General features: G+C 40.1%; 1 protein-coding gene across 1 annotated transcript; it reads right to left on the minus strand.

The window, feature by feature from the left end:
• Window positions 1-5,368: 5,368 nt before the first annotated feature.
• On the minus strand, window positions 5,369-102,294 carry LOC137290649 (galanin receptor 2b-like). Its single transcript, XM_067821725.1, has 6 exons — window positions 101,851-102,294; window positions 54,176-54,297; window positions 31,287-31,410; window positions 18,162-18,364; window positions 16,843-16,984; window positions 5,369-6,218 (listed from the first exon to the last, which is right to left on the minus strand). The coding sequence occupies exons 1-6, from the start codon at window positions 102,118-102,120 to the stop codon at window positions 5,790-5,792; spliced, it is 1,290 nt and encodes a 429-aa protein (XP_067677826.1). The 5' UTR covers window positions 102,121-102,294; the 3' UTR covers window positions 5,369-5,789.
• Between the last annotated feature and the right edge of the window lie 41,885 nt (window positions 102,295-144,179).

Genomic DNA, 144,179 nt, shown 5'->3' on the forward strand with positions numbered 1-144,179 from the left:
GCTTCGGAGACTCGTTTACACGTCCAGGGGGGGCTGTGTTCAGTGGTTGGATTACGTGTAGGCGTGGACGGTATTAGGAATTACATGTGTCACGAGTGAGTGTGTAGGATGTTGTTGGAATTTTGCTTGCCATTCATGCATTTGTTTTGTCTGAAGTTTGTCATACATGCAAGGATGATTACTCAAAGCCTGTTGTGTTGTGTTTGAAACTGGTATGGCCTTGTCATATGTAATGAAAGATTGGCACACATTTCACAAAGAATTATTTCATTAGGTATTAGAGATGATGTGTATCACGAGCGGGTGTGTGGGGTTTAGGGGAATCCTGTTTGCCACGCAGTTCCTTCAGACTTAGCTGAATTCTGCAGCGTGGTATTTGGAGAGATGAACGGGTGGTTGGACCGGGCTGCGTGACGCTTGAAGCAATCGACAGTACTGAAACTGGTAGGGTCTTGTAATAAATGATGGAAGAATAGTTGGAGGGTTACCCAGGTGTTGCATCAGGAGGCGAGGTGCTGGGTCACGTGAAGAGGTGCTGGGTCACGTGAAGAGGTGATGGGTCACGTGGAGAGGTGCTGCTGAATCAAGTGGTCAAGTGGCGAGGTACTTGGTCAGATAAGTAGGTGTTGGGTCAGTCAGTTGTAAGATCGAGTGAAGAGGTGTTCAGTCAAGTGGACTTGGGTTGAGCAGGAGGTTCTTGGGTCAGCTACATAGTGCTGGGTAAAGCAGAAAGAGTTACATGTATCTCATTCTCTTCCCACAGTTGTTACGTGTCATCACTTCCTATGTAACCTCTGTTCTAATACGACCCTTTCTTGGTGCGAGTGTTCAAGACTCGTGATTGGAGGCAATCAAATTTAGTAGTGCAATCAGCGACCTTGTTTCAAAAGTGATTGTTCGCAAGATCTCGGTTATTTCCGGATGCATCGTGAAAAATAGAACCACTTCTCGAGCGCGATAGGCAAATGTTTCTTCTAGACAGAACTCAGTCATGTCATATTTGTTTCTCCACATTGCTTGCATTTGTCAAGTTGAATCTAGGTCGATGTAACATGTGTTCTGATTGGACAGAAAAAAGGGAGATAAATCTGCTGCCATTTTTGCCGCTAGGGGATTTTATGAGAACCGCGAAATGTGGCCGTATTAGAACAGAGGTTCGTAGGAAGATATGACAAGTAACCTCTGTGGGAAGAGAATCCATGTATCTTGGTGTTACACCGAATTTAGCAATATTCTGTAAATAATCGTGTGTGGACAAAATAATCGAGTGATCAACAGCACGAACGTCGATCTACACGAAACTTCTGTGGTGATATACTAAGATGACGTGTAAGTGTGATGGCATTTTGCGTTGATCACTATATCAGGCTTGTATATCAGGCTCACTATATCAGTCTGATGTCACCAGACGTGCCTCACGACTCGTTTACAGGAGGTGCGATGTTTTCGGGCTCGGATCTGTCTTCCAAGCCTCAAAGAATGCTTAAAACAGGAATCTATCAGGATTAGTATTATATAGTCTATCCATTTGAATTAATCTCTTTCCCGTTCTTTTTTCACGTATATTTAAAAAAAAAATGTTTGGCTGAATGATATTCACCAAAAGACATTTCACCAAAATGTCACATGTTTGGTAACTGGGAACCATAAAGGTTGGTATATGAATCACTACCACCAGGAATCACAGTATGAAATCATGGGTTTTGACTTGGATTAACCTTTTGTTTTGTAGATATATAATGTTAATACTTAATGTTAGTCTGTCCATTTTGAGTAACTTCTATTTTTATTTATATATATGGTAATGTCAAATGTTCGGTTACTTAGGAACTCCAAAGAATGTACCAGAATCCATACCATTAGAATCACAGCTGGAGGTCGGACACAATGAGAAAGTGTGTCGACCCTTGACTCCGAAGTTGATATTACAACTTTGTCACTGCAGCGGATCTGTCCTGCAGCGGAGGAAATGCTGCACCCTTTCTAGTCAGAGGTCTGTCGTACAACCTAACAGCAGACAAATGTATGGTGATATCATTTGTAAACCATGTTTTCGAAATGGATTTCGAGTAACGGCACCACAAATCGCGTCTCCTGAATGAAGAATTGTTACTCTTCCTGACAATGAATATTTACGAATATCAAAGATATGTTTTTTTACATGATGTTTTGTATTTGGATTTGTTGCCCAAAGTGCAAAGAGAGTATTAGAAAATGAAATATTTCGTTCTTTCTTTCTGTCTTATACTGTTTTTGAAAGTAACAAAGCCTTCGTTAACATGAAATCCCTGCTTTCAGTCCACTGTTCGAAAACGGTTAAATACTTGCGGTAGCTGGTCTATTGCTCCAGCTGGACACCGTAAGTTGGTACATCGTTTTCAAACCACTGGCACTGGGCAGACTGCACATTCTTGCTAGATAGATACCGGTAGATGGCGTTGGCTTGCCGCTGCCTTTAGACCGGTAGATGGCATATACTAGAAGCATTCACGCATCGCTTCAAACACCAAACGCTTCTTTCATCACTTCAAACACTAAGCGACACTTTCAATGCTTCAAACACCGGAATCTTACGTCCTATAATTTCAACACCATTGCTTTCATTACTTCCCTGAATTTTCTGGTCGAGACGCGATAAATTACAAACAAACAGATATAACTACTGAAAGTTAAGACTTCACAAAAGTGCCTTTTCAGACAGCCGAAGCTCAAACGAGTGGCTTAGATCTATATCATATCTGGTTACTGGTGACAGGACGAAGTTTGTTGGTGACAGAAAGTACAACAAACGTGTAAAGCAAAAAGGACTTCTTATATACAGCATGTGTTTTCTCAAGTAAAGTAAAGTAAAGTAAAGTAAAGTAAAGTAAAGTAAAGTAAAGTAATGTAAAGTAAAGTAAAGTAAAGTAAAGTAAAGTAAAGTAAAGTAATGTAAAGTAAAGTAAAGTAGTAAAGTTCCAGCGCAGAGAACATGTTTACGAGAAGTAGGCGGTGCACGGCAATGAGCAAACCCCATTGGTTTGTGAAAGGGAGAGAAAATGTAGGCTAGTGCACGTGCAGCGCATGACGATGAAATAGTGCGATTCCGTGCGCAACGACACATGACTTGCACACAAGACACACGGTCGGTGTAGAAAATACACTTGATCGTGGACAACCTGGAGCCCTTTCGCTCACAATGACAAGCGCCAGTGGGCGGGACTCCTACATGATAATACGGGTTAATTGTCAGGTCGGTGCCCAACTTATCCTTGTTTGCCAGTATGGGTGAGCGTAAATTGTAAATGTGAACATTCATATCCAAAAATAACGCATACACACGGTACATTGTATCACATGACTTTAATCACAACAGACAGACAAAATGCAGTCATAGGCTCGTGTCCCTTGCTAGCAGTCACATGTCCAAACGTTGCCACCTGAAGGCACTGCATTGTATAGTTCATCCTGATTCCGGTTCAACATATGTGGCACTGACGAAAGCATTTAGATTTCACCATGTATAAATCACACAAACACAATTGTTCCGAAACACTGACATTCGTTTTCCTTAACCATTGAGCGTTATTCCTGAAAATTGTTTTGTTCTGTTTGATTGTTTAAAGGTATTCAAAGAGCCTTCTCTTCGAGCGCTGTTTTCACACAAAGCGAAACATATCCTTGGGGCTATTGTTAATGTCCTTTTGTTTTTCTACACAAAAGTATAACTAGTAAGCATGACACTTTCCCGCTAGGAAAGGGTTTTTATTGCCTATTTTTTGGTCACGTGTATAGACTTGCCAGTCATTTTATTTCGCTCGATGTCCACCTTTAAACTGTCTATCCAGGCCAGCAAAGTCATAGTTTGCAGAATACCGTCGAATTTAGATTGATAGTACGTTTCATCTCATGCACGTGCAGAGTGTATTGATCGTGCATACAAACTCAGCTTGGTGGCGGAAGACTCAATTTAAGTGATTTGTACTTCAGTGAGCATACAAATCATGTGGGTAATCTGTCCGATCAATAGAAATCTTGGTCATCTGGTACCCTTGTTACCGATATGGTACCTATCTGGTACCACCCTGTTACCGATTTGTTTACCTATCTGGTACCATTCTGTTACTCATCTGATATCATCTAGTGACCAAATGTTACCGTCTTTTAGTGATCTGTTACCTACATGATACCCACCTGTAACCTATCTGGTACCATTCTGTTACTTATCTGGTACCAACTAGGACCATATGTTACCGTCTGTTACCGATCTGTTACCTTTCAGATATCCATCTGTATCCATATGTTGCCGTCTGTTACCTTTCAGATATCCACCTGTATCCATATGTTGCCGTCTGTTTGCGATCTGTTATCTTTCTGATCTTTCCACCCAATATCTATCTGGTACTCTTCTGATAACCCATCCATTTGAGCATATGGCAAAGTTATGCAAAATAATAATCAATTACCAAGTATATTTTGTCTCTTAATGATGCTCGTCTTTCATATGCAGCCAGGAATATCACTCTCCCATCCTCGACCGTCTTGGGAATTACATCCCCACTGCATCACGATTAACACCCTACAGTTTCATTTCGGTATCGACACGACCATATCCACCGCACTAAATGTAGGAATTACGTTTCTCGTTCATAAGCTTGAAATCAAGAATCAAATTACCATCCTCACAAGTTCTTCGTATATCGTCATTTAAACTCTCGACTTCGTATGAACGAACTATCGATATAGTGAGGTATTTTAAACACATGGACTGCCAAAGCAAAGACAGTTTACACCCTTTTTGATGGTAGCTGTAGCTAAAATTTTAACAAACAAGAAATTGCGATTCGTTGGCTGTGCATGTGATACGGGTGTCGTGGTTCTGTTTTAGACATTTTAAGCCTGATGTTGTTTTGTTAACGTTTGTAATGTTTTTTGTCAAGATCACTTTTCAAGCTTTCATCTTTTCCCCTAAATTTTATATTCAGGGCAAGGGAAACCTCAGTTTCTGCTAAAGACGTCCTACTGTATTGAGAAGTCAGTCGAGTAAGGCTAGTGATGGCTAGTGATGGCGAGTAATAGCGATGTCGCCGCTGGCTTCTACCCAGGCTCAAAACGATGAAGTAATGATGAATCGGTTCAGGGTATAAAATGACTATATAACGGAGAGAGAGAGAGAGAGAGAGAGACAGAGACCAGGTTCGTAACAGAAGATGCTGCGGTCCTAGAACTTGGGTCTGTTTCACAACCGATTTATATGTCCAGCATGAATTCCTCCAAGTCTTGACGTCAGTGACCCAACGCCGCTGGTGTACATCATGTCATGGCGTCAGCAGAATGAAAACGGTTGGTGTGGCACTACTATGCCACAATAATGATGACAACAAAAAGAAACACCACAATCAAGGCATTTAACCCAATGAAAATATGACATACCCGTATCAAGCCCATCCTTTCGGATCCTTTTAACACAGCCAATGATATTCCATATTTCGTTCAAAATAGGTAAAGTAAATGATTAAACATATTTGAAAAAAAATAAAGGGTTTTAAATAAATAAATAAATAAATAAATAAATAAATAAATAAATAAATAAATAAATAAATAAATAAATAAATAAATAAATAAATTGTATGTAGAGTAATTAAGCATGAGAACACCTATCACGTCAATCTCGTTCGCAGATCAGTGGAAAAGGTGATATGATTTCTTCAATCCGTGAATCTATCAATATTCATTTCCTCCTCCTCATCATCATAATCAACATCATCACCTTCATTGTTCTTCTTTACCCTCAAAGACATGTATATAGTTTATTCTGTCAGTTTCTCCAGCTCAATATATTCTGATGACGTCACAGGTCGAGGAGCCATGGTAACGGAAACGCCACTGCTAACGTTGTCATTTGGATAGACAACGCGGCCATTCGTCTGCATCACCGACGTCCGAGTGCTGTTAAAGGACCTGCTGAAACGATAAGCACGAACGAAAGCTTTTCCCTTCACGCATGCGCACAGCGCATATTTGAAGGTTTGTCTGAAGTTCTTTGACATGAAGGCGTAAACAACGGGGTTGACGCAGCTGTTCATGTAGGCCATCAACCAGAACGCCATTCGCATGTACTTCAGCCAACCGATGTGGTGATGGTCAAGAATGCCGAACGCAGTCACCACGTTGTTCACCATAATGGGGCCCCAGCAGATGGCGAACAACAACACAACCACCATCAGCATCACAACCACCTGAAACAGCAATGGTGGACAATTACATAATCATACACATATAAAAACATTTACCTGTGGTTCGTCATGGTTGTCCAAATTTTGAAAAAAGGGACAGAAGTTGGATCAAGTATACGGTTAAAACATAAACTTAATGCTATTTGCACTTATGACTCAGCGTCGACCGCCGTGTTTGCCGCCATGTTTGTCTGCGGGGTAGAAGGGCGGGTAACTCTAAATCAAACATTTCGTAACTACTCGTCTCTTTCAGTGACCTAAAGGAAGACTCGTACCCCTTTCGTACGCCATTATTGCCAAGAATCGTGACAAACCAATGAAATCGTAGTAAAATGCATTTCAAAACATGAAAATGGCGGAACCGTTGAACTTTGAAACTTCGCTACACTGCACAAAGCACAATTGAAACATAAAATTTGAGCTAAAAGATGAACACCTTTCAACACTGAAACATATTTGCAAAGGGAATGACCGTATTGCTGTTTTGCCCACGGAGTGTAGATATTTTAAAAGCCATGTTTGGAAATTCAAAGTTAGCTTTCGTTGATAATAGTACTAGACTATTTTCATCTTCATGCCCGTTTGCGCTTAGACAGGATCCAGTCGTAAACATGGCCACGACAGGGGTACGAGACGCCATCCGGCTTGGCGGAATGACACGAGGAGTTACGAATGTAAATCAAAGTGAACGAAACTGGTACTTCCTGTATTTTGCGCTGTGTAGTTATGAAGTCAATTACCAAACTGTTGATAATCACACATGCTATCGATACATCGACAGTGTTTCGTTTCTACAATCGACCAATTGCCATAGAAAACTCAGCAATTACACAGCATCGTCACAGCACTGACCACAACATTCAGTTATACTATTCAAGAGACATCATGGCATGCACTTTTTTGAGTGACCAATCAGAAGCGATGCAGGTTTCAAAAGCTTACCATTTTCAAGGAATCAACAAGAATGGGTGTGCTCTGACAAACTGGGAACTCTTACTGGGATTCGAACCGATCATGGGATTCTAGCGTGCTCACGGGACTCAACTCTGCACAAATTCCGATTTGAGGAGATTTCGGCCACCAGGCGTTCTCAAAATATTAAGTAGCACTTTACAGTCATAAACATGCATGTCACATATTTTTTTCGTAATTTTATTTTATTTTATTCGAGATTTTCTTCCTGCAAAATCCCCGTTGCCTGTGTTAATCTGGAACCTATCGGTTGTAAAATAGCTGACACGCAATGGCATGACTTAAATTGTGTTTATCTAATGATTGACTTTAATATGTTTAGCGTTTATTGGTAAAAACGGTATGTATACAGCGCAAATCTGATTACCAGGTTCATCCCAACGATAATAAATTCACTGACTGTTTATTTAATCATTAACATGGAACTAATACGACTTCGGTATGATATCGAGAACATCATTCATCAAATTAATACAACAATATTATTCTATTACCAGCGTATCAAGAAACCTTAGTGGCGGATAGTGGCGGATATCAAATTTTCGGTTAATGGAGCCTCGATGTAATGATATGCTTAGTAAGCGAATCACATAGAATCACTAGCAATGTATTCGCTTGACATTGTTGTGGAGTGGTTGTTCCATATCATCTAAAGTACAGTTACATTAGCTTTGCTTTTCTCGAGTATGAGTGAGAATCGTTTTATGCCGCCAATAGTACAGACGCATGCAAAGGCAGGTAAATTGTTCAGAGAGAGAGGGAGAGAGAGAGAGAGAGAGAGAGAGAGAGAGAGAGAGAGAGAGAGAGAGTGAAATCGAGAGAGAGAGAGATCGGGAGAAAGAAAGAGATCGAGACAGTTGGGGGCGAGGTCGAAAGATCGAAAGGGGTCGAGAGAGAGAAAAAAAAAGAGAGATAGAGGAGAGAGAGACGGAGAGAGAGAAAAATTGAGTATATCCAACATGTACTTCATGTTTAGAAGAGAAAGAAAGATTTCGGGAGAGTGAGTGAGAGAGAGAGGAGAGAGAGATCGAGAGAAACATAGAGGGAGATCGAGAGAGAGAGAGGAGATCGAGAGAAAGAGAGAGAAAGAGAAAGAGAGAGAAACTGAGCATATCCAACATGTACTTCATGTTTAGAAGAGAGAGGAAGATGGTGGGAGAGTAAGTGAGTGAGAGAGGAGAGAGATCGAGAGAAATATAGAGAAGATCGAGAGAGAGAGTGAGAGAAACAAAGTGTGTGTGTTTGTGTGTGTGTGTGTGTGTGTGTGTGAGAGAGAGAGAGAGAGAGAGAATATGGTCTTACGCCGTCTTAAGACATATTGTAGCGAGAGAGAAGAGAAATGAGCATCGCACATTGTACTGCTCTGGGAATTCGACCATGGAACCCTCGGCAAGGCGAATCAACGCTTTAACCTTTAGGATGCCCCAGTGGAGTAGGATGGAATCCGTGTTGACACTCATTCCACTTCTTCTATATGATTCTATTCTTCTATTAGATTATACAATACAATCTGCTACCAGAGGTAACGCTTACTAATAAATGCTAGAGATCAAATTGTAGACAATGTACTCTGTAAATGGCTTATCGTGTAGGAACTACAAACGCAGAGATAATGCGTTATGCGGTTTATAGTCAAACAATATCACTACACCATCGCTGCCTGAATAGCAATACACGTTAGACCGCAATGGTACACTTGCTAATATAATGCGTCTGCTATAATGTCGTAGAAACACTGACACTGACAATAACTCGATGGATTCTCTATCGTTTTGCTACAGAACACGTTTGTAGAATGCAGATCAATTTCGGGTTTATTTCGAAACTTCATCACTGACATTGTTTTATTTGTATCACCTGACATCTATATAGTGTCAATTCATCATTTATTTTTGTCCATTTCACTTGACTGAAGTTGCAACATGAGCAACTCAACAACACTGTAGGTGACGTCAATGCCGTGAATGTAAATTATTCAAACATAAAATGGCTGATCTCTATTGCTTTCAGAATTTCTGGCTCAGTGTTGTGTCTCCTGAATTTGAATTCCGACATAAAATATTCTAAAAGCTTTCATGTACAACATGACAGATGAAAATGAAATGAGAGAGTCGTTTGTCACCTGTAATGAAGCTAGTTGTGTGTAGAACAACAAGAGTCACCTCAAACGTTTAGAATTTATGGCTGTGATCTTCCTCTACATTTGCGAACGACGACAAATGGATATCTGAATATCCCTACCTACCTACCTACCTACCTACCTACCTACCTACCTACCTACCTACCTACCTACCTACCTACCTACCCACCCACCTACCTACCTACCTACCTACCAACCTACCTACCTACGTCTACAAAGTATCCCAGTATTCACTACAAAAATAGTTCTGAAAAATCGCCACATAGGATACAAGAATTTCAAAACAATGCCACATATCAAAGAAACAGTTATTCAAAACAAAACCTCGTGTCATGTTTACACGCAACTTCTAAACACCTAAAAACTCTAATTTGAAACGATAATCCGAATACATAAAAGACCCCATGTTCCGTAATCAGTGAGAAACCGATATCCATGTTTACACTAAATGTATAGTCTTGTTATTCAACAACCTGGTCTCTACTGATATCTCGGCCACAACTATATAACAATCTATCAGCATTACGTAGCCGCCAGGATGTTGTTTCTTTGATAAAGAGAAACCAAGAGACGCACGCGGAGATGTGTGAAAAGAAAGCCAGCATCTGTATTCAACAAGTTCTCTGCCTGCTACATTGCAAGCAGTAACGACCTCAACGCCTGTTGCGATCTGTAGACAGAGTCAAGTCAACATTGCCATATGACGGCAATCAACGGTTCTTTTCGATGAGCTCAAGACGAAAAGAACCCTTTTTGTGGACCATTATCTTACAAGACTTGAAAAACATATTTTATTTGCTTTGTTGACAGCAAAATAAATAAATCTGACAGGTTCTTGATAGCTTGTGAGCAGTATGTCCGAAATCTGTCGACGTCACGCCATAACGTCTTACGTCGAAGCTGGAGTGTTTGGATGCCATCGGATTGTATTCTAACACGTGATAAACACATTTGTAGAAATCTCTTGAAAGATTACATATGAACTAAATGCCTAGTAACCAACTCCTGAAACTAAACGCAATCTCGGTCGGTGTCTGATGACTGTAACAGTTGCTTCCTTATTCATTACCAGGGGCGATGAGGGTCGCCTGACCTTTTAAGCGTTTGTCCGTCGCGCCGAAAATCCGGGCTCGATTCTCAAATGGGTACAATGTGCTAGGTCCGTTTCTGGTGTCCCTCGCCGTGATATTGTTAGAATATTGCTAAAAGCGGCGTAAAACTAAATTCACTCACTACTACCTTATGTTATAGTAGATGATGTTACTTGTTACACTAGACTGTATATGAAGCTTATATTACATATACTATTACCTATGAAATAACGTTAACTGCATACACAATAGATTACATATAACTATTACATATATCTTATATCTGCATGTTGCCCGTTAGCTTCTCTAATGATCTTGGGCGATGGGGTAGCCAAGTGGTCAAAGCGTTCGCTCGTCTCGCCGAATAACCGGGTTCGATTTCCGACATCGGTACAATGTGTGAAGCCCATTTCTGGTGTCCCTGATATTGCTGGAATATTGCTAAAAGCAGAGTAAAACCATACTGACTCACTCACGCTAATGAATGTGTATATATGCCGTCACCAGGGGTGTATACTGCTATTCCGGCAAGGGAGGGGGTGGGGTGCACAGTTATTTTCACCATTTTCTCTAGAGTTTCAACGGTCATTTAAGAAAAGTTTGGGGGCACAAATAGGTGGGGGATGCATTCCTCCTCTGGGCGGAGTGCACAGTTATTTTCACCCTTTTCTCGAAAGTTTCAATGTTCATTTAAGCAAAAGGTCTGGAGCACAAAAAGGTGGGGGATGCATCCCTCCTCTGTTGCGCCCGTCCTCAGTTGCCTAAACCCAACCTTCACCCCCAGCTAACCACACACCCGTCAACATTCCAACCTTATCGTATTGCCAAAGGCTTGAACAACTTCACCAGCTTCACCAGCTTCACCTGATAATCAGCTGTCGAATGTTCCTTAAGTACCTGTGAAGTTAAAATGCCACATGGGTTGAGCAGCTAATTCCTGTTCTTAGCATAAACATTGGCTGATGAGGATAAGGTGTTTCAAAGATGCTTATTATATTATTGAAAACCTATAAAACAGCTGAACTCCAGAGACGAAGAGTATGACGCGTGTTGTTTTGAACTTTCAGGAATCGGTAAAACTGCTTTAAGCTCTGAAATTTTGCCGCCGGTGTATATTGTGGCTGGAATTAGCGACAGGTGTGAAGCATTTGGGTATATTATCAGTGTTAATGGTCCTATTAGGATGGGAAAAGATACAGACAAGTGTCTACCGTCGTGAACTTCTCAGACAAGTATCCTCAGTGAGATTATTCGGGTCAAGCCGTGGTTTTCCCCAGGGGATGTGCAGGACAGGAAGGGTAACGATTGATAATCGATCATTAATACTGTTTGTAATTGCATGAGAAAATGCACAAACAACTCGGTAAGCCTTGAAAAAGCCCATTTGAGAATCGGTCAAGCTAAACTCGTCGTTTGTTGCGTAAGCCTCGGCCTTATAACAGCTGTATTGCATCGGTCTCTAAATACTCAAGTCTGAAACAGCCAATCCAGTGATCAACAACATGATCATCGATCTGCGCATTTGGGATGCGATGGCATGTGTCAACCAAGTCAGTTAGTCTGATCACTCGACCTGTTAGTCCTTTTTTACGAGAAGCATGAGTTATTGAAGACCAACCCAGGTCTTCATGAGTAGAATATCCTGTAGAATATCCTGTAGAATATCGCTACAAATTCCCCGAGGAATGTTACGCTTAATCTTACATCCCACTATACAACATTTCTTGAGTTCCCAGCGTCCGTAACATTGCTGGGATGTTGCTAAAAGCGGCGTAAAACACAACTCACTCATTCACTCACTCAGTCTTATATTCTCAGCATTACAACAATCTCAATACACTTTAACTATTTTTCAGGTTCGTCCATGATACTAACTGACTGAGAAAGTTGCATGCATTGTGGAAATCCGTTAATGAGAACCTCAGTTATCCAGAAACCTCGCATAGCGGACGATATTTATGTATTCTTACTGTGCACTTCCTGCACTAAATGTCGTTCAAGTTGGGCAGAAAAAGCAAAGACGGATTAAATTCTATCTTTTCCCTTAATTTACCATTGCTGGAACACGCGGGTAATAATATAGCAATAAACGGAATTAGTTGACATCGCTTGACGTGACATACTGTTATGTTATCCTATGTTATTGCCGTCTTGTTTACAAGTCAGTCATGGGCAGGAAGGACTAAAATGTTTCAAATATTTAAATGGTTGTTGATGGTTGCAGCAAACACGCTTGTCGAAATCTTCAATTCCTGTTCATATTTCCTAGAATAAAGTTAAACATCGGAAAACTGTTTCGTTTGTTGTTTAAGATCACAGTTTTCAAGGTGTATGACGGGGTCTGAAAATAACCGAGTCTGGACTAGACCATCCAGAGATTAATATCACGAGCACTGGGATACGATGATAAGCAAATTTGATTCCTTACACCAAACAAAGTTCCTATACGATATAGTCAACGTGGTTAAGTTGTAGTTACATATATTGATTGTAATTATCATTTAAAACCATACTCATGGAAATATTATGTTTTCCACAATAACACGAATGCCTGATATTTGAGAAGAATTTAATTTGAAATTTTCATTTCTCTAAATCATTGTAACACCCATTACCCTATATATGTACACCATCAACACGTTTGCTTTGCTTTTCGATGAATGAAGACCACTTTTATAACAAACCATTAAAAAAATTAAGAATTTCAAAAAATATATTCCATTTATGTTGACTGCGATGTTTCAGAACGATACATGCATAGTTTTCTTTTTATTATACTTTTTTTTATCATATTTCTAAAGACATCTATTCATACTACATCTTGCAAACACCTTATTCTTTGCACCTTGTTCTTTGTTACAATAGCATCTTAAATTCAAGTTAAAAATATTGTACGATTTCACGCTTATATAAGAAACTATATGCCACACCCCAGCTGTTATGATTAAACCCATTAATGATTAAAAATAGTATTTCCTGTCTTCATATTGAAATATACTAGGTTTTATCGTGTCAGGATTTTAATTTATGACTTAGAAAAAATGACCTTGACCTTCATGCAGAAAGGAAAACTAACATCGTTGTCTGCACTTAAGTTAAGATGTCACTGATAACGTCATCCCTCAACGCCGGGACTGCACGGTGTCATCTGTATACAAGCAAGCCTTGGGCGGAGCAGATTATATCATTACCCTGCGAATATTGCCCTTTATGCATCAATGTTCGCTGTGAATTTTTTTTATAAAAATTAAAGAATGTTTGATTCTATTCACAGATGCTTTCCTCGGAGTACAAGATAAATGATGTTCAGTGTAGAGTTGGAGGTAAATGAGTTTTATTTTAGGCCGCAGTGATATTCTAGCAAAGACTACTTTGCATTCACGCTGGGAATCGACCCAGGGTCCAGTTCCTCAAAAACAGCGAAGCACTAAGCTGATCTTAAGTCCACATACTTTCACATAGACTTATGACCGTCGCAGCGCTACGATCGGTGTGTGGTACAGGACCAATGGGGCTAGATTTTCGAAGCTCTCTTAGCACTAAGATAGTAGTATGTGCCATACGTTAACATTAGCTTAAGAACGTCTCAGCGATAAGAGAGATTCGAAAAACGTTTTGCAGTCCTAACAGCCTTGTTAGACAATAGGTGTCGTATTGGTAGCTGTTATCATTGAGAATAATCAATAAAGTAGTTTTGTACGGTGTTATCTGATGTGAAAACTTACTGTCAACACTAGTCATCCAGTTCCGTGATATAACTGAGATTTTATTGACACCGTTTAAAGGAAACTTAAGACTTAAGACTTAAGAAAACACGTGACCTACGTACGTCATAACATACATCTATATGCTCATCACAGATGCAGTTCCCTTGTTTCAAGCTGTGCCATGATTGGCGTGTTTGTTCAGGTGTACAATTGACTTGTCTTTGCATGTATTTATGACGGGAGCCATAGGTAGAGAAAAAGTGACATACATAGCGAAGTCTGGTATCATCACTTCTTATAAGCATAAACATACGCTCATAATGTGCTCGGACTGACCGGAAACTCCACTCACTCACTCACTCACTCACGCACTCACTCCCTGCGTTAGGTTTATGGAATTGCGAACGATATACCCGGCCTGTCAATGGAGAATGAAGGGGCACTTGTGGTTGAGGACCTCTGCGTGATCAACGGAGTATCGGCCACAACGATTTACTGACACCGCAATCACTTTATGTTCGCGGTAAGTGAGTCTAATGAAGAAGCTGCTACGCCAACTCAGGCTGGTGCCTAATAGCCATGAAGCCCACTGTCAAATACCGTCATTAACTTCCGGTTAATGTCACGTGGGCTTAGCATTTCGTCCCGAATGTCCGCATGGCTGGTGAATTCACGAGATCGTTACAAGGAATCGAAGTTGTTGTCTGATTATAGCCATAGGCGTGAAATGCGAGGTTCCCTCGACTCGATATAATCAATGTCTAACGAAACAAATGCCATGTCAGAAAAAGTAAGCATTTTTTAAAGAGTAGCTATAACAGCAAACTGCCAAAACCCGTGTAAAAAGCCAGATCATCGTGGTTTATATCGCATCACTTGTGCGATGAAATGAACAAGGCATTTAAATCTAATTATTATCGCAAAATCGGTTCTATTATCAATCATTAACCGAAGGATTGAAAGTGAATACAATCGATACCAGGATCAGATTACCGTGAGTGAATGCTGTATCTAGACGTAGCGATAGGAAAGTTTTCTCAGCAGCCAAAGACTTATTTATTTATATTTAGATATTGAAACACTTTTTTAGATACATCCGCATCTAATCCCATCCCATCCCATCTCATCTCAGTATAAACGTGTGGGTTCCTAGATGACATCCCGTTCTCTTGTAAGTTTGTTCAAACAAACTAGTGGTGAATATGGTGAGCACCAAGTCATGCTATCGGATGAAGATGCGACACAGTCAGTTTATTAACATTCAAATTTAACAACTTCTTAGTGTAGCTACCAGAACGATGCCCGGAGATCGTAAGGTCGGGGTTCGATCCCAAACAGCGTCATGGAAAAAATACATTAAATGATGGTACTTGTTATTTCCTTGTAACGTGCTCATGATGAAGTGGACAAAACAAGGATGAGGCGGTATCACAGGTTTCCTAGTTCAGGCGGGTAAATCACCGAAAGGGAATCTATTTCATGTGGTCCATCATGGCAAAATTACTTGTCATTACTTTTGCAATCAAAACGGAAATTTTATTTTAAATGCACACAGAGACAACATGGAAAGAAGGGGGGTACAGTATGCGTATAATCACGTTTGCCCTTTAACTTGTTACCCCCAAATTTAATCTTTTTATTGGTGATATCAATAAGGAGGCCTAGCTTTTAACACACTTTATTCTCAGTGACTTCAGATGGGATTTACTTTTATAATTCCACCATCCTCTCGGAGTAGTTACGTACTTTAAGGATAGTTGCCCTTTTCTGGGCCTTACGTTTCTCATGAGGAATCGAGATTGTTGTACAAGTAAAACAAGCAAACAAGCAAACAAACAAACAAACAAACAAACAAACAAACAAACAAAGTAAATCCGTTTTCAGCATTCACCAGGTATTGGTTCAGCTTGTTTTGACTACTTTTTGTGAAGATGAAAGACTGGTTTAGTATCTATAGCTTCAAAAAATCAGTGCAAAGCGGGATACATGCAGGCTGAAGAAAAAGTGAGTGAGTGAGTGAGTGAGTGAGTTTCGTTTTACGTTGCACTCAGCAATATTCCAGCCATATGGCGACTTGAAGAAAAGGGACAACTGACTTCCAAAGATTCACCCGAATACTTAATGCAATTATTGATTGGTTGGTTGGTTGGTTGTTGTATTCTATATGGTGGCGGTCAGAAACAATCAAGGCTGGACAAACCGATCGAAGCTTTAGAAAGCATTAAGAAAAGGAATGGGCACGTCTTCAGATTGAATAGTTAAGTCAAAAGTTGACAGTACTTACTCATTGTGTGGGCAGAAATCATCTTGGTCTCAATTGTATCATCGAGTCATTTATATGCAATTGTCTTCAACTATTAATCTAGTGATGCTCCCTGATTGGAGCAGAATGTTTCATGTTCTGAACAGAACCTAACGTTACAGAATGTTACAAATTGTAAACATAACAAAATGGTTTGTATTATTCCAAAATACCAGTGATCTCTGTTGCCATGCATACGTGTGAACGGTTGGTCGTTTTTCAGGGGCAGTGAGGTAGCACAGTGGTTACAACGTGGCTCTTCCGGGATTCGATACCCAAGCAGGATTGTGTGAAGCCCACATCTGGTGTCCCCCGCCGTGATATTCGGGGATATATTGCTAAACGCGGCGTTACCGACTAAGTTTCTGTATAGAAAACAAGTGGAGCAGACACGACGCTATGCCGGTAATCCTACCTGTTTTCGGACCACGTTGTCATCGGAGAATGTCTTCTTTGGTTTTCTTTGAATGCCGTGGCTGGTGAGAGGCGTGCTGGCTTCGTGGTTCTCCCATCGGACGTCATGGCTCCGGTAGTGACATGGCGCCGTCGAGATCACCCTAGAAGTGGAATGGTGTGTCAGGAAATGCAGAATGGTTGCTAATCCTATGTAAGGACTATTCTACACAGATCCCTCACTTTTCAGTCATACGCAAAGATTAGATCACCTTGTAAACACCCATCCAGACACACGCCCAGTTTCCAGACCAGCACACAGATGCCCATTTAGCTTGCAGACCTCAACACACAGGTCAGTTGACCTTCTTGATTTCAGACTCGCTCACATATCAGACACTTTCCAGACCTTGATCTTTCAGCCCTCCATACAGACGATAACTCTGATTCTGGACATCCACACAGACGCGAACTGAGCTCCCTGACCTCATACTACGTCGCACGCCGGCTACCTTCCAGACCTCTACAGAGACGCTGATTCACCTCCCTGATCTCATACAGGAACTCTCGTGCCGGCCAACCTCCAGACCTCGACGCAGGTGCGGATTCACCTCCCCGAGCTCAGACTGGCTCTCTCGTGTCGGCCACCTTCCAGACATCCACACCATCGCTGATTCACCTCCCGGATCTCATACTGGCTCTCATGCCGGCCACTTCCAGACCTCTACACAGACGTTGACTCACCTCCCTGATCTCATACTGGCTCTCATGCCGGCCACCTTCCAGACCTCTACACAGACGTTGACTCACCTCCCGGATCTCATACTGGCTCTCATGCCGGCCACCTTCCAGACCTCTACAGAGACGCTGATTCACCTCCCTGATCTCATACAGGAACTCTCGTGCCGGCCAACCTCCAGACCTCGACGCAGGTGCGGATTCACCTCCCCGAGCTCAGACTGGCTCTCTCGTGTCAACCACCTTCCAGACCTCAACACAGACGTTGACTCACCTCCCTGATCTCATACTGGCTCTCATGCCGGCCACTTCCAGACCTCTACACAGACGTTGACTCACCTCCCTGATCTCATACTGGCTCTCATGCCGGCCACCTTCCAGACCTCCACACAGACGTTGACTCACCTCCCGGATCTCATACTGGCTCTCATGCCGGCCACCTTCCAGACCTCAACACAGACGTTGACTCACCTCCCGGATCTCATACTGGCTCTCATGCCGGCCACCTTCCAGACCTCCACACAGACGTTGACTCACCTCCCTGATCTCATACTGGCTCTCATGCCGGCCACCTTCCAGACCTCCACACAGACGTTGACTCACCTCCCTGATCTCATACTGGCTCTCATGCCGGCCACCTTCCAGACCTCGACGCAGATGAAGGTGTAGGCGACCACCATGAAGCAGATGGGGATGAAAAACATCATGATGAACATGTACATCTCAAACAGGATGCTGAACCTGGGCGGGTGCCACTCCTTGATGCACCAGTAGGCTTTCCGGTGGACTCCAACTTCTTTGTGAATCTGGGGAACACAAGCATCTCCGTCTGAGACACATGCACTACAGCAGGGCCTACATCTGTGACTTTACATGTAAGACACTGCCTCTACAGCATAACATGTGAACAATTTTTTGCCACTGATTTTCACCCATTTGGTGGAGGTGGCTGTGATAGTTTTGTGGCAATGTGGTGGTGTCAGCGGCTGTGATGGTCATAGTAGTGTGGCATTGTGATGGTAGTGGTTGTGATGGCAATGTGAAGGTGGTGGTTGTTATGGCAATGTGATAGTGGTGGTGTGATAATGTGAAGGTGATGGTGTGGTAATGTGATGGTGATGGTGATAGTGATGGTGACTATGGTGTTGCAGTACAATGCTAGTTGTGGTGGTGATCCTAAAGGTGATGGCGTTGGTTTAAACTACGTGATAATGCCAATAAATCTAAATCTATCAATTTATTGTATGATGCCGTCATATTAGATTGACGTCATAAAAAGTAAACTAAAAAGCGAAATTTAAATTAACATATTGTATTTTCAACGACAACAAACTCTGTTTCTATCTGAGCATTACACTTGCACCAACAAATACCCTAAACACTAAAACACATATGGACATGCTGGACAGTTGAAACTACAAAAATGATTACAACACACATGGTCATTCCAGTAAATTTAGCAAGGGGATCTTACGAAATAGCCCACGTGAAATGTTTACAATACTTTCCTTGCAATTTTAAAATGGATACGAGCCACTGAAATGTATGTCTAGTTGTCAGGTTGGCTCAAAACCAACAGAGTATTCACACTGACGCTGTATAACAATATTTTTAAAGTCCAAAGATACTTCTAAACCATCAAAGGACAATTTCAATAAAAACATTTCTATAAAACGTGAATCGGTTAGAATGCGGAAACGGGATTTCCATCGTGCAAAGTGATCCAGGTTTCTTTCCCACTGAGAAGATCAGATCGGAAGATGGAGCAGGTTTGACCCCCCGCTGGCAACACTTCCTGGAACTGATGCATTTACTCGGCACCAATCTCAGTGAGCATCTGTTGGCAGTAGGTGCGGAGAGAGTGCTCTTAATGCTAGATATCTCATCAACGCACCATAGGCCTGCAGGGAAACAGGAAATGACGTCATCGTCTCACTTACCGAGATGTAAAAAGTGAAAAGAATGTTGTTTTCGAGGCTCTGTGTTCTACCTTTGTCTTTATTGAAAGATACGCGGCCCTACATGTGATTGCTCGCAGACAATAATGTCGAACGTTATCAAGCTAGACTCTAACGTTGAGATAGAATAACTGAATCGGCAGCTGTTGATTTTTGCGCGCGTTTCTTACGTTGTGCAAATAATGAAGAAATATAACATCACACTAAGCAGTATAGCAGCTTATATCGTAGGAGTTTGTTGTTGTAAGTATTGACCTCTGGGCGGGTAATCTTGTGATCCACAGCATAAGCATCGATCTTAGCAGTTGGGATAAGATGACATGTGAACCGAAAGTAATCACAAGATATGTGAAGAACAAGCAGGATTTCGACAGGGCTACACTACTACAGACAATATCTTCACACTAATTGCCTGCCCAGTAAAAGAAAAGGACGCTTTTAGGTTGCTCTAATCTTTAGGAAAGCATTTGACTCTATCAACAGAGCAAAACTGAGTGACACACTACGAAACATTAACCTGAGAGAGAAAATCTTTTACATCAATGAATTTATGTATTTTCGAGTGGTAACTTCTGTTACATGTAGTGGATTATCGTACACGCAAGTCTTTGATTGCCCAGCTGGTCTTAAACAAGGATGTGTCCTTAGTCCGGTCCTTTTCTCTCTGTTCATAAATGGACTTGCTGATACGATACTACAGGCGTGCAAAGGTGGAATATACCTGTAACCAGATCTTCACGAACTATTTCTACTGTTGTTTGCTGACGAAGTGATCCTAATGTCTGACAGGGTCAACGGTCTCTAGCAACAGTTCCATATTTTATTTACAGTCTGTGAAACATGGGGCCTGTCAGTTAACCTACAGAAGACAAATGTAGTCGTCGTCAGAAAAAGATGGAATCCGTAGACGTTATGAAAAATGGTTTTAAAATGGCAAAGAGATTGAGACTGTCAAGTTACAAGTACCTGGGGCTCATGATAACACCAACCTTGTCTTTCCGTCAGTCCGTCCTTCACCTTGCACCTACAGGCAAACGTTCCTCGGTGAACATCTTACGGATAATGTGGGCATGCGGAAACTTCCTATTCAAAACATATTTCAAAATATTCGACACCAGAAATACCTATTCTGTTATACGGAAGTGAAATACGGGGACACACACCAGTCGACGCATTTGAGAGAGTTCAACATCTAGCTTGTAAGCGCTACAATGGAACCGGTACAAACACACTAAATGCTATCTCTCTGGGAGAGTGTGGACGCCATCCTCTGTATGTTAATAGTGCCATGAGATGCATCGAATACTGGACCAGACTCCTTCCTCTCCCGTCTTATCGACTACCACGCAAGGCATATGAGATGTTGTATAATCTGGACAATGTGGGTCGACATACATGGTGTTCAGACGTTAGAACCCTACTACAAACATGTTAGAATGGGATATACTTGGTTGTGCGGAATATTTTGCTCAGGACTTTAAACAGCGTTTAAATGATATCAGTGGCATAACATTTTAACCAGCAGTTCAAGATATGATACATACTCAACATACAAAACATATCTGATGCTGCAAAATACCTGGTAGATTCGTTGCGTACGTTTTTACGCCAGTTTGCTCAAGTCTCCAGATTGACAGAGGCCGGATATCAAATATACCTCGTGAACAACGTATCTGTCCACACTGTGATCGATAGGAGATCGAAGACCTCTTTCATTTTACTTTGATATGCCCTTCCCTTGATACCATCAGAAAAGCTATTCTACCAAGTTATGTGATCAGAAACCCATCAGTACAGATGTTCTCAGAACTTATGTCAATAACGTCACACTTTCCGCTTACAAGATTGCTGGCATTTATTCATGTTGCAGTATTCTAGCTATATGGCGGCGGTCTGTAAATAATCGAGTCTGGACCAGACAATCCAGTGATCAACAGCATGAGCATCGATGTTCACAATTGGGAACCGATGACATGTGCCAATCAAGTCAGCGAGCCTGATCCCGTTCGTCGCTTCTTACGACAATCAGAGTCACTGTTGCCTTTAAAAAGCGAAAATGATTGTTCAGTATCACACGTGTGACTGAATTATGTATTATGGCCATGCATGCATTATGAAATAAACACATGGGCAATTCTAACCCGGATCTACACGGATCACATAACGATGTTTTCAAGACTGTATACTACATAATTAACGAATCAAAAACATATTGGTTTTAGAAAGTGACAAACAGGCACACAGGAATGTGATATACAAGGACTTCACACAAGGTTGATGTCTACAAACAGTGGCGTAGCGAGGGCAAGAAAATACGTTATTTCGTAACACAAAAAATTACAACGACCAAGGGCGTTCAAAAATAGCATTAAGCAAGGACGTGACACAAGAACGTGTCACAAAAAAGTCACACAACATGCTGGCGTCAGATGGGCGTTAAACACCAACGTGACGATAAAACGTGCCACTATCCTACACACGCGCCGTAACGAACTTGAGTGAATCATTAATGCTGGTATCAAACAAGCCCTTCCTTGTGTACCGATTTCTGTGATGGTATTAATTTCCTGTCGATGTAATTTTATGCTCACCCATTTGTTCTCAGAATGCCGTTATATAAAAACGGTTGTTATCAGAAGTTGAGATAAATATGATTATATCGAAAGAAATTGTCTTTGGCTATACCGAAAGAAATAATAACACACGTAACATCATCACTTTAAAAACAAAACATGATATATTCGCAAAAAACCCTGAAAAATACCAGAATTCCAAAAAATCCTAAGAGAGCTAAGTGACTATTACAGATATACTACATATGCAGCGTCCATAATTTTGAAATATCGACATGACATTTTTACAAGTATTGGTCAAATAGCCAACTACTTTTTTGTTAGGTGTCATAGGAGGAGTTACCCATCCAAAGACTCTCCGCGCTCAGTGCTGCTTAATTACAACTGACTTGTGACCTGAGCTATCTGCACAGGACCACACACCATAATGCAAGAACTGACATGTCATGGACGATGTAAACTGACACTGACGAAAAATGCTGTCATGGCAACAGTGCACTTGAAGTCTGGCTGCGTTGCTGTTGACCAATACTCACACTGTCAATCACATGTGTATTTTGTATGACCCCTTTTTTCTTTTGCATATCGTCCCGTTATTATTGGGGTGTTACAGATGGCGGCGTCAAATGACGTTCATTCAAACAAAAGGGTCTCCCACAACAGCCTCAACATCCACAACGTCATCAACATCCTTGACATTCATCAACCCTCTCAGGCATCCTCATTAATGAAACTTTAACGCTTAAGTAACATCTCCGTAGATGAACCCGTATCATCAAACGACCCTTCAAGAGAAGGATCTTTAAGTCTGCATCGTTAGAAGATAAGAAAGCAATGTTTTTTTGCGTGATTGTTGATTATCACATTATTCAAGAACGCAAGATAATCAATAAACAGTAAAGCAGCCTTGGCACCAAGGCGTGCGAGTTGTAATTAACTTTAAATTGTACAAAAATCTCAGGGTTGCTAAAATTGATTCCAGGATTAAAAAAAACTCGGCAAAAATGATTGTGTGAGCTAAATACCGAATAAGCGGTCAGAATATAATGAAACATGTCATGGCCATATCATATTTTTTGGTCATTTTTTGTTTTATCATTTTCTAGAGTTGATAACTCGTGTATTGATTTTGTATTCATGTTTAATGTTGGCATTGGAAAAGACTGTTTACTTTGTCAATATGGAATATCTGTTTAATCATTTTCAAAAACTGATTGAAGATAAACCCTACACCGTGTATGTTTTTTTTCAAAGATCCAAAGCGTCAATTTGTTTTTCAACATCATGATATGAATCAAACGTATTGATTAAATTCTGATAACTGAATGAGATGATGCCGATATGTAGTGAACAGTATAAGAGCGATGTTTATACTTCATCTTCAAGAGTGTCGCAATTACTGGGAAATTTCAGATTCCAAGATGCAGAGAACGTGTGAGAGGGAGGGTTAGCTGTATCGCCGCTTGAAGCAGTCAGATTGATGAGGGAAGAAATCCCGAAGTAAAGCAAGTCTGAGGCATACGGCTTCATTGAAATATTGTGGAAATATTGTGAAATTTTGTGAAATTAACAACTATTGAAATTTCATGGGCAACTGAATGAGCAGATAACTGTTTGTGCAGTGCATGCTATGGGGGAGCTGTATTGCACACTGCACGCACTGGTAAACAGCCCACCCAATACACGACATGTAATATTGATGATAACAAACAAACATGTACGTTCCTCTGTATGTTTATCAGAAAGTAATATCTCATTTAAAGGATTCGTGGAAAGAATCGATAATCGATATCCATTATAAAATAAAGTACAATGTTTTCTTAAAATGATGTAGATCAAGTTGCAGAAGAAACCGAACATTCGTGCAAGTTGTCAGTCTTTACAAAATCATATTTGTCTGGCTTACTTCGGTTTAACCTTCTCAACAAAAACTGTCCTTAAGAAGTAGGCCAGAAAACATAATCGCGTTAAATCGGTGAGTAGTCCATCAATTACATTCTTCTGGGAAATTTCTTTTTAACAACAAAGTACATTAGTACTACTTCCGTCTTTCCTGGCGAAAGTGAATTTAAGCCCAGTGATGCATACTCAGTTCCATAAAGATGGCCTTACTTGACAGTACAGAGATACTTATAGGGCAGCCTAAAAGATTCTAATGAATGAGTGATAATTGCTATTGTAAACCAAAGTAAACATATTTGGATCTGTCTGTTATCAAAGTAGTGCATAGCCTCTTTTGACTGTGGCAGAGACGTTTCTTTGCCTAACCGGAAGTGACGTGAGAGAGGACGAACACAAGCGACTCTTTAATGTCTTTATGTAAGATCGAAGCTGCAGCTACGTGTTTGTGGAGAGTTACCCTAATCTCTCTAACAGTCTGGCTTCAAAATACAAATACCTACCCTAAATGTTACAGAGACCCTGAGGACATGCGAATGTCGTGCCCTTTTAAAATGGGTTGTTTAGTCTGTTAACTTTGTAATAGTGATCCCAAGGGGCAGGTTGGTAGACACGAGCTATGAAATATTCATCATTGTGTCATGTCATTGTGAATTTAAAAAGAAACTAAGAGTGACGTGGGGAACTTGGTGCCGTTTCTCTTTGTATGTCTGTATACCTGTATGCCTATATCACTTTCCGGACGGCTGGGTAGCCTAGTGGGTAAAGCGTTCGCTCGTCATGCCGAAGAACCGGGTTCGATTCCCCACATGGGTACACTGTGTGAAGATCATTTCTGGTGTCCCCAACTACGACGTTTGCTGGAATATTCCACACAGCTGCATGAAACTAACCCCCTACACACTGCACAGCATTCCCCTTTTCAACCTCCCTGCTCAAACTTTAATTATAGACGCCCGCAACAAAAACTGATAAGTTATATGACAGTCCAGTCAACATGTGAATATCGCGGTAGATTTTACAGTCAACAACAGATCAAAGTAAGACGGCTGTCGAAAAGGTTTCAGATTCATACAGTGTGATTAGATAATTTGTTGTTTAACGCCGCAATCAGTAATATTCCAGTGGTCTTTACGTAATCGGTAGACTAGACCAGATAATCCAGTGATCAACATCATGAGCATCGATCTACGCATGGGAACCAATGATATGTGTCAACAATGTCAGAGAGCCTGACCATCCGATCCAATTAGTCGTCTCTTACGACAAAGAGGGTTAATGAAGATCTGAAGATCAATCTTCGGTCTTTGAAAAAAACAGTTACCATGTTAGGTGTGACTATCATGTGTTCTTGGGTTCTTTTTACGACAACTAACGGTAATGCCATTTGTGAATGGTAATGCCATTTGTGAATGGTAATGCCATTTGTGAATGGTAATGCCAAACGTGTCATCGTCAAAACGACGAATATTGATTTGAATGGTTTCAAATCCGTGTCAATGAAGTCATTTGTTAATATCATAACAATAGCAGTTCAAATACTGATCCCTGTATAACGCCTGTATTTACTTTGTGAAAGTTTGAGATCGGAAACCTTGGGTTACTACACCCGGTTTCCGGTTTTGTAGATAATTGACAACCATTTCAATAGATTTCCAGTTACATCGTACGTACTAGGTTCAACCAACGTTACTTTATGGAATCCTTATCAAAGGCATTACTTACATCACAGAACATAGCTCTCACTTCTTCACTGCATTGGCAAGAAAAACACTCAAGTATGTTAACTGCTAAAGAATAGACGCGCATCAAACCAAACTGTTTGAAATATTGAAAATATGTTGTTATCCTTCAGATGATTAAAATCGTACTTAAAACGTACTTTTAAAAACGTTTGAAAATTAATACTTATTGTGAGTGCGACAGGTCTATTAATGTTGCTTTTTTGTGACTAGCGTTGACGGAAGCCTCTTGTCAGAGAATGTTGGAAGCATCAGAGACATATTAAAATGTAAATATATTTATAGCACAAATCTGTTGACACAAAGTAATTGAAAACTGACTTCGATAGCTTTGCCATTCTCAAGATATAACACCAATGCCACTGGTGAGGAAGGAAACATTTACCTTTTCGTGAATACATGCTATCAGCACTATTTAATAGCGATTCACAAACATATGCTCTTTATATGGTCTGAATCTTACAATGGACAAACATTTGCTGCGGATGCGGAAAAGGTTTTGTTGCTCTTACATATTAACATGCAAAGGATTTTCTCGCTTTTGTTTAGTCGAAAAAAATACCCTTTCCTAAAATACTGGTAAAGTGGATTGTGGTGTTCGTCTGAAATCTTGAGTCTTGAAGAGCTAACTGAAAGCTATATTCTGTCTCAAAGAAAAATCCAAGACACGCTCTAAGGATGTGTAATAACCGGGTTTGAACGCTTGGCTGCATAAAAAATTAAATGTTTCTCGGGCATATTTTTTTCAAAAGTGACGAGGGCGGTACCACTTTGTAAAACCTTTTGATAGAAAAAAGTGACGAGAGAGGAACACGTTTTTATTTTCTCTCCCAGAAATACAGCGTGGAAAGTTTTACATGTTGAAACTATTTTTTTTTAAAATGGCAATAAAAATTGTTACGGGCAAAGATGAAAATGACGCGCCTATGCCCGAGAAACATTTCACTTTTTTATTGAACCTTACGTATAACGGGCATTGTATGCTCGTGAGCACATGAAAACACTACACTGTAAAATGCGAAAAACACTCTTCCTCACTTGTAAAGCACTTGAAATATAAATGACGTCATCACAAAACGGATGACGTTATGTGTTTCCTCGAAAATGTGTATTCGTCTAACGTAAACCGTGAATGGACCTCCTTTTATTCGGGAAACAAGATTCGTAAGGTACAGCTTGCCATTTGTAGTGAGGTAAATACCACTTTCTTCGCCTCCTAGACAACATTCTAAGGACTTGGACGCCTCTTTCCTTTCACTGCTTTCAACCATAGTCAGCTCTTGAACATCACTTTCTATTTGCTGACAGTCAACCCTTGTCTTCACTAACACCCCACCCTACTGTAAGACTGGGTTAGAATTGATCTTTCACTCTACGTGTGATACATATTGCAACGTTTGATTATTTGTTTTATTGTACAGTTTGATCGAAATGTCTAATAAATCAAGGTGGATTTTAAAACATCTGGTCGATAACCTGCCAAAAAATATTTATCAAACGGAATACCAGATTTAATTATTGATAAACCATCACGCATGTGTCTAAAAAAGGTCTTTTTGTACAAAACAGTTCGAACAGTCTCATAAATCAGTGTTTACCTGTTTGTTGTGCAGAATGGCGCGAGGCTTAATAAGCCATATACGGTGGAAGCTGTCTTAACCCGCACTCGAAGTTGCAGGAGAAATAATCTGTTTGAGACAGTGTGTCGGATTGTAGAACTGACAGGGCTACCTCTAATTAGAAGTGAACCGAGATTCAGAGCTGACAGTTTCCGGATTGCAGAGCTTTTAAATAATGATAAATGTACTAGATATGCACGGGACTACATGACGGTGATGACAACTTGACAACCAGTTATGATAGCTTCCATTGCATTCGTAGTCAATTTTGTGCCTATTTCGAAGGCCCCATGACACGTTTACCAATGTTTGGGTTGAGACAAAGAGGGAGATTAAATATTCATCCTTAGGAAAGACTTTGTGATGATAAATGTACTAGATATGCACGGGACTACATGACGGTGAAGACAACTTGACAACCAGTTATGATAGCTTCCATTGTATTCGCAGTCAAATTGGTGCCTATTTCGAAAGCCCCATGACACGTTTACCAATGTTTGGGTTGAGACAAAGAGGGAGATTAAATATTCATCCTTAGGAAAGACTTTGTGATTCCTAAAGATGTCTGGAGTCAAGAATACGTCACAACGGCTGTCGACCAATCAGAGGACAACACACTGTTCCCTAGAGTTTTTACTATTTAGGATATGGCGGGTTAACTTGCGCGAACAAATACGTATGGGTCTCTCGTGCAATGTCAATGGACCTCCTCATATTCAGGAAACAAAATTCTTAAAGTGCTAATTGCCCAGTGGTGCAAATATGCTTCATGGTTAAATGAACTCGAAGACACTTCAAGTCCACTTCATTTTTTGCCAACAATCAACCAGACTCGTTAATTACAACATGAACATCGGGTTAGCAGTTATCCTCAAAAATCCATGTTTGTGGCGACTAACAGGATCGGTTGGTCAGGCTGGCTGACTTGGCTGACACATGTCATCGTATCCCTTTTGCGTAGATCGATGCTCAAGCTCTTGATAACTTGATTGTCATAGGTTTTAAACGGCCAAGACCAGATTATGGCCAGATTAATTATAGACAGCCGTCATATAGCTTGACTTGGCTTGACTTGGCATCCCCCACCCCCCCCCCCACACACACCAAACAAACACAAAGAAAGAAAGAAAGAAACAACGAAAGAAACGTCATCATTCACTTTCTGGCTTAGCAAGAATACACATAACAAAGCATTAAACTTGTGTCCAAACTTTTTGCTCAAATATAATAATAAAAAAAACCCTACTAAGCTAAAAACATCGTTTCCTGCATTATTGATTACTCTGGGCGTGATACATATCGCACAGAATTCTTTTGCAAAGATTAATTGAGCGGGCTGACAAATCAATTCAGACTTTAACCCATTTGGTCAATAAACTGCCAAAGACTATTATCAAACGGTATATCAGATTAAATTATTAATAAACCATCACGCATGTTTTTAAAAAAAGTGTTTTTGTTACAGTCGATTGTTTTTGAATATTGATGTTATCGATGACATCGCCACACGCTTGATGCAAATTAAGAATTTTTGTGCGTATTGTTTGTCTGGTTGTTAAGGATAGAGAAGGAAGTTGTGCATGCTGAAGGGAGAACAGTAACAGGGAATGGTTTCGTCACGAGCAACCTTCCTCATGCTGAAGGTTCGATTCCCCATGTTTCTGATGTCGCCCGTGCTTGAGTACTACCACAATCGGTGTAAAACAATACTCATTCGATCATCACTGCTTGACACTGAATTCACTCACTAAGTTATGGAAACGTTAAAATGGGCTTCACACCTCTGGGGACACATTCACCCCCATGTCGATCCTTGAAGATCCAGAGTAGAATAGGTCTTCAGCAAGCCATGTTTGCTACAAAAAGCGACTGTGTTTGTCTAAGAGACGACTAACGGGTGGTCAGGCTGGTTGATTGGTTGACAAATGTCATCAGTTCCCAGTTGCGCAGATCGATGCTCAAGCTGTTCATCACTGGATCGTGTGGTCCAGACTCAGTTATTTACAGACCGTGACATATAGCTGGAATATTGGTGAATGCGGTGTAAAACTAAACTTACTCACTCACTCCAATCCGTACCCCAACCCCCTACACCGTAAGAGTGCCACCCCATCCCCTTCCACTTCCAAAGAAGTAATGCTTTGTTTTTGTTTCAGATTTTCACTTACGGATAATTTGCATAAAGAGGGACAGTACGTAAGGGTATTTTAGGGGGAGCTGTTGCAGCAGCCGAAAAATGTGTTCATAGCGTTTGTAATATTTTGGTTCTGTCCGGCAGCCGACATATTTTGTCCTAAAACATACACGCTCCTAATGGTCACTGTGTCCTCTTACATCGGTAGAAAGAGCAACATTAAGGCTGATAATCCCTTCTGAGTGAGTGAGTGAGTGAGTGCGCGAGCTAACGTGAGTGGGTGAGTGAGTGTAGGTTTCCGACGCTCCAAAAGTATGCAATAATGCTTAGCGATTTCATCGTTTTTTATGAGATAATGATAACAGTACATTTGTATGGTGTTTTTCAAAGAGGAATATCAAGTTCAAAGCCGACCTAAACTGTTCTTGAGGTGCTGAGGGTTAAGTCATATCACCATTTCATTCTTCCTGGTATCCACCCACTGCTGGCGGAACAAAGGTAGATCTGGGACAAATTCATCAATTCACTCAGAGTGAGTGAGTGAGTGAGTGAGTGAGTGAGGGAGTGAGATACATATTCAGGTCGAGTGTTTATGACCAGATTATCCATATCTATAATGGAAGTAAATTTAAAGTATGCTTCGTAATAGTTCAAAACCCTGACATCTATCGTTGTATGCTAACCTTTTCTATCTTAACGCTAATAAACACACAATCGATAGTATCCCAAGGCAAGATCGTGTCCGCTGAATACACACAACACAAAAGCTTCGTCTCGTGTTGCTCTGTCGATATTAAAAGTTGAAATCTAATCTGTCACCTAGTCATAAATCAGGAGAAAACATGCTGCTATCCCACGACACTAGTTTGTCACAGAACACCATACTGAGAGAAATATGGTTATATCTCGAAAACATGCTACTGTGGAGAAGTTGACTTAGAAATGAAACACGATCATCAGATTCTGACGGACGGAACGGACGCAACTCTGCAGGACGTTTTCTCAAACGACAGTCCCTTTTCCACATGAGTGAGTGAGTTAGTGAGTGAGTGAGTGAGTTTAGGTTTACGCCGTAATGTGCAGCAATACAAATGCAGGTTATACCAGAAACTGAGCTTCAAACAAGGGGAATCGAACTCGGGTCTTCGGCGTGACGAGCGAAAGCCTTAACCACTAGGCTACCCCACCGCCAGGTTCCCGCACGAAGGTAAGTTAAAGTAAATGGGAAAAGTGTAAGTATTTAAAAGTGCACAGATGTGTATATTGGACAATCGAGTGTGCCCAGAAATAAGAGTTTGGTTATATACGACACGCACGCACGTACGCACGCACATGCACACGAAGCATGATAAGGTTTTGAGTAATTGTGTGTCTTAAACAGGGTTATGTGCAAGTGGAAACTGTTTGTACCGGTTTTTATAGTCCAGACAGCCACATTTTTAGGAATGATGCAAGTCTATAGGGTCCTTTTTATTACATGTAATGAACATAATTTTCTTTCTGTTCTTTCTGACTAGATGTTAGTCAGCGATATTTAAAACAAATGTCATAGCGCTAAAATCATTAGTAGGATAACATGATATCCGGATTTTATTCCAAAGTGAGACAATCCTTTTGTCAATTCCGTTGTGTCTTTAACGTACTGGTCCGGAAAAAATCTGGACCAATCTTCCTCAATTTAGGTGTCGCTTTCGCAGGCTACAGTGAAACTAAAAATTTAGCGATGCCGAGACTCTCAATACACAAGATCAACACATTAACCACCGACATACACATTAACGGAAGAAAGTACATCTTACTCACCCTGCCAAATATGATAGGAATAGCGAAGATGAAGGAAAATCCCCATACTAGCACGGCTACCAGTCGCGCATGCGTAATGGTGCAGACATACTTTGCTCTCAGGGGATACCGAATGGCGATGAAACTGAAATTAAAAAAAGAGGAAGATATGTCAGTGAGTTGCAAAGCACTCAACTCGTAATGGAATATCAAGCGTTAAGAAATGCTACAGCATTGTGGCAGCGTCTGCACTACGTTTATAAAACAATTTGTAAAATAATGGCGTTTTCAGAAGACAAATGGTTCTGAAATTACCTGTGCCGAAGGATCCTGGAAACCACTTACTGAAGTTGTAATTACGATTTGTTTTCGTTGTCTGACCGCATGCACAAACCTGAGAAGCTACTTTGGAAGAGGTTACAAGAAAAAATACATATTGCACTTTTGTATCATTATACAAGGAACTGCTGTGGGCATGGTCGAGCGATATGTGTTATAGTACATTTTGTACCAAACACTTGTGAATCCTGGCATCAAGAACACCATCAGTGAGGTGTCATATTCTGACTAAGGTTTGGAACATCTCCAGTGTGCTGTTGCTGTTGGCCAAGTTTGGGAACACCATGTTGTGGCTGGTTGCACTTGGAAAAACTTTTTAACACCCCCAGTGAGGGATTGCACCTTGACCATGTTTTGCAACGCACTCAGTGAGTAATGTGTCGGTTGCTGTCAAGTGATGGACCAATGTTAAGGTGATTTTGAATGTGAAAGATTTTAATTGTCACAAATGGTTCGACTATTTAAGGTAACTGTTAGATGGAAAACTGAACTTTGTGAAGACGCTGATTGTCTGTGATCGCCATTACGATCCATTAACCTCGCGCCTGTAATAACGTCTTCTTTGCATGAGGTGTCCATCAGTAGTTGTTTCAGATAATGAAACAATAAGTCGACTCTCCTGTGTGTTACACATGACTGTTGCAAAAGACTGATGGCCTGATTCCCGATCCACAAAGGGTTTGCAGTGCTACGACATTTGTAAGCCAATTACAAACTTAAGAGTAACGTTACGAACGATTTGTGAATCGTTACGCTGGCTTGCATTTTCTGATAGCATTCGTACGTATGAACTGAAAAAAAGGCTAAATCCTTCAACCAGATTCTATTAGGATATCTCTGACACTGGATCTTTTGACAATGGGTACCGACAGTATTTCGGTATCAACAAGAATAACCATATTGGTGTCTTCATTACAGACCCTTTCTAGAGTCCCCCTGTCATGGTATTGCTTAAACATACATACTGAAAATACGACAAGGCTGGCAATATAACTCACACATTATTAATTTACGTCATCTGAATTACCAACACTTATTATTTCAGCTTGCGTGTGCGTGTGCGTGTGCGTGTGCGTGTTCGAGTGCGAATATTTCAGCAAGTAATAACACCATGATCCTTTACAGCAATATCTTCTTGAGTCAGATGAAGGCGAGAAAACCACCGCCATATTGCTGGAATATTGCTGAGTGCGGCGTAAATCTAACAAGGACAAATCGGGGAATAGAACCCACGCCCCTGTCTAACTGCTGCTTTTGTGATTTTGTTGATTTTGCTACTTAAGAAGCGCATTAAAATATTTTAACATATTAAAGCATCAGACATAATCTTTCAATCATATCATGTTTTCAAATAAAAAGAAAAGAAAAGAAATGCATCGGGGAATAGAACCCACGCCCATGTCTAACTGCTGCTTTTGTGATTTTGGTGATTTTGCTACTTAAGAAGCGCATTAAAATATTTTAACATATTAAAACATCAGCCATAATCTTTCAATCATTTCATGTTTTCAAATAAAAAAAAGAAAAGAAATGCAACCACCGATGATTTAAATCATTCAATGAACGATAAGGCAAAATAGAACCTGCCTCACATAATTCAGACTGGATTCAACAAACACATGTACGGGCTCATTCAAATTTGAACAAAAAACTAACAACTAACCCACAGACATCCATTTCAAGTGCAGATTATGCAAGGGGTGTTTACCGACAACTGTTTTCAGTCAAAGAATCAATGCAAATTGTATCCTTTTCTGATAAAAACTTCAGGGTTGTGGTATTGGTGAAGAGCGTGTTGCCATGTGATCAAAGTGGGCTATTTGCATAATCTATTGTTTCTTTAAGCCCAAATATAAACTGTGTCATCGAGGCGAATGCCCTTGGCTCCATTAATTGCTATTTTAGCTACAGCACGCAAGGAACATAATACCTCAGTGACATCCGCCGTAGTCATTAGCGAAACTAATTTGACAATATGATAACAAAGCGATGTTTAAATGAGACTTTTATTATAACATGTGTTTCCTTGGCTACCAATTATCCTCATAATAAAAAGAAATATTCAATAATACATGATCCTAAATCTTGTACATAAACTTTACCATTTGGTATTAAAACGGAAAAACGAAAAGATATAGATATATCATTTAAGGCAACTTTTGTTCGATAGATAAAGGATAATTGAGATAAGTCCCAGTTTCTACATCGTTAACACAGCATCTTGTGAAGATTAACAGTTAGTCTCAGAAATTTATCTTATTGAAACGTGAAAAATAGCAATGAGCAAACAAAACAAAACACACAAAAACCCAAACCCCAAAATATTCAGAATGAGTATACCGTTTTTAATAACAGTCCAATTATATTACGGTTTCATATACTCCCACCCCTAGTCACACATAGCCCAATTACAAAATTAAAAATGACTACACGCCCCTTTAATTATTAGCCGAAACTACAGTCCTTGTCTCTGTTTTAAAGGCAGTGACTTCACTGTCAGCTCGTCTCTGATGACATATGACTTTGATAGAAAATAACAAGGAAGATGGCCCCAATGGGATGGGAGATTCTGAAAAATCTACACTTTCTTTAGGGCTTTAATTAGGGCTTGCTTCATATCCACTTGCAGAAACGACTAGACGGACTAGACACATGCGTAACGAGGACATTCCACAATCGTACTGCAGGAACTCCAAAAACGTATTGCAGAAATTTCACAAATGTACCGGATAAATTCCTCGAATGTATTGCGGAATTTCCACAAACGTATTGTCAAAATTTTACAAACTCATTGAGAAATTTCAGTAATCGTATTGCGTAATTTCCAGAAATAATCCGTGGAATTTCCACACTCGTATAACGTTAATTTTGCGACTGAAACAATTTATCATAGCAGTCCTACCGCGGTAACTACGCTAGCGTTTAGTGAACTAGCAGCAATAAAAGATACATTAAAAAGGTAAGTGGTTGTGAGTTGTGGTATACATTTATTTCATAGCAGGTGAACGGGCTATATACATGATATATGTCAGTGGGGCGTAGGGTGCGTCAGTGTAAACTCTTTCAGTTTTACGCATGAAAACGTTCGCGTTTTTTTAAGTAGTAAGCTGAAAATACACTCAACACAAACCTGATAATCATGATAAGTGTGACAAATCGCGATGTGTGAGTGATTTCTTGAAGCTTGTACTCTTAACAACTATTTTCAGACACACACCAAAAGAAACGTTTCCTCCTTCCTTAATGACGGAGGTACCTATCTTCAGCTCGCCTGTCTGCCTACGGTCACTTCAGTCTGTAGGTAGAGCTGACTAAGTATTAAAACCGTGATGTGGTGGCATCCGAGGGCGTTGACACAGCATTGCATTTATCTACACCAACCTATTGCTCTTTCTCTCTCCTTTACATCATTCTATACGTGAAATGGATGCAAATACTCCTTGAATATTGATATGTTTTAGCGACTGATATTGAAATGTGTAAACTGAAAAAATGTTACTTTGCAAGCACAAATGTTCAAAAAAAGATAATTTTAGGTGTTCGTGAGTACAGTATCAAATGCACGCTTTCTTCTCCTCACTAAACGTATCAGAATCCTATGACTAATTATTTTACAATTTCTACACTCTACAACAGCTGTTTCTTGTTGGTGATTTTGAAATGGTTCACCTTCGTCGGGGAACAGAATCTTCTTTCAACCTTTATTCGGGTCCTAATCACCGTTATTGGTTGATTTCAACATGATCGAAAATTGGATAATGTAACTCTTCTGAAAACGCTGTATTTCACCTAAATATGAATGCACACGAGAATGGTGTTCGTGATTTACATATAGCTGTGTTGTTTGACTTTCTTGTAAACTAATACCTCCTAACACATCTTTGGTTGTCTTTAAGTGATACATAAAGAGTAACGTTTTATATGCGTTTAACGTAACGTTTAGTGTATGCTGTCAACAATTTTAGGATTACCTCCCATAGCCATCGACTTGACTTCAAAAAAAAAAAAAAAAAAAAAAAATTCAAATCGGTGTCAGACCATGCTCAAATACAAAATCCTTTCTTGTAATCAGCATACTTTGTGATCGGAAAGAATGAGCGAGTGATTTTAGTTTTACGCCGCAAGTCAGCGAGCCTGACCACCCGTTCGCTTTAGTCCCCACTTTCGACAGGCATAGTTGTCTGTTATGGCAAGCATGGGTTTGCTGAAGGCTTGTTCTACCCAGGACCTTCAGGGGTCTGATCGGCAAGAGTAATAGAGATGGTATACTTTCAGTGAAGGGTGAAGGATATTTACGACTGAAGGTGCGGATTAACGATATCTGAAGAACACATACCTGTATTTATTTTGGTCACAAGGCCATGTAAGTGACACCGTAGCGTTCACGTCAACCCAGACACCATTGCAAGAAAACACAGAACGACGACGCCAGAAGGGAAGGAAGCATGACCTTTTCAGCTCAAAGACGCGAAGCTGGTATAAACTGCATGTAGCGGATCTCGTCAATTATCAGCCAATCTCCGCTTTGAGTGGACATAACACAGGCTAAATCTCGTGTACATCAAAGCTGCAACCACACATCACATCGTATTGGTGGAAGTGAGAGCCGATATGAGATAAGCCTTAATTCGCTTATCTTTAGGGTTTTCTTTGATGGGATTTAGTAGCATCAGGGACCAAGATCTACGCCTTACAAGGCTCTTGTAATTGCCACATCGTGTATACATTCACAAATAAAACTCTTCAGAACATGGCGCATATATAAAACTGAAACATTTTCATGCATTGTTGACCTTTTTGGACTATCAACTCTATGATATGATATGTGCTTTTGTATAAGTGATAACAAAAGGTACCAGACTTTGAATCAGGTGACTTGATGACTAGATGTTTCATCTTGGCTACCGAGGATACTGAACGTCATTTTGAACACCTACTCATGCTGATGCCCTAAGTGAGGTTGAAGATGTCTCTAAAAGCTGCTAATGCTGGTTCCTGTACCATCAACACAGAAAACACTTTGAGTTCTACAGGTAATTGCAGGGGAAATACAGCGTCCAGTGATCCAAAGCTCCAACTGCGAATAGGCTGTTCAGTCGATACCATCAACGACCACACAATTACTTCTAAATTGAATAGAAAACTGTTCTGGTTTCAGAACAACCCAACAGCTACCCAGGTCAAGATATATCAAATTATTTTAAACAATGCAAAGTTAATTTAATCAAAATACAGCCAGTAAACTAAAAGAAGAGCCAGTGGTGTTAATTTTCTTTGATATATTTGCATGGCAGGATCTGTAAGGTTTGATGCAAACTTTCTAAGAACCATTAAGAATAAGAGATTATCTTTCAGATGAGCCATGCGATACTTAAGTGGTATTGGCAGATCTACTTTCGCAAATTTAATTAAAACATCCCGTTTAGATTGTGCAAAATATCTTCATAATGAAAAGACATCTCTTTCTGAATTCCAACAGCGACATCAGAAACCTTTAACAGTGATACGTCTCATTTGGACTTTTGTTACCAGCTAATGAGAAATCCCATCTGTGAAAGATCGTGATAGATGAAGTGTTTCACCGGAGAATTTACTCTTTTAAGTTAAGTCTTTAAGTAGGAAGATGTCACACACTTGCGGAGTTTGAGTAAGTGAGTAAGTTTAGTTTATATGCCGCTTTTAGAACTATCACGGGGTGGGGACACCGGAAATGGTCTTCACACATTGTACCCATGTATGGAATCGAACCCAGGCCTTCGCCGTGACGAGCGACCGGTTTAACCACTACGCTAAATCATCACCCCTCACATGTTTGATATTCAGTTTAAAAATAGCAGTTGACGATGTTAGATTATCCAGACTAAATATAAAAACAACTTTACTCAAAATAACTTTGGACAACGCTAAAATAAATCTGATTGCTTCCTTTTTAATAAGGACGGTATGGTGTTCTAGTGGTTAAGGCGGTCGTTCGTCAGGCGGAAGACCAGGGTGCGATTGTCTATATGGGTACAATGTGTGAAGCCCATTTCTGGTGTCTCCCCGCCGTGATATTGCTGAAAGTGGGGTAAAACTTAACTCACTCACTCCAATGTATTCCAAATTAAAACTGCTAAAACCGATAATATTTTTTACTATATTTGAAAATCAATAAATTTCCTTTACACATTTAATACACTGTAGGGGCTATGTAGATACGTCATCTTAACCCAGTCTACATTGAAACAACTGATGCGTATGCATAATCAGCCCGCTAGATATTATCCTTTCATAAAACATGGCATCAGTAATGGTTAAGAAGATCGTTTAGTAAGTAAGCAAATTTAACAACAGTTTATCAACTTTCAATTACCTTACAACAAAATGGTCTGCCTTCTGTTGCAAATCATTTGAGATTTCTAGAATTCTGTGGAAAAAATAGCACAAAAAGATGTTACAAAATTGAAAATGTTCAGGATGAAAACTACCAGAATGTAGAAGTCATAACGTAATGACTTAGTGAAGCACTGTTTTCAGGGATAACTTTCCAAAAGATTAAAAAAATCCGTAGCTCTTTCTACTGAAAACAGGGGCCTATTGGTTAAGCTTCCACTCGTCACGCTGAAAACCCGAGTTCGATTCCCCACATGGGTACAGGGCGTCGAGTCCATTTTCGGTGTCCCCCAGAGTGATACTGCCGAAATGCTGCTAAAAGCGGCGTAAAACAATGCCCACTCTATCACTCACTGTACTGAAAACATATGAAAGTCAATGTCTAAAGCCAGTATAAAGTCTGTCGTTTCGAAATGCCAAAAAGATGAAACCCCCAACCCAAAAAGAAGGCGATGTCATGACTCTATATTCTACTAATCGCCTTTTAACTTTGAAATCACCCTTTTCAGGAAAAGGTGAACATAAAACTGACAAAAATTCAAATACTCATTGAATGAATGATGCTGATATAATTGTCGATGGAGAGATGTGGAACCCCCCTCAACGTGTTTATCTCACAATGTGACAAGGCTATTCAAGAAGGAAATGCAGAATAAATGGATATTGCCATAAGAAAGACGCAACGTTGCCAAGAAACGTAATGCAAGGCGTAATATTAATGAACAGACATTTATCTGCAAAGGAAAAAATAATTTTGATATATTGTGCTATCACTTTGTTCTTAGAACACGATTTTCTACCATAAGTTAGTTTTCAGTGATGTGTACGTCCGCCGATTCATAGTGAAAGAGAGTCTAGCAGCTTTGGTTAATCGCCCTGAACGTTTCGCAAGAATGACACCGTCAAAATATCTTATTAATGACGTCATGCACGTGTCGGTAAATATAGCTGCATCAGTTAACAGTCCCAACACACATTAACGTTTTTGTAGCATTATTGTGAAGACCGAAGTAGCTATTTGTGTAGTGAAAATATAAGCTGGTGAACATTTCATAACACAAAGCGGTTAACAAATTCCATGCTTCATTGTGTAAATAAACTGCTATATTTTTTAAGCTTTTATATGATTAAACTTTGAACCGTTAAATACGACATTATCAGTTATCGCGTGGTTGATATTTCGCTTTATAAGAGGAGAGCTGAAATGAAACGAAAAAACTACATTTCTAGTTTTTGTAAAAGCGTACTGTATAACTCGGAATGTTTAAAGGGGCTGTTTACCGAGCATGTTGATTAGGAGTGGGCAGAAGAATCAACAGATATTCAGTTTCGTGGGTAGCCTTTTTCCCAATAGTGACTCAGCAGGATTTCGAGTCACCTTGGATAATGTTTCAATTGCATCACAACCGTCAAAACTGGTCTTAGTTTCCGTTCTTGACCACTATTTTAAAAACCATTCTATGTAACTCCGACTGGTTAAAGGGACTGTTTTGTGATTATGTCGATAAGGAGAGGAGGAGAGCAACCAACCGATAACCGATTTTGTTCTTTTGTATGTGGTTCCGGTCTCCGACATTGACCAAGAAAGCGAAATCCACGAGCATGGTGCGGACAAACCAATACTTCTTGGAGTCGAGTGAGTATGTTTTACTCCGCCTGCAGCAACGTTTAGCAATATCACGGAAACCATGGTATTAAACATTGTACTCTTGTTGCCAGTCTAACCCTGCATGACGAGCGGGTGCTTATACCACTAGGATACGTATACCCCTCAGTCCTCTGGGAATCGAACCTACGATTAACTGCTTTATGGGACGAAACCCTGCAGATGTGTGCTAAATCTGGGACTGTTTCTAGATGTCATTAGAAGTGTGTAAGCTGGATGTTAACCTCTTTTAACAATATCCCTACAATATCACGACGCGGGACACCACAGATGGGCTTCTCACATTCTACCCATGTGGGTATCGAACCCGGGCCTTCGGTGTGAGGAGCGAACGCTTTAACCAGTAGGCTACCCCACTGCCCCTTTTGAGTCATTTGAGTGGGTTGAATGTATTTCTCGGCATCGTTTGCATGGTTTTTAAACCATGTAGCTCTGAGCGTTTGGGTTTCTTCATAACCGATTGAAGCATGAAAGACAAATACAGCACCGTTTGATGGACGTATGGACACACTGCTAACATGAAGCTGATGACAGCAGGATAGCCTTGTAGTTCGAAGATTAAGTCCCGTTAATGGACTTTTTTTGTCTCTGTCCTTCCACTTCCCTCTCTCGTCTCTCTCCTTTGATTCCTCCTCTTTCTCTCTCCTTCTGTCTCTTCTCTCACTCCTCTATCTCTCCTCCCTCTCTCCCAATTTCTCTCTTGCTTTCCTGTCTCTCCTCTTCTTCTCTTTCCCTCTCCTCTCCCTCACTCTGTCTCTCGTCTCTCTCATCGCTTCCCTCTCCACCTGGCTTATTTCTCTCTCTCCCTCTGCCCTCTCTCCTCTCAGTATCGCCCTCTCCTCTCCCTGCACCTCTGTCTGTCCTCTCGCCCACTTCTCTCCTCTATCTACCTCTCATTTCTCGCTCACAGTTGAAAAAGTCAATTCTTTTATTTCGTTTCATCGTAAATATATGTTTATAGTTGTATTCCATTACGCATACATTGCACAACTATTTACATTATGCCCCTACTTCCAAGTAATGGAGAAACACCCACTATACAATCTATTTTTGACAGATATTCAAACAGGATAAACATATTGGTTCTTCCTGAACAAAACTGTCCTTCAACCACATCCGTCTCCAGAAATATCACACTTAAAAATATGTTAAGAAGCACACAGATATCTATTAAGTATCATGATGCCATTTTGACATTCCACTTTCTAGAAAATCGTTATTTCGTATCCTGTTTGAATGTTTTAGATCTTTTCTAAAATATATATAAAATATTACATCAGTTGTTGCTGTGTATCCGCTGAAAATCCACTTCAAAAGCCTTTGACTATTCCAACCAACCAAAGTTACAAATAAAATCATGTAATTTACAGAACAACATAAGCAAGGCTATGAATCCTTGACAAAACAATACAATGATTTCATCGCAGCGAGATGGATCCTTACTTATTTATAAATCCAATAATCAAACGCAAAAGATTGCGGATGTCAGGCAACCAACGTTGACAGTCTTTGGAATGGAATATGTCAATCTAAACTGTTTCTTAGAATCGAGATTACTTTGACAACAAGGCTTCGACTTTCATCCCATGGTGCCCTGTCAATCATATTACAGCCGCGCAACAAAGCTTGTTTTTTTACCCGATCAATACTTTGAGATATTTAGTGAAATCAACATCATATCACCGTCTTGATGTTGCGTGAATGGTCTGAATTTCTGTATTCTGCGTTAATGTTTGTGTAATTTGAAATCAGAATACATATTGAGCCTTTACTGAGTCCATTCTTTTAAAATTTGGTACTTACATTTCTAACCTTACCTTGCGTCAAACCTTATGAACTCTGTGGAGAATATGCAAATTATATTAAATGTCATTAAGACTGTTTAGAATACACAAGGGTAAGTGAGTAATTATTATAAAACGCCATATCAACATTTTTGCACATGTTGTTGTTTGAGTGTTGACAGGAAGGTACTAGAAGAAAGTACACACTTTAGAGTGCTGAGAACGAGAGGGTGGGTGAGTGAGTTTAGTTTTACGCCGCTTTCAGCAATATTTCAGAGCAATGTATCACGGCTTTAGACACCACACATGGACATTGTGGAGAATCGAAGCCGATTTGGCGTGACGAGCTAACGCTTTAACCACTAAGCTACACCACCGCCCAAATGATTAAGGGAACATGCAGTTTTATCAGTTGTCAAATGTGTGTCAACATGTTTTCACTGTGGAGAATATTCACCTAAAAACAGTTGGAATACACTCATGATATCAATTGTCAACAGATATTCAGTAATTTTAATATTTTAATTTACTGAGGAAAATATTCATTTCACCCTAGAAAAGTGTCCCCATACTGAGGAAGGAATGAGTGAGTATGTCTTTAAGCTGTTTTAGCAATATTAAAGTTATCTCAAGGAGGGGGACAGAAGAACTCGGTGCTACACATTGTCCCCAAATAGAGAATAGATCCCGGGTCTGCAGCGTGTTTAACGTATATGCTATAGTAAAGTGCATTTAATTTGGGAGGTGTACTGCTTATAGTCTGCAGTGAAAACGTACCGATGAATTGTACTTTAAACAGAAAAGTAAATCAATTAAAAAGAAATAAAATCTTGACAAGTTTTCCTTGATAACTGTGCATTAGATCTAAAAATTTATTCAACTTAGGATAAAAGTTTTTTAATAAACGATCATATGGAAACCACCCATAATTCACTCTATCCTTTCTGTGGAACCACCCATAATTCACTCTATCCTTTCTGTGGAACCACCCATAATTCACTCTATCCTTTCTATGGAACCACCCATAATTCACTCTATCCTTTCTGTGGAAGCACCCACAATACACTATACACTTTTTGTTGAAGCACCAACACATTACTCTACCCTTTCTGTGGAACCACCCACAATTCACTATACACTTTCTGTGGAACCACCCATAATTCACCCTACCCTTTCTGTGGAAGCACCAACACATCACACTGCCCTTTCTGTGGAACCACCAACAATTCACTATACACTCTCTGTGGAACCATCCACAATTCACTCTACCCTTTCTGTGGAAGCACCAACACATCACACTGCCCTTTCTGTGGAACCACCAACAATTCACTATACACTCTCTGTGGAACCACCCACAATTCACTCTACCCTTTCTGTGGAACCACCAACACATCACACTGCCCTTTCTGTGGAAGCACTAACATCTCACACAAACCTCTCTCTAGTTTCCAAGACTAATATTCTCTCTACATACAGCTGGGTTTTACTTGAAAGGACGCGGCAAGACGTTGTCAACAGGACCAGTGAATGAGTGTGTGAGTGAGTGAGTGAGAGAGTGAGTGTGTGAGTGAGTGAGTGTGTGGGTGAGTGAGTGAGAGAGTGAGTGAGGTGGATGTAGTGTGTAGTGGGAGGAAGGCCCAACCCGATGCCGGTCTCGTTTATCTAGGGAACGGCGCCGACAAATCCCATTACATTAACGCCCGCATCGTTGACGATTTAAAGACACAGACCTATTACAGTACTGTTAGTGGACATCGATATGTTCCTGGCCGAGTATTATTGACCACATAAGACTTCTTTGTCATTAGTGAGTCTGACCTATTGACATACGGTCACCATTCTCAAATATATGCCTTGAGGTTATTGTTGACACAATTGTGTTATTAATTGACGCTACGTCTATCAAACCAGTGTTTGATTAATGCATCAGAGCTGTACGTCAGTTCCTTTTATGTGACGATTCTCCATGAGGTTTAGCAACGGGGTCGTGACATGGCTGAAATTGAGTCGTCGTCCCGATATTGTCGTCATTGTTGCCAGATACGACGTCGCCATCTATTGAATCTCTTATTACGAAGCTCAAGAGTATCATGGATGCTGGAAGAACTGAGTAAAGCGATATTCCAAATGAATAAATGATAGAGACTTCCATATCATCTGTCAAGCAGAGGAGGTGATAAAACTTTCTTGTTGTGTTGGCGAGATCGAGAGTAAATAGAATGTGACATCCGGAAATTGCTTGGGAAATTAACCAGACGGGTCAGTATGATCTTTCACTGTCAGTTATTGCAATTGCATAAAAGATGCATCTGTTTGTTTGTTTTTTAACGTCGCACAATACCCTAGTTGATACGGTTGTCTGTAAATGAGAGAATCTGGACCAGAACCACATGGTTGATATCATGAGCATCTATCGACGCAATGGATACGATGTATAAGTCAGCGAGCCTGACCACCACTCCACCCACAAGGATCCAGATTAGAACCGATCTTCAGTGTAATCCATGTTTTTCGTAAGAGGCGACTAACGGTATCGGGTGGACACATCTCATATGCGTAGATCGGTGTTCATGATGTCAATCACCGGATTGTCTGGTCAAGACTCAATCTCAGTTATTTACAGAAAACCGTCATAAAGCAAACAAACTGACCACCAGCTCCCGTTAGTCACATCTTAGGACAGGCATGAAGTTCAGAAGTTCATGGATCAACATACATATATATAGGCAGCGTATGTTATACATCTGGTACCAGTAATAATTAAACCCACCGTGTCATAAAAAAACTCGTTAGTTGGTAAACATGTGAAACTACAAGGAATTATAAGTGCTGATTGAAGAGCAACTCTCCACAAACATGGTGGTCCAAGAACTGAGGCGAGCAAAAAAACAACAACAAAAAAACCCCAAAAACCCAAAACAGACGGCAAGATTGACGTGTGAAGACAGATGGCCGCAACGGGATTTTTGAATGCTTTCATTTTACATACATCAAGCAAGCCTTGGAAGCCTAATAAACGAAAAAAACGAAGACGATAAAGCCAAGGAACAAGAGTGAATGAGTGAGTTTGGTTTTACGCAACTTTTAGCAATATTCCAGCAATATCACGGCTGGGGACAGCAAAAATTGTCCCTGGATCCAGAGACCTAGGATGCTGGCTTCTCGTCCGCTTTGGTCATTCGAATCCAATGTCACTGATTCCTGACAGACAAAGGGCCGCAACTCTGCATAACGCATTACGACGCCACATAGATACTTCCATAAACAATCTCCAACATTTCCTGCCATTATTGCCAAGTTGTATACATTAGGACGGATCAGTCACCGTTTGATCGATTTATGAGTCATATTGGCCGATAATAGCTGTACAAAGAACACAAGAGATTGAGACATGCTTCACTTGACTCAACACATAATGGACATAAGGACAAAATTGACTGTCCATTAGTTATCGATTCACAATTATACCCTCAAACAGCCTCGTGGTTTCAGACTGCGAGACTGAGGGATATCATTACGGCTTTATAATAAGTATTTATACGAAGGGTAGAAATATATGACGCTCAGGCTGGAGAACAAGGAACGGCGATCTAGCAAAGAAAGGGGGACTTCCCTGTTCTCTACGCCTTAACCATAGGTTGGTTAGCCTGTGGTTAAGGCGTTTTCTTACCACGCTGAAAAACAGAGTTCAATTCCAAATATGGGCACGATCTGTCAAACCCATTCTGAAGTCCCTCACCGTGACACTGGTGTAATATTTCTACATGCGTTACTACCACTGTGAAAAAAGCCAGGGCTCACACATGAATGTTGCTAAAAAGGTTGGTTAAGTTCCCAGTACTATCTACATATGAAGCTTTGGAACCTACCGGTTACTCGAAACAAATGGCTTGCTACGCCCCTGGCGGCGTAAATCCAAATTCACTCACTCACTCTAACCTGAGAGGACTAACGGTATAATATGTCCCCAACACTGGCTGTAGGAATCGACTAACTTATGGATAAAGGTATTCGAGGTTATACCTTAAACAACTGTTATAACGAATCGAAGGGGCATTAGTTTAGTTCGTTATAGCCGTATTTCGACAAAATTCATAGCATGTGGTAATGACCTAAATAAACACTTTGATATTTCCGTAAGTCTGTTATAGGCGTGCTTGCTAATGTCGTGGTATCTGGACCAGTGCACAAACCTCAGGTCACTAATCAGGTGACGTTAAACAACGTTGAGCGCGGTGAGTCTTTGGATGGGTGACCGCAGAAAATGGGTACCCGGTGGGGTACGTCATGTGACTATAGCCTTCTAGCGCCTAACAAGAAGCATGAGGTATCTGGGGTAGTTTGTTGTAATTGTCTCTACCAACTGTAGTTGTAATATGCATCAGTGTGTGGTCAATCCCACAATAACGGAAGCAAATTTATAAGGACAAACCGCCAAAAACCATTTGTACAACGAAACATAACACGTCATCTCGAGATTATACCGATACTCGTTTGTCCATCGAACTATGTACCTCGGATGTAAAAGGCAAAACAGTGAATTTTATCAATTGGTCACTGACAATTGGTGAAGCCACGAAATGGGAAGGATGATCTGTTATACCAGTACCACCAACCATTCATAACCTTTATAGAAGTTAGCCATTGTTACATGATTTCACGCCATGAGTGATTGAGTGAGTGGGTTAGTGAGTGTGTGAGTGGGCTAGTGAGTGAGTGTGTTAGTGAGCGAACAAGCGAGTGGGCTAGAGAGTGAGTTGGTGGGCGAGCTAGCGAGTGGGTGTGAGCATGAGATTCTACGCCGCTTTTAGCAATATGCCAGGAATATTGCTGTTGCGACCAGAGCAGAAAACAGAGGAGTGAGTGAGTGAGTTTGGTTTTACGCCGCTTTTAGCAATATTCCAGCGATATCACGGCGGGGGGCACCAGAAAATGGACCTCACGCATTGTACCCACGTGGGGAATCGAACCCGAGTCTTCGGCGTGACGAGCGAACGCTTTAACCACTAGACTACCCCACCGCCCCAGAAAACAGAAGAAAACCCGGCGTCACAGCAGAACATTTAGTGACTGGTTAGAAAAAAATATCGATGTGCTAGTTTTCAATAATGTCGGCCGTGCACACGTGCAGAGAGTTTGCTGCTTTTAGTTTGGAAACACTTAATTACGTTTGTTTGTTTGCTCTTGAACGCTGTAATCAGCAAAATTACACCGGTGTATACACAAATGCATTGTGGACCAGATAAGGCAGAGATCAACAGTACAAACATCGATCTACGAAAATGGGATATGATGACATATGTCAGGCTAGCGAGCCTTACCACCCAATCCCTATGTCTTGCATATAAAAACTCTTTATGACTGACAAAATATGCCACTGAGCTGATGATGAGTACAATAAAAGTACAATCCACCAAAAGAGCCATAGGAAACGTAAATTCCACGTTATTCTGGTATATCAGATATACATATACGCAGGTGCTCGCGAAAAGATGAGCGTATCCTGCCAAAACGGTGGCAACTGTCATAAACATACGCACTGACAAAACAATCGCTCGCCTAAAATAACTCACGGAACACAAGGTGTGAGTCAAAATAGAAATAGCATCGAAAATTATGTTTTCTTCTGACACAAAAAATGGAAACTATTTCCACCTGTTGACTATAAAACTTTCAACACCTCTTGACATTGAACTTTGTGACCTCTATCAAACAGCACCTGAGTGTCAAGTGATGCTGTCTTCTGATATCAAATAAATCAACACGCGTTGATAAAACATTGTTTGAGATTCTCTATATTATCATCCCAATAAATGTGATCGCTCAAGATATATCAGGATGAGGGTGCTATCGAAATGCGATCAACAAACAAACCGACAGACGTATATTCCTTGAACACCCGGTGTCATAACTGATTTTGCATTGATATAGAATTCAGACGGAAACTTTGCCTTCACGCCAACTGAAACATTCTTTTGGGGATAATAAAGGGTTATTTCATGGCACTGGCCTTTTTATGATTTTATTACACAATATTCCGTCGCTTTCTGTTTATGAAGATGACGAGCAGTATAGTTTCCACTATACATACTTTGCACACAAAGCAGACTCCAAGATCTTTACTCACATGTGGGCTCGATCCCGACACCTCAGCCTCGCTGGATCACTAACCAGCTCGCCCACCGCACTCGTCCACGGTCTATCGTTACCGTTGTCTTATGTTGGTAAGCTGAGGAGATACTGGGAGGTATTCTTCCCCAAAAGACCATGGGAATGTGACCTTGCTATCAGTGACCTAGTCATGCAAGTTTAACTGTGATTTTGCTTGACGTCTACTGGAACCCGCTGCGTACAGTAAATACTTAAATAGAAATTCCTGAAGTTTATGGGAATTGTATTTTTGTTGCATAAAACATTTACTAGCGCTACCAGTGATGAATTGTGTATTGTGAATCAGCTGAAGAAATCTCTGGACTCTGTACTTATAAAATACTACAGTGCCATTAAACCTTACTTTCATTGCAGCCTCGACGCCGACAACGTTCCCAGTCACTTTATGCCCTTACTGCCGCAGATCATGAAGACTGGACTATAACACGAACACCCAGACAGCTATGGTTTAGGACGATAAAACATTAATCTAACATCACATCAATCCATAGTCGCAATATACTGATAATTCACGGTTGGAAATATAAGGCGTGGAAAACACGATTTGTCATGAAATGATTATAAATGAGTTTTTTCTACGCCGCAGAATCTGCCAAATCCACTGTAACTAGTGTCCAACATGTTCTGTTCACAATAAATCAAATTCTCAGGATCCAAACGCGTTGACTTCATCATGATGCGGAGATCATGTTGCTCTTAAACTTGTCGCCCACCGCTGTCGACATGATGGAACCGAAACCATTACAAGTGGGGTGGATAAAGGTCCCTAGGTTTCAATTTTCAGTGGTGGTAATTTGCCTGGTAGTTGATGCCACAAGGGATAATGACACAGAAAAATGTGCAACAATGTTCGCAGACTACTTAATGCCCTTCTCTTTAGCTTCATGGGGCAAATCTATTTAATTTCAGCATAGATCTTTCCAAGCACCACTAGCTACGTAAAGTATAATGGTTGGATTAAGATGCTGTACCAGTTTACAGTGTATATTTCCATCGCAGCGAAAACATTCTCTCATGGGCATTCTGGAGTTTGTCTCAAGCCTCCATCCTTAACTGCGGGTCTGACCATCGGCAAGATGTCAGTAATTGTTATACGACTGCTGTCTGTAAATAATCGAGTATGGGTCAGACAGTTGAGCGATTGACACCATGAGCATCGATGTCCACAGTTGGGATACGATTACAAGTGTCAACCAAGCCAGCGACCCTGACAACCCGATCCCTTTACTCGCCTCTTGGCACAGGCATGGGTTCTTGAAGATCAATTCTAATCTCCGATAAAATATGCATGTTGGAGTTGCCATTTCTTTTTGGGGACCGATAAACATCCCAGGTTAGCGTTACAGGTCTGTATCCTCTATATACTTGTGGAAGAAAACAATCGTTTAGTGAAATTTACATGCCCCGGTATCGTGGGGACAAAGAAGTTAGTGGTCTAACATGGTATCAAAGTCCAAAACACAATCACGCCAACCTTGAGTCAGTCCGTTACCAATAGTACCTTGCACACACACACACACACACACACACACACACACACACACACACACACACACACACACACACACACACACACACACACACACACACACACACACACACACACACACACACACACACAGAGACACACACACACACACACACACACACACACACACACACACTAAAGAACAACAAAAAACGCAACTGTGCCCGGTCTAACATGGTATCAAAGTCCGAAACACAATCACGCCAACCTTGAGTCAACCCGTTACCAATAGTTCCTGGTAAACACAAAAAAACGCAACTGTGCTTTGTGTATTGGCGCTGACAAACTCAAGTCAACTTGGGAGTGGAACCCCAAATGGTATATTCGAGCAAACTGACAAAACAAGCATAATACATAAAACATTCTTCGTCCATCATAAAAGAATATATCACTGCGATTCATGAACGGAGAGACAAGGAGTCTTTAATGCATACGTTTGGTTTAACTTTTCAGATGTTCCCTGTAGTCTTCATTTGATGGGAGCATATCTAACATTACGATGGAGCACAAGGAGTCTTTAATGCGTATGTTTGGTTTGACTTTTCAGATGTTCCCGAAGTCTTCACTTTGATGGGAGCATATCTAACATTACGATGGAGGATTGCACGTTACAGACTCGCACGCAATATCACAATGGTATGCCCGGTAGGCAAATTTTTATACCAATAAAACAAATCCGGCATCAGACCAATCATTTCCAATACAAAATATTTCCGAACATGTCCAGCCTCTCGACTTCACGAATAATGAAAGTCAGCAGAGAAATGGACTTAGCTGTGAAAAGAAGAGATCCGAGACCAAACGATCACTTGGCAAGTCTTCCTGCACCACAAAGCCTATGTTTGGGAAGAAGAGAGCCAAATAAAACACTAATTTCTTACAGCACTGAAGCCACGGTAACATAAGCCGGTTGAAGCTACCATAAGAAGCATGGAAACTAATTGACAAGGCTTAAACATTTCTTTTAATGCATTTACTTACCACAAAACGTTCTCATTGTCACTGTTTGCGGTGTGTGCAAAACCAACCAGTCTAGACTCTAATGGAAGACATATGCGTAGCATTCCAGCGGCGATCAAGGGATTTGTAAATACGTTCTGTGGCTTGTAATGTCATAAAACGTTAAGCCTTAATACGTCAAAACCTTAATACTTAGGACAAACCTCTAGAAGACAGAGAAAAAGGTACTTTAGATTGATTGATAACTTGTTAACAATCGATCTTCGAACACAATACAGGGAAGACAAAAGTGCATCCGGGCATTTGAGATTTAATAAACCCAACGTTTTTGTGAATTAAATATTGAAAGGTTTGTTTCTTTATCTCATTATTCGCGAGAACACTGATTTTGTTCACATTTCAGCTTAAGAAATGGTACAAAGTCTTACTTGAAATGAATTTGGGATTCAGACTTTTTAACATGAACTTGCGATTGGAACAGATAATCAAGAGATATAGATCCAGGTTTCTTATCAATTGAATAAATATGTGAACACATATTTCCGAGGGAACTATTGGACCTATATGTCGTTGCACATTGTGCGAGTCACTCTTCACTTGCTTTTGTCAAATGTGTATTGAACGTTGTATGTGTTGGCAGTGAGAGACTTACCTGCTACCTAGCGTGATTTCACCAATGAAAGTACCTATCGGTCTGTGCTACTGCTAGTGAGAGGAGTTTCACCCACTGTATGATCATGGCACGAATGGTAGGAATGAGTATCCACCATTCTATGCTCGTGGACCTGCAAGCACCTACCATCCTTTTATATGGTAGTGATAGCATCTACCGCTCTTGCTAGTAGAAGGATTACCCATTATCCTGTGCTCATGGTAGTGAAAGTAGATACCGTTCTATGCTCATGGTAGTCAAAGTACCCACCGTTCTGTGCTCACGGTAGTGAAAGTACCCACCGTTCTATGCACATGGTAGTGAAAGTACCTGTCATTCTGTGCTCACGGCAGTGAAAGTACCTACCGTTCTATGCTCATGGTAGTCAAAGTACCCACCGTTCTGTGATCACAGTAGTGAAAGTACCCACCGTTCTATGCACATGGTAGTGAAAGTACCTGTCATTCTGTGCTCATGGTAGTCAAAGTACCCACCGTTCTATGCTCATGGTAGTCAAAATACCCAACGTTCTATGCTTATGGTAGTCAAAGTACCCAACGTTCTATGCTCATGGTAGTCAAAATACCCAACGTTCTATGCTCATGGTAGTCAAAGTACCCAACGTTCTATGCTCATGGTAGTCAAAGTACCCAACGTTCTATGCTCATGGTAGTCAAAATACCCAACGTTCTATGCTCATGGTAGTCAAAGTACCCAACGTTCTATGCTCATGGTAGTCAAAGTACCCACCGTTCTATGCTTATGGTAGTCAAAATACCCAACGTTCTATGCTTATGGTAGTCAAAGTACCCAACGTTCTATGCTCATGGTAGTCAAAGTACCCACCGTTCTATGCTCATGGTAGTCAAAATACCCAACGTTCTATGCTTATGGTAGTCAAAGTACCCAACGTTCTATGCTCATGGTAGTCAAAATACCCAACGTTCTGTGCTCATGGCAGTGAAAGTACCCACCGTTCTATGCTCATGGCAGTGAAAGTACCCAACGTTCTATGCTCATGGCAGTGAAAGTACCCAACGTTCTATGCTCATGGTAGTCAAAGTACCCAACGTTCTATGCTCATGGTAGTCAAAATACCCAACGTTCTATGCTCATGGTAGTCAAAGTACCCAACGTTCTGTGCTCATGGCAGTGAAAGTACCCACCGTTCTATGCTCATGGTAGTCAAAATACCCAACGTTCTATGCTCATGGTAGTCAAAATACCCAACGTTCTATGCTCATGGTAGTCAAAGTACCCACCGTTCTATGCTCATGGTAGTCAAAATACCCAACGTTCTATGCTTATGGTAGTCAAAGTACCCAACGTTCTATGCTCATGGTAGTCAAAATACCCAACGTTCTGTGCTCATGGCAGTGAAAGTACCCACCGTTCTATGCTCATGGCAGTGAAAGTACCCAACGTTCTGTGCTCATGGCAGTGAAAGTACCCAACGTTCTATGCTCATGGTAGTCAAAGTACCCAACGTTCTATGCTCATGGTAGTCAAAATACCCAACGTTCTATGCTCATGGTAGTCAAAATACCCAACGTTCTGTGCTCATGGCAGTGAAAGTACCCACCGTTCTATGCTCATGGCAGTGAAAGTACCCAACGTTCTATGCTCATGGCAGTGAAAGTACCCAACGTTCTATGCTCATGGTAGTCAAAGTACCCAACGTTCTATGCTCATGGTAGTCAAAATACCCAACGTTCTATGCTCATGGTAGTCAAAGTACCCAACGTTCTATGCTCATGGTAGTCAAAATACCCAACGTTCTATGCTTATGGTAGTCAAAGTACCCAACGTTCTATGCTCATGGCAGTGAAAGTACCCAACGTTCTGTGCTCATGGCAGTGAAAGTACCCAACGTTCTATGCTCATGGTAGTCAAAATACCCAACGTTCTATGCTCATGGTAGTCAAAATACCCAACGTTCTATGCTCATGGTAGTCAAAATACCCAACGTTCTATGCTCATGGTAGTCAAAATACCCAACGTTCTATGCTTATGGTAGTCAAAGTACCCAACGTTCTATGCTCATGGTAGTCAAAATACCCAACGTTCTATGCTTATGGTAGTCAAAATACCCAACGTTCTATGCTTATGGTAGTCAAAATACCCAACGTTCTGTGCTTATGGTAGTGAAAGTACCCAACGTTCTATGCTTATGGTAGTGAAAGTACCTACCGTTCTATGCTTATGGTAGTCAAAGTACCCAACGTTCTATGCTTATGGTAGTGAAAGTACCCAACGTTCTATGCTTATGGTAGTCAAAATACCCACCGTTCTATGCTTATGGTAGTCAAAGTACCCACCGTTCTATGCTTATGGTAGTGAAAGTACCCAACGTTCTATGCTCATGGTAGTGAAAGTACCCAACGTTCTATGCTCATGGTTGTGAAAGTACCCAACGTTCTATGCTCATGGTAGTGAAAGTACCCACCGTTCTATGCTTATGGTAGTCAAAGTACCCAACGTTCTATGCTTATGGTAGTGAAAGTACCTACCGTTCTATGCTTATGGTAGTCAAAATACCCACCGTTCTATGCTTATGGTAGTCAAAGTACCCACCGTTCTATGCTTATGGTAGTGAAAGTACCCAACGTTCTATGCTCATGGTAGTGAAAGTACCCAACGTTCTATGCTCATGGTAGTGAAAGTACCCAACGTTCTATGCTCATGGTAGTGAAAGTACCCAACGTTCTATGCTTATGGTAGTCAAAGTACCCAACGTTCTATGCTTATGGTAGTGAAAGTACCTACCGTTCTATGCTTATGGTAGTCAAAATACCCACCGTTCTATGCTTATGGTAGTCAAAGTACCCACCGTTCTATGCTTATGGTAGTGAAAGTACCCAACGTTCTATGCTCATGGTAGTGAAAGTACCCAACGTTCTATGCTCATGGTAGTGAAAGTACCCAACGTTCTATGCTCATGGTAGTGAAAGTACCCACCGTTCTATGCTTATGGTAGTCAAAGTACCCAACGTTCTATGCTTATGGTAGTCAAAATACCCAACGTTCTATGCTCATGGTAGTCAAAATACCCAACGTTCTATGCTCATGGTAGTCAAAATACCCAACGTTCTATGCTCATGGTAGTCAAAATACCCAACGTTCTATGCTCATGGTAGTCAAAGTACCTACCGTTCTATGCTCATGGTAGTGAAAGTACCCACCGTTCTATGCTCATGGTAGTGAAAGTACCCACCGTTCTATGCTCATGGTAGTCAAAATACCCAACGTTCTATGCTCATGGTAGTCAAAGTACCCACCGTTCTATGCTCATGGTAGTCAAAATACCCAACGTTCTATGCTCATGGTAGTCAAAGTACCCACCGTTCTATGCTCATGGTAGTCAAAATACCCAACGTTCTATGCTCATGGTAGTGAAAGTACCCACCGTTCTATGCTCATGGTAGTGAAAGTACCTACCGTTCTATGCTCATGGTAGTGAGGGTCCACACGGAACAGATCATGGAGACATTCTGTATGTAGTGGACGGACTTGCACATAAACTCGCCATATTGCCACGTAAAACTGAAGAAGGCTGCAAACTGAAATAAACAAAAGGACGACGTGAGATGTACAGTGATGACGCCCCCCTGGTATCGAAGTACACGTCAGTAAAGAAAGCATGCACATGGCCGGACATATAACGAGGCGGTCAGATATGACATATACACCGTCGGACATAACTAAGTAAAAATGTAATTGTATACACATACACATAACGAAATTGTCAAGAAAAATTACATGGTCAGACACAACTAGTGTGTCAGACATGACTAGAGCCTGAGAAATACCTAAAGCGTCAGACATAACCAGAGAGGTAGACATAACTAGAGTGTCAGACATAACAAGAGTGTCAGACGTAACTAAAGGGTCAGACATAAGAGAGGGTCAGACATAAGAGTGTCAGACAACGAGAGTGTCAGGCAGAGCTAGAGGGTCAGATATAATCAAAGGGTCAGACATAACTAGACGTTCATCTATAACTCGCGAATCTGACATATAGGGACTATCATACACAAAGTAAGACATTATTACCAGACACGACTGTCAGCTATAAGTAGACAATCAAATACACTTAGGATATTGGATATAACTTGAATATAAAAAATAGCTGAAATATCAGTTACAACTAAACGTTCAAATATCGCTCTACGGTCTGATAAAAGAAGATATATATATATATATATATATATATATATAACTAGAACATCAGTTATAAGTATACTATCGAATATACCTATATTATTAGATATCACAAGGATATCGGATATACATAAAACATCAGATACAAGTTTACATCAGATATGACGTTAGTATCAGATATAACAAGACTATCACAGACTACAGAAAAAACATAAAAAGAGATGTTCTCTTTCACAGAAGCTACGTATGGTTGCCATCCATCAGAAAACCAATCAGAAAATATACACCGATGTTCATGCTATCACTTAGAGATAATGGCAAATGGAGATGTCGTGTTATACAAAAGGTAGTCAGGATGACTGGCTTGTACACTGTTCAAAGATAAAATGACTGCATTAGACACTATTTAGAGTTATGGGGTTTGTTTTGTCATGCGTATTATAAAAGGAAAATTCAGGCTTTCAGATGCATGTAAATTCATATTCGTTATCAGCATCGATAACATTTTAATGACAATGACTTGAGCTATATACTACAATCACAATGATCAAATATGCTACCATTAAGTGTAATCTTGTAGTAATTTGTAGAATGCATATGACGTATTTTCTTCCATGAAAGATTTTCATGAGTTTTCAGTGCAGTTTCTGTTCTTACAGAAAGAGTATATGGCTGTTTTCATACGTTTGAGAGTTTGCGAATATTTACGATTCCGTTGATACTGAGCTGACTCGCATTCTTACACTGATAATCAGCAGAAAAGCTGAAACTTTGTTTGGGAGATCCAATCTTTCCACTGTTATTGTACGACCCAAGTTAATTTGGTTTCCGTGGCAACGACTTTGCGGACAGATAAAATGATCATAACTTTACAGTTCATTTGATGAGATAAGGCTATTTGCATGTTACAACTATTTAACTATGGTAACGGCGATTTTTATGTTGATTTTAAATTTTCTATTTCTCTGAAATACTTGAACAAATAAAACAGATTGACATGCATCATCCACCTTTTAACTTTTAATTTTTTCTCTCTAATGGTCAGAATTTCAAATTGGTTTCTACAGAAACCCATTGCACACATAAACACGTCGTATTAAAACCATTCTTAACATTGATCAATATAATGTGAACGGCTTATTAAAGGTACATAGCCTTACCTTAGAATAGTCGCAGATGGATCAATATTTCGTCTGGAAATATGACCACTCCTTAATTAATAATTAATGTAAGTAATAATATATATTTTTCCTGCATTATATGACTGGTTCCATAATACCGTTGCGCTAATGAGCTGGGATTACTATCCGTATCTTCCATTACTTTAAAAATGTTTCCACAAGAGTACCCAAGCATCTATTATTTTGGAATTATACAATATTTCATGCTAATGCTTTTGTGTTCTACAAGACTACCAACGCTTCAAACATTTTGAAATTATAAGGATTTATTGCATCATTGTGAGTTTATGCTCCATATAATATCGACATTTGCCCTTCCCCTTGGGTTGTTCATTTAATCTGAAGCACTAGCAGATCTAAAGCAGGACGTATGCACCAAGCATACATAACTTCAAAATGAAGGCCACTGGCATAATATTTTCAAGATTTGCCTATTTTGAATATTGCAATGTACTTTTGCAAGACCTACAACTGTTAATGGAACATTTCCTCAGAACCATTTTCCGACACTAATGTATTAATGGACGATCACGTGACCCCATTTGGAAGCCATATCAGTTATGACCGACATACGGCGTGATGTAAGTGACCCAGTTGTAATTGCCTTTGCAAACCGCTGCTCCGCATGACACCGACGAGTGAACGAGGGTTCGAATCCCAGTTGCCATGACACTATAATCTCAACAGTAAAAGAAACGCAAGTTTCGGAAAAGTGAAATGTCATAAAAGTGTGACTTCGTTTTTATGGAACATTCATGGTAAAGTGACAAAAAGCCAGATTTGTTTCTTTTGCTGTTAAGTATATGAACATATTTCTTAAACGTATACAAACCAAATTGTCTGTATGAAAAGAAACGATTCAAAAGTAGAAATTAGAAAACTACGACCAAGGTTCAGTTTGTATGTTTCTGTGTTCTAGTTATGTGGACATACAACTGTTCGCTGCATACACAGGGGTATTGACACTAAATCACCTTGTCAATGTTGAAACTATTGTAATGATAACTTGCTATATCCGATACCCGCCAGACCGATAGGGTTGTGACGGTAAGCGATCTTTCTCAAAGAGTGCGAAAGTCTGCTTCTGTGAAATGCCCCCGAGATGAGACAAAATTTACGCATGCAGATCTTTACTTCAGATGGAGTAGGCTAAGCGTTAAACGTATAGGAATAAATCTCTATGGCTATTACACGTGATGATGTTAAACTCCATGACTTAGAACGTCTACGTCTTATTTTGCTTCTGGAATATCAAAGACCTGCACCGCCGGCCTCTGTTCATGGAGAGAGAGTAGCTAGACTATGATTTCTAGCTTGTGTTTTAGCTAGTCTGATTGACACCACCGTGTTAAATGCTCACACAAGGCTCTCGAATGAACTTCGAATTTTAAGTTTACCATTGTTCCAATTGGACATTGCTAACTGAGTATGAGTTCATGTCTTTGAACTCTGAAGACATGATACGTTTTCGTAATCTCAGACTTTGGAAAGAAGTGCAATAATGCCTTGAAAATAATGAAAGGTGCAATTTGTCTGGTTGTAATAGGCTATTTTCCAAATGACGTCTTATTGTATGGTCGCAGACATACCCCAAAAATAAGAATGTGACATCACAGAATGCAAGAATACGAACGAGTCCTTACAGTATTTGGCCATGCGAAATTAGGAGAGCTGCGTTCTCACTTTTCAGTTACTGTGGTTTCTTCGGATCGATTACTTGATTGATCGATTTGATTGTGAGTTATAATGCCCCAACTGCATGAGACGTCAGTGGGTCAATATCTTTTGGGCCTCAGGGCAAGTGACTTTGGGAAAGTTGCTTTTCCTGACTAATTTTCAACCTGCCCTGATTTTTATGACGTAATCATGATGTTGGAGTTATGAAGGAATAGATCAACAGAATATTTGATGTTAATGTTTAGTGGACTATTTATTGAGAAATCATTAATAGTAAAGAAACATCACTCTACTCTATTATCATTGTGAAATTTAGTAGCTAAGTTTTGAGCAGATATGAAATGAAATCCAAGTTTATTTGTATTTTGTAACTGTAAGCAGAAATTATCCAGTAGCCTGCGGACAAGTAAGATATTTTGCATTTGATTGCCCGAAATGAAAACTGACTTGTCCCGGGTGTCGGTCGATGGGATTTTTGAACCCCTGGACGTTACTTATGGTATCCATCACCTATTGTCTGGAACAATCATTAATAGGTTCGGCATGGGATTGTCTTAGCTACGTGCGACGTTAAGAACGCACAGGAGTCGATATTATTATTACAATTATTATTAGTATACCCTCCACATTACGGACAGTGGAGGTGTGGTCAGGTGTATACAGCTCAGATCAATTGAATTTGAACAACGGTGAGCAAGAAAAATCTTTCAATGGGTGACCGTGTTTGGCAGTTTGACTCCCGAGAGTTTCTAAGACTTCTTTCATGCTCCACAACGGAGCAAATTTGATACATGTGGCCCCAGCATGGACAAGTAAGTTTGTTCCAAACTGCGTCTGTTCACCCTGCTCAAAATGGGTACCCGTTGGGATAAACCCTGACACTGTTCGTGACACACTTCGAGCGCCTAACAGGGTTGGGTTTCCAGAGTAATATCCGTCCTGGACTTTCATATGCGCCGTTGAACAGCTAAGAGTTGGAAACCGGGCGTTATATAAATCAATTATATATTATACACTTTACATACAGTGGCGTCAAACAAGCAATACGCGACTTAGAAGACTTGGCAGAGTCTATTAAACACGCTTGATACACCAAAGCCTGAAAATGTCTTGATCTATTAACACTGCAAAGACAGAGGCGGGCATGCGTGTGTTAAGGTGTAAATCCTGTTAGACATCTAGATAAAGATATTGGCATCTGTGTACACAAACATGTTCATTTCCCACCGCGCTTAATGAAAAACCAAAGCAAACATTGGCAGCTAGCTCACAAGTTATTTATTTGTTTTGTATGGGGAATGTCGAAGATTACAATTTGTGAGTCAGTTTGCAATTAGTTTTGGAGATCCATTAAGAAAACCACGAGACAGGGGTTATAAATATCTAGGATCCTTATAGCAGCAGGAAAATGACTAGCTGTGTATTTTTTCACTTTATCTGAAGTAAACACATTCGGAGAGCTGCGAGACGTTTGCCGTCAACGTATTATCATGTTTTTCTTAACATCAGCCGATATGTTTTCGTTTCGAAAAAGTTTACGAAAACGGTGCGTACCTTTGAGACATTCGTGTTAGAAAGGTCATCAGCAGCCTATGAAGGTCGAAAGGGGCGACGACTCTTTGATGGGGTTGAGAATATGCCATTAGGGCATTCACACGATGAAACTAAACAGATTTGTGGCGTGAGACACCTGTCGTCAGATGAACGTCAATCCAACTTTCGATGTCTTCAACTTGTTGGTGAAGGCGGGTTCTCTAGATTAGCTAATCATACTGGTACATGAAACGACATCTATGCGTGGCTGCTATCGAGACAAGATATGAGCCCCTGGGCAATATAGGCGGGCGTCATGGAATACTGCTGATTTCGTCTGGAGCTAGTCAAAAGTGAATTATTTTCACTTCCTGCAATGTTAAAGACCCAAATGAAGCAAGTCTACATTTCCACAGGTTCTGAATAACCCATCTCACTGCATCCTCCATATCTCCAGGGTATACCTTCCGATAAGTCTCTACTATACCCTTGATGCAACTACGGATCGGCTCGGTAATTTTATTACCTCCCTTTGCTGGCTCCGCATTCTCACACAAGCCATTTAGCTTAATCGCCGTGACAACCGAACTTGCCAGTGTCAACAAAGGCAGCAGTGGCAACTGAGAAGGTTTGTTCGGAGTTCTACTCAGATTTTGAGGAAATCGTACAGACAAATTGATGGGTCCGAAACTTAAACAAATATACCTGCAAGAACTCCTGCATCTTTCAGGGAACCTCTGCATGGTTTGTGTTGCCAAAGTTCATCGGTTACATAATTTAAAAAGCGAAAGTGAGTTGTGATTGGTTCGCTCAACTTCCCAGACACCTGATATGATAAAAAGCCAGCCAAGGGGGGTAATAAATTTAACAGGCTGAGCCATAAATGTTTTTCTGCTTTAACCATGTCATATTTCGAATCTGTAAGTCTAATTCTTTCGAAAGCATCATCGGTGAGTGAGGTTGGTTAAACATCTGGTTCAATGGTGTTCCAGTTTTAGCATGCCATGTAGGCTTACTGCCGAAGAACACCTCGAAGTGTTCACAGGCCAGGTCTCAGATGTTTACCAATATAAACCACGAGATGTGATCACATCTGGAAACGTAATTAGGCCCAACCGGGATTCGAACCCTGAATTAGAGGTACCCACGGGGTCCATAGAACGTACTGCTAATTAAAGACAGTTAATACGTCTTTACGACACAGCTTCTGTATGAAGGTAGATTCACTCGTAATGATATCTCAAACGGTGCCTAATGATTAACAGGGGTGATCAAATCTTGCTGGACTGCATGTTGGTTCATTTGGACATTCCAAGTTAATTCTAAAAATAGGGGTTCGGTTATGTGAAATAATGTTTATCCGGTACGTCGCAGTGAATTATCAATAACACTGACACGGTAGTCTAATTCTAAGTCGACACTGTTTCGTTATCCTCCTAATGATGAGCCCCGGTAAGTGTAACAAGTTTGTGAGATGTTTGGTCAAGACAATCTAATGATTGGTATCATCAACATTGATCTCCACAGTTCGGAATCTGCATCACCAATTCCAACGCGTCTGTGAACCAAACCTCGTTAGTCGCCTATCATTAGGTTATTATAATGCGGATCGTTACCAGTAAATAAATCTAGTACCATCTCTAATGAGTGAGCTAGTGGGTGGGTGAGTATGGTTTTACGCCGCTTTACCACAAAGAGACCGTACGGGCATGACTGTCTCAAGTCTGTGATGAAACATAGTGTTTACCGTGGTTTTTATGCTGTGACCTTGCCGCCCTCTTCCCATCTCTAATGTGCGTTATGACGAGGTCAGAAATTAGAACCACCTTTCCATGAAATCTACAGTGAATATTCTCCATTTCTGTAGATTCTTGTCCAGTGACGTTAATACAATGTTAAAACTTCTCGAACATGATTGTCTGGTCGAGTGCGGCGTAAAGCTAAACTCACTTATTCCCTTATCCCTGCACGTTCTGCAATGCTACTGCCCTAAATGAAATCAGTCTTGATTTCCAGTAGGTTCTGAATCGCCATTCAGAGACTGAGAGTGAGTGAGTGAGTTTAGTTTTACGCCGCTTCTACCAATGTCCCAGCAATATCACGGAGTGGGACACCAGAAAATGAGCTTCACATTGTATCCATGTGGGGATATATTAAGAGAGTATACGTTATTCTGTGTTTGAAATTGTATATGAAAATATAGTCGATACCGGTAACGTTGAACATTTCGGCCATTTGTAGAATGCCTGGTGTCATCGTTGATTGACGGTGATTGATGCAGATAACTTTCATCACGAATTTGTGGAAGATATGTTTCGGCCCATACCCTAGCAACAATTTTTCGGTAACAAACGTTTCGTACACCTTGTGTGATTTGTCCTAATCAAAACACTTTTCAAAATATCTTCGTTGGTTTTAATAACCGCAAAACACATGAGTTTACTTCCTTTATTTTTAAATTAACATATATTAGTGAGGAAGTGGTGCAGGATACACTTATCCTAGTCACGCACACTTAATATTATCAGTAAGTTCCCGTGGTATATGAATTTAATTTTCATATCCGTTTCGGAAGATATTCGAGACTGATTATTTACTTGCGCTGACGTTTTAATGTTTACAAAGCGCAGTAAAAAATATTTTCTTTGCTGATCAAGCCCAGTGCAAGCCATAAATGTCTTCACGTACCGATTACCCCGTCTAAATAAACGAGCAATGTTCCATGGGGTGGGGTCATAGAGCTATGTATCTTATCTGCATGATTACATATGTAAGGAAAAATGAAAGATTCTGTAATCTACTTCTTCACTGATTGGGAATGGATGGACAACTTAAAACACCCCCTAACGCCGTTTTCATTGCGTTGAGGAGGTTCATTCTTGACCCCCACGAAATGCAGGGCAATTATTACGCACTAGCGAAGCACAGAGGCTATAATCTGCACATCGGCGGTATGGCGTACGCTCCCCACCGTCAATTAACGTTGCCGTCAGGGAGTCACGTGATCGGTTTGAGTGCCATCGAGTGTACCGTTAAACTAGAACCCTAGGCCCTGAATATGTGAAAATGTTTACGAGTCAATGGTTCAAACACATTGGTGTTCTCTTGGGAGTGTTGAATGTGAGTAAGTGAAATAGATGACGGGTGAAAAAGACCATAGACGTATTTTACTGGATTGTGATTGAACAAGATAGGGAAAAACAAGAATTTAGTGTTGAAATATGTCATGAGAATAAAGCTGGCATAAGCTTTTGATGGTTCCCTATTCCATGTAGAAGTTACGAAGTCGCATCAGAGTGAAACAAACAATATATAAATGTTTGTTTACTTACAATGAGTCTTACCAATCGCCCAGGGGCTCATAAAACACACCCGCACGCACGCACGCACGAACGCACACATGATCATCTCTTTCTATGTATGTATGTATGTATGTATGTATGTATGTATGTATGTATGTATGTATGTATGTCTGTATGTATGTATGTATGTATGTATGTATGTATGTATGTATGTATGTATGTATGTATGTATGTATGTATATTGAACTAATGTTCGATTAGAATGTACTTCGTTACAAAAGTATTTTGCCGTATATATATCTCAGCTATATATATCACTGACTCACATTCTCTATCCCTGCAGACCTGTGAAGATAGAGCTGGTCTTCAGCAGCCGAATTGTGGCAAAAAGGCGACTTTGCTTGTCGTAAGAGGCAACTAACGGGATCGAGTGGTCAGGCTCGCTGATTGGCTGACACATGTCATCGGTTCCCAACTGAGCAGCAAAATGCTCATGCTTTTGATCACTGAATTGCCTGGTCCAGGCTGGATTATTTACAGACTGCCGCCACATGACTGGGTGGAATATTGCTGAGTGCGGCGTAAAACGTAACTCACTCACTTCATCCCTTCACATCCTGACACAGTACATGACTAAGCGGGGCCATTGCTGCTTCATTTTAAACATCAAATTTAACGAACTTCTTGTTTTGAGGGGAGTCACCACATCTATCTATGATGCCACAAAGTTACACACACACCTGGTATTGATTAAAAGATACACGAGACATGTGTGCCATTAACCAACCCAGACATGATGATGCCGGTCTGTGAAAGCAATGCATCATTCTACTGTCTCACAAATGTCTTACATAATGTATGCAACTCCTATCACTAACAGCTTAGTGATAGGAGTGCCAGTGCCAGTTCCATCAGGTTAAATCCCTTACAGCCAGTACTCAAGAAAACCTTCGTAGAGAAGTACGACGCTTCAGCAAAAATATATGACTGTCACTGGCAAAATATTAAGTTATTATTTTTGGAACCCCTATGACTGATGTGCTTCCATGTTAAGTGACTTCAGAGGGTCGGTTTCGCATCCTGGAACCTATTACAGCGTGGAAGTTTAAGTTGAATAAGATACAGCTAGGGATCAGCTTACCGTTACCCGGGAATCCTACTGAAGCTAATTCTATGCATTTATGCCTTTAAAGTCCGTTTGGGTGGGTTCGTTGAGGTATAAACAATTTCAAAGAGCATTGGTACAACTATTTCAACCTAGGAGCTTCTAGTTCGTCACTTTCAAATTCCAATCTAAGCAATATGGCGGGAAGGGAAATTGGATCACACGTGTGTGGATTCGAACCCGGGAAATCAGTATGACGAGCAATCGGTTCATCACTTTACTATCCCACTTCAATTTTGTAACAATTGTGTCCCATATCTTTGAAGTCATGACTTATGTGTTCGAGTCACCAAGTTTTCCTACCAGAACGTCACAGAACCGCATCACCATCGCCAAATATTCCAAGGCGTTGAGCCCACCTGAGAAACTCTCAGAAACAGTTACTGTAGACCGATATGTCAAGAGGGAGTCACTATGTAACGAGCTGCCTACGGCGTCAGGCTAGTGATCCTGCGATCTTGAGGTGTCGGGATCGAGCCCACCTGTGACCGAGTCTAAAAACCTTGGAGTCAGTTTGGTGTGCGACTCTTTCAGTATTGTCATAACCCCTAGTCCCGCTGGTAGATGACTTGATGGTGGCCACACGAATACGTGCTAACACCATGTAGCGGGTACAACAATGTGCAGTAAAAGTGGACAAAGTACTGTGGCCATCTGTCCCAGTTCACTGAGCTGTGAATGGGTACCTCGTACGGATGAGAAAAGACACTTTTACTCGGTGCCAGAGTTTTATTTCTCACAAGTGAGTTGAGATTGACGAACGATATGATGTTGATGATCAAGAGACAAAATAACACCGCCTTAAGTTGAGTGGATGGGCGAGTGGATTATACTATAACAATAAGTAAAATGTCAAGATGCAGCTAAAATGTTAAGATGCAGCAAGTACAGAAAAATGAAAAAACCTGGCAAAATCTAGCGAAAAACAAGAAGCTGATCTAAGGTTTATGCAGTCATGGTTTCAACATGTCAAGATGCAGACAAGATTCAGCACCCGTATCAAGATGTAGACAAGGCCATGAAGCAGAGATTATTAAATATGTAGTCACGGTTTCAAGAGGCAGTCAATATGTCAAGATGTAAAAGAAGATTCAGCAACTATATCAAACTCTAGTCAAAGTCATGGCAAGAAGCAGTAAAAGAGGATTCAGCAAATATATCAAACTCTAGTCAAAGTCATGGCAAGAAGCAGTAAAAGAAGATTCAGCAACTATATCAAACTCTAGTCAAAGTCATGGCAAGAAGCAGTAAAAGAAGATTCAGCAACTATATCAAACTCTAGTCAAAGTCATGGCAAGAAGCAGTAAAAGAAGATTCAGCAACTATATCAAACTCTAGTCAAAGTCATGGCAAGAAGCAGTAAAAGAAGATTCAGCAACTATATCAAACTCTAGTCAAAGTCATGGCAAGAAGCAGTAAAAGAAGATTCAGCAACTATATCAAACTCTTGTCAAAGTCATGGCAAGAAGCAGTAAAAGAAGATTCAGCAACTATATCAAACTCTAGTCAAAGTCATGGCAAGAAGCAGTAAAAGAAGATTCAGCAACTATATCAAACTCTAGTCAAAGTCATGGCAAGAAGCAGTAAAAGAGGATTCAGCAAATATATCAAACTCTAGTCAAAGTCATGGCAAGAAGCAGTAAAAGCAGATTCAGCAACTATATCAAACTCTAGTCAAAGTCATGGCAAGAAGCAGTAAAAGAAGATTCAGCAACTATATCAAACTCTAGTCAAAGTCATGGCAAGAAGCAGTAAAAGAAGATTCAGCAACTATGTCAAACTCTAGTCAAAGTCATGGCAAGAAGCAGTAAAAGAAGATTCAGCAACTATATCAAACTCTTGTCAAAGTCATGGCAAGAAGCAGTAAAAGAGGATTCAGCAACTATATCAAACTCTAGTCAAAGTCATGGCAAGAAGCAGTAAAAGAAGATTCAGCAACTATATCAAACTCTAGTCAAAGTCATGGCAAGAAGCAGTAAATTTTTCCAATCACATTTATCTTGTGTCAAGTTGCCACCTTTAGCCAGTGTAATATACAGCGATAGTGTCAGGATGCTGTCAATATGTCAAGAAGCAGACAAGCAGCAACCATGTCTAGATCTTGGCAAGGCCATGAAGTCGCCATTATTCAATGTATAGTCGCGGTTTCAAAATGCTGGAACCTATTACAATATGTCAAGATGTAGACAAGGTGCAGTAACTATATCAAGATCTAGCCAAAGCCAAGAAGCAGCCATTCTTCAGATCACTTTTACAAGATGTCAGGATGCAACCACTCATACAACATCTACCCAATCTCAAGTAACAGCTACCAATGCAATATACAGCGATGGTGAAAAGATGCAGTCAGTATGCCGCAATGCGCTCGTGTCCTCAATAAAGACATTTACATGCATTTGCAAAGTGGACAATGAAAAAGACATATAACACACCAACAACGATGAAAAGGATTGATTGCTTATTTGAGATTATAGCTCACAAATGTATACAACCAGAGCATCTGGACAAAGGTCCCTACGTTAATGTAAGTGGCTGTAACGGATTGGGCGATAATACCGGACTGGTCTGGATCACTTAGGCCAGCTTCGATGTCGCCTTTAGCAAAGCATAGAATAGAAACGTCCATCTCTTGAGGTTTGACAGGATGAGGAGTGCCAAGGTCGTAATACCGACGCCATGTTAGGTAGTCATTGACCTTTGATTGGCACGCCTTGGGGATAATAATGGTCGATACAGTGTCCCCGACGCCAGTATACCTCAGTATCTGATACTGTTTCCCTGCCTCAGGGCACGGGCTAATGGTCTATAATTGACCTGATTGAAGACTACGGAAGCTAAGTAATACGGTGCAATGACGTTATCATTCGTGGAGACAAGTAAGATCATTATGAGGTTATTAAATATTATTTCGGCCGACATTCATATGTGCCTGTGCACATGGTTACCGGATTGGAGAGGGTTCTGATGCGGAAGGAGGATGAGGATGAGGAGAAATGGTAAATGAAAGCAACAAATTGGTTCCATTGTTCTACTGTCTTTCCACTTTCTGACAGAACATTGTTCACGTTGAAACATGATGAAAATACGTACAGAACACGACTTTTAAAATACTTTTTACGACGCTTATACCGAACTAACGTATATGACGAACTTTTGTTGGTCCTGGACACTTGATGTATATTTCCGTCGAAAAGCGAATCACAAATTACGGCTATAACGAACAAAAAACCCTTTGGTTTCGTAATAACCGAGGTTTACTGTATTTATGATTTTACGAAATTCCCTCTAACACACGCTTCTCCATCTTGTAACATGAGTGATTGTATATTGCTTAACGCCGCATCAACAATGTCGCAGCTATTCGCGGTGACAAAACGTCTTTTGTTGTACAACACACCGAAAATAATAAAAGTGATCACTAAGAAATCACTTAAGTATAACATTCGAGGGTAAAAAAATAATCTCTAAAATAAAAATCTCTATTTTTCATACAGTGTGATTTCTTTTGAATATGCTAAATTCAAAAGGTTTGTCAAAAAGTTCACATAAAGTAGAAACATCGTCATAAAACGCTTTCTAATATGGGAAAAGTCAACACATTTAAGCAAAACGTGCTTGATAGTAATCGGTCTATGGCATGGGATGCAAAATGGCGGATCTTCTTTCAGTAGAGGTGAATGTGTATAGTAACTATACTCGATACGACATCGCCAAAGCCTAACCTCACTTTACGAATTAGCCAGGTAAATGGATTCCGTCCTGTATTGGGTTTGGTGGAATGAAGCTTACTTGAGGCTTGATGAGGCTTGAGGTCAGTCCTTGTGACATGACTCCGTTTATCTAAGTCCGATTTTTAACAAGAGGATGCAAAGACGATTATCGACATATTTATAGTCACGTGAAAGAATGTATTTGTTGCATAATGCCGCACTCAGAAATATTGGAGGTATATGGCGTAAATATACTAGTTTGGTCCATACAATCCAGTGTTTCAGCAAGGTGAGCATCGATCTACACAAATGAAATCTTATGACATGGGCCAACAAAGCCAGCGAGGCTGACCACCCGATCCCATTAGTCGTTTTACGCTAAGCATGGGCTACTCAAGACAACTTTTAATCCGGCAGAGGACGTTGGAGTCAATCGAAGTAAGTAAGCTTCGAAGCACACGTTTCTACATGTATGGACTACCTATTAATAAAGAAAAGAACTGATGAAATAATAATTTCACTATAAAGGTCTAAAAATATATTTTGGGGCTTGCAGATCTGGAGTGTCCACAAGATCTGGTATGCCCCCGGCATTGTCCGACAGGGGGATTACAATGGGCTCGGCCTGTGCTCGGACTTTGGTGCATATCCTCACGTCGCGGATGCTTAGTTAAGGACATGTCAGCGGGCAGAGCAGCTCTGTCTAATGTTCGTACGATTTCTCATCGGAGTCAACTGGTGACGACTTAAGCACGATGTGGTTTGGCATTGTCATCCTGGAGTTCAAAATAGCGGACGGTATTCTAAAGAATGGAACAACGACAGGATGACAGTTTTTGTCAGCATACCGTTGCCAGTCTAACGTCAATACAAATAGCAAGCCAAATAAGTTGGTCTGTCATACGTGATATTGCTTTACATGGTGGTTTACACAACCGATGATTATAATAGGACTTTTGACCATCTGTCAGTCGGATGAAAAACCAAGATAGAAATCCAGTCGAATCTTTGCCATCTATATAAGCTTTTACGAGACTGCATAGCTGGGCCCGCTTGCACAAAACAACCTTAGCGCTACGACGAGCTTAAACCTATGTTGAAGAATGAGAGAACAGTAGCGTTAAGATCGCTTTGTGCAAGTCAGTCCTGGTGTAGAAGACACAATGTTTGGCCGGATAGCATATGGTTGGTGTTCGATCCCATAACCGTGTGAAACAAAAAGACTTTAAGATACGACAGTTATTATTCAGTTTCCATTAACGATGGATTACCAAGAAATAGGTTGAATCATCAGACATATTCTGAAGTACTGAGACACGAGTGAGTTTTCCGCAAAGCTCGACAATATTTTAAACTTCAGGAGCCTGGGGTCCTGAAAACTATAGCGAAACTAATTCAGAACGTTGACATGGCATCTAATGATGTGACCTCTGCTGTCTGGCACACGTTTATATCGAAGTGACGGATATGTTTGATTCCTGCCCATTGCTGTATACTTCAATCGAAGTGTGTTCAACGAACTACGATTAGTGGACCGCCCATTTGTATTCGTTATAACAGTGGTTTATTTGACTGTTGTTATATGTAACCGTTCGTCATTTCTCTATTTTTGACAATATCAACCTTTGTTTCTTATTCACGTTTGGGTACAGGCTGCCAGTTTGAATCAAAACTTTACAATCGTAACGGTTACTGTTGAAGAAGAAGTTTAATGTTTTTTGGGAGTCGATTAAATCTGGACTATAAACTGCAACTGAAAAAGTGGAACCAGAACTGGAATAAACCCAGCCAGATGGAATCTGACGTCTGGCAGCCCTCCAGGACGAGAGGGCCGTTGTGCCCACGGATAAAACCACAAATATAACGAGTGTATGTTTCTTTGTTGTTTAACGCCACACTCAGCAATTTTCCAGCCATTAGGCGGTTGTCTGTAAATTATCAAGTCTGGCCCAGACAATCTAGCGAACAACAGCATGAGCATCGATCTAGACAACTGGGATACAATGACACGTGTCAACCAAGTCAGCGAGCCGGACACAGTGATCTCTATGGTCGCCGTTTACAAGCATGGGGTGCTGAAGATCAATTCTAACCCGGGTCTTCACTGGCTCGATTATGTGTGAGCATCACCACATACTGGCATGACTGTAAAACCCTTGGACATGTAGGGAATAGAACTCGGATCTTTGGCGTGAAGAACGAACGCTTCAACCATTATGCTACCCAACCCCCAAAACGAACACAAAACGGAATATTTTACTGCCCATTTGTAATCAGGGTAAGAACTGAAGTTTCCTGACAAAAACCGCCCAGGATTCAAAGAAAGTTAATCTGCGACATTTCAGCAAGATGTCGGTCAGCACCAACTCAACTGTGAGCAGTATCTCGAAATGGATGTTTCTGATTAAGTACCATCAATCTGAAAGGATACAAAGCATATCCGTATTTCCTCAAAGACAATTGATACATTGGCATGACTAGTAAACCCTAAGACATGCTTTAGATGAACTTGATTCTGTAGTTTTATAATACCAGTGCAACACGAGATGCATGCAATAGAACATCCTGACTCCGAAATATTCACCCAAATTGATAATAGAAGTAAGGAGACACGTTTTTCATATTGAAAGAAAATATATGAGAGGAAAACATTTAGTACCGAAACTGTGATAACAAAACAATAAGTTATGTCAGTCATTTGCAGTCAGTCATCTCACGACACACCACAAACTTCATACCTTGGTCTGAACTTCCATCTGTCACTGAAAATTGTGACAAGAACAAGTCACAGCACAGCCTTCAAATGGACACATAGAGTGAGTGAGTGTGATTTTACGCCGTCTTTAGCAATATTCCAGTCATATCACATTCCAGCGGGGACACCACAAATGTGCTCACACATTTGTACTCATGTGGAGTTTCGAACACGGTCTGCGCGTGACGATCGGACGCTTTACCACCATGCTATCCTGCAGCCTCTCGGACTGTCGCAAGTCTATGGTGAAACGTAGTCCGTACTTACGATGGGCTTACGCTTTGATCGCTTAGACGAACCGTGTCATGGAAAATTAGTCCCAAATGCAAGTTCATCTTCATGTGCGGCAACGTGCTGGAATACTGCAGGACGCCGCCTAAGATCAAACTCACTCACTCATTCAATTTCATTCGATAATTTCCTGTCAATTGTCCTCTTCTAATTTGCCCTCAAGAATAGTGAAAATCGTCACACCTGTTCCACATCTCCTGTGCATAACGAGGTGGTGGGGTAGCCTAGCGGTTAAACGTTTTCTCGTCACGCCGAAGATCCGGGTTCGATTTCCTACATAGGTACAATGTGTTAAGCCAGTTTCTGGTGTTACCTCCGTGTTATTGCTGGAATATTGCTACAACCGAACTCACGCACTACCCATTCTAAGCATAAAGATACAGAGAGACAAAATAATCTATACAAGTATGTATGGCATAAGGACAATTTCAACTATCTTTTTCCCTTACGTTGAGCGACATTCTTGTAGAAAAACTGTCCGCAACGCTCCAAAAAATAATTTCCAACATTGTCCCATCAGTTGCAAACTTCATATTTTAACTTTAACCAAATGTCTCCATGGCTATTCGCGTGAACTTGCCATTACTAACGGTATTTCATATGAATATGGGAACTAGTTCTGTCTTGATTAAATAACAAAGCCATCTTAAAAATAAAGTTAAAGTGAAAAAAGTCTTCAAATTCAGAGCTTTCAGTAGGTACGAGATCGAGCTTGCATGGTCAACTTGTAAAACGTTTCCATTTTTTTCAGCAGGCGATTACGGATCAATAGCTCAAGTACCCATGCCCCTTTTTCTGCCAAAAGAGATTTTCACGGTTGTTGATGTTTTTATGTATGCAGCCTTTGCACAATTACAGTGGAATACATGAAGCAGTTTCTACTGTTATGTTATTTTGTACTTGAGTAGTAAGTGGGTGCGATTTTACGCCGCTTTTAGCATTATTCAAACAATATCACGCATGGGCCACCAGAAATGGGCTTCACACACTGTACCAATGTGGGGAATCGAACCCGGGTCTTCAGTGTACCGAGCGAACGCTTTACCCACAGAGCTCCCGATCGTCGAAAGAAATCGAACATTGGAATCAATAACGTGGACTGTCCATGTGATGATAACACCGGCTTTTAGTCCATCACAGACAATCTGTAAAATATATGTACGTATAACGTGCTACGGACCAGCGATTAACTTAAAGCGATTTAATTAATTAGACCTATTAACAAATGATTAACATATACATTTTATGAATATTTAATTTTGAAACATTTAATGACTTTCTAAATTTCGTGAAAGATACAGCGATATTGATTATCTAAGCTATTCCAGCCAAAATGGCTAAAGGCAAGAATGATAGTTTCTTTTAATTCACTGCGGCAAAATTATTCTGGATTATGTGGGATAGTCTAGTATCATTTGTGGAAGTTCAGTGGAAACGATCTTGAGACCCTTGAACTTCGAGGAATAGAGCTGGTCACCAGCAAACTTGTCTACCTAACGGGACTCGGTCACTGGGTCTTACAATGTTCATTGAAGAATTTGGTTAATGCGACGACTGCCATTTGAAATACAAATACAAAACTTCAGGGCTGGTGACTTAAAAATGTTACCAGCAACCCCCCAGATTTAATTGTATAATAAGACCAGATATGGTGATTTTATCCAGATGAATGGAACAGCTGAAAATATACTAGACCATCGGGCTGGCTTGCTTAACTTTAGATCGTCAGTGAGAAAGCTAGCTCGTCTCGGGCGGTAGGACAGGACCTATTTCATACACGTACACTACAAATACATACTGAAAACGGATATTTGTAGATGAAATTAATCTTGTTGCTCAAATATGGCGTGTAAATGTTCTTTTTATTTAATTTAACTTCTTGTGTACAAAAATACTACACCCTCCATGTGTGATGTTTCTGCAGCAAAATAGGACGATTCCATTGAATAAAAAATCCGTTGTAGTATTATACTTTTGAAGATCCGTCCCTTAGAGATCTATGGTCATGCTGCCAATCAGTGAAATGTCAAGATTCGATTATTTACAGATTGACGTTAAACAAAGCCCTAAAAACCAACCAAATCATATATGATCAAATCATAGAGCACAATGGTGCACTGGTGATGTCACTAAAGGTTTCAGTGAGTGAATGATTGAGTATGGTTTTACGCCGCTTTGAGGAATATTCCATCAATATCACAGCGGGGGACACCAGGAATGGGCTCCATGCAGGGAATCGAACTCGGATCTTCGGCGTGAAGAGCGAACGCTTCAACCATTATGCTACCCAACCCCCAAAACGAACACAAAACGGAATATTTTTACTGCCCATTTGTAATCAGGGTATGAACTGAAGTTTCCTAACAAAAACCGCCCAGGATTCAAAGAAAGTTAATCTGCAACATTTCTCTACGATTCCAGTGCCAGTGGAACCCATGCGGAGTTCAGCAAGATATCGGTCAGCACCAACTCAACTGTGAGCAGTATCTCGAAATGGATGTTTCTACTTAAGTACCATCAATCTGAAAGGATACACAGCATATCCGTATTTCCTCGAAGACGACTGATACATTTACCAATGGAATTGTTCGTAATATACCTCAACAACCATCTTGACAACCTTCCCCAAAACGTGACATCAACGTTCTCGCCATGATTGCCACGATCTGCACGGACTTTCCGTGTGTTTCAAACGCCCGAGCTGGCGGTTTTATCGCCAATGAGAGAGCTGCTCTCAAATCGTAATCTCAGCAATTATACGTTCTTCTTCGGGGCTTATCTTCTCTGAGAACTTCGAGCAAGGTCGATTTTAAGGGCATTGTACGTGATGGTGTACAGGCCTTAGCGGGATAATCAGCCGGCAAGAAATAATGTGATGAATTCGGTTTCAATAATACCTTGTCTTAAATGATAATCACGTCATGAAATAAAGAATGATGTCATTTGTGAGAGGACAAATGGAGACAGTTGTAAAAACAAATTGTTTGAAGAAAGTCTTCCCTTAGTGCTGGCTATCCGGCATTGAAACTTCACTAGCGTCATTCAGTCTCTCTTGAGAAGAGCGTGGAAACAGTCTTTTTACTCTCTTTTCAGACGTAGCTATTCTGAAAAGACATATTTGATCGAACTTAGACGACAACGTATAAAACCTTGCTTGTTTGAGAAATCTGGTGAACGGTGTATTTCATGTCAGTGCTCCATTACAATTTTCTGCGGGTATTTATAAATTCTTTCTTATTCAAGAAACGGAGGATGTGAAAGGACGTTAACGTCACGTTAAAATTATTTACACTTGTTAAGTGACGTGCACGTGACTGCTTGCACAAATGAAACTTTATGTTAGATTTATTGGGAAAGTCCACTGAGACACCAGTAGCCCAATGGTTAAAGCCTTCGCTCGTCACGCCGACATCCCGGGTTCTATTCCCCAGAAGGGTACAATGAGTGAAACCCATAAGTGGTGTCCCCCTCCGTGATATTGACGGTATAATGTTAAAGCGACCTAAATGTAAACTCATTCACTCATGATACAACTCATTTTCCCTTTTGGGGAATCGAACCAAGGTCTTCGGTGTGACGAACGAACGTTTCATCCACTTGGCTGCCCCATCGTCCAGGATGACAGTCGTATGACTTTTAACACGTCATCACATCGTAACACTTACAAGTTTAACGAGACGTGTTTGAGGATCGCATTTTACCGTAACAGCCATTCACGGTTACCATTTTCATCAACATCTGGTGTCGACATTGATTTTCAGGGATCCATGCAAAGCAAATTCAACATCTGTTTCTCGAGGTGACATTTCGAATTTATGTCATTGTGACGATTTCAACTCATGATTAACAGAAATAATATCAATAGTAATTATTTCACTACGCCTTTTGCACGGTTTATACATTGATCCGGTGGATCGGGAATATCACAAAGTTGTCTATATATTTGTTTTGCTCTTGAAGGTAAAATGGAGGATGTCGCGCGTCCAATTCAACCGGATGAGACGCTCTTGTAGCGTAATCCGCGAGCGAGAAGGGAGCGCTAGTAATGAGTCGTGTTGGCACTGGGAAGAGTGTGGGCTGCAAGCTGATGTTTGAGAATGGCTAGCGGTTATGGAGTGAAGATGTGGCGAGGGTAACTAACTTAAGTGAGCTCTCGTGGACAGCCATTATAATGGCAGTTAGACGTCATTCATGTAACAGCCTGTCAAAGCAGAGTGAGTGGTGAAGTTTAACGAAAAAAAACCCACCACTCCCAAATACACAGTTAACGTCAATACAATAAGAGATATTTAACTGGCATATTCAGTGACATATTGTCTACAAAATGTGTCTGTAATGGTGGCAGTACTTGATAAATATACACTATACATACACACCCATAATATATAAAATGTTATACATATATACACACACACAGACTGATTAACGTATACTTCAAACATATATTCAAACACTTATACACACAATGGTAGAACTGCTGGAAATCAATGTGACATCGATTTATTGCATTGGTAACAGAAATCGATACTAAACATGTTGACCTAATCCATTTCTCATTTAACTTCCTAAAATCTTGATTTTCAATATTATGAATGTGTGTTTACGTACTAGCAGATTTGAAATACCGTTTGAAGTACAGGAACTAAGTGAGGAACACGCAAAGATCAAGCTGTTGATTCGAGACAAAGGTAAGTTCGACATAACGTCATTGTAACCTCCTTAATACAACATAAGAATGATTATGTAACCACCCTGATTTTCTGTCGGGCTGAACATGAATTACTTTCATATCTCTTCGTCCCACTAGGACGGTGGGGTGGCCTAGAGGTTAAAGCGTTCGCTTGTGACAGCAAAAACCTGGGTTCGATTTCCAACACGTTTACAGTGTGAGAAGCCCATTCCTGGTGTCACCCGCGGTGATATTGCTGGAATATTGCTAAAAGCGGTGTAAAACAAAAATCATCCAGACCCTTCAGCGTTGAGACGACGCAATTTTGAGCAGAACTCGTCGTCTAAACTGGTCCCTGCCTACAATCTACATAATTCGTAACAATCTTGATGCAATCGGTATTACTGACACATGGGAATATGTTTTGGAGCGATTAGCTAGCATACGATGGGCATATTAACTCAGTTCCGTGAAACCTCTTGGCCATCGTTGCACGGCGGGAAAGGGAAGCAACCCACTGGCCGAGCAATTCCGGCCGACGCGTAAACGAGTCTACAAGGATTCCGTTATTTGTTTCTCAGATGTTTGGGGGAAAAGGAAGACGATTGGGAATGGACAAGGTGGTAGGGAATATTTGTGGGACTGTAATTATTTCCTCTGGTTGATATACGCGGATGTCAGTTGATGAGAGTGATGGTTCTAACAGTTCTTATGCTCCAATGTTGGTTCGGAGACTGGACGCAAGCATTCCTCAGGATCATCTTCCCGACAAGACAGATGTTTTTCGAAAAAGAAATAATTCACTGCATGCTGACCATTGTAAATCATAGTTTACACAAATCACACATGACATTGACGGAGGGCTATGTTTCGACGGATTTCTGTAACAGGTGTTTTTTCAGAGTTGGTTTTTTCAGAGTTGGTTGGATTCTTGTATGACGCACTCGGTAATATTCCAGTTATTTGGCAGCGGTTTGCTAATTTGCGAGCTTGGGCCAGATAATCCATTGATCAACAGAATGAACTACGATCTACGCAATGGGATTGTTTTTCTGAGGGCCATCAGAGAAAGGATTAGTTTTCAGGTTTAAAAGAATCTCCCTTCCCGTTCGGCCTTCTGTTGTACCCAATTCTGCATGCCCTTCAGCCTTATGTCGCCTATCCTCTGTATTCCTATCAGGTTCGTCATCCCACCATGGGTCCGCCATCATCTGCCTTTTTTATGCCCGCGGCCATGCCCACTCCCACCCCAAAATCCCAAGCAACATACGCCCGCAACCATATGTGTTTCAACGTGTTCGTGTCGACATGTGTCCTCATGATATACCTCTAATCATGTGTCTCTATCATGTATGCTCCAATCACTTGCCCGCGTCGTGTGCTCCTCAACATGTGTTTCCATGATGTGTCCCCAATCACCACCTCCATGTGCCTCAATCAGGTGTCATGTATATTCCTGATGTTCTTAACGTCCCCATCTCATCCCTTCGTCTTGTGTGTCCCCTCATCATGTCTCTCACCCCCTTGTCGGCACCACATCAAAATAATTAGCAAAATCCATTACTTATCGTCCTCCCTCCTAAGGAGGCAACACCTCGCAGTACTGAAGCGTCTGGCATTAACACCCTGAAAGTAAGAGGTGTGAGTATATTTAACACATCAAGTACCAACTCGTCTGTGTCATCTCCACTAATTACCAACTGTCTGAGCGGCGCAAAGAAGTCAATATATGCGTCTGACTCGTTTTACAGAAAATCAGTCGAAATCGTCGTCATGGATATTCTTATACTTCCTTCAAACGGACCGATGTCTTTACATACGTATAATACGCCGGATATGTCCTGTGATGTACGACCTTTGAAACCGTGATATTTCTATCCGGCCGATATACGTATAAGTGCCTTGGCCTACTGACTCCATCGCTATCCGGCTTCGGTAAATTGAATACCTAAGTCTGGGAGAATAATGTCGGTTCAATTGCACGCGTGCCTGGGGGTCAACTGGCTGTTACAGGGATAATGACCCTTTAGTCGTTAATCATGATTTCATTCTCCTGGTCAGAGATGGTGTAAGGAGTCTGGAGTTTAACAACACTTGTGGAGATGCTTATGTCACAAGATGGGGTCGGGTGACATTGAAGTGTGGTGAGATTAAGACAGTGAATTTTAAAGTTCGATTTACGCCGCTTTATGATTACAAAAATATCAGGGACACCGGAACTGGGCTATGTGGGGAATCGAACTCCGCCCATCGACCTGACGAGCGAACACTTTAGCCGCTAGGCTACCAAATCGTTCTTGATGGAATTAAAAAAAGTCCTCATATATATTTGCAGTGGGCAGACACTTGGTTATGGTGAATTCACAGACAGAGAGGGTGTTGCTCATGGAAGGTCGTTGATGTCGATTTTTTCAATACACATGGCAAGACATTTTTGCAACTATATTTCGACACTATTCAGCCCATGAATGCCCAAAAGGCGATATGAACATAACCACGCCATTCATTTTCATCAACAAAGGTATGTAGGAGTCACTAGCAGGTTTAAGCCCACGTTACCTCTTCCCCAGCCAGATAGAAGACCTATTAACTGGTTACCAGAGGCATATTTCAAACGAAGAGACAATGTATGCACCTCATAAGTCTACTTGAAGTCCTGAACCATATTATTTCTCCTTCTACCAACCCTGTCTGTGATGCCAAGGTCCCAAATGAACGAGCCTAGATTTTCCTTAAGTTTAATTCTGACCGGCCAATTTCACTTGGACTCCAATATGAACGCTGTTTCAGTTCTATCAAAATGATATATTTTCCCTGATTAAACATTAGTCTCGAGTTACATGTGCTTTATATGCTTCTGTTGAGTCCTAAACTTGTGAACCTGTTGTATGAATATTCAAACACACATTCAAACATTCTGTCTTAGTTAAAGATATGACACACTTATCGATGGTTGGTTGGATGGTTTTATAGTTTTATGGCGACATGGGCTAATAAGAGGCCGATTTGCGCTCAACACATCGACTTGACTTAATAATTAATCTGAAACATGAAATAGGCATTCATTTAAAAAGCAGTATGTTCAGATGACAGAGGGTTAAACTGATTTAAAATCACAGAATGAATCTGTCTAGGCCATTCGAGAGCCTGTCTAGATTACGTCATATTTTCCACATGACGAGACAAAATCTAAAACTGCTCTGAACCATATATGATACTAGAGCCCAAAACTGTTTCTAAAGAAAATATATCATCTACCTCAAGACCAGCACTTCTGAGATTATGTCTCATGTTGTTATACCCAGGGCATGCAATTATATAATGTTCAATATTTTCAGGCGTCTTCGGGTTGCAATGGCCACATTTAGAAGAGACCGTCTTATCTATAATACGCCTGTAGCCCACCGCGTCCAAGTCAGAGACGTGACAGAATAACCTCCTCACACCTATCTAAGAACCGTACAGAGTTAGTCTTTTGATGTGCCAGGACTCTAAGATCATGGGTTCAAACCCTGGTTATTTAGCACCATACCTGTGCAAGAGATCACACCAAAAGATGAAAGACCGAGACCAGCATCACATGATTCACGTCAAGCTTTTCACAAAGGGACGGTTGGGTAGCCTAATCGTTAAAGCGTCCACTCGTCACATGACGATCCGGGTTCGATTCCCCACATGAATACAGTGTGTGAAGCCCATTTCTGATGGCCAAGGGATGTATAGCAATTCTATTCCTCGAAGAGACAAGTCTAGATAAGCGGTCAGTCTGTTGTTTATTATTTTTCAGTATCATCTAAACTATTAATGTTTACCTGAGAGACTTTTGCATATGTGAGGGGAACATGATGCGAATTGGTCACCAGGTGTACTCAAACAGTGTGAGCATGTTCTACCTATCAGTAGTACCTGCCACTTGCGCCATGTTTAGGTAAAACCTGGTAAGTTAAATATCTGTCAGTGTTTATATCTGTGCGGTATATCAGGTTAGTACTGGTCTTCTGTAACCCACGCTTGTCGTACGAGGCAAAACGTAGCCATGCTCGCTGAATCGGCTGGGACATGTACCCACTGTAGTAAATTGATAATAATGATGTGAATCACAGCACTGTTTGGCCCAGACGGAATTTCAGCCGTCAGAGTGCAGCCTTAAACAGTAATCAATATGGAGTTTGTTAAATGTAGACCTTTAGCGCCACCTGTGCAATGCAAAGCGGCTTTTGCCAACTTGAAGCAATCACGGAGTGTAGGCATAATGAAGTATTTTCAAGTAGATCTTGAATAACAGGTTTCAAACTTGCCATAACTTTGGCCTGATTCAAGATGCAAGGTTAGTTTGGATAAAACGTAGTTTTTCTTAAATGTATTCAATTTATAATAAATGAATAAACTAGAAAGAAATTTGCCGATATCAATTTTATGAATTTCCAAGCTACGGATATTCATATGTATGTAATAAAGGCTAAATGTTGAAATGGAAAAGCTGAATCGATCAATCGCGTCAGCTGCAGACACTGAAAAATGTTACCGCATACAACTGAGCATTCACCCGATGTCGGCATGTCTACATCGTGTTACTTGGTGCTTTCACGCTATTACCTTGACAGAGCTTAGATTCCTCGTTACATAAACTAGTGTTTTAGTTGGCAAATCTTATAATTAAGTAGATTCTTCGTTACAGTGCTTATACCATATAGCCCCCTGTTCACCTTATATAGCGTAGTGCTTATTTCACAGAGCATACATTCCTCATTAGACTGGTGCCTTTTACATACAGCCTGGTGTCCACACTACATAGCCTAGCGCTTATTTCAGAAACCAAGATTCCGTATTGTACAGCCTTGAGTCCACATTGAATAGCCTGATGTTTATTATAGAAACCTATATTCCACAGAGCTTATAGCCCTGAGTCCCCATTGTATAGCCAAGTGCATATTTCACAAAACCAAGATTCCTCATTTCATATCATACTGCTTATAACACAGGTCCATGGATCCATATTGTATAGCATAGTTCTTCTAACTTTTATCATGGTGTCCACACCATACGTCATTTGTCTACAGCCCGTACGTAAGATTCCCAGTGTTGGATGCTAACAACTTTTGACTTAGTCCTTAAATCTGTGTACTGTGTCCACAATACGAATTAACACGTCTACAACATAGAGCCTTATCCCTGCTTACTTAGGTATTGTGCCTAGATCATACGAACTGGTACCAATATATAATTACGTCATTGAACCACCATGCCAACAGAATAGATCCAGACAAAAACTGGTCATCCAATGTTTTGCCGTTAGAGACGGTCGGGTGGTGAAGCTCGTTGACTTGGTTCACACCTACCCTTGTATCCCAGTTGCGTACATTGGAAGCTGTCTAAACCGGCACTCATTGGGACTGAAGAAATAATCCGGAATAGAGAAAGTGATGGACTGTAGAGCTGAGGGTAAATGTACAAACCATGGAGGGGTCTGAGATTTTATGCCGGTGTAGACAACTTGGACCGATGCCGGTTTTGATAGCTTCCACTGTATATCGATGGTGATGATGTGAATCACTTGCCTGGATTCAATTATTCAATTATTCAATTATTTACAGACTACAGTCACATAGCTGGAATATTGCTTAGTAAGGCCTTGATAAAACATTTAAAAAGAAACAAAGATTACATTATGTGACTTAGGATAATATCTTAATGATTAACGAACCTTAACAGACGAACATGTGTCCACAGCCTGTAAGCGTTTTGTTTAATATTTCATGATAAAGATGTAACTTTTACGCCAACGGTTCACAAGGAACGTCTTCATCATGAAGTATTTAAAAAGCAAATTAAAAAGCGAAACTACTTCATCATGACTTTGTCTTGTTGATGCAGATCCTGCCTAGTCTGATAAAAATAAAAACGCACGTCCATGTTTCAGTAGGCGGTAACTTAGATACAGTGTTGTCCTTGTCCGCTGCACGTGTTAAATGTTCCAGTGTCTGAGCTTTTTTTGCAAAGAGTTTCTGCACGTGCAGCTGAGGTCCGGCTTGGTGCCAAAATTACTTTTATAAAATTTGGGGTTATGTTTTTGTGTGATAACACTGTGCCTTAATGTAGACAAGATGAAAACTGCTTGAAGCATATTTGGGATCTCATTAATCTCCATCAAGGTGACTAATATACTGTTTGACAGATTAACTGGTTGAAATGTGACATGCCAGTGTGGAAATACTTTGGATACTGCGCTGTGTTTTGATAGATGGATTGTTATACCCATACATATAACGTTCTCTGAACAATGTTGGAATGTTTGAAGAATTACAATTTTTATGTATTTATGGATTTTGTTCTAATACAATTGCGATATGCTTCCACAAGCATTTACAGATAGTGAGTGAGTGAGTGAGTGAGTATGGTTTTGCGCCACCTCAGCACTATCAGGGTCGGGACACCAGAAATGGCCACACACATTGTACCCAAATGGGGATTCGAACTCGGGTCTTCAGCGTGAGGAGCGAACGCTTTAACCATTGGGCTATCCCACCACCCCGTTTCCAGCACGTTTTTCTTAAAACTCAGTATGTCCTTCCGTTTCTTAGTGCCAGCCGGTTGAGTGCTTGCTGCAATTTGACATGGACACCCCACGCAACAGACTGACTCCGAGCCGACAAGTACTTGTATGATCAACCTTATGCCACGCGCCAGGCGGAGTAATAACAAGTATCTTGTTTCAACGTGTTTGGTTTGACGCGGTTTGGGGATCGAACCAAGGTATGCTCCAGACATATGCTCTATCCACTACACTGCAGGTGTGTCGAAGTTGCAGTGACCTACGTAAAATACTTCGAGATATCCGATGTTCCACACAACGGCTAAAAACTGACAGAATATGCAAGGACCAAACTTTTACTTCGAAACAGCATCAGCTGAATAATCAAAATTAGACAGAACGATGTTTCACTGTAATCTCTTTCAGACTGCCGAATGTAACAGTCAGTCAAAGTGGTTCTGCCATTATTGGGCCACCTCTCAGTGCCTATCACAAAGAAGTCTTCATCTTGTAAAGGCAGTGTGGAGGTTACCCAAACAGAGATACATAATAACTGTAATAGGAATGTTTCTTCCTGCTTTATAGTTTGGGGAATAATCAATACAAAATGAATCAAGTCTCATTTAATCTAAAGCACAATGGAAACCGATCAGAAACTCTGAAAATAAATATTTTGATATTGTAAAATATACCCTTCCGATGACCCACTACTTATGGAACTATGGCAATCAACGTGGTGTATTACCAATCAAAATCAAGCCAAGCACTGAACCATAAAAGCCAGTATTTTAGGAAACATGAAATGAAAGCAGCATCGAAATGAAACACATGAGATAAAGAAGAAACACACTTTAATAAGTATGTTATCAGTCCTCGTTATCGTAATTCAACGTCAACGTATTAAAATCGGTTAAATGGCTTTCTAAATTATGACGTTTACTGTACACAGGCGCAAAGTGTGAAACCTTGTTTGAGAAAGTGACAGTTCTGTGATGAAGGCATAACTGTTCAGCCAGTGAAGAGATGGGAAAATAGACAAGCGAACACGCTCCGCGCAGGGTTTCAGAAATGACCGGAAATGGCTGCAGATTTTCGATCTAACCTCTGCAGGATAACACGCGCGTTCTTGAAGATGCTCCTAGGCTGCTTCCGCTGTAATTATGACTGTACCTGTCTGTAATTACTCTGAATTTCTTGGTAGAATTTTTAGAAAGAACTTGTAGGTCATACTTCACCAAATCAAATTCCGTACCTTTAACAAACACTTTTCAGTGCACTTTCGGTGCAGGCGGAATCATACGACAGCTGTGATTGGTTGATTTTGTTTAAGAGTTTTGTTTTTAAATGCACATCCATCTAGCAATTACAACTGGTCATTTTTTTCAAAATTTAACACAATGACATGCTGGAGATGTGTGAAAAAAATTCAAGCAGTTGACAGTTGGTATGAAACTGTGATTGGTGTGTTGAACTTCCTGTATTCGGAAACGAAATTGGTTAATTGTACGTTGAAGGTCATACTATGCATATACGGAGGAAGCTGTCTAATCCGGCACTCATTGGGACTGAAGAAATCATCCGTTTTGTGCTGGATTGTAAAGCTGGTGATAAATATAGAAGGCACGGAAGGGACTTAGATTTTATTCCGGTGTTGACAGCTCGCTGGATTAGAAAAACGCCTTTTGACAGCTTCCACCTTATACATTTAATAGCTGTTAAAGGACCGGCTTTCTTAAGGACTATAGAACGTTGCTAAGAAAGTCGGTGGGCGAAACAATTTTTTGAGCTTTGTGTAAACTCTTCCTTTTGTATTGTGGAAAGTATGCTACTTTCTGTGCAGACTGTAATATGCTCTTCCATCTATTCCTGCAGTGCAAGGGGCTCCCTAACAACCGCTCAGTGGAATGAAATGAGTACTGGAACACTACAGTAAATTGAAAGTTAAATGGATTTACCAAGCAATACCATTTCCAAGGCCAACCAATCACCTTACCAGTCATGTGATTACACGGGATAGGGTATCACAAACATGACGTACATCTAAATGGGTTGTAATGACGTTCTGAAATCAGTGTTGATGAGGTCATCAACGTCAGAACATGGCGGAGAAGTAAGCCGGTTCTATCTCCAGACGAAATGAAATCATTGATTTAGGTAATATACAGTAAAAGACGCGCTATAATTCTATAACACCTGGTGCCATCCGGTTATTGCTTAGTGAATCGTATTTGGTTATTGCTTGAATAATCAGTATGAGTTCTTTATGTGTGAACAAAGATGGCTGTAATTTGCTATCATTCACAGACACACACGGACTGAAACACACACACCTACTTAAACATACACACACACACATCGATCTTTAAGCAAAATGGCTCCGATTTGAGATTAAGAGGAGTGCAGAGAGATCCAAGAGAGCACATTCTAAAGGGTCAGTTCGTTCCTAAAGTACCAGGTGTTTGAGATCTGATAATAAGGAATAGAACCAGGAGTGGAATGGTAATTTTCATTCTTTGTTTGTTTCTGACTTGAAAATACACGCGGCCGCAGCAGAAGACAGAAGTCATTATGTAAATAAAAATAATCAAAGACATCGATATCTCACTCAAAGAAGAAAGTATGCACAGTTTTAGTCACCTTTTTTAGCCTATAACTCTGAAAAACTATAAAACTGTTAGTCTGCTTTTCACCATCACTCATACATAATGTCCAGAATACGGCCTGCCAAATCAGAAGCAGACCTTCCAAGCGCTCCCACGTAACACCTGTCATGATGAACCTCCACTGGCTGCCTGTTAAATGAAGAATTGACTTAAAAAATATTGTGTTTTCTCCACAAATGTCTCACCGGAAGCGGTCCAAAATATTTAAAAGAACTTCTTAACCTATATTTTCCAGGAAGACAGAACCTACTCTCAGTGCCTTTTCAAACTGCGGGAAGGAAATCCTTTGCCTGCTCGGCCCCTCTACTCTGGAACTCTCTCCCTATAGTCATTAAATCAGCAGCTGATTTTAATTCCTTTAAACAAATGCTCAAGACTCATGTATGTATGTATGTATGTATGTATGTATGTATGTATGTATGTATGTATGTATGTATGTATGTATGTATGTATGTATGTATGTATGTATGTATGTACATGTATGTATGTATGTATATATGTATGTATGTATGTATGTATGTATGTATGTATGTATGTATGTATGTATGTATGTATGTATGTGGGTATGTAGGTAGGTAGGTAGGTATGTATGTAGGTATGTATGTATGTATGTATGTATGTATGTATGTATGTATGTAGGTAGGTAGGTAGGTAGGTAGGTAGATAGGAAGGTAGGTAGGTAGGTATACCTACTTTGTTAGCGCTTCGAGCATGGACCTTGTGCATGGAAAAGGCAAATTATTAGGTTCACATTTACTTACCTACATAGCCCGTGAACCTATCCTGCTTACAGCATGTTCACTGCTACTCAGTGACCTTTCTCCACTTGCTGTCTTGCCAGCCGGAGCACTCAACTAAATGTATATTTGCCACAGTAGAAGGTTTGTGGTCACTTAACATGCATTCGTCAGACGAATGACGGTGGACTTAAAACCAGTCGAGTCTGGACCAGACAATCAAGTAATTGATATTATTATCATCGATCTACACAAATGGCGTACGATGATGCAGAACGATGATCTCGCTTTTCTCCTCTAATGACATACAGGGCTCGCTGAAGATAAAAGTTCCCAACCCGAAACTTCATGGACAGGACTTCTTATAACCATAAACGATATAAGATGTACCACGAGGCTGAAATTAGATTTTGTCAGGATACCTAGATCTTTCTGGTTACCAAAAGATGTATTTTAAACATTTGTGGCATTCCATGTTTTATACTCGTGATATTTCAGATTTCGGTCTGCATCTGGGGTCAGATAATGCCCAACAACGAACCCCTTTGAAATGACATGATGTCCTGTTTCAGGAGGTTAGCTGTCATTTTTGCAATTACACCCTTTCCACATTCATAAACCTCAGCAAAAAGCGAAGTCATCTGTAAGCCATAAATAAAAACCATGTACGTATGATTTCATTGAATTGTTAAAAAATACGGGGCCAGCATATCGCGTCACGTGACACATTTCACTGCGATTGTCATCCGAACGGAAAATTCCCGAGGTAACCTAATTTTGACCAGTAGTATACTGTTTTTGATCCCCCTCCAAGTACAAGATATGTTATACTGGTGCATATTAACAATATTTCAGGTACGTGAAGCTGCAGAAACGCGATTGTCTTACACAGACACCGTGTTTCAGCATATCACTTTACCAAAGCGCTTTTGCTAGCTTGTATTGTCAGACAATGTCATTTCCTAGTGTCCCTATGGACACATATCTTGAAAATAAATTTACCCGAACATAAAATCCTTACTGAACTAAAACCTTTGAACATCCAAAGACGACGCCATACAAAAAGTCGCTTTGTACATAAACCATGCCCCAATGCACAGAACTGATATGCCGGAAAATATATTTGACAGGATCTTTCTTAAGATGGATAAAATATTTGATTTGATACGGCAACATTTGTCTACGCGCGTCCTTGGCCGCTTGAAGAATGTCTCCACCGTCTGGAGGTTTCGTTTCTTGGTTTTGTGACGACAACAGGAAATTGTATTGGTGTACAAGATGGAAGCAACGGCAGGCTTCAACCCGTTAGCCTTTGTCATAAAAGGGGGTTGGGGGCGTAGACATGTTATTGTTATGAAAAAGGACTTAGTGAAGTCGACAGAATTATTATCTGTCATGAGTCCAATAAACGAGCTTTTGAAGTGAAGCATCGTTTGTGATGAGGCTTACTATAAGTATCCTTGATGACGGACAACTGAATCGAAAGATTAAAGTCCTCTGTTCTTTAACATTTAACAATTTCAAGGATAACTGAACATAAATAACCTTCTTGTGTTTTTGCACTCCGATATTCCACATCATACAAACCGTGATTTCAAACCAAAGTGCTTTGGGCAAGAATATGCTTTATCCATTTATCTGTTTGAAACACGGGAATGACTGAGTACAATTTAAGCACTGACGGACAAAACTTGTGGATGCAGTTCCGTGAGGAGTGGAGACGGAGTCGAGATGAGAGAGATGGGCGTGATATATCATCAAGCCTCATTGTTGTTTTCAGATTTGGCAATCGAAGTTAAAACTCAAGACATGTACCCTTCACTTCTGTATTCCCGTACGTAGCTTGTGCCTGAACCTCGCCAGACATGCTAAACATGGTAATGGCATTACAGGCATTTGAGGCGGAAAATGAGATCTCACAGTCGAATTGAACATGTAACGATTTGTTATTCTTGGGTTCAAGTAAAAGCCATGGATATGCAGCCCCACAGCGAGAACAACTATCAAAGACTTGAGGAGACAAATCAAATTTTGGAAAGACAAGGTACCCCTGGTCGTTTCAGTCGAGGCTCGTATATGCCACGGTTCTCATAAGAAAGCAATAATGTTTTTTACTCTCGTTTACCCTCGTTTACGTGTCATTTCAGAGGAGAGGAGTTTTGTTCAGGCTGTGAAAGTATTACGTGCTTCACTAGGTACGTGTACATACAGCTGCCAAAAAACATCACTCGGAATACATTCCCCGTGACCAAAAATACTCATCATACGGTTCAAAAGCCCTGCGTTGCACAACTTCGAGACTGACTCCCAAACAAATAAGAAATAATAAAACACTTGACATAATGGCTATATCCTTCAGAGATGTGGTCTTTTAGAATGAATGTGTGAGGTAAAATGAAGTAGTGGACCCTGCAGCGTTCAAGAATAGGGGGGATAGGAGGGGTGGGGTGAGTGTGTGGGGATAGGGGTGGGGGTGGGGAGCAGGTAGTCGGATGAGTGATTTATAGCAGGCAAGCGAGAGAAAACATAGCTGTTGATAAGCTTGAAGGACTGGTTTTATCAACGGTTATCCGACACTCTACAAGGGGTATCATTAGATCTTCTGACTATCTCTGCCGCCGACATTGACCTTGGACATAGATATTGCGTTTGGCGTTAAACATTCGCAATCAAGGAAGATATATGTTCGAATTGTTCACCTCCCCTATACAAAAAATGTTTGGACGACAATTTCCACAATGTATAATCGTGTAATTTTCTCTCATCAGAGAGTGAGTGAGGGAGAGGGGGGGAGGGTAGTGAACGAGAGAGAGAGAGAGAGAGAGAGAGAGTGAGAGCATAAGGTTCTAAATGTGTCGAATATACATCACACTTTAGTGAATCCTTCACACTTTATCGTGTACGTCACACTTTATCATCGAGCACGCCACACTTTTTCGAGCTCGTCACACTCCACCGAGTACGCCACACTTTATTGAGTAGGTAACACTCTATCGAGTGCGTCACACTTTGTAGAGTACGTAACATTTTATCGACCACGTCACACTTTATCGACCACGTCACACTTTATCGACCACGCCACACTTTATCGAGTACGTCACACTTTATCGACCACGTCACACTTTATCGACCACGTCGCACTTTATCGAGTACGTCACGGCAGTGACTGACAACACGAGCAACAAATGGAACTATAATCCGTTCCATCCTGAAACTTCCAAATGTCAAATTCAGAGACTTATCCTTCTGACGTATTTGCCGAAACTGATTTACATTTCATTAAAGGCCAAATAGGGATGAAACATACGTAAATGGAATACTGGAAACCAGAGATGACAGCATCGGATCGTGAAAAGGGTAATCCTACTTTTTTCCGATAGCTTTCGCTAGCAGAGAAATGTTAAAACCCACGTACCGGTCAGAAAATATGATGCCATGACGCATCATGCTCACGGGCGACGTGCCATATTTAGTCAATTCTTCTTAGGCGTTTCCATGAAATATGTAAACTGAATTACTCAAGCTTGTGGTTGAAAATCGTAGATGTGAAACAACGATGTTTTGTAATGAAATTTGAATACAATGGAGATGCTTCGTGATATACGTGTTAGCAATGGTGATTTAACAATCGGGGTAGTCGAGCAGTTAAAGGGTTCTATTGTTGCAATCAAGGCCAGGTTCATGTCAAGGGTTTACAGCCCTGGTGTCGGTCGGAATATGGTAAAAACTAGCTGCGTAAAAACATTCTCACTTACTCAACCAGCCCTGCACCCACCCACCCGTTCGCTCACTCCTGAACCAACCCAGCCACTCACCAGTTTACTCCCTCACCCAACTACCTTACCCGCTTACTTATTTACTCACCCACTCTTATCGCACCTACTCATTACTCCACGCACCCACTCACTCACTCACCCAGCCACCGAACCAACCACACACCAATTTACTCATTCACCCAACTACCTTACCCAGGTACTGGGTTCCTCACCGAACATATCAACCTACTACCCACTCACTACCCACTAGCTTTCTCAAGACCCGTCAAGGTCCTGGGGTGGAATAGGCCTTCAGCAACCCATGCATGCCATAAAAGGCGACTCAGCTTGTCGTAAGAGGCGACTAACGGGATCGGGTGGTCAGGCACGCTGGTTTGTTTGACACATGTCATCGGTTCCCAATTGCGCAGATCGATGTTCATGTTGTTGGTCACTGGATTGTCTTGTCCAGACTCGATTATTTACAGACCACTGCCATATAGCTGGGATATTGCTGAGTGCGGCGTAAAACTAAACTCACCCACTCACTAACTAGCGTACTCAATATTAATCCAGTCGTACTAAAACTCACTCACCCACCCACTCACTCACACACTAATATAAACCACTCACCCACCCACTCAGTACCAATATCTGTTTACCACCAGATACAGATATCATGACTGTGCCTCTGATGTAAGGCGCACTTCAAGCGAACATCGATAGTGGCAATAGGACGTTTCCGTACATCGACAACTACAAAGGGAAACTATTTCCTCTCGCGCGTCTTCAGTTACCAATACTGTGTAGTCCGGCAAAGACGGTAGTGTTTTACAGTATCAGTTTCATCACGCGCCCTCAGCTACAGCCACAACTCCATCACCATCCCAGGAGCATAACGAACAGGTGCGATGCTCATCGCTGACTCGGCCGCTACAGATTGAGTCGGTAGTACCGCCGTCCGTCTCGAGCAGTCCAGCGGCAAGTTTCAGCTCTCGTCAAATTAATTGGGCTAATCCGAGTTACGGCGTGTCGGGAAGATTAGGCAAAGCGTCTGTTGTCTGCTAGCTTGAGAGCGATATATACATAAAAAAAGTATTGGGTGTTGCAGAGAGCGCCAGTGGAACGCTTTGTCTCTGAAAATATATACTTTGATTGAGACAAATACGTCTGCTTATATGGCTGAGGATGTAACAAACTGACTTCCACAAGTGTAGGGCGTCGGTCGGCCCATTGCTGAAGCACCTTAATCACCTGTAGCACGAGACTCAAACCAGGAGTGTGGGCCATTCAAACTATATACTGGACAGCAAAAGAAACGCAATTATTGAAAACAATGAAATCTCATAAAATTAAGCGTTCATGTCTTCTAATTTACACTTGACACTCCCCCCCCAGTCCCCCCACCCCCCGGGACTTGCGTTTCTTTTGCTGTTCGGTATACGTACATGGGTCCACTTGCGCAAAGCGATTTTAGGTATATCTGTAACTCCTGGTTATAATACGGAAGCTACGGTTATTGAAGCGTTTTGTGCAAGTGAACCCGTATAGATCAATATGGGACTTTTAACTTCCATACGTTTATTAGATAAAGCTTCAGATCATGAATTGTTGAAAATCTGTTGAAATATTTTTCAACAGAGTTTCTTTCTTTCAGCGATTGATTTTTCATCTGTAAATAATTCCGGTGTGGAAAAAAAACACTAAGGCTGTGTTTCCGCTGTGAAGGATGAGTTCATTCGTTTCAAGCATTGAATTTCTATCTGTTGTTTAAGTAGAGTCACGGTCTTTTACTCTCAATCCAGTTTCCCCAATGGCATTGCCACCACAAGCCACGCATTCTATAAAATAAATAGCAGTTCCCATGCGGCATGTAATTTCATTATAAATTTAAATATTTACCATTTTGGAATTTTAGGTTATATACACCCCAAGGATACGGTGCCGTTCCATGACATACATGACACTTCTAGACGTGGTTGAGAGTACCACGCCATCATGGAGAAATGAGCGTACTTGAGATTGAAACAGACAAATTCAATCCTGTAGCCATCAGGATTGTTGACGGCGTCAATAGAATGGCATCGCTTGTTCTAAAGCAGATTAAGAAATGAAATATAGAGAAGTTTATGTAGCACCTATATGGAAAAAAGAAAACAGCGTCGATCACTACTGGAAAGCAAAGCAGGTTTATGAAATTACGACTGTGTTATAAAATATTCATACAGGTAATGTCAAGAGAAATTAAGTTAGACTATGTGAGTACTATTGATCACCACGCCGTCGTAGATATCAACGTTGAATGATGTCGTTACAAATATCTACCGAAAACATCTGCTGTTGTATATTATCACAGCTTGATGATCTCTATAAACTAACGCTTAGTCTCTGAATATATATTATTTGGATAATAACAAAATGTAATAAATCCTTTTAAATTGTAAAGGAGCCCCAGTGGGTTGGGAGATTCAGAACCGGTTGGAATCTGGAGTATTTCATTTAGGGTTTTTTTGTGGGGAGGACTGGGCAGCAGGGAACATAGTGTGTAATAGGTTAAACAAGTGCGCTTCCTGGCATCCTGACCCTGATGCATTTGTAGTTGATGCATTTTCTATATCTTGGACAAGTTATTTCATCCACGCCTTTCCAGCTTTCAGCCTTCTGAATACTTTCGTGAAGAAGATAGAGGAAGACAAGAGCAACGGAATTCTAGTACCGCACTGACTCTGATCTCGCGGTCGCTATCTCACGTGATCACGTACCACGACGTGATTGGTTGAAATATACTCTAGACTTTTTTGTCATTTAGGGCTTTAGCGTTGAGGGGAGGACTTGGCAGTAGCTATAGGGAACATGTGTAAGGTCTCTACTGCCATGCGTTTAGACACAGGGAATTACATATAAAATGTTTCATGTCGGTGTTTCGAAGACGGGATTGAAGTGGTGATGTATACATGCAAACGATACACCGTGCGTAATATTGAATTAAAGTATTAAGTTATTCTCGTATGTCGTTAATAGTTTTAATAGTTAAGAATGGTTTTGACAGAACGAACTACCATAGTTTAAGCAACACTACGTGACACAAAAAGATAGAGCAAAACCTTTCGAGGAAGTCGAGTGTTTGTTTTCTATTACGTCAGTATGTCAATATGGCGTATGCCAGTGTTCCACTTTGGCTGAATGGCCTACGTATTTATTATACTCCGGACCGATGTACTGCAACTCGAAAAGAAATAAACATAAAATACTCAATGAAATGCTGATCGTAATCAAAACATCATGCCAACTCTGCGAGGTTTTCCTAATAATAAAAAAGCCGTTTAACAAACTATCATTAAAATATTGACACGGGTCACCGTTTATTACGAACGAGGAGTGCAGAGAAAGGCCCAGCCAGGTGTCCGAGAAACACGTGTACAAGTGCCGAGAAAGTTATTTATCCATTAACCTGTGCTGTGCCATCTCCATGCTTTCTCGCACACATGGCTGTCCCTTTCTCTGCACTCCTCCATCGAAACAAATAGTGAAGCGTGTCAATATTTTAATGATAGTTTGTTAAACTTCTTATTCTTATTTCAAGGGAAACAAATCTGCAAAAAACTCATAGAGTTGATATGATGTTTTGATTATGATAAGCGTTTCATTGAGTATTTATGTTTGAGTATTTCGAGCTAGATTGCAATTTATCAGTCCACTTTTGGGCCAAATAGATAGTCGCATGGCCATATGCCAGCTTTCTCAGTAGGTCATATGCCCGTACGATTGCTAGCCAGTATGTGTGCATGCACGTGCACATATGCTAGTATGCCATGAAGCCAGGATACAAGTATGTCAATAGTAGTGCTAGTATTGGTACACAACCTGCGATACAATATATCATGATACTAAAATTTTGGTCACGATATATTGCAAAAGTATTGTGCACTTCTAAATGCCCTTCTAAATGCACTTGCACTTAAGCTGCCATACGGGAAGAATCCCGACACAAGGGTAGCGATACGTTTGGCATCACCATACTAAAACCTTCAATCCAACACCAAGTGAAAACTGCTTAAGATCAAAACAAAAGCATTTAAAACTATTTCTTCAAATCGCGTCTTTTCAATGTTCATTCTGAAATAAGATAATAAAGTTTATACACGGAGTTTGTGAATGTACATAAAAAGTGAGCGATATGTTTGACACAGTTCCTCGTGTAAGAATACTCAAGAAACATATGAAGGGACAATAAGTGTGCGTATATTTTAATCATGAGTAAGTCTTTCTTGACAGATATCGCGATTCGGCAATATTTAATGTAAAATGTATCGTGGCTCATTTGAAGAATCGTATCGGGATAGAGGATGTAAAACTTTGTATCGATTCACTGTATCGGCGGTCAGTGGATCGATGCATCGATGCATATCGATGAATAGTCACAGGAGTAGTCAAAATGCCTCTCTGCCAATGGATATGTATGTCAGTATGTAAGAGTGCTAGTATGCAAGTATGCGCTGATTCAAGGATGCCAGTATTCTGGTATGCCTTGTTTCAAGGATGCCAGTATGTCAGTATGCCCTGGTTCAAGGATGCCTGTATGCCAGTGTGCCCTGATTCAAGGATGCCAGTATGCCAGTGTGCCCTGATTCAAGGATGCCAGTATGCCAGTTACTATGCGATTATGCAAGTATTTTATTGCCAAATCACACCACAAGGAGAAACTAAATATATGTCTTCTATCCTTATTTTATTTAATGAAAAAAATCTATAATTCGTAGAATCATTCGTGCAAAAATGAAACCATACGTTAGGCAATGTCATTTTTTATGGGAAAAATATGCCGTGCGATGCACAAATGATTAATTGTTGTGAAAGTAAAATTACTGTAATTTGAAACTGGTTGTATCGAATAACTGAAAATCGATCAACATAGAAGTTTTTGGTTCAGTAGTGTTGATGAGCATGAAGCGCTAGAGTTATAATAAGCCGCCATATAACACAGACAGTTATGTGATATGGAAACGAATGACAATCTGTCAAGATGCCAAATGGAAAAGACATTTATGACAAAATATCGAAATTTGTTATTGCTAAATGAGAATAAGACAAAAATGATTTAATACTCTTAACCAGCATGTTTGTAACGACTGGGAGCGAGGTATCTATTAACTTGTGTTTCACATCTAAGATTCATTCGACATATTGCCCAACGGCACGTAAAATAATTTCCTCCATATCGATAAATTATAAAGATAATATAATATTGTATGGAAATGATACAGAGAAAATAGTATATTATATTGTAATGTTCTTTGCTCGCATGGCTATGCGCAAACACCCTGGGCCTAATTGCCTGTTTGACGTATTAGGTTCCTCGAAGGTGTTATCTTCAATCGGGTTAACACACAAGCATGTAATTTGTCACCAGATAATAACTTGACAACGTTTACAACATTAATTGAGATTTATCGTAACACAACGATAGCATGTAATTCTGTTCTGTTTATATTATTGCATTAATCAGTCTACGAGAAGTGACATGCAATAGATCTCGGACTTTGTTCACGAAATCGCCCTTACGCTGATATCACCATGCAAAACACGGTTATCTGCTCTCTCTTCGTCATGACGCGTTGACGCTACAACGTTCCCAAGGGTGTCGTTACCGCCCTCCTGTTCCATGTCGTATGCAAGGGTATAATTTTAGCGTGGATTGAACGAAGAGCAAAGACGATCTATTGTTTCTTGATTAAGTCGTGTACTGTTATGGTTTAAGAATAGAATGCAGATTCCTGACACTTGACGTATAAATGGGGCCCCTGTCGTGGATATGTGTTACAGGAAATATACATAATCAAGAAATATGTGTATAGACCCTAAAAATAGATGTTTACGGAATTGATGTGTGTTGGATATATTAACAAGAGGGTTTTATTGAAGCAGCTTTTCATTAACTGAACATGCACTTGAATTCAATCCACATCGGTGAATCAGTGACTGAGTGGGTGTGTGGCGCTCTGGGTGAGTGAGTGAGTGAGTGAGTGAGTTTGGTATTTCAGTAATATCATTGCGTCTCAGCTTGATGAGTGAATGAATTTGATTTCAGGCCGCTTTAAGCAATATTCCATCAATATCACAGCGGGGGAATCGAACCGGGTCTTCGGCGTGACGAGCGAACGCTTTAACCACTAAGCTACCCCATAACGCTTCTCAGCTTGATGAGGGACTTAGAGCCCGAAGTGATGCAGACCTTGGCGTGAAACTTAGTTAGGACGGACTCACAAGTCAAGGTTTCTCTCATGCTTTAATGACGCAACTCGGTAAACGAGCACGAATAACTTAACTATTTCTGCATGTTAAAATTTAACATCGCACACCACAAATTGTGACCACCCATGTCGAAAGTGTTAATAGCTACTATGTTAAGATTCACCGTCCATTTGTAAGCTCCTGATGATAATACTGGTGAGGTGAGGTGAGGTGAGGTGAGGTGAGGTGAGGTGAGGTGAGGTGAGGTGAGGTGAGGTGAGGTGAGGTTTAGGGGGTTTAACGTCGCGCTTAAGAATTTTTCGCCCATTTGACGACCTGCAACCGCGACGCTCTAAACATTACACCACACAGACGGTCAGTGATGGTGATGATGATGATGATGATGATGTGGTGGTGGTGATGATGATGATGATGATGATGGTGTTGGTGGTGGTGTGGTGGTGATGATGATGATGATGATGATGTGGTGGTGGTGATGATGATGATGGTGTTGGTGGTGGTGTGGTGGCGGTGGTGGTGGTGATGATGATGATGATGATGATGATGATGATGATTATCATGATGTTGACGACGACGACGTCGACGACGATGATGATAGTGGTAGTGATGATGGTGATGATGTTAATGGTGATGATGTTAATGGTGATGATGATAATGGTGATGATGATATTGGCTAAGGTTTTACAGTATTAATACTCCGTTCTGGCGATTAGCGCACGCTCAAATTTCATTCTCGACACCCTGGGGAGTGCAAATATCACATCAAGGGTAACATATGCCGACTGATATTGGGAACATGCACTAAGGATATAAAACAGATAACTATTCCTAGGGAATATGTAATATGTCGAGGACTTATGTGTATTCCCTGGGTGAATAAAGCATTACACTCTTTCCGTAATTTCCATTTTTTGATACATATTCAATGTACCAGTTACGCTTTGTCTATTCTATAACAAAGCCTGCGGGTAGCGTACATATCGTTTAACCGTAGGGTTTCCAGGAACCTGGGCTTCTTTTCACAAAGCAATCTTTACTAAGGTTAAAAGAATTTAACACTGCACTTTAACACTGCACTAAGGTTACCTTAGACTCAGGCAATCTTCGTGCAGTGTTTAAAATTGGGAGTCAAGGTTAATCTTAGTAAAGGTTGCTTTGTGAAAGGAGTCCCTGATCATAAACAGTATATATTTATCAGAAAAACGAGTCTGGTTCAGGATTCAGGATGTTCCGGTCTGTAGTCACACAGTCATGTGATCAACAACACGAGCATCAATCTACGCAGTGTGGATACAATGATACAATGATACGATGATGCGATGATACAAGTCAGCGAGTCTGATCGCCGATCCCGCTCGCAGCATCTTACAACCGTGGTTTGCTGGGAACCAGTTCTAACCCTGATCTTCACAGGGTACTGTTGGTTGCAACATGTGTGAATGGTCTGTATCCCAGTTACATAGATGTTCATGCTATTGATCCTTAGCCACCGTCACGTCCGTTGTTTTGAGCACATTCTATGATGTTAAATAAAAAGTGATCGGGCCGTTCTAGCTGAATATTCAAATGTTCTCCAAATGCCTTTCGCATCAATTTCATGTTCTGTGTGAGGCGAAAATAAACGTCAACAAACAGCACAAGCATGCTTTGATAACATTCCAACAGAACCTGTCTTAGACTCTCAATGTACCTCTATCGGAGGTATGAATAGTGCTCATTGTTGTGTCTATATGCATATGTTAAGCATGTCTGCGTTCTTTCAATACAACATTTCTGCAAGATGCTCTTGCCTCTCTGAAAATCTGTTTGGCCATGTTATGCGAGCATATCATTACAACTAACTCATGCATTTACAGGATGTGGTTTCGTTAGGCACTCATGTCTTTCATTACTTTATTCCAACTGGGATTAATCGAAACAAATCCTGTAAGAAACTGCCGAAAAATAAGATTTTGGTTCAGACTGCTGAAAAAGGCCATAAAAATCGAAAACGAATTAGAAACTGCAACCAAAAACCGCATCAAATGAACACAAAACAAAGTATAAAAAAACAATAAACAACCAGAACAAAAACCACATCACACTGTTCAATTAAAGTAATTTTTTTTCTGATTTATCTAAGAGCTAGTCTCCAAATCCCAGGCCTTTAGTAATCACATTGTAAACTCCGTTGAGGGGAATGAATTTCGGTCCGTTTTAACAACAGTTCGTTATACGCATTTCAACCAACACGTACCGCAAGTGGTCGGGGAAAACTTCCGATCGTTACATCAGTTGTCTCGTCATTTAAGGTATATTGATGCTCCTCTAGTACAAGTTAGCTTCGTGCCGTTACATATGTTGATGTTACATCATCTATGCATATGCATGTGTATCACATCTGTGAAGTGTTCTCTCAGGCCTTTACATTATGTACACATGCATGTGTACATGAATATAATCATGAAATATGTACTTTCCTGTGTGTATGTACACATTCGCGATGCTTGCAATCTCCTGTTTGCATGAATGTGTCAATGCTATATGTACTCTTTTGTGTGTCTGTATAAATCCATACTATATGTACTCTCGTGTGTGTGTATATATATGCATGCTATATGTACTCTCTCTCTTGTGAATACGTATACTAGTATATCCATGCTGAATGTACTCTCTTTTGTTGTATGTATATATCCATGCTATATATACTCTATATACACACGCACATATGTGTATGTGTACTCTTAGGACTTACTATCTCATACGTAGGGCTTAGTATCTCCTACGTAAGACTTACTACTTAGTATCTCCTACGTAGGACTTAGTACTTAGTATCTCCTACGTAGGACTTACTGTATCCTACGTAGGACTTATTATCTCCTACGTAGGACTTATTATCTCCTACGTAGGACTTATTATCTCCTACGTAGGACTTACTATCTCCTACGTGGGCGTTGGGAATACTATCTCCTACGCAGGAGATACGAATTCCTACGTAGGAGATAATAAGTCCTACGTAGGAGATAGCGACACCAAAAACTTTTCACCGTGGCCCTAATACGCTATGTACATGTATGCAGTCGTGGCATGTTTGGTATTTCCTTTGTGTTTGTTAATATCATTGAAATCTTTACTTTCTTGGTTGTTTGTATATGTAAAATGGAGACTGGAATATAAAGCTTCCACTCGTTACGCAGAAAGCCCAGGTTCGATTCCATGTTTACAATGTGTGAAGCCCACTTCTGGTGGCCATTGACGTGACACATGCTGGAATATTGCTAAAAGCGGCATAAAACCATACTCACTCAGTCACGAATGTCCATGTATTCATTGCGTGAATATTGTCTTGGGCGCATATGTACATATTCATATGCCTTTGCAGTTTTGCGTGTTTATGTATCTCTTTATGCAAATGTTATCTCTAGTTTGTACATGTACACGTGCGACTGACTTTCAGCAGCACAAAATTGGAACTCAAGATCAGTTACCCCCTACCGAAGCCTAATTATAAAGAGGAAATGACTTCCTTAAGGTTACCCGAGATGTAATTGTGATGTAATGATGAAAAACACCAGTGACTTATTTATATATATTTTTCACAAATGCAACTCAGTGTACTGTCATGGGGAGTTGTTAGGTATTTGTTGTTTGCATCGAAGGTGCCGTTTTCCACATTGATTTCATTTCAGTTAGCCATTAATTTCAAGATTTACACTAATCAGCCTCACAATGGCGGGCAACGGGAGAACGGGTTTTGTTGGACATCTAACCCGGATTTTCAGCTCGTCTATTCAACGTTTTAACAACAGGCCTCCCAGCAACCCAACAGAGCTCTTTTTAGTCCATGTATCTTCTTCGCATAAATGATTTTGTTGTTCTTAATGCTATCACGGGAATATTGCACTCAACAAAAAGACATACTTATCTCGAAAGTACTTGTGACTATACCCTAATATGAGTTTCATGTATTACCGTGCAGAATACGAATCATATGATCTCTGACATTTCAAACCGACTTTCAAAGAAAATTTGAGCTTTATGTTTTTATATATCGATTCATTTACCACACAGCACGGTGTATGTCTCCAAAAATGTTTTTACTATCACTTTTTTAATTTTTTGTCAAGCGGGAGGAGGAATTGGGGAGTTGTTTTCAACGTTACATATACTGCCGATATATTGTAATATATATATTTCATCCTTTAGATGATCATAGTGATGATGAGCTGATGTCTGCAGCTGCGTTGAGGTGGATTCTGGCAGCCGCATCTCTACATCTTCCTTATTACGTTAATATTTCATTAACAGGTATGGGCGTTATTCGAGCCGAGTATTTCTCAGTGCACATAAAGAGTTAATGAGAACCCGTGTATCCAACTACCAGCCGACTTGGTTCATTTTTACACACACAAGGATTTTGACCTTCAGTAATGAAAACAAGTGTTCCCAAGTATTACACTGAAACGTATTGGAAAGGTCTGTGCTAATCTATGCAGGTACAGGTTGGAGGCTTGTATCACAGCAAAAGGCATACTTCCAAGTCAAAAAAACTGCATCGTGATGGAAACAAATAGAAGGAAACGAACGGATCCTGAAATAATATTAGACTATTGCCATTTTCTCGTGTTTGTTGCCTTGGTTTGAGTAGAAACGTTATGTAGATCGCCTAGTTCTCTGTATGAGAACTGGGCTAAAGGTATCCCCCATAGAGATCAAACGGAGACGCTGTGCTTAACAAGGGATCTGAAGTACCCTCTGCGATATAATCCAGTTATCAAACAGACTTGGATGGACTCAGGGCAATGCCAATCCTAAGCGAATCACTTCTGAGGCATTGTTAGGTTTATTTGGTGTGTCTATACAATAGAGACACGTCCCTCTAACTAGCCGTGAGGAAATGAATCGCAGGGTTATTATGCTATGCCATAAAAGCAGGGTGCGCCTCCAATTACTTTCGCGCTCACAGACCTTGAAATATATGCAAGGCTCTCTAGGAAGTCTAGATATTTACTGGTCAATAATCTAGTTCTTTGACAAGGGCTTGTAAATGATGGTGACTGGACTTGGCGGTCTAGTGATTGATATCATGAGCTTCAATCGACGTGACTGGTATACGACATGACAATATACCTGTTCATGAAATGAGGTAAATATAAACATTCACACACACACACACACACACACACACACACACACACACACACACACACACACGCACACACGCACACACGCACACACGCACACACGCAGACACGCAGACACGCGCACGCCAGCACGTACACACACACTCGTTCACAGTATAGTGTACGTACCGAGAGACATATACAATAATCACAAAATCCGATTTTTTATTACGGACACTCAGCAATATTTCAGCTTTGAGAGGGAATCTACTGTTTAACGCCGAATCCCGCAATATTCCAGCTATATGTCAACGGCCTCCAAAACTATTAAGCATAGGCCAGACGATCCAGTGATCGATCTTATGAGCACGATGACTTTCCTCAAACCTCCGAGAGTGATCTCAAGGCGATTTATTCATAAAATAAGGATTCCCCAACATGACTTCTGTCTTCTGTAGACGCTTTCTTTTGTAGTCATGGTAACGCCTTATCTCCGTTAATATCATTTTATGCACCTGCATTATAAATACCCAATGTGCATCTATCGCAATGGCCCTGACACTGAACATTTACCGTTACTCATTAATAGTCATCGTGAATTCGCATGCTTAGGGAACCGTTAACCATACGTCCATAAATGTAATCGTTATCACATGCCGACCGCTCAGCTTAAGAAAGTGGTTGGAATGATCCACGGCTAGCATTTCTCCAAGGCTGCAACGAGCTGTACTGAATAGTAGGCCCATTCATGCATAATAATTCTATTCTTGAAAGAAGCAAGTCTAGATAAGCGGACAGTAAGGACCCCAGTCCGTTAGAGGAATATTTATGTTAGAAATTAGCATTTAGCCTATTTGTTATTACCTTGCACAACTCGAGACGTGTACAAAACCGGCTAAAATTGCCCATCACCAGGTTACATGAATTGAATTGAATTCAAGTTCAGTTAAAGCGTGTGTACAAAATGAAAGGCAAATACAAAGTGAACTGAACGGGCCATTCATTACATGAACTAAGCATTACCCTTTGCCAAAACAAACGTGAACATGAAAACAATGTCTACCACCAAACCTTTAAGTTTAGTTAACTATGTTGTGCCTGACTCGTACGTTAGTTGACACTGGCAAGTTGTGTAACCGTGAATGCATTGCCATATCTCAATGCACTGTGCTAACTTTATTTCACTGTATTGTACCAGCTGCTTTGAACTAATAAAATAATGTTATAACTTAATTCGTTGAAAATTATACTGATTAAATTGTATATTTTAGTTATTTTTGTCAGTAGACCATGTTAATTCTCAGTCAGCGAAAGAAATTATGTAACTCAGTGCCCTCACAAATTCACAAGTGCTAACTTAACGTTATTAGAAAATTCCGTGTACGTTTATTCTCAGCCCCTAGCGGAGTATGCACATGTTAAGTGGTCTTGTTAGTAACTTGGGGGTTCATTGTCACCTTATGATCACACCCCACCGGGTACCTGTTTACTGAAACATGTATTGAACAGTCGCTTGTTTAGGAAACATGAGCTACACGTACTTCTATCAATAGGAATATTTCTGTGAATGGTCTATTGTGAGAATTGAGGAATGTGAGTTGGTGTTGTGTAAATAATTAGTATCTTACCTTAATCGGAACGCAAACCGTGACCAGCAACAAATCCGCCGACGCCAGACTTAAAAGAAAAACGTTGGTGACGTTTTTTTGCCGTCCGTAGTATGAGATGGAGAAGATGACAAGGGAGTTCCCAACCACGCCGACCAGCAGGGTTATAGAGTATACAAGAACTGAAGGAATAAACTCTACTAAAGGTAGGTTGTTGACGCTGGCATCATAGTCATATTCGTAGTCGTAGTAGTCGTCCCCGTCGCTGACGTTGCCGCTTACGTTAGCCATGACCGAGAGCGATATCCCGAAGCTATCCTTTTGAATGATCTCTACTGGAATCCCCGTGAACGAATGAATGCACAGAAACACTATCTGTCGACATGCTGCTGTCTGGACCTCTTGGTTGTGGACAGCCACGTGTAGATGATGTTGTTGGTGACGCTGTTGATGATGAGCTCCTCCTCAAGGGCAATTCACGCCTCGGGGCGTGGGATCAATGATTACAGGAATATTTCAACACTATTGAACAAGCGGTGAGATTGCCTTCATTTGCTTCTGGTCTTATTATCATGGAGTCTAAATAAACTTGTACAATTACTCGTGCAGTGCCTCCGCTGTTAAGTGAACCTAAGAACATTACTTCTTTCCGTCTCGTTGTAGTGGCCTCCTATTGGTTCTCCAGCCCGTGGTTTCCTCCCAGTGTCAGTCCTGGCGGAGATAGTTAGCAGAGCGTTATGTAGGGGAGGAGAGAGCAGCAGAGAGGAGGGGAGAGGACAACATAGCAAGGAAGAGTGGGATGGGACGGGATTGTGTCTGAGTAGTGGAAGGTGGGGTTGGGAGGAGATGGTAGCACGGTATGGATGGTAAGGGGCGGATAGCTTCAGGGTAGGGGAAGGGGGGGGGGGGGGGGGTCAGAGGATTTGATTAAGACGGAGTGGTGGAACGGGAGGTACGTGGAAGTGGGGCTAGGAGAAGAGAAGTTATCCTGAAATTTTCTTATGACAAACTGACGTCCAAAGGAAACCATATGAAACATCACGAAATGCTCCAGCACCCCAACCCAACCCCCAAAAGTACGTACGCAAATAATCTATAAAGAGGCAAAAAGAAATGATGATTATTTTCTTTTTGCTAATTGTGAAAATGTAGACACTCGCTCTGCCCTTCTGAAAGTGCCGTGGAGATTGTTCAAGAAACAGTGACCTTAAGATACATAGATGACAACATGCCCCAACCTCATTGTTAGAACATGTGTCTAGACAAAATATGTAAAGCCATGCAAAGCGAGTGAGTGAGTGAGTCTAGTTTTACGCTACTTTTAGCAATTTCCTGGCACCATTATCTCGCCAGGGGACACCACAAACCTAGTGATCAAAGCGTTCGCTCGTCACGCCGAGTCGAAGGTTCGATTCCCGACATGAGTATAAAGTATGGAGCCGTTTCTGCTTGTCCTCGTCGAGATGTTGTAGGAATATTGCTAAAACAGTGTAAAACATACGTCACTCACCCGTGCTTCTCTGGGCACTGCAAAGACATCACTCCACAGATGATGTCAAATACAGCAGGAATGTGTCGTCATTAGTAAAGAGACCGTATGATATGACCAAGATCTTCAATGGATAAATCGGCTTTTAATTCTTTTACACACAGCGTTTCGGGATCATTTCAGGCCCCTGCAGCAGGTAAACTGACAGCTGACGCTTTGACGTACGTGTCAAAGATATAACAGAAGATATATCTATAAAGGATCTTGGTCATATATAACAACTTCAAAATGCCGCTAAAAGACACCAGACCGTATCATGGGTTAGATCGCTGACCTTGTGCGCTACTGACAATACGCCCATTTTGGAATCCAGTATGAAATGAACCCCCAAAAAGTATACGAACGCAAATGTGTCTTTTTGTCAAGTTTCAATAGACAGCAAAAACATGAATGCCTACTTTTATGGATACAATTTTTTCGAAAATTGCATTTCCTTCGCTGTTCAGTATATTAGGGCATGTAGTTACCCATAGTATGTAATCACAAATACAGCTGGCAGAGCGTACACACAGTACGTGATCTAAAGTACAAGTTGTCAGTCTTCCATTTTTTTGTCAAAACTATAGTGGCTGAGAAGGTCAGGTCGCTGACGTTGTGCAATACAGGGAAGGAGTGGGCTCCAAACCTGGATGGGACCAACTCATACCCCACCCCTAAAAGATACTAGGAATCTGTTCATTTCTCAGTATTCGCTTATATATATATATATAACCATATGTTTCACCCTGGACACATTATGGTCATGCTGTCATTCAAGAGAATAAAACTCGTACTGGGTCCCGCGCAAGCAAACGGCACACCTTTCTGGCCAATCTCAAGTTCGCTCGTTAGTGTTGTTACCGCAGCATCACCTAATATAATCTGATACGACGTTCCCTCTATCGTCTGGTCACTGTCATTCGACTGACACAGTGTCTGAATGCCTCGATGCAGATGTCGTTGTTTTGGAGATGGAACAGGCGTTACTGACGGCCAGAATAGCCATATACCGCCGTCTTGTATTCCTGAGACTGTGAGCTGATAGACGTGTCTACAGTAAACGTTCCATCAGTCTGGTTTTACCAAGACGGGTACATTCCACTGTTCATGCAGTTTGACCAATAGCGCCTGTCTCTGCACTGCTGAGTAGTGAGTTATTTGTTCTTAATACTTTCGTTTAACGGGCGGTTTCAGTGCTTTCAAGGACGTGCATTTGAGCAAACGTAATTGTGGTAATAGATTACTGTTCTGATGATTATGCACAGTTTCCATTGTGCACTTATATTGTGCAACATTGGGCACATTGTGCAACATATCATTTCTATTCTCAAAAGGATAATAAGTTTGAAGAAAATTGTATTCTGGATATAGTTTCTTCTGGAAGTCGGTTTATATTGCAATATGGTTGTATGACAAACATCATAGAGTCACGCTGACCTGGATATGTATATTTTCATCTTTCATCTTTTCATTCTTTCAGTGATAGACTGTCCTTACAGTCTAATATAAGACAACGATAAAATGTCCTTACACTCGCTTGTAAAACAACAATAACGTCTCCTTACATGCTCATGTATGCCACCAATAAAGTCTCCTTACAGTCTCATGTGAGACAACGTTAAAGTCTCCTTACAATCTCATGTGAGACAACGTAAAGTCTCCTTACAATCTCATGTGAGACAACGATAAAGTCTCCTTACAATCTCATGTGAGACAACGTTAAAGTCTCCTTACAATCTCATGTGATAAAAAGGTAAAGTCCCCTTACAATCTCATGTGAGACAACGTTTAAGTCTCCTTACAATCTCATGTGATAAAAAGGTAAAGTCTCCTTACAATCTCATGTGAGAAAATGTTAAAGTCTTCTTACAATCTCATGTGAGACAACGTTTAAGTCTCCTTACAATCTCATGTGAGACAACGATAAAGTCTCCTTACAATCTCATGTGAGATAACGATAAAGTCTCCTTACAATCTCATGTGAGAAAACGTTAAAGTCTCCTTACAATCTCATGTGAGACAACGTTAAAGTCTCCTTAAAATCTCATGTGAGACAACGTTTAAGTCTCCTTACAGTCTCATGTGAGACGACGATAAAGTCTCCTTACAATCTCATGTGAGACAAAGATAAAGTCTCCTTACAGTCTCATGTGAGACGACGATAAAGTCTCCTTACAATCTCATGTGAGACAAAGATAAAGTCTCCTTACAGTCTCATGTGAGACAATGTTAAAGTCTCCTTACAGTCTCATGTGAGACAACGTTTAAGTCTCCTTACAGTCTCATGTGAGACGACGATAAAGTCTCCTTACTGTCTCATGTGAGACAACGATAAAGTCTCCTTACTGCCTCATGTAGGATAACGATAAATTGACCTTACAATTACATGAAAGACAAAGATAAAGTGTCTTGACAACACCAAGAAAGACAACGATAAAGTCACTTCACAATCTCAGACAAGGCAACGAAACATTAATCTTGTAACCTGAGGCACAAACAAGATAAAGCCGGTGTCATGTTCGTTTTCAGCAAAAACATATACCCTTGAACCTGGTATTCGACAGCCTCGGTGAGATCGCACTAAAGTCATAATCGATGTCAAAGTCTGTCTCTGTTCTTGACTCGGTCGAAATATTAGACGTGCCAAATGCTATCATAAAAGTAGGTATTAACATTTATGCACAAATTCTCCCTGACACAATATTAAAATATATAGCCCTAATAGTCAAAACCAATGTTGAAGTAATAATGGGCGTAATTCGATTCTTTGTCTCAATTACCGAATCACATTATGCTGATGTCAGTGTCATAAACCCAATACATTTCAGATTAAATATTGAGACAGATGCTACATGAAACCAAATATACAATGAGCAGGGAACTCTCATTTTCAGTTTTACAATTTACAATGACTTTAATCAGTTAAAGGTCTCACCTAAGCAATCCCAGTTAGCAACGTCCACTGGAGTAGTCGTTTCGTGTTGCCACGGAGGACGCCGAAGGTCCTACAAACGGGAGAGAGACCATAGCGGGACTCAGAAGCTTATCAAATCAATTACTTCGTGTTGTATTTCCGTGGTCGCTGACTATCTCAACGTAGAACTGTCGGCGAGGCTTTACCAACTGCTTTAATTGATCGCTCAACGAAAGCTGTTCTGAACCCGGGAGCGCTACCGACATACCGGCGTGTCTCGATTTCCTCCCCCGTGTCTGTTTCAGACTATCGTGGAACACTAATGCTCATTTCGTGAACGTTTTTTTTATCAACTACATTTCTGGATATTCTGATTTCAGATAAACCTGATGGATTTCATTACAACCGAGCATGATTAAATTTGATGGAAAATATGTGACGTGATGGTAATGATATTTGTTGTTTAAAGCCTCACTCAGCAATATTCAGCTACAGTGCAAGCTGTCAAAACCGGCATCTGTCCAATCCGGGATGTTGTCAACACTGGCATAAGATCTCTGTCCCGTCCGTCTTTTGTACATTTATCACCAGCTCTGCAATCCGGCATATTGTCTATCCCGCATTATTTCTTCAGTCCCAATGAGTCCGGTTTAGACAGATTCAAGTGTATGTGGTAGAATGCTAATGATTACAACAGTTGTTGATAAACCCAGTCCAAACCTCCCGGATACCCTTTGCTGCATTCTTTATATATATCTTTCGATCACAATGATAATAAAATATATACAAGCAGCTAATGAAACGGCAACAACAAACATAACAACAAAAACAACAACAACAACAACAACAACAAAAACCACGAACAATAAGCGTCAGCAGAAAAAGACGAAGGAAAAGTAAATGAGTGACTGATTTTTACGCCGCTTTTACCAATTTTCCAGCGATATAACGCTGGGGGACACCAGAAATGGGCCTCATACATTGTCCCCGTGTGAGGAATCGAACCCGAGTTTTCGGCGTGACGAGCGAACGATTTAGCCACTAGGCTACCCTACCGCCCCAGAAGAAGAAGAAAGAGAAGAAGAAGGAGGTGATGATCATGACGGTGATGATGGTGATATTTCGCTATATTCCCAGTTCATGACATGTTTGTGGTAACGTGTGTCTAAAGCATGGCGTATTGGCACCTCGGTAGTTTCAGCTGAATTGTAATTGGATCTGTATTACTCTGGACCAGAATTTAATAACGTTTATTAAATATAACGAATTTAATAACGTAGTATTTAAATGAGTAAAACACATCATGATGATTTTTCTTTAAAAAAATCAAGAAATGTAAATGAAGTATTTGTAAATGCAAATGCCAGCTTATTTAGAATTTAAATTATTCCAGCAATTCAGCATACATATTTACATTTCAATGAGTCTCAGTTCAATAACGTCGGGTGACATTATTGGGAATTAAGAGTTATGTAACACTTTTTGTCTACAGGACAATGATCTTGAGTCAACGATGAGATTAGAAACAAGGTGTAAATTGCATGAAATTACAAGTCAACCAACAATCCTCTGTCTCGAGTGCTTCCTGTGAAATACTTACATCATGTAACGATAATTTCAGACTCCCTGAACATGTTTGAAACTGCAACCCTTTTGAATGAAATACAACCTTGAAATGCGTACCTTGATCCTATGGTTAAAATTACATACCGCCGGTAAGATCAATAGAAGTGAAAGTGACTACATAGACTGTGTAGAAGGAACAATGTAGTACACTTGTGTCACAGATTGTGAGCATACAGAACGTCCTTCAGTTACCTTGAGCTCACCGCTGAAATATTTAATGAACACCAAGTAATCAATATTGCCGCAGTTATATTTGTAACAAAGTAATACTATCCATAAGCGTTCAGGTAGCTATCAAAGATTGAACAGCTTTGTGGCTCACCAAGTGAGTATTTAAAAGACCGAGAAACCGGGTTGTTTCACGAAGGACATGTGGGACAGTGAATGTGTGTTGTCACCAACTCAAACTGATTCACACACACACACGTACAGAGAGAGAGAGAGAGGGAGAGACAGAGAGAGACACATACAGAGAGACACACAGAGAGAAAGACACATACAGAGAGAGAGACAGAGACACATACAGAGATAGAGAGACAGTGACAGAGACACACACAGAGAGATAGAGAGAGAGAGAAAGACACATACAGAGAGACAGTGAGAGACAGAGACACATACAGAGATAGTGACAGAGACACATACACAGAGAGAGAGAGAGAGAGGGAGACAGAGACAGACACACACACATACACAGAGAATTACCCACCCACTCACTCTGAACATTGTTCCCTCATGCATTGACATATTTAGATAATTAACGATATCACATAATTTTCATCAATCTACAAGCAATATAGCTTTATCTTCGTGAAAAAAACACAAACATAAAATGCACAGTCCTTACCTCGTACCAGGGTTAAAATAAGCAATAAGATACACGAACATGGATTAACTAAGATTGCTGCCAAGTCTTATCCTCGTGCATGTTCATTACATTTATATCTGCACAGATATGTAACTGTCCGTGTAACAGGTTTGTGTCAATCGATACATGCTGTGGTAATTGACTAACGTATCTACACCATATGCACAGGTGCATCAGGTATGTCAGTCGGTACACCGGTAATATGGCAGTAAACATCCCATTCAGAGTTACTATGAGTTTTGTTGCTCTTAATTTGACTTCATCACACGTATCTAGCTATTCGTGTCTGCATCCGGCATTAAATAGTTTCAATCAGTCTTCAGGAAGCGTCTATCTATTTATGTCTCCCGCCGTCATCAAATCTGTCTTCAACACGTGTCTCTATTCGTCATTAAATGGTGTCAGTCTGTCGTCAACATATGTCTATCTCTTCATGTCTCCATGCGTCATTAAGCTGGTTTAAGACTGTCTTTGACATGTGTCTGTCTATTGAATTTATTTTCCATCCTTCATCAATCTGATCTCAATCTGTCTTCAACATATGTTTATCTTTTGATTTCTCCACCCGTCATTAATCTGGTCTCAATCTGTCTTCGACACATGTTTATCTATTCGTGTCTCCATCCGTCATCAAGCTAGTCTGAGACTACCTATTGATTGATCCATTCGTCATTAAACAAGCCTCAATCTGCTTTCAGCACGTGTCAATCTATTCATGTCTCCAGCACTTACAGCACAACCATTCACCAACAGCGACCACCATTCCCCATGGCACCACATATCAAGGAATGCCAGCACACACATCTACATCGATGTCATGTCAATGTCATGCCAAGTGTCAGACATCTTAAGTGTCTGAAGTCTTCATCACCACTTGACCCATGAAGATTCGGGTTACAGTTGATCTTTATGCTTGTCTTAAACGGCGACTAACGGGATTGTACGGTTACTCTCGGGGCCTTGGATGACACGTTACCGGCGTGAAACTGAACTCACTCGCTCATTCATCACCGCTTCCACGTGCACAGTTTCAGCTTCTACAGTCATCAGGGAATCGTTTCATCTTGAAGTTCAGTGCGAGTATTTCAAGATAGACAAGCATTATATACACGTCAACGTTTGGGTTGACATTTCGTTGATTTTGGCACGCCTAATGTGTTTCTCCCGAAGCCAACAATGTCGTCTACGCCGGATAAACGTTGATGGCGATGCAACAAAGGTACAACGACCATCGTATACGTAGAAGTGTATGTCATGCCGATGGCGTCAATGTCTTGTGAAAAGGACATGGTAGTACGTTTTCAATAATTAATCCTTTTGTTCTGTATATAAAGGAAAACAGGAGACATTTTACACACGGTTGATCCTTGATCAAAGATATGCTAAACGAAGAATTCCGGTCTATTCTTCCATCAAAGATGGTTGAATGGGTAAGGCCGTTATGTGTGGTGGCGATAAGGCGCCTTTCTATTTGCAACTCGGACACCATCTAGAAAAGTATTAAAATGTGGAGTTTACTGATAAGGTTGAATCTGAAATATATCATACCGTTAAATGTGCCTAATAAATAGCAAATGCTAGAAACCTGGAGACTGCTTTGAGTTTCTCGATAGCAAATAAAGATTGGTTACATAATGTTTCGAAACTTGAATGAAGCAAGATATTCTCTTCAGTATCATAAAATGTTTAAGCAGTCGGGTGATAATGGAAACATTAACTGGTTATCTGGAACAAGGAATATGTTGTTCCATGTCTTTGTTCAGTTAGGATTGCGCTGGATATTGCATATCGTAATATTCAAGTTTTAATGGGAATATTTCAGCAGCGAGTGAAAGACATATTGGGACTCTCGTGAAACCGTTTTAGCATATTCTAGGATATTTAGGAAATTAACGTCACATATTCCCACTGAAATGCATTTGTCTCTCTAGTCAGTTACAACATTAATACGACTGTTTTGTAAATTTAGAATTTAATTACATGCCAATGCACGTATGGTGTGTAATATGAGAATATTGATGCAGAAAAATTAGTTGATGTACCAATTATATCAGAGGTCAAAATAAACATGCATTCCACGGCTTAATGTTTGAAACATGCACCTGTTAATGATTAGTAATGTTATCCTTTAAGTGGATACTTATAGAAACATGTTTCCTACACTTGACTGAGGAAGGGGTAACATCATTATGTTGTAACACATCTGTCGGTCTTTTCTGGTTTTGGTGAGTAATAGAATGCCACATGCTGACGTAAATAGCAAAATTGTGGTACAGTCAACACACTGATCTAAATACATTATTGTACAATTTGAATGAAAGTCGGGTGTTTACTGAAACCATTGGGAATCGTAATGTTCTTGTCAAATTAGAAGAATGCTGTGTCGATGGGTCAACCTTCGAAAGACCAAACTCATGTCTTTAATATGGATTTTGACAGTTTAAATAGTCCTTAAAAATTGTGACAGATTCGTAAGTCCTTCAAAAGTTTTCATAGAAAGAATATGATCGATTGTACCTCTGAAATTATGCACACCTAACTCTGCAGGTGCCGGAACATAAAGAACACGTTGACAACTGAAAAGTTGAAGTCATCCATTTTGCCATACAACCATTGGGTAATGCGCTTGTCACTGTGAAATAGATCTAACAAAGGAGCAGATGAGGCGTTGTCAGTGTTTTTGTGATCAAGTTCAAAGGGGTGATTGGATGAATAATTTGAAAGGAATTGGCCTTTCAACAATTTCTAAATGTTCTTTCAACATGCCTGAAACTTCATGGCCATATTCGCGCATTTCGATTTGCCAATTTTGTGTTCTTCAGTAATTCCTGTAGTAGGACAAACGGGATGTTGACGGTGACTCAGCCGATACATACCAACAGCTACCAACTGTGGAGATAGACGCCCAAGATTATTGATCGCCTGGTCTGGACTCAATTTAGTCATATATTCGGCATGTATTTACTATTTATTATTTTTGTATTAAGAGAAACAATGTCACCCATTTACTCCCCAACCAGCTGAAATAACCTCAAAACTATCACATAAAGAAACAACAATAGCCCCGCAACCTCCAAATCAACAACAGAACAATAGCATAGAGAAACAAAATCAACAAAAACAAAATAGAATTACTACTGAAACACAAAACAAACAAAGAACAACGACAAACCAAAATAAGCCCAAACCAAAATAGACAACAAAACCCAAACAACCCCCCTCCCATCCCCACTCCTCATAAACAACAAAACAAATAGTACAATTCCAAAATCAAACAAAACAATCACTGCCCTGTGTTTTCAGTTTGTTAATGAGTACAATTATGTGCAGATATCAAACTACATCATTGGATATTATGTTTTCACTGATCAACCAAAATATTTCACCCCTACTTACTCCCACCAGACGCTTTTATAAGTGAGTTAATTGCCTTTTACATCGCTTCCAGTGACACCCCTACGTCTCCCTTTAACATGGAACTTTGGGCAACACTGAAGCGACAAGAGCATCTGATGTATACCACGCGAGTGATACCACGGACCGGCATCGTGATGTACAACTGTACAACTCAATCGAACTAACGATCCTGTGTTAAACAGCAAGTATTATGGTTTTGCACCCTCAAACCCCCAAAATACTTCAGTTGAAACCGATCTTCTTGTGTGCCATACCGACCCTAAAACAAAGACCCCTGTCAGAATATGTGACAAGTCTAGACTTCTACAGTTTGGGGTCTGGACGCCTTTTCATTGTATTTAATGAATGTGTTTTTATTAACATTTTTTCTGTAAGACGTTCATTTCAGAGACATGTCAGTCTACCGACCTTCAAACGTGCATATTTATTCATTTTATTGATTAAACATTTGAGCAACATTTTGGAACTATCTCGTACTTTATTTCACTTCATAAATACAGGTCGAAGTTGGATCATACAAATCACTTCTTAGTGCCTATAGGGTTGTTCTTCAAGACTGAGATCGACCTTTGGTGAGAGTGGCACTATTCCTTTGCAGGGAGGCAAAATAATGACGAAACTACAGAAAAACAAAAATAACAATAGTGCATAGATCATTCATATGCTGAAGACAGCTCAGTCAACGGGTATTTTATGTTATTCTTTATATCGGCGTTACGAGTAATCAATACATGTAGTTGTCTCATGAATCCAGGGAACAAAGATAAACAATGAAGATCCGATTGTGCTTAAACAAGCTTTTGTGCTTTTGAAGAGAATCCAGTTTAGCTTAACACACTACTTCCGGATATAGTTTTATTCCTATTTGCCGGCATCGAGAAATGCATCTCTTAAATACAAACAACAGCAGACAACATCATGCGACCATAATAAGTCAGTTATATTATTGTTTAATGTTATTATTTTAAGTCGTACAGTAACAATAAGGTACATAATTCCAATGCCAGAGCAATACATGTACATAGACGCTGGGCGATGTATTTACTTGTAAAAGAAACAAATGTCACAGTATTATTAGTAGAAACATTTCCGTAATCTATACATTCCTCCAAAGCCACACAGAATCACCATTAAACCAAATTATCTTAATAATTCTCCATCGTTTTCTAACAATTACCAAACCAAGAAAGTTACATTTATTTCAGCTGACTTTTTTTCATGTCTAATCAAATGACACATGATATGAGCAAAGAGAAAGGAATGGAAAAAATATGAAAGAAGATGATTTCTTAATGATTTCGTCAAACAGCTCACATGGTAAGGATGACTTCACATCCACCTCGGACCAGGTGAGTATTAGTGAGATATCGCAGTATACTGATGTCCTCTTCACGAAGGGCCTTGTAAACTGTATTTATGCCAAACCTAGTTGCTCCCACATGAACCAGCTGTTCTCGCCATTTTGAACTGTTTCAATATGGTACTAAATCTGAATTTCATCTCAGATTGGCAATATTAACACAAGGAAAAAATTTAACAGCATTAAGTTATTGCTCCTGGCATATCGATGATCGAAATAATTTAATAACTCTCAAACTGCCAGTTTCCTTAGTTACGTGCTTTACCAAGTTGAAACAACTAACTATTTAAACGCGAATTAGTCGGTGAAAGAACTTGGTGTGAAAAAAACCCAAACACCAAAGTTATGTGATATAATTAATAATTTCTTCTGAACTCCTTACAAATGAGAACCAAGCACTCCAAAGGTATTACACTGGCCATAAAGTACAGTGTGGAAGTATAAATCCACAGGCAGTGATCACAGCAGGAAAGACTGTGATTGTAACATTATTCAGAGCAAACAAGCTTCCAAAACAGGCGATGATCGATAAGATCATCTCCTCAGTCAATCTCCTTTGTTACATGTTGAACATAATCAGTAGCTGAACGTAAAGCAGTCGGTGAAAGAACCTGGTGTGAAAAGACAACAAGTAGTGTGATATTGCTAATAATTTTGTTCTGAACTGTTTACAGATAAGACCAAATCACTATAAAGGCAGTATAAAGGACGTCGTGAGTGCAGATCCAAAGGCAGCATAATCCAAAAGGTAGTGTTTATAGCAGTCAAGACTGAGATGGTAACATTATTCTCAAAGCAACAAGCTTCCACAATAGCCGTCGGCTAAGTATCTAGGGTAGGAATGATCTCTGCACAATTACTGGTCTTCTTGCAACTTGAGATGCAATGTGCGATATGAGGCAAAGGTTACCTCTACTTATGGAGGAGTCAAAGGGTTAGGATATAGAAAAATAGTCTAAATTATCACACCACACCAACCATGCAATGATATTTGCCTGAAACCTTCTACTCAATGAATAACGCAATCACATAACAAATTCAACCTTTATCCCAGCGGAAGAGACAGACAAAAAAGGCTAAGAATGATGTCATATCGCTCTAGCTCCAGTCTTGGATGTCTACATGTCAAACTGTTTGATTGCCAAAAGTTTTAGGAGATTTTCCATGTTCAACGTCCTTGTGCTACTGACATGCATTTGCATGTATTTGTGAGTATGCAACAGGGTGTGTACAGCTAGCTAAATTTTTATCCCCAGCTGAAGTCATAAACAAAAGGGACTAAGCATGATATGAAAGAAGAATCATGCCATATGTCTACAGCTCCAGTCTTTGATGTCTACGTGTCAAAATGTTTGGTGCCAAAATATTGAAGAGAATTTCAGTATGAATTAGTGGCAAACATGATGTCAGATGCAATTCTCTATTCTGACTTTTCTTTGTACTATATACATGCCTTTGCGTGTATTTGCGACTGTGCACAGGTAAGACAGGATGTTTACAACTAGTATCCGCAGTATGTCACAGTGTTTCATATAAACATACCGATGATATACCGAAAATCATGCTTGAAGTTGATATTTTATGACGGTAGAAAAGTCACTTGTCACTTCATTTAATGTTTCTACCGTAGATCAATATCCTCTGGAACCATTATTTGATTGTAGAATGCCTTAGTGTAGTGAATACAGCCTTCAGTTTGTAGCTATCATAAAAGTACATCACACACGGTAGTTTTATTAATTAGGCTGGCTGTTTCACACGAACGACCAGGGAAATCCTTGTTTTTCAAATTTGAGATTCTTTTGCATAGTTTGTCTTACAAGTGCTTGCTTTGCATAGGGTCCGACTTTGTCTGGAAATCTTTCATACTTTCTTTCTTAAGTCTCTCCCAGTAAAGCTATTGATGAATACATGGGATCGTGATTGAAGCACGTGTAAGGAACTTTATCATTAGCTGATTAAAGCTAAATAATGTCTGTCTGAGATAATTTGTCATGCATGATTTATTGCAATTTTCTTCACATCTCAATCTTGATGCCAAACCTGCAATGAGGAAATTTCAGATTTTAAAAATTGTGTTGAATCATTATATTGATGAGGGGGGGTTTGAAGATGATGTTTTGGAAATGGTGCCAGAGGAATGTTCATACCAGTTGAAAATAAAAAAAAATAGAACTGAAAAGGTTGGAAATGGAAAAAGAGATGGAAATGAAAAAAAATGAGAAAGAAAAAGAAAATGAAGGAAGGGAAAACGTTTGAGATAGAGATAGAAAGAAAAAGGGAAAAGACAGAAAGGAATTGGAATTGAAGAAATAGCAAATTGACAAAGAAATTGCTCTGAAAAAACTTGAAAACCCTTCTCAACCCGTAGATTCTTCCTCATTTGACATTGCAAGGCATGCTAGGCTTGTACCCCCTTTTAATGAGAAAGAAGTAGACAAATATTTTCTACATTTTGAGAAAGTTGCTGAAAATCTCAAGTGGCCTGGGGAGTCATGGTCATGGTACTGCAAACTGTCTTGAAGGGTAAAGCTCAGGATGCTTATTCAGCCTTGTCAAAACAGCAAAGTTCAGATTATGATCTTGTCAAGAAAACAATTTGAAAGCTTATGAGTTAGTGCCTGAAACTTATCGTCAGAAATTCAGGAACGCTCACAAAAGGGACAATGAGACTTTTGTAGAGTTTGCTAGAGAAAAGTAAACATTGTTTCATAGGTGGTGTGGGTCTAAGGAAATAACAGGGTTTGATGGTTTGAGACAGTTAGTGTCGGTGGAAGATTTCTAACAGAGTGTTCATGCTGGCCTTAAGACTTATTTGGATGAACAAAAGGCTGATGACTTACACAAGGCAGCAATGTTGGCAGATGATTTTTGTTTGACTCACAAGAGTTCTTTTAGGTCTCCGGGTAATACAAAGTTTTCTGGCCAAAGGGGCTTTTCTCCGGTTAAGACTTCTAGACATGCAGGTTACAGTGGTGCTAGAAGAGGTTCAAATTCTAGTTGCAAGCAGTCACATACTTTTCAGTCTAACCCTATGACTACCAGTAGATCTGATCCTGTTTGTGCATATTGTAAGAAGCCAGGTCATTTGATTTCTGCATGTTACAAACTCGAGTTTAGAAATCAGGCTACAGGTTCCCCAAATGCTTTTGTGTCTGTCGCACCTAAGCCGTTCTTTCCAGGTGGTTCTGAGGAGAGTTTTGTTTGTGAGAGTAAGTCTCCAGATTCTGTAGTTCGGAAGGAGTTTTTGCCCTTTGTTTATATGGGTTCTGTGTCACTTATAGGAGATAATTCTACCCCACTGCCCGTTATTATCTTGATAGTGGAGCTGTTCAATCTCTGATTTTGAAGGATATTTTGCCTTTTTCTAATGAGTCTTCAGCTAACACAAATGTTTTGCTTCAGGGTATAGGTGGCAATTCTTCTGCTACTCTCCATTTTGTGAATTTGACTTTAGATCTGATTTCAGGTGAGGTGAAAGTTGGTGTTCTTGACTCTCTCCCAGTTCCGGCTGTCGATTTGTTGATCGGTAATGATCTTATGGGGGCCAAAGTTGGCGCTGATCCAATTGTCACTGTTTCACCGGAGAGTTCAGTTAGTACAGAAAAGTAGGAGGATGAATTTCCGGGTATTGTTCCCTCTTGTCCAGTGACTCGTTCAGTGCCGAAAGGCATTCCTTCTAAAAACTTCTTTGCAGAATGATATCATTTATGATTTGTTAGGTACATTCAAGGATCATTCTTTGTGTAAGGTGGAGACGGATGACTTATCTTCAAAGAGTAGTAACTCTTCAGGACTTCTTGATGAGTCAGATAGTTTGTCAGGTGGTGAACACATTCTTTCCAGAGGGTGAGGATGTTGAAGTGCAGAAGTTGGCTAGTAAGGCTGTTTTTTTTGAGGAGGTTAGCAAGGTTCCATTTTGTTATTACTACATTGATGGTGTTCTGATGAGGAAATATAGGGCGCCAGATGTTCCTGCGGAGGATGAATGGAAATTGTACCATCAAATTGTGGTACCGAAATTATTTCAACCACATGTACTTTCATTGGCACACGAAAGTCCCATGGCAGGTCATTTGGGTGTAAACAAAAACTTGTGAGAAAATTTTGGCACAATTCTTTTGGCCCAGTTTGAGACAAGATGAGGCTGAATTTTGTAAGACCTGTCATGCATGCCAAATTGTTGGAAAACCAAATAAGAAAAGTCCTTCCGCTCCCTTGAAACCAATACAGGCTTTTGAGGAACCTTTCAGTAGAGTTATTATTGATTGTGTTGGTCCACAACCTAAGACTAAGCCTGGTAATCAGTATTCACTCACAATCATGTGTGCTTCCACCAGATTTCCTGAAGCATTTCTGTTTCGCAGGATTGTTGCTCCTGTGATTGTCAAGGCTTTGATCAGGTTTTTCACATTAGTTGGCTTGCCAGATGTTGTACAGTCTGATCAGGGCTCAAATTTTACTTGTGGTGAGAAATTGTTAGTTCTGCTTCCCATTCGTGGTCAGCCACTGAGTGCAAGATATCAAGTTCCATATGTTGTTGACAAAAAGGTTAGCGACACAGACTATGTTGTCCTGATGCCTGGTTGTTGTAAACAGAAGAGATTGTGTCATGTCAACATGATTAAGAAATATCATGACAGGTTAGAAACCAAACATGTCAATTGTATTGCCACACTCTCTCCAGTTGCTGATTGTACTAAAGACAATTATGGAAATGTTGACAACATTGATGATTGTGTTAGCAATGTGAAGTTTGATGATCTTAGTGATAATGTTTCACCAAAGGTGATAAATTCTGATGGGTTAGCTCACCTTGATGAGAATCTATCACATTTATCCCCTGAGCAGAAAGTTCAAATGTCAGATTTGATTTATGAGTTCTCTCACTCATTTCCTGATGTGCCTGGTCGAACTGATGGTGTTAGCCATGATATAGATATAGGTGATGCTGTGCCTGTGAAACAACACCCTTATCAGATGAATCCAGTGAAACGTGAAATTCTGAGGTGAAATGCATGCTGGACAATGACATTATTGAACCCAGTGACAGTCCGTGGAGTTCACCATGTGTGGAAGAGTGGACGTGGTTAGCGCTGCTGTGCTGACATGAAAGCTGTCAATGATTCGAATCTTATTCCGAGAGTGGACGATTGCATTGATCACATAGGTCTAGCTAAATATATAAGTAAGTTTGACTTACTGAAGGGCTTCTGGCAGATTCCACTTACAGACCGTGCAAAGAAAATATCAGCATTCGCTACACCAGATGGACTGTATCACATCAGGCCTTGATCGTGTCGAGGCTTACATGGATGATGTCATCGATTATGACATGGAGTGGCATGACCATCTGAAAAGGACTCGTGCTTCCTTAGAAAGACTGTCTGAGGCAAAATTAACTGTGAATCTCACCAAGTGTAAATTCGGGAAGGAACAGGTTGAATTTTTAGGGCATGTTGTAGGGCACTTCCAAGTACATTCATGCTAAAGTTGAAGCAATTGTACATATTCCAGTACCTCAATCTAACAGCGAACGCATGAGATTCTTGGGTATGGCCGGCTATTGGAGAAAGTTTTGCCAAATATTCTCAGATGTTGTATCTTCTCTTACCAACCTTTTGGGGAAAAACATTCTCCAGTATTACAGGCACCAAAGTTTGAGAAAGCATTTAAATTGCAAATAGATGCAAGTGATGTTGGTGCAGGTGCAGTCCTGATTCAAGAGATGATTCAGGAAATGAACATCCAGTTTGTTATTGTTCAAAGAAATTTGACAAGCACCAGAGAAATTATTCTACCATTGAGAAAGAGACATTAGGTCTTTTGTTAGCTTTACAGCATTCTGAAGTGCACCCTAGTACCACTACTTTGCCAATTGAAGGTTTTACTGATCACAATCCCTTGACGTTTCTTTATAAAATGAAGAACAAGAATCAGAGACTTATGAAGCGGAGTTTCACCTTGCAAGGCTTCAATCTTGTGCTCAAACACATTAAAGGCAAAGACAATGTGTGTGTTGATGCACTTTCCAGGGTATAAATGTATGATGACTTGATAATGCTATATGTATGCATCTGCATTTTGTCATAGTAATTCTGCAAGAAATGTTATCATATTACTCATATTATTACATGTCATGCTATTGTGTTATTATTGCTATGATTGTAATAGAAAATTTCTACGAAAAGTGTTATGGGTGTGCATTTTTTGTATATTTTGTTATTAATTATTACTGCTGTGGTTGTAATTGGGTGACAATATTAAAGGTTCTACTGTTCGTTATGATGGGTCATATTTTAATAATAATATTACATTAATAATAATTATTAATAGTCCATTTGTATAGCGCCCTATATCTAATCACCAAGTGGTTGCTCATGGCGCTGGCATATATACATATTTACAAACAGGAGTTTATTTAGAGGTCGTAGTGCTTCATGAACAGGAAAGTCTTTAAGTTAGACTTAAAGCTGGCTATTCATTGGGATTCTTTGATGGACGCATGTAGATTGTTCCAGTGGATGGCGGACAAGTAGGTAAAACGTTGGTGTCCATATGTCCTTAGACGTGCATTGGGGGCGATGAGCAGTGACTGATTGGCTGATCTTAAAGTCCTTGTTGGGATGTAATTTCTGACAAGACTAGAGAGATATGATGGGGCTGCATTGTTAAGACAACTATATGTCATGCTGAGTATCTTATATTCTATCCTAGCTGAGATTGGCAACCAGTGCAGACGCTTTTGTGTAATAGATGGTCAGCTTTTTTAAGATTTTGGTAGCAGGAAATTATCCCTTGGTTTTCTATTTGTCACTTCCGCGAGACTGCTGGAGATTTCTACAGTGTTGGCGATGGTCATATGTGCCCCAACTTTCGGGAAATGACTGAGTATATGTATAAAGGCTAGATACCGTGTTGAGTGGGGACACACATTCATATTCATTGGAGTATCATCGTCAATCACTGCCAATGCTTCATCTTCATAGCCGCCGTCAGACCGCTCGCTGTGTTACATTCTGCATAACTGTTTCTCTCTCGCACTAAGACTTTGGCGAGTTTGCTATATTATATTTCATGACCCATTATCTTAGATTTTGTCTCACATGATTGTATTTGAAATCGGTATTGTGAAATTGACTTGTGACTTTGTATACCTTGCTCTCTTTGCATAATAAAACAATATATGAATGTTCTAGACTTTGTTCTGTTTGGCTGGTTCACAGGGTGTTTCCTACATCGTTTGTCACGGCAAAGTCTTAACCGTAACACATATTTGAAGGTGGAGCACGTGTTGTAAGATCGTGATTGTTTCCTTGGAGACTGATATTAGGAGGAAGTACGTTTCTTCACTCCTGTTTGGTTTTATTCCTTATGCGATTTAGCGTTCTACTAAAACCAAATTGGCTATGGTGCTCACTTGTGGGGTGTATTGGGAACTGCGTGACTATTTATAGCTACAGTTCCCCAATACTACAGGTAGAATATGTCACTACAACTCACGTAATACAGAAAAGACAAGTACTGCTTACTTCAGTCACCGTCACTTATTAAAGAAAGGAAACACTTATACAGTTCCGTTATAGGCACGTCTTACAGGTAGATGCACCGCTACAGTTCAGACAGAGACACGTGTTACTGAAATCGATATATATTGCTAGAGTTCTGACGGAGACACGTCTATCTGGTGGAATATATATGGTTGTAAGCTTTACATATCCTGTGTGTTCAAATTACGTTACGAATGCAGGAGATGCTCGGTTCTTATATTTTACCAGAGCGACTGAAGCGGAGCCAATGCTCCATTAACTGTAAATGAGCAAAATAAACAATGAGAATGAGGAAGAGCTGAAAACATGAATTATACATAACTATAGGTGAGCAAACTAAACAACGAGAACGAGAACGAGAACGAGAACGAGAAGGAGAATGAGAACGAGAACGAGAACGAGAACATGAATTATACATATCCCTGAGGTTCACATATACCCAACGTGCTGATGATCACATGTACCCAACATGCTGATGAATTTACATGCCTTCTTTGTTAAGGCTTCTAAAGCAACTGTTATCGTGAAAACAGAACAAGAGAAAAAAAATTCTAGCCTGAAATTTCTTCCACATTTTTGAAGGAATATAGCCCGAGCGCTTCACTGCGAGAGCATTACAATGATATACATCTTGACAGATTTCAAATAATGTGCCATTTTTGTGGAAATGTCAGTAGATATTATCCAGTTAAGCCAATATATGTATCTTTGTTGTAGATCAATAACATCTGAAGACAGTACTTGGTAGTAAAACGGCATTGTAGTAGACACAGCATTTATTCAACCAGGTCAGAAGCAAAGAACGGTGATTCCTAAGAAACTGGCTTTGTCACAGGTCACATAAAAAGAAAAACAAACACACTTAAGCCTTTTTCGCCTTGCACATTTTTTGCATTGTTTGAGAGTAATAACAATAAGTGGTTTGTATTGGTCCCTCAGTTGTGTGGAAATCTTGAAGACCTTTTTTATAGTCGTTGGGGCTTTTGGTGATTTCTCTGGAACGTGATACCTGGTAAAATGAGTGGAACACTTGTCAGGAACTTTATCATTAGTTGATTAAAACTTGATGTTTTTGTGGCCTGGGAGTATTTGTGCACGGGTTTGAAGATGGTGCACGTGTTCTAAGGTTGTGGTTGGTTTTTTAGAACTTATTTTTGAAAACCGTAGCGGGTGCAGTAGTAGCTGATTTGATAGTTTTTAATAAACTGCCATGGCAGTAGGCAGTATTGGTACAAATCAATCATAGATCGTATTACCTGAAGGATGTTTAGCTTCATCTGTGCAATAGACACACCTCACGTGTTAGGAATACAGCTCCAACAAAGCCATAGACTCTAATTATGTAAAGAATATACTGCTCACATTTATTGCATTATGATATAGTGCTTTAGTTATGCAGCAGACATTTTTTTGCGTTAAGATATCGAGCTTTAGCTCTGTAATAGAACACGTATGGCATAGGACATACTGCTTAGTTTTATTACAGACATGCACCTTGTTAGGATATACGATTAAGCTTTGTAAAGAACACATGTTACATTAGGGCATATCAGCTTTTGCTCTCACTCACTCCCCCCCCCCCCCCTCTCCTCCAAACATGAATTACATTTGGATATACTGGCTACTGGCTACTCATATCACGAGTAGGATAGCGGCCATACAACTGGAATACTGCTGAGCGAGGCGTTAAACAGCAACAACAGCAGCAGCAACGACAAGAATGAGTAGGATTTACTGGTATGTCAATGAGCCGTGTTACATGTATGGTGTACTGTTATAGCTTTATGATCAACAAGTATTACATAAAGAATATGCAGGTCCACGCGTATTACGTATGGGATTCAATTTTCACTCGTTCCACATGCATGTAGGATATTCTGCTACACCCCTACATGTATCCCATCAAGGATATGCTGCTAATAGTTTTCACTGATTCTAAATTAAAGGAAGATACCTCATGAAAAAGGATATCCTACGTCACGAAAATATTTGCTGAAGGTCAAGGGATAAATAACTTTTCGGTTTTCCTGAATAATGAACTGAGGCGTACTTTTAGAGGTCAAGCTGTGTAATTCTGTCTTTATGTATTATCGTTTTGTTAAATTCCCTGTAATCTATGTCCACATCATCAAACAACAAAGATCATAATTAAGATAACTATCTCGTCCGCATTGAGGTGCAAATTTACGGTTTTATTATGTTCATCTTGATCGCCGAATGCAAGCATTATCTGTGCATATAGCTTATTAACAAAGGGTAATCTGATCGGTGTATTTCAAACGCAATATTTCATTCTTGTGTTTTGTTTTTTTCTGTTACGAAATTCAAATGTTTGTTGACCCGAGAAGATAAAGGAGGTAGTGTTTTCGAGCGAGCGATCTTGTCATATGCTTTCATTAATGTACAGTATCGAATAATTCTGCTTTGAATTTGTATGGAGCAAAATTCAATTCAGGTGATTATTTTGTCCTTATCAACTGTTCTTAATTCAACGTACCATATAGTAATGCCATCATTCACATCAGAATGGTTATTACTGATTACTCGTGGCACAAGCAATATGTGAAGATGCCATCTGGGCTGGTGAAGGCTGTATGCTTCATGCCAGGATATGCTTTCTTTTGTAAAGCAGAACAAAGAATGCTAATTGATTCCAGGAAATGAAAATATTAACATGGATCCTCTGCATGCGAATGGCGCCATGGACACGTGGACGTACCTAGAGATAGACTGGAAAAACTGAGATGGCGATTATGGCTAAGAAACCTCGAGTGCATTACGTCAGCTGGAATCTAATAGATCCTATTTTGTTTCCATTATAAACAGAATGGGTTGCTGTGCCGTCTCGATTATGACACATTTGCATGGAATCAGTTTGTTTATGTTCCTGGAGCAACTCGGTCTTATTGGAATAATCTGTATTGGTTCATGTTACAGTGTTGTTATGACACGATTCGATTTTGGTTCAATGTTAGACTTGTTCTTCACCAACTCATGCATGTCATGAGAGACGACTAAGTGGATAGGGTGGACAGACATGCATACATCGTATCCCTGTTGCATAAACCGATAATCATGCTAGTCACCATTGGATTGTCTGGTCCAGTGCTGTTAAACAACAAACCAATGTTTTTCAATAATGCATTACGGAAACCGGACTATTTAGTCTCGCAAAGTGCAGCAAAGAGAAACAGATATAGTCCACGGTGTGTTTCAAAAAGTCAAATAGATATTGTTCCATGTGTGTTCCATCAAAGAAAATCACATTCCGTACATTGTATTTTGAATTAAAAGGAAACATAACGTCCAATATGTCTAACGTCCCAAATGTATTTGATCTTCATATATTTTGTAACAAATGCATTCGAAATGTTTTTTTTCGCCCCTAACAAATTTCCAACCGTTGACCTTGACATTGCTTTCCTTTATCCCGCAACAAGTCACGCTGAGCCAATTTAATGAACTAATTACAAGGTACACAGTACATCAATACTCATTCCTACCAATCTGTATGTGTATTGTTATATAAACTGTGGAATCAATACATGGTATATTGTAACTGCTGGGACAGCCGTAACTTTTACTGTGTATAAATACTTTGAATTACAACATTAATTATGATAATAGTTTCCATACTTTAAGGCATCTGGAAAGGATGGCGTTTAAGGGTACTTCTTTGTGATGTATTAAATAAATGGAATAAAAGAATGTTGGGATCTCATCCATTTACTCTTGGGCACTTATCTGCAACATATTTGGTAAGAATTTGTTACACAGGCGTCACTTGAAAATGTGTTACGGTTTTACGAGAGACACGTCATATGCAATGACCAATAAGGTATGGAATTGTCAAAGTGAGAAACATTGCATGAATAAATGAACAACCAAACCTTTTATAACAGATGATATTCTCGGATGGACTTGTACCGTGTGTCTGAGGGATCCGATGGGTCAAGTGGAGCACTATAAATGCAAGTGAAAGACTGTACGAAACTTGACTTCTTTTATCATCCTTTCCCGACAGATCCTTCCTATTTGTTAAGAACCTGAAATGTGAAAAGTTTTCATTTACTTTGATATTTGTCTCAGAACAAGTCCTGAACCAGAAAACAGTTCAATCGAAACTAAAGTTTATTGTCATTGTCTAAGATTTCTAGGTCCTTTTCTTGACATGTTGTCAACCGAAAGCAAAATCTCCTGGATTCTCACTAAGGCTGAAGATCATCACACGGGACATGAGTGAGAAATGCAAGGCTTCTACATGCTTCATCAATTCTTTGGGATTATAGCTCAGAATAGTTTTGGTGTGCGTAATAAAAAATCTATTGAAATTAGCATTTGACCGTTCCAACAATATTGGATATATTTACGGATGTGTGTCTGCATATGCATTTGCTTGTACTTACAGCTTGAGTAATTGAAAGGTTAGTTATAAAAAGTCATCTAGCACGAAATGACATTAAACAGATCGAAAGACAAATTATTTAGTGCGATGCGATACGATGTCATGTGATGTGATAGAATGTGATGTGATGTGATACGATGAGAGGTGAGGTGATGTGAGGTGAGGTGATGTGAGGTGAGGTGAGGTGAGGTGAAGGTGAGGTGAGGTGAGATAAATCCAGCCAACGCTATCAACATTATCAGAGCGGCCTCCGAATTATCGAGTAAGTGAACCAGTAGTGAGGTGAGGTGAAGTAGGTGAAATGATAGGTGATAGGATAGGTGAAAGGTCGTTATCGACGCCAGACTGCTACATGTTCGAGAGACGGGTAATAAGTGTTGGGGAATATTATAACTATTAAATATTGAAATTATTAAATAATGTGTGTCTGCACATACATTTTCGTATACGTACATATTCAGTAATTGATATATGTTAGTGTTACCCTTTTTGCGAACACCTGGTGTCATCACTGATCTTCAATGATCCATTCTTATACTTTTCACAGCTATTTTGTGTCTTTTGTACCTTTGGTTTTCTTGCCCATCACATATTATGTCATTAGCACGTGTAACAGAGAAACAACAAAATGTTTGCATTATCACTAGAAATCTCTGTTACATTGCCATGTTCGATCCTGTCTAAATAATAAATATAATGAATCACTATGAAATAAAGATGGTACGAGATACCAAGAAAGGTGAGGTTACTGTGTTCCACCGGTGCACCGGTTCATCATCGGTGTCATCAATACAAAATTTAGATTCACAGAAATACTACCCAAGAGACTGCATGACAAGAGGGATGTAACAGTCAACATTCTCTTAAATGTGAGCAATATTCCCTCAGCTCCAATCTTTGATGTCTACACAGCATTTGAGTTACAATGATCTATGCTGTTTCACGATATTTCTAACATGCGTTATTCGACTCCTGCTCTAAAGCTGACGTTATTTTTATCGAGGTTATCTTTTTAGTACAACTAAAATATCCTGGTATATTTATGAAATGGAAATGGTTCTGAAATGGGTTTTTAATGTGGACATGATTAAAGATATGTCAACACATTTGATTTGTGTCTGCAACTTCTGCCTGCTTTTTTGCTTTTTACCCGAATGCTTGACAGTTTATTCTGATTTAATTCACCGTCTATCTATCCAGCTCCTCAAAAATTATGGAAAAATTATAGGAAGGAAACAACTTTAACACTCAGCGATACACAATCTTTTCATCTAAAAATGCATATCGTTCTCGTGCCGTCTCAGGGGTTTCTAAAAACCGAGTGTTCAGTTAGCGTAATATGCATGGATATAAATATATAAAATCTTGGCAGCTGGTTGTCCGGAGGAAAGGCCATCTTACCCCTCCTTCTGGAGAAGATGAAGATGCAGATTTCCCTTGCGATCCTGCATCAACTTCAGGTGTATCATTAAATACAAATGATTAGTTTCTCATTAAATATCACATTGCCTTTGATACACAAAATTAAGAGGTAAAAAACATTAAGCTATATAGTCTTCTCACAGTAACCTGAAGTGTAAATATGTTTGTCTCCAAACGGGACGCTCTTTCTGACCGTCCTGACATATGTTGCATCCAAATTGTGCAGATCTTCCCCCAGCTAGTTCCTCTGGCTTTGTGCCGCTTCTTGTGGGAAGTGTTCATCTCAATCGCTCCCTGAAATACAAAATGCTAACAGGAGATGACAGATAAGTTTGTCTATACACCATACTGCATCTCCTTGAGCTTGGCTAACATTGGGCTTCTCGGTCATTCTCGGTAATTGTCTGACACGATAAGAGACAAGTTGAGCATAGACGAACCTGTCTTCCATGATAACAATTTATCAGGCAGTAGTGATATCCACAAACAATAGTTTTCCTTTCACAAAGGAAACTTTTGGAACAGAATAACGAAGGCATGGATGGTTTCAGTTAATAACATCGTAAAGGAAATAAAGTACAATCTGCTTTAGAACTTAAGCATTGTAGAAACTTCTCGGCGGGAGGAAAACAGTGCTATTCAGGAACTGTTAAACAGGTTATGTTTGTTTTAATAAATGTAAAGATAATTTGCTCAGTGTGTGAATAGGTAAAGTATCTTCCTTACGTGATACATGTGATCATATTCACATTGCATTAATCGATGCTCAAGATAAAAAACACTTAAGTTTCTGGTCGACAAGTAACTTTTTTGTATCTCCCGTCATGTTCCTTCATGTTCCGCGTATTGTATCATGTGTGTCGCATCATTCTATTTGGAATGACTATGACGAAATGATAATATTCATCAAAGACCACTAATAACAAGTTATAGCCTCAGTGTTTCTTATCAAAGAAGCAGATAAGTTTCTCGATTGAATAGGCTCTCTCTGCTTTTTGAAAGGAACCCATGCGAACATTCTCCAAGGTCATCGTATCGCATGCGGACAATCACTTGATTGCCAAGTCCAGACTCGATTTGTTTATAAAAAAATATACCGTACAGTTGTAATACCGTTGAACGAAATGTTCATGGTACAGTCACAACTGTACATTCGAGTCTGCTCTTGCAGCAATGTCAGTTGGTGTCAAAAGGATTTTGTCACTCCTGTCAAAAATATTTTGTTTACAACCTATTCATAAAATGATGCTCGTTGTTCTCTTGTCATTTCGTAGCATGTTATTAGTATTTCTTTCATATTTTGCTTGATAACGGTGTTAGAATCTACACCGAACCGTAGCATACATTGCAAGAGAGAAGTTTTTTTTCCAAAGATGTATGTTCAGTTAGCAAGGTGTACATGCTATGCACACATCAAAACGCCTTGGAAGCACATGCTCCAGAGGAAAGGTTGTCTTACCTTCATCCTGAAGATGAAGCAGGAGATATGTCTCATATATATCTTGATATGTCTGTGTGTATGTCCACCGTACCGAGCTGTTATAGTGCAAGAAACTGGTGAAAGAACATGGTGCGTCTACACACTTGGAGACTTCTTGACTGGATCACGGGAGATAATCAAGTCCACTGATGTAGAGATCACATGCTACAAAGATCTACTGGAAATATCGGGATGATATCACCTAAACAAAAACAGAACATTCACTGTTGTAGTATTGTATGCTGAAAGCATTTATACATACTAACACGTTGTATAAACTACCTCTGCCACTTTCATTTCCCATTCCCTTTAATATGTATTGGTAAACTGGTTGTGCATCTTTCAGTGGCACTTCCTGTTTTGTTACTTGTCTCATTTTACTATTTTTCACTACAACTATTTACTTGTTTGTTAGTCTGTTTGTTAATATCAGTTATATTTCAGCTACACGGCGGCATAATCGAGTTTGGATTCAGGGACTGACTTCATCGGCAATCGATCTACGCAATGGATATGCATACATACATACATAATGCGTAGATTGATTGCCGATATTCTTGGATTATGGATACATGGCAGTGTATATAATACTATGTATAATAATAATATGTATCCATATTCCAAGAATGACTAATATTCCACGTGGCACCCCATCTCAAGAAATATCTGCATACACATACATCTATATCGGTGCCATGCCAATAGCAAGTGAGAACGCCACCTTAAGTGTTTGAAGTCTTCATCACCACCTCGATGTGGACATATTATGTAGACAGACTCAGCAGGGAATCATCTTGAAGCTCAGTACGATTATATCAGGACAGACGCACATTTTACACAGGTCAACGTTTGGGTTGACATTTCGTTGATTTTGGCACGCCTAGCGTGTTTCTCCCGATTCCAACAGTGCCACCGTTGATGGCGATAAGTAGAAGTATATATCATGTCGATGACGACAATGTCTTATGAAAAGGACATATGTAGAACGTTTTCAGTAATTAATCCACTTGTTTGGTCTATAGAGGAAAACACGAGGCAATTTAAATTCGACGTTCCTTGTCAAACGATATGAGAAACCTGGAATACCAGCCCTAAAAGATGGTTGAACGGGTAGTGTCGCTTTATCTGCCGGCGAGAAGGCGCTTCACTCGTATAGTGCAGTTTCGATTCACGGATGGGACACCATCCAGAAAGGTAGTGATATATGTAGTTTACTGATAAAGTGTAATCTAAAATATGTCATACATATTCCTCAAGTAGAGCCATTAACAGAAAGCGGAAGTTTTAGTGGGAATATTTCAACAGCGAGTGAAAAACATATTCGGACTGCCATGAAGCCGTGTCTGCAACATGTCTCCATTTTTTAGGAAATCAACGTCATATTTTCCAACTGAAATACATTCATTTCTGTAGTCAGATGCATCCTTTATTGTAAATTTAGAACTGAATTACATTCTTTCAATCCAAGTACAGTGCGTGTGCAGTATATGTATGTTGCTGCTGAAAATAGTACAACTTGTATCAGAGGTCAAATTTGATATGAATTCCACGACTTATTTGTCCTTGTCGAAAATGTTTCTCGCGTGTGAAGAAGGGGTAACAAGATGCACTGATCTAAATACATTATTGTACAATTTGATCTCTTGAGAAGGAAAGGTGTGATCTCAAAACATTGGGGACGTAAGGTTCAAGTCAGAATAGGAACGCGCTGCACTGAAATGAAAGTTCTCTTAAAATCCAACTCATGTTTATCATAATGGATTTAATGAAACCTTGAATGTTGTAAACTTGATGAGTAAACTTTGACAGAAATTCGAAAGTCCTTCAGAAGTTTTCGTTGAGAGAACTTGATAGATTGTACCTCTGAAAATATAAACTCTTTAAAATGCAAGAAACGGAAACCCAAATATCAGTGAAAATTGGGTGTTATTCTAGGATGTGTAGATCAGCGGTAAACAAAGATTCGTGAATGCAATTTTGTGGAGCAATGCATTGCTATCTTGTCTAAACTTCATGAGAATAACAGTCATTACTGCTGTCCACCGGATGGTGTTGAAGTCAGTACCTCGTATGACCACCTCCAGCAGCTACCACTGCGCGACACCTCCTAGGATGTTTTGTTGTGGGATCCTTCTCCAATCCTCCTGTAGCATGTGGAACAACTGTTGAAGATTCTGTGGTGGATTACGACGTCGACGTAACCGTCTATCGATCTGATCCCAAATGTGTTCGATTGGTTTAGATCCGGGAATCCGGGGATCTGGAGGGCCAGAGGAAGGTATTGATGTTGTTGTTGGCCAGGTAGTCCACGGTGACACGTGATGTGTGGGGCCTGACATTGTCCTTTTGGAAGAGCTGCTGTTAACTGTCAACAAGGTAGAGGACGTGCGGACGGAGAATCTGGTCTATCTATCGATTGGCCGTCAGATTGCCTTGGACAAGCACAAGTTCCGATCTGTGGGTGTATGAGATCTCCCCCCTCCCAACACCATAATCTGTCCAGCTGTCTGCCCACCTATCTGATGCAGTTAGGAGCAAAACGTCTATGACGTTGTCTGTAGACACGGTTTCTACTATCACGTCGCCTGAGGAGATAACGGGATTCATCGCTAAACCATATGCACCTCAAATTGATCCCACAATCGAGTTCTTGCGCTGGGATGACCGTTGAAGATCCTTGCCACCTCACTCTTTGATTCGCCAGATTGAAATCGTCCACCTGGCAGTGTTGAGACGTCCCACTTTCGTGTACAGTACTTGCAAAGATCGTTGAAATTGTGAGATTCATTTGGATCTTTTATAGTCCCATGATGCACTCATGCTTTGCACGCGAATTATTGTGCCTGATATTCGTCCACGCATATCATGACAATCCTGATTGATAAAACCGTTCAGAAACATGTTTGGTTGCGTTTGGTCAAGCATGATCTTCTGAAACATTCCAGAGACAATGTGCAACCCTACAAAAATGTTACATATGTGTACAAAATTGTAAGTATCATCTCTGAATTTAATTTTTCTTGGTCATATTCACTCATTTCAATTTTGAAAATTCTGTGTTCTTCAGTAATACTTATCGTAGGAGCTGTTATAGCTTTATTCCTATATACCGACATCGAGTAATGCATCTCTTCAATACAAACAAAAACTGACAGAACATGCAACCATAATAAGTCATTTATGTTACTGATTAAAGTTATCATTCTAAGTTGTACATTAACAGTTAGACAAATACCATTAATGCCACAACAATACACAGATACTGGGCAATGTATTTACTTGTAAGAGAGAAAAAAGGGCACTATTTTGAGTAGAAATATTTCTGAAATCTATGCGTTCATCATAAAGACCATGCACAATCATCATCATTATCTCCAATAATGCACCCATCGTTTCCTTTCAATTACCAAACCAAGATAATTACAGTGGAATCCGGCACTCACTGGCACTGAGGAAATAATCCGTTTAGGATAACGTGCCGGATTGCAGAGGTGATGATAAATGTACAAGAAACAGAAGGGACTTGGATATTATGCCGGTGTCGACAACTTGCTGGATTAGGCAGATGCCGGTTTCGACAGCTTCTGTTATACATTTATTGCAACTGGGTTATTTTTCTATTCGTAAACACATGACACATATGATGTGACCAAAGAGAAAGGAATCAAAAAGTGTAGTAGAAAGAAGATTATTTCTTAATGATGTGGACAAACCGTTGGTAGCTTCAGGAACGCCTCACATAATGGGGGTGGGTACACTTCCACTTCAGTCCAAGTGAGTATTAAACAGATATTGCAGTAGATTCATGTCCTCTTTTCGAAATTTCTAATCAACTGCATTTAGGCAACACGTAGTTGTCTCCACATGCACCGGCTGGTCTCTTCGTCTTTGATTTGTTTCTTTATGCTAATAGCACATGTCATAGTAGCAATATTTAAACATGAATAATATTTTAAAGCATTGAACTCCTGGCATATCGATGATCGATAAAATTTAATAACTGTCGAATGGCCAGTTTCCTTTTTTTGCATGTTGAACCTAATCAGTTATTAATCGTGAAAGAAGTTGGTGTGAAATGAACGGACAACAAGTAGTGTGATAGAGCTAATTTTATTCTGAACTATTTACAGATAAGACCAAATGGTTACAAAGGCACTACACTGGCAATAAAGAACAGTGTGGCAGTACAAATCAAAAGGAATCCAAACCTAACGGCAGTGATTAGAGCAGTAATGACAGAGATGGTAACATTATTGTCAAAGTCACATGCATCCACTATAGGCGAAGGCGGCGTATCCAGGGTAGGTATGATCTCTACGCATTTGCAGGTCTTCTTGCAGCTTGAGATGCAGTGTGGGCTATGGAGGAATCAGGAATACAGAAAACGTACTCTAAATGTAACACATCACACCTACTGTGCAACGATATTTGCCTTGAACCTGCTTCTCAAAGAATAGCACAATCACACGACATTTTGACCCTTTATTCCCAGTCAAAGGGATTAGACATAGGAGACAAAGAATGCATGAAAGAAGGATCACATTAATTCATTTTATGCCATGTCTCTACAACTCCAGTCTTGATTTCTACATGTCAAAACGTTTCATGCCCAAACTTTGAAGAGAATTTACATGTGGAATTAGTTACCAAAATGATGTCGGACGCAATTATCTATTTTGTCTTTATGTCCATGTACTATTGTCATGCCTTTGCATGTATTCGTGGCTATGTATACAGCAAGTGTCAACAGTATTTTGACAGTATTTTTATAAACCTACTCATGCTCTACCCAGAATCACACCGCGAGTAGAGATTTTTATGATGTTGGAAACGTTTTGTCACCTCATTCAATGTTTCTACTGCAGATCAAAATCCTCTGAAACCTTTATGTGATTGTAGAACGCCATAGTGTGGTGGATACAGCCTTCTGTTCGTAGCGATCACAAAAGTACATGACACAATCCTGTTTTATTAATTAGACTGGCTGTTTCACAAGAACGACCAGGGAAATCCTTGTTTTTCAAATCTGAGATTTTTTTATGCATAGTTTGGTTGCTTTGTATAGGGTCCGACTTTGTGTGGAAATCTTTGATACTTTCTTTCCTAAGTCTCTCCTATTAAGGCTATTGGTGAATACACGGGATCGTAATTGAAGCACGTGTAAGGAACTTTATCATTAGATGATTAAAGCTTAATAATGTCGGTCGGGGAAAATTGTTCATACATGTTTGAAGATGGAGCGCGTGTCGTCAGATCTTGATTGTTTCCTTGGAGAAGGAAGTACGTTTCTTCACATCAGTTTGGATTTATCCTTTATCTGTTTCAACTTTCAATAGAAAACCAAATTACCTTTGAGGCTCACTTGTGTGGTGTATTAGGACCTGCATGGCTGTTTATGGCTGCACTTCACTTGTATTACAGGTGAGATATACCGCCAGAACTCACTTACGTGTAATACAGGAAGGACGAGCACAGCTTAGTTCAGTCACCGCCACTTAATACAGGAAGGAAACACTTATATAGTTCCGTCATAGGCACATGCTACAGATGGATGTACTGCTACATTTCAGACAGAGACAGGTGTTACATGTGGGGTGTATTGCTACAGATCAGACAAAGACACGTGTTAGAAGAATCGATATATTGCTACATTTCAGGCAGAGATACGTTTTACTGGTGCAGTATAATGCTATAGTTGTAAGCTTCACATATCCAGTGCTTTCAAATTACGTTACGAATGGTGGATATAATCGAAGTTCGATCGCAAATAACCCTGCTCGGTTCTCAGACCTTACCAAATCAGCTGTGGCTGAGCCAATGTTCCATTTACTATAGGTGAGCAAACTAAACAACGAGAACGAGAACGAGAACGAGAACGAGAACGAGAACGAGAACGAGAACATGAATTATACATATCCCTGAGGTACACATTTACCCAATATGCTGATGAATTTACATGCCTTCTTTGTTAAGTCTTCTTCAGTGACTGATATAGTGAAAGCTTGACTCATGTTGAAAACAGAACAAGAGAAAGCATTTCTAGTCTGAAGCCTCTTTAAACTTTACATCGTTCGAGCATTTCACTGCGAGGGCATGATAATGATATACATCGTGACAGATTTCAAATAATGTGCCATTTTTGTGGAAACATCAGTTGATAGTATCCGATTACGATTTATCTCAAGAAATCGTTTAGTTACGTATCATTGTTGTAGATCAATAATATCTGGAGACAGTACTTGGTAGTAACACGGCATTGTAATAGACACAGCATTTATTCAACCAGGTCAGAAGCAAAGCACACTGATTCCAAAGAAACTGGCTTTGTCACAGAACACATACAAAGAAAAACAAACATCCTTAAGCCTTTTTCGTCTTGCACAGTTTTTGCACTGTTTGAGAGTAATAACAATAAGTGGTTTGTATTGGTCCCGCAGTTGTGTGGTAATCTTGAAGACCTTTTTTATAGTCGTTGGGGCTTTTGGTGATTTCTCTGGGACGTGATACCTGGTAAAATGAGTGGAACACTTGTCAGGAACTTTATCATTAGTTGATTAAAACTTGATGTTTTTGTGGCCTGGGAGTATTTGTGCACGGGTTTGAAGATGGTGCACGTGTTCTAAGGTTGTGGTTGTTTTTTTAGAACTTATTTTAGAAAACCGTAGCGGGTGAAGTAGTAGCTGATTTGATAGTTTTTAATAAACTGCCATGGCAGTAGGCAGTATTGGTACAAATCAATCGTAGATCGTATTACCTGAAGGATGTTTAGCTTCATCTGTGCAATAGACACACCTCACGTGTTGGGAATACAGCTCCAACAAAGCCATAGACTCGGATTATGTTAAGAATATACTGCTTTAGCAGTGTAGCAAAGTTTTATTGCTTTAGGATAGTGCTTTAGCTCTGTAGTAGAACACGTGTGGGAAAGGACCTACTGCTTAGTTCTATAACAGACATGTACTATGTTAGGATATGATAAAGCTTTGTAAATGACACATGTTATATTAGGGTATACTAGCTTATGCTCTGTGTAATTAATGCGTAATACATCAGTATGTTCTGGCTTTAGCTCCGTGAAGACTCTCTTTACGATATGGCTGCAATATTGCCGAGGTGACGTTAAATATTAACTCACTCACTTTGTCTGTGAAGACACGTATTACGTGTCTGGTATGCTGCTTGAACCAAATCATTTCACTTGAAGACTTGAACAACATGTATTGCTCCCTCATAGATATGTGAAGGACTGATATGTCCGAGTCGTATTACAGATTTCATAATCGTTATATAAGTCACTGAATCCAAGTACATGTAGCATACTCATCTATAGCTCTGTCACAGACAGGATACAGGGTATACTGCTATAGTTAACCCTCATTAATTAACGAGTGCACTGCCGCGTCCCTCTCTCACTCACTCTCCACTCTACTGCTACAGCTATGCCGAAGATCCGTATTGCATGTAGGATTTATTGCTAGATCTTTGGCATCATCACGTACACTATGCAGGATATGCACTCCACATGTATTTCGCATAAGACTGAATTTTACTGATTTCAAATGCATGTAGGATATACTGCTATATTCCTGAAATCAACACGTATCCCGTCAAGGATATACTACGGTAGCCCACCTGCTTTGTGTCCAGGATGCACTGTAAAGCAAGACACCTTATAAAAAAGAACATTGTACGTCACGAAAATATTTGTTGAACGTCAAAAACGTTACGGTTTTCCTGAGTAACAAACTTGAGGCCTACTTTCAAAGGTCAAATGGTGGAATTCTGTCTTTAAGTATTATCGTTTTTGTTAAATTCCCTGTAATCTATATCCCCAATATCAAACAACAACAAAGACCATAATTATGATAATTATCTCGTCCGCATTGAGGTGTAAATTTACGATTTTCTCATGTTCATCTTGATCACAGAATGCAAGCATTATCTGTGCATATGGCTTCTTAACAAAGGGCTATCTTATCGATGTGTTTCAAAGGCAATATATTTTTCTTGTGTTTCGTTCTTTTCTGTTACGAAATTCAAATGTTTGTTGACCCGAGAAGATAAAGGGGTTAGTGTTTTCCAACATGTGATCTTGTCTTATGCTTTCATTAATCTACAGTATCGAACAATTCTGCTTTGAATTTGGTTGGAGCGAAATTCAATTCCGGTGGTTATTTCGTCCATGTCAACTGCTCTTAATTCAACGTACCATATTGTAATGCCATCATTCACATCAGAATGGTTATCCGATTACTGATTATTGCTCATGAGACAAGCAATATGTGAAGATGCCATCTGGGCTGGTGAAGGCTGTATGCTTCATGCCAGGATATGCTTTCTTTTGTAAAGCAGAACAAAAATGCTAATTGATTCCAGAAAATTAAAATATCAACATGGATCCTCTGCATGCCCATGACGCCATGGACACGTGGACGTACTTAGAGATAGACTGGAAAAACTGACATGGCGATTATGGCTAAGAAACCTACGTCTGCTGGAATCTAATAGATCCTGTTTTGTTTCCATTATAAATGGGTTGCTGTGGCGTCTCGAGTATCACACATTTGCGCGGAATATGCTTGTTTATATGTTACTGGAGCAATTTGAAAAAAGGTATTGGTTCATGTTACAGTATTGGTTTATGTTACAGTATTGGTTCATGTTACAGTATTGGTATGGCTCGAATCGATTTGGGTTCCAGGTTAGATTTGCTCTGCACCAATTCATGCATGTCATGAGAGACGACTAAGTGGATAGGGTGGACAGATATGCATGTCATGAGAGACGACTAAGTGGATAGGGTGGACAGACATGCAAGTCGCGAGAGACGACTAAGTGGATAGGGTGGACAGATATGCATGTCATGAGAGACGACTAAGTGAATAGGGTGGACAGACATGCATGTCATGAGAAACAACTGAGTAGATAGGGTGGAAAGACATGCATGTCATGAGAGACGACTAAGTGGATAGGGTGGTCAGACATGTATGTCATGAGAGACGACTAAATGGATAGGGAGGACAGACATGCATGTCATGAGAGACGACTAAGTGGATTGGGTGGACAGATATGCATAGGGTGGACAGACATGGATGTCATAAGAGAGGACTAAGTGGGTAGAGTGGACAGACATGCATGTCATCAGAGAGGACTAAGTGGATAGGGTGGACAGAGATGTATGTCATGAGAGACGACGAAGTGGATAGGGTGGACAGATATGCATGTCATGAGAGACGACTACGTGGATAGGGTGGACAGATATGCATGTCATAAGAGACGACTAAGTGGATAGGCTGGATAGATATGCATGTCATGAGAGACGACTAAGTGGATAGGGTGGACAGACATGCATGCTATGAGAAACGAGTTAGTGAAGAGGGTGGACAGACATGCATGTCATGAGAGACGACTAAGTGGATAGGGCTGTCAGATATGCATGTCAGGAGAGACAACTAAGTGGATAGGGTGGACAGATATGGATGTCATGAGAGACGACTAAGTGGATAGGGTGTACAGACATGCATGTCATGAGAGACGACTAAGTGGATAGGGTGGACAGACATGCGTGTTATGAGAGACGACTAAGTGGATAGGGTGGACAGACATGCATGTCATGAGAGACGACTAAGAGGATAGAGTGGACAGACATGCATGTCATGAGAGACGACGAATTGGATAGGGTGGACAGATATGCATGTCATGAGAGACGACTAAGTGGATAGGGTGGACAGATATGGATGTCGTGAGATACGACGAAGTGGATAGGGTGGACAGTTATGCATGTCATGAGAGACGACTAAGTGGATAGGGTGGACAGACATGCATGCATCGTATCCCTGTTGCATAAATCGATAATCATGCTGTTGAACATTGGTCTGTTAGGTCCAGTTCTGTTAAACAACAAACCAGTGTTTCCAATAACAGTACGAAATGCATTATTGAAACCGGACTTTTTAGTCTTGCAATGTCCCAATTGTGTTGTAGGAAAGCGAAGCAGATATATTCCACTGAATGTTTAAAAAAGTCAAATAGATATTGTTCCATGTGTGTTCCAACAGAGAAAATCACATTTCGTACATTTTATTTTCAAGTAAAAGGTACAGTATGTGTTACAGAAAACGCAAACTATGTTACAAATAAAATTCACAAAGAAACGGGATTGGTTGAGTGAGTTTCACTGACAAATGCCTTTACGAAGGAGCTTTACGAGGTCTGTAACGCTTCTTAGAATATATCCCGTAATAAATAAGAAATGTATTTGATCTTCACATGTTTTGTAACAAATGCCTTTGAAATGGATATTTTTTCACCCTTAACAAATTTTCAACCATTGACCTTGACATCGCTTTCCTTTATCCCGCAACAATTCACGCTGAGCCAATTATATTATTAAATGAACTAATTACAAGTAATACAGGAGGGTTTTATGCAACTGAGGCTAATTGTTTTCTCCGTGAATGTGCTCGTTGTGTATGCCAAATCTAATTATAACGCTATTATAAAGGAAGTGCAATCTATATTGCACGTTGGTAGAACAGTACATTGAGTATCATTACTCATTCCTACCAATCGGTATGAATATTATATGAGCTGTGGAATCAATACATGGTATCTGATAACTGCTGAGGCAGTCTTAAACTGTATTGTCTTTAATCTTGAATTACAACAGCATCTGCAAATAGATTTTAAGGGAATAGATAAGGATGGCGCTTAAGGGTACTTGTTAGTGAGAGAGTGACGAAATATAATAATGCCGGTATTTCATTCACTTACTCTTGGGTGCTTATCTGCAATATATTTGGTAAGAAATTGTTACACATTTGTTCACACAGAGTTACAGTTTTAAGAGAGACACGTCATATATAATGACAAGTAAGGTACGGAACTGCCAAAGATAGAAACATTACATGAATGACTGTAGGATTGTTTCTGCGTGAATGGCTGCGTTAAATGTGAAATGTATGAGTTCCTGACACCATATTTTAGTTTTTAAATATTTATCGCTTGAACGTATGACGTGAGTCTTACTGGATGAACTCCTTGTGACGTAAATCGAAGTTGTAAAACCTAGTGATCAAGTGGTAACATACGTTTGCTTTCATTATATTGATAGCGCTTCATACTTATTTTAAAATACATTTTGGTCATAAATATTTAGAACACCCACATCATCAATTCAAATGAAAGCCTGTACGACACTTCCCTTACCTAATATTTATTTTACGAACATGTTCAACTATGAGACTTCTTTTATCATTCTTTCCCGACAGATTCTTCCTATTTCTTAAGAACCCGAGATGTGAAAATGTTTTATTTACTTTGATAATTGTCTCAAAACAAGTGCTGAACCAGAAAACAGTTAAATCCAAAAGTTCATTGTCATTGTCAGTTTATGAGATATCTAGACCCGTTCCTTGACATGTTATCTACTGAAAACATTAAGTCCTGTATACTCACTTAGGCTGAAGATCATCGCACGGGGCATCAATGAGAAATGAAAGGCTTCTACAGGCATGATTCGTCTATTCTGTGAGACTTTGGCTCAAGATAGCTTTGCTGTGCGTAATAAATAAGACTATTGATATTAGCGTTTGAGCATTTCAACATGGTATGTGAAGCATGAAACATATGTGATATTTGGGATTTCACATTCTTAGTAAAGTACAAATTATAGTACTTTTTTTGTTGTTGTTGAGTCCCATCCGGGATTCGAAACCCTCACCTTCTGAGTCAAGCACACAAAGTCAGTCGCATAGCCCGCTAAAAAGTACTAGAATTTTTACTTTACTAAGAAAGTGAAATCCAAAATATGACAAATGTTGCATTTGACCACTTTCTAAATGGCATCGTGATGTGATACGATGTGGTGTGATGGTATGTGATGTGATACGATGTGGTGTGATGGTATGTGATGTGATACGATACGGTGTGATGGTATGTGATGTGATACGATGTGATGTGATGGTATGTGATGTGATACGATGTGGTGTGATGGTATGTGATGTGATACGATGTGGTGTGATGGTATGTGATGTGATACGATGTGGTGTGATGGTATGTGATGTGATACGATGTGGTGTGATGGTATGTGATGTGATACGATGTGATGTGATGGTATGTGATGTGATACGATGTGATGTGATGGTATGTGATGTGATACGATGTGGTGTGATGGTATGTGATGTGATACGATGTGGTGTAATGGTATGTGATGTGATACGATGTGGTGTGATGGTATGTGATGTGATACGATGTGGTGTGATGGTATGTGATGTGATACGATGCGGTGTGATGGTATGTGATGTGATACGATGTGGTGTGATGGTATGTGATGTGATACGATGTGGTGTGATGGTATGTGATGTGATACGATGTGGTGTGATGGTATGTGATGTGATACGATGTGGTGTGATGGTATGTGATGTGATGCAGTGTGATATAATGTGATAAGAGGTAAGGTGATGGGGCAGGGTGAGGTTAGCAAGCCAACGGCATCCAAAGTATCGAGTGATTGAATCAGTAGTGAAGTGAGGTGAGATACAGTAGGTGAAATGAGTAGGGTGAGGTAAAAATACGTGAAACCCAGTATGTTGCATGTGTGTATTCCTTTCTCTCTGTCTATGTGTAAGCTTATCTTCCTGTACTAATGTAAGCCCACTAAGATACACCAGTTTCAGGCAGATGCTCCACTCAGATACAACATATCGACACCATCCCCTGTCCTTATTTCTCTGTGATGTGGAGGACAACCCTGGCTTCATGCTCTTCTTTTGGGATCAGACCATCGATCGATCTGATCTATAAGGCAGACGCTCTATTCACTAGAAGTGAGTGGCAGTCAACCTTGATGATATTTCAAAAGTGTTTATCCCTTATCTTCAATGTTTCTGGATTGTATTAAAACTTCTTTCTCGTCTCAATATATGTGCAATATACGTTGGACAGGCATCACTAGAAGACGTCTGGGGTTGAGCACTGATAGAAGACAGTGCAAGGCAGCCACGGTAATATTGTTAGAAACCTGCTAACTGCGCTTTTGAACAGGTGCATTTTGGAAGGGTTGTTACCGACGACAGATTGGTATATGTTCAAGAAATTAGTAGCTTAGGGTGTCTCTTATTATGAGGGTCCGGGTAATGACTATGGGGACTGGGTCAGTTGTTACGCATAAACAGCCACTCAGGTTTTTGGTGTCTTACAGATCGCTTCTTCGTGCTGCATAGCAAATACTATGAAGTCGTGGTTACGAATATTAGGTTGTGTACGACTGAAAATGAAATTAGGTTGTGGCCTTTACAACAACATTGAGGTGTCTGATAGAAGCCTATTGAAAATGCAGGAAGAGTTTTTCAACAATATTGAAAATATTTAATGAAGTGTGTCTGCACATGCATTTTCGAACATACGTACATCTTCCGTAATTGATTAAGGCTGGTGTTAGTGTTGCACTTTTCTCGAACACTCGGTGTCATCACATGTAGGACCATAAAGACTAAATCACTGTTACTTAGGTACCTGGAACCATTATCATCATCGTTGTCATCAATACAACGTTAATTTAGATTCACAGAAATACTCCCCAAGGGACTGCATGACAAAGGGGTGTAACAGTCAACATTCCCTTAAGGCCGAGTAATATTCCTTCAGCTCCAGTCGTTGATGTCTACACAACGTTTGAGTCACAACTGTCAAAAATATCTATGCTGTGTCACGATATTTCTAACATGCGTCATCCGACTCCTACTCTAAAGCTGATGTTATTTGTATCGAGGTTACCTTTCAAGTACATCTAAAATATCCTAGTATATTTATGAAATGGAAACGTTTCTGGAAGGGTTTTTAATGTGGACATTATTAAAGATATCATGTCAACACATTTGATTTGTATTTACAACTTCCGTCTGCTTTACCCTTTTTTCACCTGAATGTCTGACAGTTTATTCTGATTTAATCCACCATATATTTATAGTTCCTGAAATGTTATGGAAAAGTTATAGAAAGAAACAACCTTACTTCTTAGCAATACACAATCTCTTCATCAAGAAATACATATCGTTCTCGTGCCGTCTCGTGGCATATAGCGAGATAGGGGGTTTCAACAATCTGAGTGTTCGGCTGGCGTAATGTACATGGATATAAACACATTAGACAAGGGATCTTGGCAGCTGGTGGTCCGGAGGAAAGGCCATCTTACCTTTCCTTCTGGAGATGAAGATGCAGATTTTCCATGATATCCTGCATTAGCTTCACCAATCTCACATCGCCTTTGGTATACACAATTATGAATTAAAACTTTAAGTAATAAAGTCTTATCTCTGTAACCTGAAGTGTATCATATATTTTGTAAACATAATTATCTAGAAACAGGGAGCTCTTTCTGGCCCTCCCGACCTATGTCGGTTCCATCTTGTGCATATCTTCCCCCAACTAGTTCCTCTGGCTGTGTACCGCTTCATCTGCGAAGTGTTCATCTCAGTCGCTCACTGAAATACAAAAGATTAGCAGGAGATGACAGATGAATTTGTCTATACACCATCCTGCATCTCCTCGACCTGGAGCTAACACTTGTCGTGCCTGTCAGGTGTGTGCTCATTCCAGGTAATTGCCTCACACGATAACAGACGAGTTTCTCTTTTTGAGGGAAAAGTGATGACCATAAATAACATTTTCCCTTTCAGAAAAGAACCTTCTGGAATATAACAACGAATGGATGGTTTCAATCCATAAAATGGCGAAGGAAACAAGACAATCTGACGATTGTACTTCTCACAGTACCTCAGAATTATTGCGTTCAAAGTAGTCGCATTGGTAAGATTGTGTGTCTTTATACAATTTTCATAGAAACATATGATTACTTTAAATTGATAAGGACTTCCAGTGAGACTGGAGAACCTCAGCAAAATCTAACCGTGCTTTGTTTAGAGCAGAAAGTTCTCGGTGGAAGGAAAATGTTTCGGTTCAGAGACTGTAAAACATGTTTGTTTTCGTATTCAATTGCACAAATCGATGCTCATGATTAAAAATACTTAACTGCCTTGTTGATAATCGACTTTTTATATCTCCCGTCATGTTCTATCATGTCCGTCGCCAAGTCAAGCGTGTTGCATCCTTTTCTTTGGCATGACTATGATCAAATTGTGAATAATATTGTGAATGACCAAGTCACAGAGAGAAGTTTAAGCCATGAGCGGGTGGAAACAGAGTAAAAAGGGACATTTCCCAACCGTCAACATATTTCCCAAAGGAAATGTTAACTGCGTGCCAGAAACGTTTTTCGTCCCGTTATATGTAAGTAGCTCTTCACATGGTGTTTTTTACAGACGCGCTTGTAACGTTTTCTACAAGATGACATGAACTGCGAAAAGGAACAAAATGTAATCAATGAACAATGACACAGCCATGTTTTTTTTCCCTGAAACAATAGTCACACATTTCCATAACTACCCAACTATTTACAAGTAATGGCCTCAGGGTTTCATATTAAAGAAGCAGATACATTTCCCAGTGAATGTGCTCCCTTTGTTTGTTGATTATAAACATCTGAAAGGAGTTGCAATAGGAATTCATGCAAACATTTCTCGTTGGTGACAAACAATGGATTGTCAGGCTACGACACAGTTTGTTCACAACAACATCCTACAGCTGCAATAACAGCTGAAAGAAACATAGATGTAGTTACAACTGCACGATCGACTCTGCTTTTGGAAAGATGTCTTATTGATTTGGAGATGGTTTTGTCGCTTTTATCCAAAATATTGTCACGAAACCAACTTCTCCAATATA

This window comes from Haliotis asinina, chromosome 7 (genome assembly GCF_037392515.1).
Source record: "Haliotis asinina isolate JCU_RB_2024 chromosome 7, JCU_Hal_asi_v2, whole genome shotgun sequence".
NCBI lineage: Eukaryota > Metazoa > Mollusca > Gastropoda > Lepetellida > Haliotidae > Haliotis > Haliotis asinina.

Excerpts from the sequence above, each read along its gene's own strand:
- LOC137290649 (XM_067821725.1), bottom strand. The coding sequence starts at position 102,120 with ATGGCTAACGTAAGCGGCAACGTCAGCGACGGGGACGACTACTACGAC. Across the intron at positions 31,411-54,175 it reads ACTACCATGAGCATAGAACG|TTTCATCGCCATTCGGTATC; the intron begins GTAGGTACTTTC and ends TTTTAATTTCAG. Across the intron at positions 16,985-18,161 it reads GCCAGTATGAGATCAGGGAG|GGTGATCTCGACGGCGCCAT; the intron begins GTGAGTCAACGT and ends TTCCACTTCTAG.